The sequence below is a fragment of the Indicator indicator genome, chromosome 26 (genome assembly GCF_027791375.1).
Source record: "Indicator indicator isolate 239-I01 chromosome 26, UM_Iind_1.1, whole genome shotgun sequence".
Classification (NCBI taxonomy): domain Eukaryota; kingdom Metazoa; phylum Chordata; class Aves; order Piciformes; family Indicatoridae; genus Indicator; species Indicator indicator.
In genome coordinates, this window is record NC_072035.1 from 8,175,698 (window position 1) to 8,315,836 (window position 140,139).

Here is a 140,139-nt window from a genome sequence, read left to right on the forward strand (position 1 = left end):
CTAGCTCAAGCTGACCCTGGTGCTGGACCGTTCTATTAAACTATTTGCGTTTATGAGGTTGTGTGCCTGAGACTTAGCTTTGCTTCGGCTCAGACTGTGCTTCTTTTAACAGCTGATGTCAAAGCCTTTGTACAGAAGAGGTCTGTACGACGAGAAATAACGCTGCTACAGCTCAGCACAAGTACCAAGCAAAGAGCACCCGCCTTCGGGGATAGTTCTCCTTCCCCTCAGCCCAGGGAGCACACATAGCAGAAACTCCCACCGTGACTCCGTGAACCAAGGAGGCCAGGCCATAGGAAGCATACAGAAAAGTCCACAGAGCAGCAACTTACACCTCAACTCTTCTCACCCCGGGAACCGGCGAGAAGCTGCGACTGCGGGCATGCGTGAGGCCTCCCCCAGCCCGCCCGACGCCCGTCATTGGCCCCGAGCGACGGGGCGGTGGTGGAGGGGCGGCTGTGCCCGCCCTCCTGGTGCCACCGCTCCCTTCACGCCGCCCGGCCAAGTTTGAACACCCCCCACACCCCTGCCGCCGATCTCAGACTGAGTTCGTGGGATTTGTGAGGGGCTGCGGTCTGGGAGAGGGGCCGCCCGTTGAGGGGAGGTCGTCGGGTGAGTGAGGGACCGGCTGCCGGAAAGGGGACACGGCGGGAACGCGCCCCGCCGTCGCCTATGAGGGCGCCGCGGGGCCGGGCGAGCCATGGACGGCGGCGGCGGGGCGCCGCCCGCCCTGGAGAAGAACGCGGCGGAGCTGACGGTCATGGACGTCTACGACATCGCCTCGGCCGTGGGGCAGGAGTTTGAGCGGGTGATCGACCAGCATGGGTGCGAGGCCATCGCTCGCCTCATGCCCAAGGTGGTGCGAGTGCTGGAGATCCTGGAGGTGCTGGTCAGCCGCAACCACATCAACCCCGAGATGGAGGAGCTGCGTCTGGAGCTAGACCGCTTGCGCCTGGAGAGGATGGACCGCATCGAGAAAGAGCGGAAGCATCAGAAGGTGCGAGCAGGATGCGGGGGGGACGCGGCGGGGCCGCGACGGGGCAGGGCTGTCCCGCCTGCTGCAGCCCGGCCCCGGGGGGAGCTAAGCCCCGGGCGGGCCGCCGCCGCCGTCCCCATTCCCACCTCCGCAGCCGCTGGGGAAAACAAAGAGGGAGGTGGAGGTTGCGGAGCGGCGGGACGCAAGTGGGTACGGGCAAGGCAGGCTCACGGGAGCTGCGTGGATGCTGCCTGAGGCTTGCTGAGGGTTTGGGTGTGTTGTTGTTAGGTGATTTTTTTTCCCCCCTTCCCTCCTGGAAGTTTCCTTCCTCCTTCCCTTTCTCCACCCCTTCCCCAATCTCTGCATTTCCTTCCCCTTGTGTTTCCCACTTAGGACTCTTGCTCCATTCCATCTCCTGAGGAGCAGACAGCGCTGCTTCCTGCTAGGCCAGGAAAAGTCACTGACAGTAATACACTTTTTCTCTTCAGAACTGGGAACGATTTAGTAGCCTGGTCTTCAAGGCACATTAATCTGTTAGGCATGTCATAGGAGAGAGATGGAGGACGGAGTGATTTCAGGGCAGTGTTAGAGTTGAAAAGTAGGGAAGAGCACTGTCCCAGATTCCTGCTCCATCTTCTGATGGTAAGATGTTGTCCCTCGGCTTGATCTGAGATGGTCATAGTGTTCCTGACCCCACTCCCATGAGATCATTTCCCATATCCTGTTACCTTCGGGTGACAGGACAGCATAAACTGCTCTGCTGACGGCAGTGGAAGTGGCAGATCTACTCCTTAAATCATCCAGATAACTGATATAATGAAATGTTTCTCCTAGTGCCTGTGCTAAATCATCACTGCTGTTTTGAAAAGAGTCAGCTAGGGAACTTGCAGTCAGCATATGAAAAATACACCATAATTCCTGCAACATTTTGCAGAGGAAGTCTCAGGGCAGTGTCCCTGAAAAGGGTCACAGAAGCTCTCTACTGTATAAAGTCCTGTGAAGTCTTCAGAGTATGAAGTAAGAAGGCCTGGAGAAAGGATACAAATACATGTACAAAACCTGTGCCTTTCTAATGGATATAACTTGGAGGCAAGTGGGTGTCTCTTGTGCTGATCTGATATCGTATCTTGGCCCTCTGCTAGAATCAAGTTAGCTGAGTCTTAGCTGCCAGAAAGTGTTTTGAGAGCCTGTCACCTCTGGGAAGAGCTGCCTTAAGTCAGATCTCCCCACTGATGGCAGAGACCCCTGTATTGCCAGTGAACAGTAAGTATTTATCTTGGATATTTACAAAATGCTGTGTGGTAAAGTGGATACTGAACTGAGCCTGGTAGCAGTATCATTGTACAAGTTGATGTCCTATATGTAGATGCTTCGGAAGCTCACATCTGTTAAAAAGTTTCCTAAACATAGCTGCATAACACTGTGCTTGCCAGATGTCAGCTGCTGCCATGCCAGTTAACCATTTCTACTCTGCCAGCTTCTCTAATTGTCACCAAATGGCTCAAGGAGTGTTCAGACAATCCAGACAAAATTTTGGTGGAAATATATCTTAGTAGGGAAAATAAAGTACATAATCCATACATGCTTTTAAATCTAGTTGATTCCCAGTACACTCAGTCCCTACAGAACAGTACTGTCGTATCAGCTGTGTTGTTCCAGCATGAGAGTTTAAAGGACTGACTCTTCTACAGGACAGGTACTTGTAAGCAGGAAAAGCTCAGAAACAGTTGTGACCTGAAAGGCTTCAAAAAACAGTCCAGACAGGGTTTTAGTGGTCATTGCAAGCATCAGTTTATGAGATTTTAGCACTTAAAATCTTTGTATGTGGTTTCATTTTGCCTATAAACCTGGGTTTAGCATTGTCTAGGGCTTCCTGAGCTGTCTGGCACCTACTGACCCATAGATTTGCCTTCTCCTAACGAGGGTTCAGAAGTTAACTTCTGCTTTAATTCATTGAGCTTTTCAATGTCAATAAATAAGAAAGTTTGCCTAGGCATAACTTAATATAGTTGTGTGTTTACAGTGGGGGCATACCTAAATGATTTAAATTTAGATAGTTTGGGGTCTGGCTTGTTCTGTTTTATCAGTGTGCTCAGAGCTGGTGAATGTGCTGTTTTATTATCTAAACTAGGTCAGTGCATTATTTTAGCTACATAGTTGTAATATGCAGCATCACTGTAAATAGTCTAGGTATTTGGCAGTATAAAGTTTCATTACAGGCTTGCTTTTCTCACAAGACAGAGAATTTCAGGTAAAACATGTTTTTTCTTTCCTTAACTATTAGTATTAATAGCTTACAACACCTATATGTTACTTAAAATCTATTTACCATCCAGTCTTTCCTGCAAAACTTTCAGCAAGCATTAGAAAACGTCATCAATGCAGTAAGAAATGCTGGAATAAAATGGCTTTTGGACCTGAAAGAGAGTAGGGCCATGATTTCCCACTATCAGAATATGCGTTCAAAGCAGAAAGCTATCCTTTAATCTCCCAGCAGAGCTTATTTTAGCCCAGAGCTGTGCTTGGCGGGGTTGTTGTCTGAATGTGTTTTGTTGTTAGGTCGGAAAGGGGCAGGCTGCATGAATGTAGAAGTCAGTCAGTGACTCAGCCTGGCTCCAGCAATTTGCATGCAGCTTTTTTTTTGTTTGAAGCACAGCACATACATGAAAATGGAGCAGAAAATGCCCCCCACTGCAGAACTATGATTTGGCAAAGGCTTTTGGAGCAAATAAAGCTCCAAACACACTGTTTTTCCTTCAGGACTTGATAATTTTTGTCCTAATTTGACCTTTACAGGGATTGGTGACAGCTGCTCTTGACACACAGTGTCCTGACAAATGAGAGATGTTGTTTTGACTGGTCTCATTGTCACTAACATAGATGCCAGTGGAGACATTCCATATAGAACAATTTACACAAGAAGCAGCAGTTTTGTCTTGTGTTCACCATGAGGAGTTGGAGCTCTGGGCTCGTTGCACAGTGTCATGCACTCATTTTACACTTGTGTTTCATAACAGAAATTTAGGCTAGAAATGCTGCTCTTTCAAAATGAGCATGCCCAGCACTGACTCCACTGGTCTGTGTTGTGTGATGTTTCTGGGGCATTTATTACAGCTTTTGTGGCTGCTTTCTGGGATGCAGAAGGTAATTCTTGTTTATGTTTGGTTATCTTGTCCAACACAGCAGTCCCTTTAATCTGGTCCTCACAGTAAACTGTGGCATAAGGAATCATCCTTTGAATAACTTACATATCCAAAATGTTTGCAAAATGTTTGCATCAGGAGTTGTCTCCTTGTGTTATTGCATTCAGCACATAGCAAAAGGAGACTTTGATAGTTGGTTTCTTGATGCTGGAATTAGAAAAGCAGATATCTTCTAAGAGATTCAAAGTAGTCAGCATTTAATGGTTTTCTGTACGAATCATCGTAGGATTGTTACCGCCATGATCTGTAAATAGTCCAGTCAAAGGCTCTGAACATGTTTAAAAATATAAATGTGTTATCCTGGTCTACCCTTTAGGAATTAGAACTGGTGGAGGATGTCTGGAGAGGGGAAGCACAGGACCTTCTTACCCAAATTGCACAGCTGCAGGAGGAGAATAAACAACTGATGACAAACTTGTCTCACAAAGACATTAATTTCACAGAAGAGGAATTTCAGAAGCATGAAGGCAAGTTTGATACTTCAAATTCAGTACTTGCTTTTGTTATAAAAAGCAATACTTTTTAATTAAAGTATTTGGACTGGATATTCTGGCTTTCTTCCTATAGATTAATGCAGGTCTGGGTTTTGGGGGTTGTTTTGTTTTCTACCTGAATGGAAAATCTCTGAATACACAATGACACTGAAAACATGATAAGAGGTAGAGGTAGGAGGGAAAAAAAGTTTGAGCAACTTTTTGTTTGGCTGAAAAGCACCTCTGAAAGTAAAGTTTAGGTTCATTTTTTTGGTCTTTCACTTTTTTTTCTTTGCATTTTGCAAAAGGCATTGTTAAGCCCTCCTTACATATTCTAACAATCATACATTCAGCAATGTTTATTGCACACCATTATGCACAAAAATAAGTGCAACTGTTGATCTATTCAGGATAACTGTTTGTAAAGCAGCAAATCAAGATTTCTTTGTCTGAATTATATTGCTCCACCATATGGAAATGTTATGATAGTCTCCTAGAATAGGAGAGATGGGCTTCACTTACTTTACCTGCCTATAGGGTTCCTTCTCTTGTTTGGGACTTAGAGCCAATTTGGAATAAGTGGAGAGATTTCTAAGTCAGGGATTAGGTGAATCCTAAGAAGCTGAAACAACCAATTTGTGGGCAATCTCATTTTTGAGGCAGAATGAAGATGAAGACATAAGATTCTGACTTGCAAGTACAGATAGATTTCACTGCAGCAATTGCAAGTGCTGCCATCGTCAACTCATCTTCAGCAAATAGCCCTTTCCCAAGAGCAGGGGCATGTGAGCAGATGTCTCTCTGCTCCACAGTTCATAGCACATCATTTGAGGCTGCTGGCTACCAAGTCAATTTCATGATGCTTTGCTGAAGAGTCGCAAAAAATGAAGGTACAGCTTTGGGAATGAGGCAGCCTTGAGCTAAGAGATGGGGCAGATAGCTGAGAATGGGTAATAGTGCCTCTCCAGCAGCAAAACCTGCCTGTGATGGTGAGTCAGTCTGAAAGTGGGTGGCGTTCTGAACTATTTGTGCATGGACAGGACTCTGGCCTAATGCTTCAAGTCACAGCTCCACTTTGGCATAGGTTCAGATTATCACTAAACTTGTCTCTCCCTCAAAAGGCTGGCAGACTGTGTGTGGCATGCAAAGCCACTGGCCAGTCTGAAAACCAGACCACACAGCTGAGCCAATGCAGCTCTCCAGTAGAACATTAGGAACAAGGGCATATCCTTTTCCAGGCACAGGAGGTTGGGATTCAGTGGAGGCTTGCTGTAGGTGGGTGAAACTGTCCAACACTTCAGAAGTTGCACTGCTCACTCACCCAGAGACTGAACACTGCTCACTCACCATGGGGAGGAGAATAGTGAAATCTTCAAAAAGTACAAATTGTAGTACTTCTCAAGTTCACCACTGCTTTATGAACAAATGCAACACTTTCAATTTAGGAGTCAAAGAAGCAGTTCAACATCAGCCTTACAAACTCCATGCAAAATTCCAGAATGGTAGTGATGAGTCATGGGCCATGAAGACTGACATCTTGTTATACAGAGCCAGCTTCCCCTTTGATTTCTCTTATTTTTTCTTTCTTTTTTTTAAAAATATATTTCCTTTTTTTTTGCCTTTCCTCCTTGCAGTGGGTATCTGGTTCACTGCAGCTCATGTGCTTGCATTTAAATATAGCCATACTCTTCACATTCAGCTGGCCAGCCAAATGCCAGGCATGCTTAACATGTTATTTTTACTGTGTCTGACCCAAGTATAATAACAAACAAAACCTACAAACTCATTCCAGAGATCAGATTCTGGGATCACTGTTTGTTTTCCCTGCCCCCCGCCCCCCCCCCCCCCCCCCGAAATCATCAGTTAATTTATAACAACTCTCCATCTTATTACTGGGACCTGTTACACCAAATCTAACTGTTTTCCTTTTAGGGATGGTATAGATTTGTTTTGAATTACTTGTTTGGATAGTGTCAAAAAGCAGTCATGCTGCTTGTTTTCAGTCCCGATCACTGGATCAGATACATGTAGAGTCTACAGAGGCAGGTTTTCAAGCTGACTACTTTGTTAGCTGGGCTAATTTTGACCAGACTCCAGTCTCCTGTCTCAGCATCATTTAGTATTGTGATCATGTCTCCCCGTAGCACTAGCCTCTGGGATTAGCAGCTTGCTACTTGCTCACCAGACAGTTAAAAGAGTTATTTTTAGCACAGGCAACAGTGGACAGTGAATTGGGTGCACAAGACTTCAAGATTCAGCCCTTGCCAATTAATAGTCACAGCAGAGTTCACAGAGCCTCATTTTAGCATAATGCTTAAGAGAGGCAGAGGCAATTCTATCTAACCAGGAGTGTTCTGCACAGAGAGGCTGATCAGAGCAGGGCTTGTTTGAAGGCACATGTGGCAGAACATAAAATATACAGGAGCTGATTGTGAAACATCCATTGATGCTGCTCCTCCCAGGCTCAAACTGAGCACTGTTTGATGGTGCTGACTGATGGCAATATCCTAGTAAAATGCCACGAGCAAACTTGACCCAGCATGCATCAAACAGGACAAGCAGGCTGGTGTTTCACTGCAGCAAGGGCAGCTGCTGTCTCATGCTGGCTGTGGTAGGACAGGCAGGCAGCAGGATGTCTACAGTTGTGTGAACCTCTTGTGCTGAGGAACCCACAGTTCCCTTCCTAAAGCGAAGGCAAACTTCTATTCCAAGTATTCAGGTAGTGGTATAGTGCCACAGGCCCTGACCGGCATTTTGGCCCTTTGTGAGAGATCTATGAACACAACAGCGAACCGGTTCCTAAACACAAATGTAAGGGACGTTTGGGGTGGTTTGGGGTTTTTGCTTGTTTTTTTGTTTGTTTGGCTTTTTATTACCACCCCTATTTTGTTTGATTGTGTTTTTTTTTTTTCTTTGTGTGTGTTTTGTTTTGTTTCCCAACTGCTTTCTTCTCTCTTGCCTGAACAATGCTGTGATCTCAGCAATCAGCTGAAAGCTGCTCATAGGATGTGCCTAGGGAAACCAGCTGGGTGTGCCATTTAAGATCTTACAGTTAAGAGTTTGAATCATTCAGAGATAATTACTTTACATTTAGGGCACTTAGTGATTTCCCTCTCCTCTTCCCCAGTCCCTGAGGAAATGGAAGAAGAGGTGACTGTTTCACAAACACTTCCCACCTTTCCTTTCCCCTCCTCTTGAAATAAAAATAATAATGTAGCTATCTGTGCACACAATTGAAGTCATTTAGGTTCACCAAATGCTAGGGAGAAAAGTGGGAGGAAAAGCAGTCAGCACTGAAAGGTACTTTATTCTTTAAATAGCACCTGCTATCCAGAGATCTTAAAGTATCTCACAAGTACTAATGAATATAGTTGCACTCACTATTCCTAGCTCCTGCTGGGGGTAAACCAGCAGTCTAAAGTTTCACTGCAGTCCTGCTGTACCTCAAGGCAAAGTCTGGGGTATATGTTTGTTTGTTTGTTTTAAATACAGCCTTGAAACTGCCTGCAGAAGCTGGATCCAGGAACCTGTAATGGGGTTTGTGGATACAGTGGTGTACCAGACCTGTGTTGTGCTAAGAGAGCATGGAACTTTGAAATTAAGCAGCAGTATGTGGCAGTGTCTATTTGTCCTCTCTGGGGGGTATGAGCTGTTAGCACAGGGAAGAATTTAAATTATCCTGCAAAGCACCTACAAGCAGAGAGATGATAAGGACCAGGGCCCAAAAATAGAGCAGGCTGACTTATCACAGAAGGTAAAAAGATGAGAATGTAACACTAGAATATGAGCACCATGTCATTCCGCTATTTTCTGGGGGTTGTCAGGAACACGTCCTCTGAGCCAAATTCCCAGCCAGCCATGATCACCAGTCCTTTTCCCATCAGAGTAGTTACCTGTCCTCTGCTGTAGCATGGCTCTGATCCTTTACCAATGGGGTAAAAAAGGAGCTGCTGTTCCCTCTGCACCAGCGTTTATGCAGTAGCTTTTATGCCTGCATGGGAACCTATGGCTGCTGCAGGAGTGCGCATCCACCAAGAGTTATTCCCTTTCTCTCTCTCTCTCTCTCAGGTTTGTCTTGTTCTACTGTATTGTCCATCGGTTCAAACTGTAGGCAATCTGTAGGGTGGAGTTCCTAAAGGTATGCAGCCCACATTCTCTTATGGGAGCAACTTTGGATTTCTCTGATGAGGGAAGAACATAACCAGTCTGAGCTGATGTTAGCAGAGATTTGGCAGCTGGATACATTTGATGTGTATGCAGTGAATTTCTGATGTGGGAACTGCTTTAACATATTCAAAGGGAATTGACTTTCCAGCCACCCCAAAAGGGTGAGTGAATTATCACCACTCACAGTTTATAAAAAAGGACGAAGGTGAGGACCCAGGCAACTAAGTACTTTGCCAAAGGCAATAGAACAAGACAGCAGCAGACCTGGATTTGAGCTCCTGCTTGGACTGGACTTTGGCCAGAGCAGCCACACACTGCCCTGGTCATAGATTTTCATCTTCAGTCCATCCTATAGGATGTTGTGCAGCATGGTTTAATGGCCATGGCGGTGTTAGGTCTTTTCCAACCAAAACAATTCTATGATTCTCTGATTTGAGGGATTATCAAACAGCATGTCTCTCTGCAGTTATCAGGACAAGTTACACTAGTAGATTTATCATCTCACTGAGTTAAATCATCTGGTCTGTTTGAGGACCCCACCACTGTAGTTCCAGGCATTCTCAATTATCTCCATAATGACAAGTGAAATGCCAAGTAGTATTTTTCAAAATATGAAGTATTGCACGATAGGATGGGGAAAGGATTTGAAACACAAGGATAAAACACTTGACCATAACTGAGAGTAAATTTCTCTTCTAAATGCAGGGTAGAAGTACCCTCCAAAGGTCCTGTGTCATCTCTTTTTACTCAACACACAACTTAGTTTCAACATAAAATCATTCTGGTCCAGTGTACCTCACCTGGTCTGGGTCTAGATGCAACCCACAACAGTGACATGTTGTTTAGATGTTGCTGAGGATCAGACCACTTTTTTTACAAGTTTCACAGGGCCTTGGCCAGCTGATTCTACAGATCGTCCTGCAGATAACCACGCTCACTGGGGCACTGTGTGAACGCTGGTGTAAAACTACTGAGACAGCAAGATGTAGCAGTGTCATTCCATTGTTAAAATGTTTCTGAGGACTGTCAGTTCCTTTTTTAAGAAGTTTCTCTGCAGTGGCTTTACAGAGTGGATTGTGTCATCTATGTTCTCTGTTACCCTTGAAGTAACCTTTAAAGCATCTTCCACTAGCATCTCTAATTCTAGCAGCAGGCAACTTTTGGAGTCTTTACCTAAGTATTTCTCACTGCTATTGCTTTCAGACTCAGCAGCTCTTTATTGTCCTTAGTTGGTTTCCTGTGTTTTTTTTAAAGCAGGAATGTCAGAGAGAGAGCGGCAAGTCATGAAGAAGCTGAAGGAAGTGGTAGATAAACAGAGGGATGAAATCAGAGCAAAGGACCGGGAACTTGGACTTAAAAATGAGGACGTAGAGGCTGTAAGTGGTTCTTAGTCTTTCTTTTTCTCATTTTTCCCACCCATAGTACCATAGCCAGCAGTGCACTCCTACATCGGGGTGCAACATGGATTACCTCTTCACAGAGGGGTAGGAGGAAGGGGTCTGAGCCCAGCTCAAGTCACTTACTTTTGCCAGCAGTGCACAAAAGGTCACTGATGGGATGGATGGCCCTAGGAACCACAGCACGAGGGATCAGGGCTTAGTGTTAGATGAATCACAGACTCCACTGTGACTGGGAATCACATCATGTGTTGGTTCTTTCTGTGTCAGGCAGAATGACCTCCTTACGTGTATTTTGCTTCCCATCTTCACGCTGTCTCATGTCCTTAGGCCATGGGACTTTGCTGGTGCTAGTGAGGGCCAGATCTAGAACATCTCTGCTCTACCCAAGTGCTTCTGGCAGGTGCTGTGACCTTTCAACTCAGCACTATCCATACAGCACCCAAGAGGTCACATCCTGACTTACGAGAGAGCCTAAGAGCTCAAAGCAAAGTACTTATAAATTTGATACTAAGGATTCTTCTGTCTTGTCTTCCTCTCTTCTACTCTAGGTTAAGATTTGATTCAGCACCCTATAAGCCACCTTATCCTTGAATTTTGCTTTTTGAAAACATAGTATGAGAAGTTGTGGATTTGCTTTTAGCTGGAGAATTCCCTGTTCTAGGGGAAAATGCCTCTTTACTCTAGAAATCAATTAAGTTGCTGTGACTGTAACTGTAGTAGGTAATTAGCTATTAAAAATCTAGTCTGGGGATGGGAAGGAGGGGGCAGAATTTTGTAGATTGAAGAGGAACCTGTCACTTTAACATAATGTTTGGGACTTAGTTATCATGGCTGATGGCTGACTAGATACTGACCTATTGCATCAATGTTTTGCAGCTTCAGCAGCAGCAGAACAGGTTAATGAAAATCAACCACGACCTGCGGCACCGGATCACTGTTGTTGAAGCTCAGGGGAAGGCACTGATTGAGCAGAAAGTGGAGTTGGAAGCATATCTACAAACCAAGGAGCAGGAGATGGGCAACCTGCGAGCAGAGCTGGGGAAACTGAGAGAAAAGCTGCAGGGTGAAGACAGCCAAAATGGGGAGGAAGTAAAGGTAACAGGTGTTTTCAATCACTTTTAAAAGGCTTTGATCTTCACACCAGTCCCTCTTCTTTGGATAAATGCGATTGATACACATCAGAGGCAATGGTAAGATTTGAGGATAGCACCCTGTGTTCAGGTGTGGCATGCAGAAAGCATGTGGCAGAAAAGGGCCCCTTCTTCCTAAAAGAAGGACCTGGTCTCACAGAGGGTGGAGTGGTAGCACAGGTTAGCAGCAGGATGTTTGCATCAGGGAACAGCTCCTGCCTTAGACTTGGCTACCCATCATACATCCTAGGGAGTATAATCTTTGGGTCATGCCTAGGCTGCAGAATTCATCAGATACTAAAATAAATCATTACTTCAAAGGAGTATTAAAGTTATTATGAGGCAATCCCAAAATCCCTGGAGTATCAGCTGCTAGTTTGTATTGGAGGCACACTGTTTTGGTAGTGCTGTGTTAGTGTGTTTGGCTTCACTGTGTACACATCAACCCCTTCCCTCAAAGGAAAACAAACTGGTCCCTTAAACAGTTTGCGTTTTCAAAAAGAACAGCTGACAAATAGCTTAAGCCTTGCTGAGAATGCAACTATGCAAGCCCTAGTGGGCCCCAAAGGTGCAATACACTGTGGTGGTGGTGGTGGCATGTGAACCATAGTAGAAAAGAAATTGTGTCAGAAGCAGTCCCAGAGGTAATGCAGAACTCGTCAGCTGGTCCTCTTTGTGCTTATGGAACTGTTGATCTCTTGGGACTAAGCTGGTGTTTTTCTCCCAAACCAACATATAAGTATTTGAAGGCATCTTTTAAGGGAACCAGCTCTAACTTTATTTTTGCTTTTGCTTCCTATTAGAATTTGTGCAGTGAAGTGCTACTGGTACAAATGTTCATGAAAAGCAAATGTTACTGCTTGCACACTCAAGTACTTGCAAGAACAGGCAAAGTGGCAATCTGCAAATTGAGTTGGTGCTGAGATCAGAGCAGCAGGAATGCAAACGTGAGGGGAGCTTCCTCAGAAAAAGAGGCATCTCTGACCTGTAGCATCCCTTAGTGCTCTTCATAATTCTTACTACTTTTCTGTGTGCTTATGACACTACTTCTGTCTTATTAAAGCAGATGTGCTGTATTTCCTTTTCCTAATGCTGCTCTTACAAAATAGGGTAAGGTGGACTTAGAGGAGCACTAGCATATGGAGCTCTTTGGTTGGGGGGGTTAGTAAGAGCTCCAGTACCAAGTCAATGCCCAGCAGACTGCAGCAGGGAGTGAAACATCCAATTCACTTGCAGTAGCAGGAATATACATCAAAAAATGAAGGCTGAGAAGGTCCCCAGATCTCTCCTGGAATGTGACAGCCAGTGTTGTGCTGACATGTCACTGCTGAGTTGGACATGCACTGTATTAACAATGAAGAGGATGATTTCATTGCTGTTAATTCAGCCAGGACACCCAGCTTTGCAAATGGGGATGTGGAGCCTAGGCCTAGAGCCAGCAGGAGTGAAAGTGTCTTCAGTCTCTGGAGAGAAAGGATGCATTCTTTACCTCTCCCTAACTCATCAGTTCCATGGCAATGGTGCCTCTTCTAATTAGAGCCATTGCCCGCTCCCTCTGCCAGGATGATGGTTGGACAGGAACTGCAGTGGGAAGCTGAAAGCTTGAATAGCTGCGTGCTCTGGAATGGAAGCTGCTTGTTGGCCTCAGTTGAGTACTTTTATATTGGCTATAGGCTGCTCAGGCTGTGCTGATGTGAGCTAAATCTAGGAAGAATAGTTTATTTACACAAAGATGTGGGGCAAATATACTACCAAAAGGAGAGGTATCAGCTCTGAGCCTAATCTAGAGGGGTTTGGGAAATTTCCTTTGAACCTCTCATTAGGTTGCATCAATCTTTATTTATTGTATTCTGTGTAAAGAAATGCATCTGGGTGAAAGGGGTGAATCAAACAAAAGGGCACATGAGTGCTGTTTTGCTGCTTTGTCTTTGCAGGTCAAAGACTGCAATCCCTGCTGTAGAAACTGAGACCTTAGCCCAGCCAAGTTGATCCTGAAATCATGTATCAATAGATAGCAAAACTGTGTCGCAAACACATGAGCTCAAAAGAGAATAGGATCAGGCTTAGAAAAAGTGGATTCTAAGAATTTCAGTACTTAGCTTCTCAGATTTCTAGCTTGTATCCTAGCAAGGTGTCACTGCAACACCATTGCTCTGACACTCTGATCTCTGCATCCTGCTAGGAGGACGAGTGGCTGACCTGCCTGCTGGCATCTCTGATTTCATGTGCTGGCCTCCAGTCAGTCCTTGCAAAAAGCATCGCATTTCAAATGTACTTTCACATTTCAAATGTACTTTGCTGCATTTCAAATGTCCTCTGCCAGAACACAGTGCCCTGCATTTATTTGTATTGTTAGAAATCCTGCAGACCTCTAAAGGCTTGTAGCTGCTTTTCAGCATCTTAATTGTGAGAACCTTTCCCAGAAGCTTGTGATATCTCATGAACTGGTTCTCAGCTCTGTGCAGACATTGAGTAGAACAGTAGAAGATCTGAACAATGGTTGTCTGTGTGCTGTGTTTATAAAGACCATGTATTTTCACAAGCAGTTAGGAACAAATAGTTCTGTGCAAGTGCTAGAGTTTACCTGGGTGACAGGAAGTAGCCCCCCACAGGCCTGGAAATCCAGCTGTATGTCTAGAGTGCAAGCTCTGGCTTGTTGGGAGCCACAGAAGCTGGACAGTGGGAGGTAAAATTCCTCTGAGCTTCTAGTGAACCCTACTCAGGAAAAGAAGACACAAAGGTACAAGTTCTAAATGCCTTATATCTAGCAGTCATCTGCAGTCTTCTCCCATTTTGTAGCTAGATCCTGGTGCTAACACCAATCCTGCTTTTTTATTAAAGGTATTGAGGAGATATCAAATGGAGGTTTGAGTTTATATGTTTACATCCAAAGGAGCTGTCTCTGTGTGGGAGGAGCTGGAAGGAACTGTTATAGTCGTTGCCCTGCAGGTTTTTTCAGTGTTTATATAAAAGGCTGATGTTTGATTTACTCCATTTATTCAAAGGATGAATTTCTTAACCTGACTTGTTGATCAAAAATTGAACTATCCCTTTTCAGTGGATTTCTGGCAGTCTGGATTCCACTGGAATTTCTCCACAAAAAGCCCACCCATAAGGAGGCTCAGCTCAGATGTATGTTCAGGCCTGCTAGAAAGAGTGTTCCTCTATTTTACTCAACATGTAACTCTATGAAGGATTCCTGTGGGAAAGGGACTTTGATTGTAGGTCACAACACTTGAGAGCTTCCTTTAAACACCAGGTGAAGAGATAATGCTGAGTTCAGATCATCTTTCAGAGCCCTGCCATGGTCTCACCAGTCCTGTGTATGTCGTTGCTCAACCCATACACAGGAAAGAACAAAATGATGGGGTCACAGAGTTGTTCTTGCTGACAGTGTTTAACATGAAAAACAAATTAGTTCTATTTTTTTCTCTTAAAATCACTGTTTCTCGTAAAAGATGATTTAATAGCGCTGAAAGCAAGAGGTTGGGAACTACACTTGAAAATACTGCAAACTCCTCAGACGTGCACTCGCATGGTGAACTTAAAGCCCACATTTCACTTCCTAGGCAGAACCAAACAATGATGACTGCCTCTCAGAGTCAGAGAAGATGGCAATGGACTTGAAAGATCCAAATCGGCCAAGATTCACCTTGCAGGAGCTCCGGGATGTCCTTCACGAGAGGAATGAACTGAAATCTAAAGTGTTTTTACTTCAGGAGGAGCTTTTATATTACAAAAGGTGAGTTAGCTCCCCTCTCCTGTTGCACGCTATACCCAGAGGAGCCACAGGGCAGGTCTAGAAACAATAAATGTGCTCTTCAGTGGTGTCTAACAAGCTTATCTTTCTGCAAAGGCTTAAAGCTGAGGTTGCAAGCATACAGCTGTAGTTTGGATCTGGTTCCTCAAAACTGGGAAAAATTACATCCTTCCCTAACTCCCAGGTTTGCTTGGATCTTCGAAAGATTACAAACATTCAATACTTTTGAGCTTTCAAAACTGAGTGGGTCTAAAAGAAAATTCTAGGACTTTTATTCAATGCTTTGCTCTTCTCTCTCTTCTTGACTCAATGGGCAGAAAATATGGAAAGGAGACCCAGTTCTAGGGGCTGTTCCTTATTTGACAGAAAAGCCTCCCATTGATTTCCATGGATCTGAATAATTTTTTTCCATTTCTTCAACAGAGTGCTACTTTAGATGGAATTTTAGAACTTTAAAGTGCTTCCATGGCTTGGGAGGAGAACATTAATTATCTTTTCTTTCTTTCAAGTGAGGACACAGAAGAAGAAACTAGACCCTCTCAACCTACACCCATAATTCAGTCCAAACCCTCAACCCAGCCTGAATCTGGAATCAAACGACTGTAAGTAGTGTATTTTCTAAGGATACTAGATATAGTCTGCAAACACGAAATGTTTCTTATAGGTAGGACAATTTTAAATAATTTTAAAATTAAGGTAACCACATCCCTAATGTATATGGGAGAGATATTGAAGGGGCAATTCACACTGATCATGAAACAGAAACTGGCTTTCGCCAAAGCTTTTGCCTATACTTGGGACAACTTTGGGTCTTGGATTATTACCTGTGGTACCTTTTGCCATCCTATGTGCAGACAGCAGCAGGGAGCCCAGCAATACTCCATGTGCTGGTGTTCGTGGGCCACACTGATGTGCCCAAGAAACCCATTCCAGTCCTAATGATCCCTTCTGAAGTACAGTACTACAAGCTAACCAACAGAGCATATGTTTGCAATGCTTTGTCATAGCTGGTATGAGCTAGTCAGCTCTTAAACACATACTTGATCTTCCTAGAGAATTTTCTTTTCTGGGCCATGTAATGATACTCCAAAGAAAGGTTCTACTAATTGTGGTCTTATCCAGAGCATGGCTCAGCCTGCCCTGTGTGCCCAAAATTGAAGTCAGTGCTGGATCTCAGTTGCAGGAACAATACTTCTGTTCAAGTGCAAGTCTCAGTTCTTTAACACAGAGATCCTAAGGTGGTGGTGTGTCAGAAACCACTGGCCCCCAGGTCATGCTCAGGTGATGCGTAAGGAGTGTTATTCACAGGTAAAACCAGCTACAGTCCTGTCACAGTTGGTTGTGAATGCAAGGTTTCCCCATCACCCCACTGTGCCCATTTCCTTGTTGACCTAAGCCTTTAGACCCTGACTTGCACTCTGTGCACAGCACAAAAACCTTTTGTTTGCTGAAAAGATTTTTTGCTGGTGAGGACAGCAGCTGTCTTGGTTATAAAGAACCCTACCTTCTTCCGGTGTAGCATTTAATGTTGTTGTCCAAAACCTAAGCTTACTGTCAGAGGTGTGCATTTACTAGAGTATCAGTTAATTACAAAGTCACAGTGTTAGCCAATCTGTTTGTCTGTTGAAACTCCCTCATTGTATCTTTATTTATTCCAAATTAAGTTTTCTAACCTTACAGCAAGTCTCTGGGTTTTTGTGATACTGGAAGCTTAACTTTTTTAATTGCAGAAATTATTTTGGAGTAGTCATTGTTTCCATGCAGAAAGTTGTTCCATCCTGTCCCCGTGTCCATAATCTTCAGTCCTTGTTTAGTAATAGCCCTGTGAGAGTATGTTCTGTTGGAAGATCTGGACTGATCTAAAACACCATAAAGTCAGGAGGGCACTTTTGATTATTTTCAGTAGACTCCAGCTTCTGTCTGTGCCGCTTCATTTGCTGAGAGAACCCTTCCTCTCACACAAGTGGAACATACACTTTCAGTTTGGACTTAAGTTTTCACGCTACAACTGTGATGATAGCAATGACACTTTGTCTCACAAGATCTCCACCCTAAAGCTTCTCTTTTCTTTTAAATCTATTTCCGTGCTTTAAAGCCCATCCTATTTGGAACATGGCTGATTTCACCTTACACCATTTGTGTTGATTGCAGTTTCCATGCATGGTTTATGAAGCAAAAGCAGCATAAAAATCTAAACAGACTTTGTAAGACAGAGCACATGCTGCACATGCTGACAGGATATCAGCTTTGATCCTGCCTTCTGCACACAGGCATAAGCAATGCAGGGAGCCATGGCAGGAGTGGCACATCAAGTGTTTTCAGCCAGTTAACTCACTGCTTTTTTCCTCCCAGTTATTAGTGAAAACCTGTTGAGCATAAGCCCGTTCAGCCCATGCACATTTTCAGACCTGTCTAATCTTTTTGTTTCTCAGATTCTATGTTAAATTCACCTAAGGAAAACCACCCACAATAAAACAAAACCATGTTGGTTTGACCTTTTTCAGCAAAGGCAAGAATCCTTTTCTGTGAGTCAGTGGAAGCATGTATTCAATCTGCTGTTAGCAAGAAATAACTTTCTTTAGTTGTCATGCTCTGTCCCTGGGATTCTTTCTTCTTTCTCTTCATTTAGCCATCATATTGAATAAGGGAAGATAAAACCATCAGCTTTAGTAACCTAAGCATGGTGATAGTTTTCAGGTTTGTTTTATTCTTGCAGCCTGACTGGACAGGATTTGTTTATTGTGGGTTTTCTTTCCCTGCTCCTCTGTGTGTGTGTTGTCAACAGTGGACTTGTAGATGGGTTTTTAAAGGACAGGAAGCTTCACTGCTGGGAAAACCAGAGAGCCCAGGTGCTCTTCTGCCCTGTTATAACACCCCTTCTCCCACCTGCAGCCCAGTCCCAGCTGTCTCCAGCACTCCCTTCTCACCTCACTCTATGGCTGCCTGGGTAATACATGGGCACATGAACTCTCTGTGATGAAAACTTGAATTGCTGCTGTCAGTGTGCAGACTGCCATAACCAATAAAAGCAGGGGTGGTTTTCCCTCCATTTCAGACCTCCCTAATCAAACAAAAAGCTGAGGTACAAAAATAGGAGATGCTGTTGCCTATCCCCTCAAGTTTTATGCTCCTGTGTAACATGTCCTTTTTTTCCCTGACCATGCAGTATCTCAGGGAATGAGATGTGTAGCCTGTGCCCTTGGAGATGTGCTCAGGTGATTTTGTGCTTCATCCCCACAAAGAAAGGCAAACAGAAGCTAAATCAACATTTTCTCACCTCCAGGGTCTGCAAGTTTTGGGCAAATTCTGAGCTTGCTCTCTGACTGACTTTTACATTTGCCTCTACCACTTCACATGTCAGAGTTTTGATGAAATAATGTAACTAGGAGGCTTTACTGAGGAGGAAAAGTATGGAGATCAAAAATGCTCCCTCTGTTTCAGGCAACAAGCACCCTTTTGTTTTTCTCTTTAAGGATACATGCTTGTTTGTCACTGATGTAATGCCTGAAACTGCCACAAGTTTTCATCTTATAGTCTACAAAAGCTGATGTGCCTGCTTCATTTCTGCAGCTCATAGACCATGCCACAATGTGTAAAAATAGAAGTCCTAGCTACTGCTAATGATACAGCAATATTTGCTTGTTTTCATTTTAATCTGAGAAATAGCAGTTAGAGTGACTGTGTTGGGGAGAGCTGCATTTGATCACAAGTGAAATGTCTCTCGTGATTTCAACTTAATCTTTAACTGACATTAGTCCACAGTTCAAAAAATTGTTTGGCACGAGGGAGAACCTCTGAGGAGAATCCTTAGAAAAACAGAGGTTGTTCCAGGTATGGCTGAAGGTGTGTTGGCAGGTTTGTGTGGGGCTGGCTGGGCACAGAGCACCCAGCTAGTGCGCTCTTCTTAGCCTCTGAGTTGCATGAGTTGTATAATGCCTAGTGGAAAAGTGCTGAGCTCTTACAGAGAAACAGCCTTGCTGCCAACCAGCTAGAAAGTGTTTCTGCTAGACAAGCTGCAGTTTCAAATGAGTATTCAGCTGCCTGCAGTTGGCCTCTTTCTGCATGTAAAGCAATGCAGGTTCTTTTGGAACAGATACTCAGGCCCTTTAACCAAGTAGCTTGCACAGGAGGTTATTTCAAGGTTTCACCTGCAATACTGTTTTTTAACTTGAAACTATCAAACGTAACATCTGTAAAACATTTGTAACTGTAATGCTGGTCCTGTCTAACCCTGTTCTCTGTGCAAATATTCAGTAGTCACAGCAGAGCCCTGTTTTGTATCTCTTAACATACACCTTCATCCTTCATTCCATTATGTATGTGCCTGTTTGTCTCTTGGGAATCAAAACGTGCACTTGGCTCTGCATTGCTGGAGGTGGTAATACCTTGATGAAATCCAACCCAGATTGCAGGCTGCCTCACAAGAGAAAAGTGGTATCTTTTAGAAATTCAAAAGCAGTTTAAACTATTACAGTGACTAAATACAAGTTTTTCACTGAGGAGAACTGTCTTGGGTGATGCAGATTCACCTCTCCCTGTAATGTGTCCTGTGTGATAATTCATAGTAACCCTGTGTATCATGTTTGCCTCTTTTCTTTTTAATGGAATGCTTTTTCTTTCCCTTGCTCCAGTCTTACCTCTTCTGTGTCTGTACTTTCCTGACCAGGATCTTTACAGCCATAATGCCCATGGTAGCAGCTGGATTGATTCCAGACGATCCCACATTACAGCCAATAAGAAGACTTGTGTCCCTTGTAGGAGTTTGTTTTTTAATGTTTGGTACCGTGGTTTCCTTTTGCATGTCCCTGTGCTGATGTGCACTGCTGGTTGCATTCTCATCGGCTGCCTGTGGGATCACAGAAGAACCAAGTGCCAATCAGAATGACCAGTCAGTGCACAGCTCATGGTAGTCTTCCATGCTCATCCTCAAGTACTGACATTTTATCACCTTTTGCCTTAGTGCTGCCACACTCAACCAATCCTTACTCCTTAGAAAACTGTTTTAATGTGCAGTTTTAACTAGCATCTGTTAATTTTGCTTACTAAGCCTGCCTGTTCACAGTTCACACCAGTGCCTATCCAGAAACCCATCTAATTCTAATGAGTGGTTACAGATCAGTCAGTTAGATTTACAGAATGTAATGGCTGATGCCTACATTAATTTACAGTGTTAATTATAGGCTGTTGCTTCCATGTCTTTCTCTCTCTGCACTGTGTATTTTGTCTCTAATGATGTATTTTGGAATAGACTATATACTCCAAATAATCAGTTCTATCATCCTATTCATGGCTGGAAGACGTACTGCTAATTGTTAATGCAAAGTCTCTGCATTGGAATTGCTGCTTTAGTGATCTTTATATTTACAGCAGCAATACAGTATTTAAATTTCCTTTCCACACAGACAGGCCTTTTCCAAACATTCCCCATGAGAGTTTTCTATTAAAAGTTTTCATTGTTTTAGAAGGAATTTAGAAAGCCTAACCCTTCTGCTTCACAGAGATTTTTATGAACATATTTTTCTTTTACTTGATTTCATCATGAAGTGAAAAATTACTGAACTTTGACATTTGAAACTTACTGCATAAATACAGCAGTCCTTTGTGTGGAATTCAAGATCCTAAGCCTGGCCATGCAGGACCAAATATGTTCAGCAGAAACCTCAGTGACTAGACACTTCTTTTGTCAGCTGGAATTGGATCTGGTCCTGAAAAGACAAAGCACATGTGTGTGAATTTATGAGCTCCTGTGATGAAGGTGGTAGAAAAGTATGAGGCTAATTAAGTGCAAAAGACTTATTTCACATTTAAAGCCAGGAAATGCAAAAGTTCAGGTCCTGCCAGCAACATTAGCTATCTGAGATGGCAGTTGTGTAGCTTTTTATATCACTTTCTAGTCACGAAATAATTATTCTTAATATTCTTGACATTAGGAATAATTACCATCATGCTTACCTGCACATATGAGAGGACAGTTTTTCAGGAAAGCTGCCTTAAACCTGACCTGACACTCAAAAACAGCCTCCTATGTGACTAGAGACATGGAAGGCAGAACTCTCTGCTCTGCACAAGGTGGCTTGGACAGGACCGTGGTACTGAGGGGAAACTTCAGGGCATATGAGTGGAAGAAGAATGCTGATGACAGTGGGATGTGGACACAGGGTCAGGTTTATGACCTGACAAATATTCCATCACCTGTCAAAGCTGACTTTGTATTTGCATAGTGTTGTTGTAGCAGCATATAACAATTCCCCTCCTGTATCAGAACTGTATCATGCTGGGTATTGTGCAAGAAAAATAGTATTTTCCTCCTCAAGTGCACCAGTAAAACCAGAAAATCATGCAGACAATTCAACCTTTCATAGCTGGAACCACAACTTTTGCATTTCTCAGCAGACCTAGACACTGCTCTAACACCTCTTGTACTGAACTGATGACGAACGTGGAATTTACCTAATCCAGTAACTTCATCCTAGACAAATAAAACACTACTAAGGACTTCTCCACCTGTATTCTTTTATCTCTGTTGATAGCTGGCAATTTGTTGTTGTATTAAATGGCTGTTGGTTCATGTACGTCATTACCTCAGAGCACCTGAGCTGTGTGACAGGAAATGACGTGCACTCTTTGTGCACTTGTTCACAGCCTCCCTCCTGCAAACTCCTGTGCATGGAGCTGCATTTAATTGTTGATCTTTGCAGGAATCAAACCTATCAAAGTCAGTATGCTTGGAAAAAATGTGGAGGTTTATTTCCGTATCATGAATTTCCCTGCTGACAACCTTACAAAACATTCTCTGTTTCTTGCTTTATGGTAAAATATACAGATTTAATGCCAAAGATACCACTTTACTTATGCCAAGAAACTAACCTGTATTGTGTTGCTTCTTTATCTCAGGGCTGGGTATCTAAATGATACCTGCCCCTTGCAGAGTCAACAGCATTTAGAGCTTATTTGAAGCTTCCATAGCCAAGCCGCTTGAGATTGCAATGACTTCATCTCTAATAACATTTTGACACGCACCCCCATCAGGCTTCACTGCCTTGATTTTTGCAGATGCAAACAGATTTTTTTGCTCTGTGTTTTGTTGTGCTGTGAATCTTTTTGGGTGTTTGAAGCCTTTCCAAGATGGTAAACAGTCTTCTTTCTTTTCCCTCCCTTCCTGGAAGGTTTAGTTTCTTCTCGCGTGATAAGAAACGTTTGCAGGCATCACAGAAAAATGTCCACTTCCAGGATACTTTTGGAGAATGGTCAAATTCAAATAAAGGTGACTCCTACACTGAACAAGGACAAGAAGCCCTGCAGCACCTGTGACTAAAAGCCTGAGGTGTTCAATTTACCACAGTAGATCTCGACACTCTAATAACAAGAAGCTTCTATAAACAAATGTGGCAGCTCATCACTTTTCTTTGCCTTGCACACCTCAGTGGTTGTGTTCCAGATGCACTCTTCAAAAGGGATCTCTCACTGTTTACTTGGGGACTGTTGGCTGAAAACAGAATCCAAGTTTTGTAGGAACAGTCACCGATACCCTGGGACATTGAAGCTTCTAGATGACTTTTGTGCTGAATAATGAGTCTGTGGTCTTGTTCATGCATTAACTACAGTAACACAAGCTTCTTTAAACCAAAAAAAGGACATGTGCCATTATTAGAAGTTTGTTTGCAGTGTACAGTATCTAGTGGCAAAGACTCCTTTATCCCGTTTGTTAACACTATTGGTTGTTTGCTTTTTATTTCCGTAAGAATTCTTTCAAGAGGGATACAACAGCTGGTCATGCTCCATGGCGGGTCTCAGCATTGCTGTGTCCCGTCAAGTTCTGCTGGCATCTGCATTTTGCAGAGTAACCCCTTGGAAATCCACCTGATACAAATTGACAAACTGGAGTAGCCTTGAGAGGGATAACAAGAGTACATTTCCCTTGCTGCTGATAGTGCCTAAAGCATGACGAAACTGATGGATGAGGTGAGCACGCCTTGCACTTTGCCATGAGTTCTGCAGTATTAATGGAAGAAAAACTGGTTACAAGGAGGAATTCTAACACTTAATTTTTTCCCTTCTTGCCAGTAGCGGACAGCTGCTGTAAAGGAATTGGCTCAAACAGCCATGCTCCCACAGGCGCATTTTTAATTAAGTCATCCTCCACTTTTCTGTTCAGATGAGACTGCCTAACTTCAGAGTGAAAGACACCCTCAGATAGCTGACCAGAACTATTTTAACTGACTTAGAGATGACCCCAGCTCAGGATGTTCTCTCTTGACTAGTCTAAACACTAGGTGGGCAGAGTGAATGAATCCCATGTGTGCAGGCTGCTCCACTGGTGTCAGCTGATGTTTTGGATAGCCTGTAGTTACAAGGGCTTAACCTGCCAGTGAAAGCCCCCACAGCTGAACTGCCAGGAGGTAGAATTTGGATGTGCTTTGCAGTTGAGCTTGGGACCCCAGGGTTCGACTGAGGCTGTACTTACAAAACCCCTGACTAAAGCCCAGTGCAGTGTAACTCGTACAGTGTGGTGTCAGCGCACACCCTGTCTCTGCACCACACACTCCACATGAACCAGGCAGGAGAGGGTGAGCACATCCATAGCTCCTTGTGAGGGAAGCACTGAGGTCTTTGTGAACTTGGCCAACGCTAGGAGAGTCCTCGCTGGAGTACTGTGCTGCTGGTGAGGAGTCTCCCTTTATGATGAGGTCATAGGCAGCTTCTTAGTGCAGGAGGCTGTGAACTGCTGTTCGTACCTTACCCCCAGCAACTACACTGCTTGGTATAAAGTCTCTTCTGAGGAGTGGCACTAAGCAGAAAACAATGTTCACGCTGGAGTAAAGCTCCAACTACTCCAGGTACTGAATGTAGGAAGAAATCTTGAAGAACTCCTGCATGACAGCAAGTGAAATCATTCAGTGCAAGCCAGTTGTTTTTAATGCAGGGTAATCTAAGTCCCATCTAAAATGACACTGCCAGGAAACCATTCTTGCAGTGGTGGGCTGAATGCTGCTCTGTTCCTGACTGCAACTGTGCTGTGTGTTGAACAGGGACCTTCCATGTGCTCTAGGAAAGTGTTTACTGTGCCTCCCTTGTGTTACTGTGGCTCAGGGCAGGGAGGAAATGTGGCCTTATATGAAAGACATCTACATCTGGAATAGTGATGGGATGCTGGGATTGGGCAGATAATTTTGCCTGGTTACCTTTTGGTAACATATCCCAAATTTTATGCTTATAGAAAGTTGTATCCATAAAACAGCAGCACTTTCTGCCTTGAGTGAAAGACTGTTCTTAAATGGGGGGAGTGTCTTCATTTAATGATATGTAAGTGGCTAAGATCTCGATTTCACTTCAATATTAGGGAAAAAAAAAAGGCACACTACAGTTGTGTCAGGCAGTTAAATTGTGGCCAACACCCATTGTGTGGTTTGCAGTGGCTGGACACATTTAGAAGAGATGCAGAGATCAGAAGAAGCACAAGAATGCAGTGGGTGCAGGGCCTGAATAAGCACATCACTTCTGAAATCAGGGGAGAGCAATGAACTGGCATAATAGAAACAACCAGACTGAAAGGGTTTTCCCCAGCACCTAAGCTGGTGTATTAAAGGATGGCTCCTGGCCTAGAGCACATCAATCTCATCCTGTATGCTGCAGCCACCACACTATTGTCAGGTCAGATCTGCAGCCAGCTCAAACAATGGCACTAAGCAGTACAACCTCCTCCCACTCATCTCCAGCCCATTACCTCAAAACTTTGATTAGTTCCTCCTGCCCTTCTAGCATTAACATTTCACTCCTTGTGTTGTCATGTTTGGAATGCTGAGTTCATACACTCCAAGGGCCACCACAAAGAATGGTGGGTAGGGAAGAGTATGTAAAGATTTGGAGATCTGTCATGTTTTGATTCTCAACTAAAACCTCCTTTTACAAAAGGGGGCCACGATGTTGTCAGGTAAGGAGTGAACAATCCTGCCTATGAAGTGCAGGATCACGGAAGTTTTTTTGGGTTGATTTTATTTTGGATTTTTGTTGTTGTTGTTGGACAGTAAATCATTTTAACAGTTTAATAAATATTTCTGAAAAACAAGCATTTCTGCAAGACTTGTGTCCTTTTTCGGTTTTGTGGGAAGTTAATATCATCTCTTTTTTGCAAATGCTGCATATGGCTCTGTCTCCTTTCCCCTGAAAAAAGCCTGTCCAATTCCTCATGGAAATAAAACTTCAAACTGGGCAAGATTTAGGATAGGGGCATGCAGAAGCTGACAAAAAATACCATTTAAAATACACTAGGAAATATTTAGGAATAGTTCATGATGACCAAGAATGTGACAGCATTCTCTAGAAAGCACCTTAGCTGTGTCAGTATACACACTGAAAAAAGGAGATGCTTGGCCTCTGTTTTCCCCTGCTATAGCCAGCAGCAAGCCCAGTCTGCAGAAGAGGGTTTAAGCTCTGTGCAGGCAGGACCTCACTTGCAGAGAGGAGATGACAGAATGGGTGCAGCTGTAACCATGACACTATCCTTCAGTGATTGTTGTGGACTGATCAGGAATATGAGGCATTTTCTGGCCTGCTTACACTCATTCCTCTAATAAACAGAAATTACATCCTCCCACGACATAGCAAACACATTTTGTGTTACATGCTTCTCCATCACCTCACAAAGGTGAAAGAGGACAAAGTATTACTAAAGATTGCACCTGTCCCAGTATCTTCCAAGAAAATAAAGCCATTTCCCAGCAGCTTCTGGCTTGAGGCACGTTTTTCAGAAGCTTGGTTTGTTGCCATCCATTACTAGTTCTTCAACAAGTGACTATTCATGAGCATCTGTCTCACTAGATCAGTGTGGACATCTAGAACATAAACAATTAACTATGGAGCTCGCTCATGATCCCTAATGCAGGCAGCCAGATGGCTGGCTATCAATGGAGGTATGCCCTGGTTTCAGTGACCACCCGTACGTGTGGTGCATTTCTTACAGCATTCACCAGTTCAGAAATACTAATACAAAAGTTTATTTTCTCTGAACAATTCAAGACATCCAATCTGCAGTAGCAACCAAATTACAGAGAGCTTCTAGCAGGTGCGTCACAGGCACAAGAGTGTAACACCACCTGTCTGGGAATGCTGCTCACAGCTGAAGGCAACATCAACAAATGAAACACTGACAATGTACCCAGAACCAAGGCAATGTCACCTATCGATGCCTATCATCATCTTTGTTTCTTAGTATCTCTTTCCCTGCTCCAGTCTCTATCCTTGTCCTTCCTGTCTCTGTCCTTCCTCTCCCTCCCTCTGCTCCTCTCCTCTTTGGAGTCCCTTTCTTTCTCACTTTCACTCCAACTCCATGACTGCTCCCTTTCTGGCCGTCGGTTGTCTCTGCTCCTTTCATGGTGTCGGTCCCTTGTTCTCCAGTCCCTTGTTCCCTCACGAGACCAGTTCCTTTTCTCTGATGATCCTTCTCCGTAGAAATCGTTCTTCACATTAGGCAAATTGATGGGCTTTCGGAAAGGTCTGTCCCGTCCTCCGAACCGCAGCTGCCCAGATTCTTTTTTGCCTCCAAAACCACCTCCAAGTCTCCGAGGAATCCATCCTCTGAGAGTTCTTTCCAGTTCAAAGTCTACAAAGATCTCATGTTGATCAATAACCAGCCTGTTGGCATCCCTGTGGGCCTTCAAGAGAGCACGCTCCTCTTTGTACTCAATAAATGCATAACCCTTGGAAAATCCTGTGACCAGATCTCGAACCAGACGGATCTTTCTGATGTCTCCATACCGGGAAAAGACCTCCTTTAACTTCTCTTCTGTTGTCTGAAGGTTGAGCCTTGCTACAAACAGGGTGAGGTGAGGATCTCCTGTAACTCCCTTGTTGGGTACATAGCGTGCCAACATAGCCCTCCATATGGCACGGTCATGGGGCTCTTCATCAGTGCCATCAATGCTCCCAGCTTTGAGGGGGTCATACTCCTTTGCTATGGGGGCCCAGTCATTCATTGCCTAGTGGGAAAAATCACGCACTGCAATGTAGGTATTTTAGGGGAAAGCTGGTTATGCAAGAAGCACTTTCCACAATGCTGTACAGCATTTTTCAACCAAAAATCCCCCAAAGTGTGACAAACTTAAACAAACCGGCACCGTCACTGTTTGAGTTCACCTCCAGCGGCGGAGCCAAGCCGGGCAGCCTACATACGCCCCCGGCTGAAGAGCGCGCTGCGGCCCTGCGCCGGCCCCCGCCTGCGGAGCACCGCGGGACTGCTCCCGCCACCCGAAGGGGCCCCGAGGCCCCAGTCCCCCGGCCTGTGGATATCTTGGCCCCGTCCGCCCCGCCTGAGTGGGCCCAGAGGCCCGGCCCAACATCCGCGGCTTCTCCTCACCGAAAGGCCGGCGGCCCCCCACCTCTCACCTCGCTTCAGCCGGCGCGGAGGGAAAGCGCTTTTCCCGTCCGCAGCGACCGATTCGCCAGCTCCGGCAGAGCAGGGGAACAGGCTCCCACCAATGTATTTTAACCCTTTTCCCCCTGTCCCCATCAAGCAGATGGCCGCCAAACGCACTCCTGCCCTGGCCCCGCACCGAGGAGCGGCCTCCCCACGGCGCCTGGCGAATGTGGTGTTGGGGAACTGCAGAGGCGTTTACCTCCATCTCTGTCCGACCCGGTTTGGTGTCGGTGCCCAGCCCAAGGCAAAGCCGGGAGCTACCCGCGGCGCTTCCCCACCATGTCCCCGCTGTCCCCTTACCGGCGGCAGTGGGTTGTGTCTCCACAGGGAAAGAGACAGGGCACGAAGCGCCGCCGGACCGCGGCCTCCTCCGTGGAAACCGCCGGGGGCGGGAAGGGTCGCTCCGCCTGCGGGCTCCGCCGGCAGCACCGCCCTGCCTGGCCTTCCCCAGGGGAGGCAGTTAGCGGCGGGCATGCAGCAGGGCCGGGAGGAGGAGGAGCTGGAGGAGGAGGAAGAGGGGGATGGGGGCCCGGAGAGGGCTCTTGAGAAGAGCCCCTTCCAGCTAACTGCCGGAGATGTCTATGACATCTCCTCTGTGGTGGGCCAGGACCTGCTGCAGCTCAGCGCAGGGCCGCAGATGTCCGCCACCCTGGCCCGGCTGCAGTTCAGGATCGTGAGGGTGCTGGAGATGCTGGAAGCGCTGGTGAGCGAGAGCAGCCTCGCTGAGGAGCAGCTGCGGATGGAGCGGGACAGCCTGCGGCGGGAGGTGGAGAAGCTGCGGGGAGAGGGGTCCCAAAGGAGCGCCCAGCAGGTGGGTGCCGGGGCCGTGGTGGGTCCCAGCCACGTATTGCAAGAGCGTAACCAACTGAAAGCTCAGCTTCTTGTGGTGCAAGAGGAACTACAGTGCAATGAAAGCTATATCGTGAAGTCAGCAAAGAACTAGTGACTATTCAGGTCTAGGGAGCTTGTGAAATCAACATGGCCGGGGGTCAGGAGCCTGTTCACTTGGCTGCGTGGGGGTTGTGAAACCTCCTTAACACCAGATAAATCCGAGGATACTTTTGCCACAGTCTCTGGTCTCTTTTATCCCAGTAGAAAGAGTCTCAGAAAGTTCACTTCTCACCTTTGCAGAAGGCCTTGAAACTACTTCCAGAGTGGAGATCTTCAAGGTGGTTACAAGTTGCAGTGTTGTGGATCCTTATTCCTGTTTCACTGTGGAGGCTGACCATGCTGTTTGCTCAGCGTTAGGCAATTCTAGCAGAGGAGTTCAGACACAGGCAAACTTTCACAGAGCAAAATCCATCCTAGTGCTGCTCTTATACAGCACTGGCAACGCAAAGACAACTTGACATTTAAAATGCAAACGCTAAAGCTTTGGTACTCTGGGCAAAGGAAATTGGCGTCTGTGACTAAAAAAACCATAACCACAAAGGTCTTTAGGAAAGGAGAACTAGTTCTTGCCTCTTGCTGCCACAGAGTTTTGGTGTCAGATAGAGAGCTTAGCCTCTCATCATCAGGAAAGCAGATGAAAGCAGCTTCTTGACAAACTTAGATTCCAAACACTTTGGGACAGAGGCTTTGCATTTAGCTGTGGTCAGAGCCTGTCACACCGGGGCCCTGTACTTGGCTGGGAAATGCAGACACTGAGGGAATACAAAAATAATATTAAAAACTATAATTAACTGCTCGGGGAAAAAAAAAGCAGGATTCTGATGAACTTATACTAGGTTTAGGAATTACTAAAATTCAGAGTTTTTAATCCAAGTGCCCTGGTTTTGACAGGTCATAGGCTCCTGAATACTACTGTTTTATTTTACAGCTCAGCCTTGGACCAGATAAAATGGTAATAGACCTCACAGATCCCAACCGCCCCAGGTTCACATTGCAGGAGCTGCGAGATGTATTGCAAGAGCGTAACCAGCTGAAGGCTCAGCTTCTTGTGGTGCAAGAGGAGCTACAGTGCTATAAGAGGTATATCATGAAGTCAGCAAAGAACTAAGAACAATTCATATCTGGGGAGCTTATGAGGTCAGTGTGGCATGTCTGAGCCCCTAAATTGAGCTAGGCACTGCCCAGACACCTGTGCTCCCAATATGCCTACAAATCAACAAAGAGAAATCTGTGCAATGTAATTTTAAAACTAAACTCCCTCTTACTCTGTGCAGTTTGCAGCCTGTTCCCATAATTGTACTGCTGCAAGCCTACAGTTGCTCCCACTGTACATTCTGGGTTCTCATGCACGTTGGTTCATCTCTGCAGTCATGGCAGTTGCACACATACCAATCTCATCTAAAGCCACACTACATACCAAAGAGCATGGGGGTTTCCGTCTCAGCATTAGTCAGAATTTCCTTCCTCCTCCAGCTTAGCATCAGGGACATCAACTCATCTACTGCTTCTTTGCTCCCACAGAGGGTATGGCACTGATCTAGAAAGCAGAATATTAAGCCCTTTCAGCATCATTCAAGATAAGCTGTGGGGAGGGGTTTTGTTTAAGACTGCCAAGAGAGGGTTGTGTAAGCCACTGGAGCTGTGCAAAATAAGTACTTTCAGAGAAGGGGCTTGGTCTTTCTAGCAGGGATCAGCCTGGGAGAATCAGTGTGAACCAAAGGGTGGGATGCAGGACAGTTTTTGCTCTTGGTGTTACAAATTCTTTCACCTCCAAGGCTGCTTTCCCCCAGCCTCTGCCCCTCATTATCTGATTGTTGTATTAACTCTTTTGGGCAAGAAACTGCTGCTTAATCAAGACACAAAATGCCTGAACACGTTAGATTTAAGATATCTCAGCAGCAGCCTCTTAAATCTAGTAAGCCTACCCTTTGCCTTGTCTGAAGTAGGTTAAGCCAGAAAGTTAAAGTTAAATCTAAGAACTCATGTTACAAACTGCTGCACAGCATTTCTCACAGCACCATGGGGCACCACTCCCCCACTACTCAGCTGCCTGCCTTTGCTGGGCAGCCACTGGAATGGCTTCTTTCTTTGATTTCCCAGTTGTGTGACACAGCTTACTGCAGGCTAAGTTAGAAATTAGTAGTGTGAACGTTTTGAATTTTTGAGTGAATTATTTAAGTCACAGTGCTGTGCACACACAGAGAGCATCAAGGCTGCTTTTCACCTCAGGTAATTCTCTGTTTTTATCTCCTCATATGTCATTGTATCTTAAGCCAAAAAACATCTTCCCTTTGAACACATCACAAAAATCCCTAATTACAGTTGTAGGGCCACAGAGATTAGTTGTGCAGAGGAAAAGGATAAAGATGAGTATGTATTCTAAAATGCCCAGTCTATATTGGAAATAAGCTTTTTATAGCACCAGGTAACTGACATCCTCACAGAGACTGGCTTAAAGTGACTGATGATGTTGAGGATTGCATTTTTTTATCATCATAATTTCTGAGTAGGAGTTACTGTGCAGATATTTGAGATAATCTGTCACCAAACAGCTCGTAGGCCCATTTCTGTAAGAGGGTAATCTGCCTCAGAATTATCCTATGCCTGATGTCACACCAATTTCTAGGTTCTCTCCTGTAGTTTGATTTCCAAACTCCAACTGACTGTTGCTTAGCTACTTTCAGCCACTGCAATCACAAGCTTTGAGCTACTCAGCTCTCAAGATAAATGAGGTCAGCTCAGGACAGTCAATTGGCATGCTGTGAAAACACACCATATCATGCAGGCTGGTAAAACCTAACCCAATTCCAAATAGCGGGAACAGCCTTTGGTAAAAGGGAAACTTGCCTAAAGTAGGTAGCTAGAACCTTGTAGTGTGCGACACCATCCAAGTAGGACAAGAAAACCAAAGCTTGGGCAAAGCCTTTCTTTTCTCCTCTGTAGGATGGGAAGAGAAACAGCCACCTGGGAATCTCCCATCTGTTCCCAACCATGTGGTATGAGCCTTCGTGGCTGCGCCTTAGGTACCACAGATCCACCCATGCAGAAAGGTCACCATTTGCATCTGCACCCTACCCCTATTTTTGGACTTTTGTGCAAATCCAACATGTAATTACATTTCCCTTGCACTCCTGTTGTGATTTGCCATTGATCCTGTCTGGAGTAAGACAGCTCATTATTTTTTCAGTGTTCTCATTAAAGCCCAGCCTAAGCAAAACTGCACTGCAATATTTAAGGAAAAGAAGAGCAATTCATTAAAAGGAACAGGCCAGGCTGTCACTCCTGTCCTGTGAACACCCATTCACCCATATCCTAGGCTGCTCAGTGAAGGGTTTAGCACATGCAATGCCACAAAAAACAAACCAAGTCTCTTCTTTTCCCAGTGGGATTATCTCACAGGGAAAGGACCAAACTGAAGAACTGGAAAAAGAAGCCAGTGGCAGCAGCCCTGGCATCAAAAAGGACAGTGAAGAGAAGACAATCATCAGACGGCTGTAAGTTTGGCTGCATCTTTTTTGTCAGAACAGGAGAATGCTTGACACTGAGGGAAGCCAGGGATGAATTCTGAACTTTAACCTACTTGGCTGGATATTGTTTTCTCCTCCTCTCTCTGTAAAATTAAAACCTGATAGAGAAATCTTTTCCTGTGGAAAAAGCACTCCACAGGAAGGCAACTAGGGCGTTACTTTTACTAGGAAAAATAAGTATTTCAGAAGAAAACTATGTCATACTTGTGGCCCCTACTAGCACATGAGGACTCTGCTGTGGGAACATGCCAGCTGTCCCCAGAGGTTTGTTTACATTGTGTGAAGCAGCTGTACACAGTACCCACAGGCTCAGGCTGTGTCCCTAAAGTCCCCTAAAATAGCAGAACACAGTGACAGGGCTGTCTCACTCTATGTTCTTTCTTTTCCAGCTGTACATTGTTTCCTTTTTATTGTGGTTTCTTTGTGGTTTTTGTTTTTTTTTTTTAGGTTCTCTTTTAGACATGGAAAATGAGCATCCTCAAGAACTTAACCACTCCTGCTCAGAAATGGCACTCCTGAGAGCCTCTGAGGTGCTGGGGAGTCAATGCTGGGAAGACAAAGCATCACTTCTGCTGTAGAGGATAATTTCATAACAGATATGTTGTATAATATTCTTTCAGAATAGATTTTTACTTGGCTATTTTAGAAACTGTTTTAAGACAGACACTTTTTGTATTTCACAGATTCCTGTCAGACATTGCCCGCACATAGAAAATAAAAATGTTTATATGTGGTTTTCATTCTTATTAAAAGAGGCAGTGATGATCTGTACTACCACTTATTTATCTTGTCCACCTATCAAAATGCTCAGACCAGATGACTGCACAATGAAGATATTTAAGAGCTCTGTGCCACCACAACTGTATTCATAGAGAGATACTGGGAAGGAAGAACCCATTCAGAGTGCAGTGGCTACTGCTCTTACATGCAAAGTAATTATCTTACACCAACACTGAAGTCCTTGAAGAAAAGTCCAGCATTGCTTTTTGTCCTTTGTCTGTCTTTGCATTAGATAGGCAATACACAGGCAGCAGCCTGTCACACTCACCCCACCAAAAGATGATGCAGTTGGGCTGTGACAACAGAACCCCTGCACACACAGGAGTGGCCATTGGGGTTGAGATGAAAGATGGTGAAGAGCACAGCAAGGGAAAAAAGCTGCTGTATTGTGCTCTGCCCTCATGAAACACTGCTGTCTTTTCAGAGGTGCAGGCATGCTGCAAGTGAAACAGACACAGCCAACATTTAATTCCTGATAGCTAAAGGTCTTCTGTAGTAGACAGTTGTATTTTTCATAAGCTCTGTTCTTTCAGTCATCTGGCACAAGCTGTGTATTAGCCCCACTAATGAGATTTATCACTACTGGAAGCACACAGGACAAAGAGAGGAGTAGAAAAAGAAGCTTGAAAGAATACCAATTAGGTTCCACATTTACAAAGTGGAATTTACAAAGCAGAAAAGTCTGAACAGACATAAAAGGAGCAGTGACAGGTATCAAACTATGATCTCACTGTCTTCAGAAGTAAAAGCAGGCTCTGAAATCTTTTGATTCCCTCTCATATGCTAGCAGCATAAAAAATATAGGACACTTCACACATCTGCTCACACACACGTGGCTTTACAGAAGACAGAATTGTTACTTTCAGAGAGAATTTAGGAACTGTACATTTGCAAGGCAACACCAAATATGTCTGACCTAAGCAAGCTGGTTTAGCCAGGGCACAGAACTGCTAAAATTACTTTGCCATCTTAACGTTGGCAAGCCTTGGCCATGTCCCCATGATGTATTTTCTAGAGCATGGTGCAGGGAAGGAAGTTACTGTTTTTCCTTAGCAGAGGCTTTGTGTTTAGAGAACAAAAAACCAAAATCAAAATCAATCATATCAGCAAGAGCCAGGATACACCTCTGAACTTAAAAGAGACGTTCATGTGTGCTCCAAACTCCATCCTCTTCTGTGGCTAATCCAAGGATGTGTTATCCAATCTTCTTTAAAAAGAGAGGGGGGAATTACGCCCCAAGAACACATTAATAATTCTGAGTCCTAATGAAACCACTTCAGGTAATAAACTGCACAGATTAAAGAGAGTGGTGCAAGAGTAACAATCTGCCAAGGAGATACAGAAGACAGTAAAACATCTCTAGGCCGCTCTGTGCACTTAGTTGAAGGAGACCATTAAAGCTGCAATTATTCCTTTCTATTTACTATTTCAGATGTTCTTTAATATGGAAAAAAAAAAAGAGAAAGGTAGGAGTTAGTTAAAGCAGAAAGGAGAGCATCTCAACCTTTTGGCGTTAGTCTTTTCCTGTACCACCACAGTTGCATCCATGCTGGTGCTAAGCGATCTGTGCAGCTTCTTTCTCAAAATGGGAACAAGTTCTTTGGCCAAAGCCACAACAGAAGAGGCTACAGACCTGTTAGAGCAGCCCACTGCCTCTGACAATGCCACACGAGCCTGGCAACAGCAGCTTAGCTCCCAACCAGGGGGAATCTTTCCCTGCTAAGTGCTTTTTATACCTTGTTAGAAGATGAAACCTTCCTATAAGGCACAAAGACAAAAATCTAAATGGCATCTTCCTGTGTAAAGTATATTGATCTATGTATATGGATATATACATCAGTTCCTAGAAAAGTAAAGGATACATACTCAGTGCAACATCAGCTTTATTATCATCTTCCGATGCAGTGCTATTTGATTACCAGTTAAGTGTTTCAGAGAAGATATATTTCTCACCTAAAACAGGGGAAAGGTCTTCCCCCTTTCTTGCTTACAAAAGTGGTGCTGAAGAACAGAGGTTTTAAGCTCTTTGACTTGATAGAGAACAAGCAAACGTTTACATTACATTCCAAAAGGAGCATTTTATTCCAATTTTGACTTAAGAGAAGTGCTCTAGTGAAATAGGGTACTGTACACTGCTGTAGTCTCTGTTACTGAGACCAGAGAAAAATCTGTGCCGACTCAAACCAGTCAGCCAACAAATCTTACCTGTAACTCAGTACCTGTAAGGTAACAGGTCTCCAGTTAATTCTTCAGAAATAGTGAAAAGACACAGGCTGCCTCAGATGAGCTTGCCTTGTGTTAAGTAGTAACTAATATAAAGCATTTAACAGCTAATGATTTTCACAGCTTTCTTTCAAAATGCTAATGATCTGCAATGGAGTACTATAGCAGCCACTTCATCAATAATAAATATATTCTTTATTTTACAGAGACATTGTCTTCAAGTTTTTAATTTAAAAAATACATCACTAAGCCACCTCTCTTGCTGCTGAAGCATACAACCAGGATGTTGCTATTTGACCTATCACATAGGCAAGCATATAAGATTGTCCTAGAGGGCATTAGCTGTAACAGCAGCAGCCTTCAAGACATGAGGAACAGAAGACACTGGCAGAGTCACAGATCCCTTGCTGACACCTTCCAGCAGCAAGTGTGGCTGATGGCTCACAGCCATGTTCACCTACACGCATGCCAAGCCTGCCTTGGCAAAAATTCCAACTGGTAAGAATTCATCTTTAACATAAAGGACCTGCATTGTATTGCCTGCCTATATCACAGATTTGGTTCTCCAACAGTAGCATTAAAAATGTCCGTAAGATGCCAAGCACTGAACTCCCCTTTACAACAGTGGGACCAGACCATGCTGGACAGACCTACAGGACCAGGCAATAAGGAATCTACTTTCTTCACTGCATGATCTCCATCACTACGGTTTGAAGCTGCATATGAAGATGACTCCTATTTTTGGAACCACTATGCTCTACTTCAAGCATTTACAGTAAATAAATAGCTTCTGATGTGGCTAATTAGCATAGGAAGGTAATAATTTTTTTTTTTTGAGGGAGAGCCTTTCCTTATACTCCTTTAAAATCCTCTGGGAGACACCTCCAAGAATCAGCTATCAACTATAAAAAGGTACCATCTTATACTACAGAAAATGAGTAATGTCAAACACTGATTCACATTGTGAAGTTCTGTCTTCACTTTCCTAATTGGTATCACCCTAGTTTATCAAAATGCATCCTCATCTGGCTTGGAGTCATTGCTCTGAAGAAAGCAGCCAATTTGACCATCCCTTTCCCTTAGCACCAGTGCAACTAAAGTTCACTGCCAACATGAGACAGAACACTGGAAAACGGGATTCCTATCACAAATTATTTGAGACCGATAGTAGCATCCATCTCAGAGAAGCTTGTTAGCACTGGGTTGTAAAGAGCAGTCTGACAAGCAGTCAAGTCATTGGATGTAAAGTCAGAGCACAGAAGTACATCTGCTGTCATAAAGCTAATGCCAAGTTCATCACCCCCCACAGAGCGGAGCATGAGATTTCAATGCAAAAGCAGAAGCACAACTCAACTGATTAAGTTTCTGTGTAAGCCTTTGACTTCATGCTCAACTGGCACTGGTCACTAAGCAGAAGTATTCAAATTTTAGGGAACGTTTCCTCTTACGATATCAAAGTTTTGGCAATCTAATATCAATTATTCAAGCCTGCCTGGGAAACTTAAATACTGCAAAGCAAAAAGGTAGTTTTTAAGGAGCTCAGAACACCATAAGCTGTCCACTAAAAGCTGAGGGAAGTGAGGACAGGGGGGAAATAAATGTCCACTGACTCCTTGTAGAGCACTCAGTCCACAACAACCAAAAAACCCAAAGCAAGAAGATGAATTAGTGTTTCAGCCACGGATGAGCTGCAATGGATGCTTTGCTTCTGTCTCCATAGTCGTACAACAGTTCTTCACCTGCTTTAATGTCTCTGGAAGCTATCAGTATGAGATGAGGCACACCATCAATGTCATGGAGCTTAGTCTGACAATTGCCACATTTGCTGTGATTAATCAGTCTTCCCAGACGATTAGTTTCTTTTGTAGCATCAACACTGAAAGAAGAACAGAGTGCAGGATTGCTGCATATCATAGTCATGCTCACAGGCGAAAAAGTGCAAATGGGATAAAGAACAAGCAGTCCACACAATGCTTGAAAAGGAAAATCAGAACCTTACAGAATATTTTCATAATTAAACAGACAGCACATAATACAGTGATGCAGGTAAGCTAAAGCAGTTCTGGAAGATTTTTAAGTTAATAAAATTCAGAAAGCCAACAACTTTGGACTATTTTTGAGCTGCCCGTTTCCAAGCAGCTCTCAACTGTTCATGAGGAATAGCAGAACCCAGATGTAGAACATCACCAGAAAAGCTTGACACCTTAAACACCCTTCCCTCAAGAAAGCTGTGTCCAAGCTAAGGATACCACTGAGTAAGCCTGCAAGCATCTTTGCTTACATGGAAGGCTGAGAACATCTAACTGCTACATACCCAACTTACAGAGACCTGGATACTGAAGTTCTAGTGCCCCTCACTGCACAAAGAATTGTGGCAGCTATCATTACAGCATCTAGACAGCAAGTCAGACATAGGGTTCTTCAAGGTAGTAAATACACAGTTTGTGACCCATACTCCAGTACCACTATCAGCCAAGGAGGAAAGAACACAGGCCGAGTAGTTGCTTTGAGAGAACTGGAGGTGGGGCAAATGAAACAGCAAATAGAGTGACAAAGCACGAACGTGGGGTGGGTGTCGGCTACTAGAGAAAGGAGACCCAGTCAAAGGCAGCTGAAGGTTTTTCTTCCAGAGAGTTTGTCCATACTGCTTTTCAAACAAAAACCTTGCAACTCAGGAAAAGCAGTTAATTTTACAAGAGAATACACTCAGACAAAATTCCACAGCAGAGCCTGAAGTCTCATCCAAGCAGGTACAAATCTCCACACAGCTTATGCTGTACTTCAGAAAATAGGGCTTTGAGTCATCTACCCTTCCTTTTTTAGCCCAGAAATATAGGAGGCTCTTGGGCCATGAAACAGTGCTCCAAAAAGATTTCCTAATTCACAGCTCACGTTTACAAAAATAAAAAAAAAAAAGGCATGAAAACAAGAAAAGGCTCAGCAGTATTCAAAGCCTCTATCACCGAACAATTACACTTCAGGAAAGACAAGCTTACCAGTATGTTTTGCTGAGGTACTGAAAATAGTACATATAGCAGCCAGTGGATGGATCTTGAGCATAAACAGCTTCTCTCTTTTTAGCATCAGTGATCTCTATAAGATCCCCATGATATTCAACTACAAATTCTCCCCGATTAAACTGTTTAGTAGCAATTACTCCTCTTCCTTTGCCATCGATGTAATCAATCTGTCAAGTTGAAAAGAAAATCATTTGGGAAGTTAGAAAGTATTTACATGGCTGCAAATAGGCTGTTTTCTAGGAAGTGAGTGATTTACCATTAAAAAATGCTACAGCAGGTTATTTATGTGTATTGCAGACAAAGCTGTGGAAGCACAACACACAGCACTGTGGAAGAAACACAGGATGAGTTTGGGATGCACCCTGAGTTAACAGGTATTTTAATACAAAGATCTTCTAGTCAATAAACTAAGAGTTACTTAAAATAAACCATACACAGAGGAGTTATATACTTCTCTCCCAAATTACCTATTAGCTGAGGCAGTAAGCTTTGCCATTTCAAAGGCACCATCACCATTAGCTGCACAAGTTAAAAAGTCAGAGGAATAGAAAGATCACTCACAGAAATTACATTTATCACCCAACAGTATACTTTACTATTCCTGCCTCCTCCTGTAAATTGGAGAGCTCTAACAAAGTTTTCCTATCACTGTTATAGATGTGACAGAGGTACCCACAGGCTACAAGAATCACAGCTCTTCTGCATTTCCAGGGTCCTTTTCCATTTTAATTTCTAAAAAAGGTGATCAAGGTAACCCAAATGGGAAGCACTTGGCCCCAATAAGTAGTATTTGCTACCAGTGGGAGGAAATCCAGTACAACCCATTATCCCAAGAGCTATAATGAAGACTCACAGTAACTGTAAACAGGCTAAGAATACTGTCACCATACAGACAGTATACAGAGGTGCTAGCCTTTGAACATAGCACAATGAAGAGATGAGAGCTAAATCAGTTTCTGGAAGCTAACCCAAGAAATGAGATAGAAGTGTGTTTTCAGTAAAGACTATAAAGCCCCTTCAATATTTATAACTGAGGCTGCACATACAAATTCCCCAGAGCCAAATATCACCCAACTGAATGAGCATGCTCCAATTTTGCTGCACTTTCACCCTACTATCAAGATAGACTGAGCTCTGCCACCTTCTGCATAAACAGTAGACAGTTACTGAAGTTGGCATTGCAGTTACCTTCATTCCTTCTTCTTTCCCACTTGTAATTAGCTCATTTATTTTCCTCCTCTCCTCAGTCTGCAGTAAAGAACAGAACAAAATATTGTTGATAGCTTTCATAGCTTATTTTATAGCTGAAAGGAAATAAGCAGCCAGTGGCACTCACATTTTCCAAACCATCCTATACTCCTAGCTAAACTGGATGGTAAAGACAGATCTCTGCCCCCAAAACATACAAGCAGCTAGATTTTGTCCTAGAAGAACTCAATCAGCATTTCCAAGTGTTAAGTATGTTCTTACATTACTTCTGGTATACAATGCTATTTGTGCTTTGCCATTGAAAACCATTTACAGATAGTTACAAACTTACTCAAACGTTCAATTCACCACCACCCTTACAAATACTGTTTTTTTAAAACAAGAAACACTACCTCCAATTCAGATTTGCTCTTCCTGGAACTTCTTCTAACTGGGTAATAATCTGTCACTTTTCGATTTGGTGGTCTTCCTTGTGCTCTAAGGGATAAAGAAAAACAGAGAATGCACATATTTCAAACTATTTGTGAACTTACACCTCTAAGACAGAGGTATCTGTAAGACATTTTAATTTTCATCTTGGGATGCTAAAAGGTGATCAATAATGAACCACCATTTCTTTTCAGTTCACTTCAAATCAGAGACTACATCTTTTCTCCATGCTACTTCCATTATTCTAGTACTAATTCTTTTAACAATAAGAATGAGGTGCCATTGGAAACCAGCTGAAGGTCACACCACAAGTCTGAAGCTCCATGCGTGCCTTGCAGAAGGCACTCTAAAAATTAGGTCATGAAAACTGCTTGGCAAGGAATTCATTAATGTTAGGTCACATTACTCCCATAGCAGGAGAAAGCATCAGCTCATCCAGGAAGCCTCCAGCTGTCTCTGACATTCTCATTTGTCCACAGAAAAGTAGGTCTTAATGGCTCATTAACTCTTTTTTTTTTCTCCTGGTGATTAGCAAGTATTTCACTTGAGATAAAATACACTAACTTCGCTTTCGAGAAAAAAAAAAAGTCCTCTGCAAAGCAGATAATTACTTCGGGTGCTATTTTCTATTCTTCAGACACTTTATTCTTCAAAAAACAAAGATGATGACTCTAAGATTTGTTCCCTCACACAACACAACCATTTGCTCAAAAAAAGGCCAGGAAATAAGAACAACATTTATTACAGGTCTGACTGTAGTTTCTGAAGGAAAAATGCAGACCAAAGCACCTGGTCCAAAAGGACAAAGAATAAAAGCTTTAACAATTCCAGAAGTCACTTACTTTCTCCTTGGTCCACGTTTTGCTTTAACTGTCTTTTTCTGAGCTGGCTTTGCATTGGCCTCAGCAACATAGTCAGAAGGCATAGGAGTCTTTTGAGTTTCTACAGTTTCTTGGTTTTGATCAGAGGAGGGCACTGAAGTATTGCACCCACTTTCTTTATCCTTCTGGTCTTCTGGTTTCATAGCACCTTCAATTATATTGCCACCATTCCTTTTCTCTAGTGACAGGAAAATAAAGTAAGGCTCTGAAATTAGGACCAACTATAGCAGAGTACTTTAAATTAATTCCAATGGTCTCTGGTTCTGTCAAACAGGAGAAAGAGAAAGGGAATGTACAGTCTTTCTGCTAGAGCCCAGTTAGGTTTGTGACTCAAGAGTTTTCCTAACCTGAACATGCAGCACCTTCACTGAAAGTTTTGAAAGAGCTGCACAGTGCATCTGGCATCCTAAATTATTACACTGCCATAAGCTAACAGCATCCTGTACTGAAGAGGGAGAGAAAGCCTCTGGATCCCAAACTGCTGTGACCAGTAGCCATGGATGCTGGTACCAAGTGTCCAATACAGCTCTAACAAAATCCACAGTAGCTAAAGGTCTTCTGGCACTCACAAGAAGTCTACCTCACACAACCAATAGGTTCTTGGTCACTTGTCTCCTACCCTGATACAACCACATCCCCCTTCTCAGTCAACTGAGAAGTAGATGAACATGGCTTAAAGCTGAGTAAGGTTTTTATTTAAAGCACATCACCAGGTTTAGCAGATGGAACTGTCTGAGACAGATGCTTCAATCTCACTGGAGAAATGAAGCACAGCTGCAAGACTACAGCAACTGGACAGGCTAAAAGCCATCTTCACTTTCTTGTCGAAACTGGGGAGCTACATCAGGAGATGAAAGCCTGAAGTTTCCAGAAAACCTGACACACTATGTTGAGTGGAACTTAAATACCTGCTTGCTAAAAGTGTTTGCATGAAAATGTTTGGACAAATTCCTAAGGCTATTAAATGCACCTTTAAAGGTAAGCTAGCCTCCCTCTCCATCCTCTTCCATAAACTTATGGAACATTCTCATTTCTATTCACTACAATGAAGCACCTATGAAGCCTAGCACTCAGAATCCACAATCTGCTCTTCCTCTTCCCTGCCTTAATTTCATCCTGAAATTAAGAAACATTTCTTCTTCTACCAGTACCTCTACCTCATTTGATTTTGAATTGCGTTTATATAAATCAGTATAAAGTAGTCAAATCAGACTAAACCAGTTTTAGGGAATTGAAAGAGACACTAAAAAATTAGATTCAACTGCCAACACTGCCCTGAAGAATCAGGGTAGGAACGGAATTGCAGGGAGATTAAGGGATATTGACAACAAAAGCATTACCTTTTTACACCCAGAGACACAAACATAACCAGACAGAAAACAGAGGAAAAAATAACTTGTAAACTTGTGACCTAAGTTTGGAAAAGGATCAAGGCAGCATCATCTTTGTAGAGTCCCAGTTTGCCAATAAATGTATAGAATTAGGAAAGCAACTGGGCCAGAGGCGCTGCCTGGCCTTCAATTTGTGGGGATTTAATGAGGAAAACAATCCAAAGTTCATTCTTACCATCCCCTTTCCTGTAGGTTTCATTTAGTGCTTTGCCCTGACATTTCACCTCGTGATACATGACAGAGTTTTCCTCTTGAAGTGGGGAGCGAGCACCAGGAGTTTTGTTAGGATTCAGGTAGCTGTAGATTTTGGATTGACCAATAAACACATTCTCCTAAAACAGACCCACACAAAAAACAGAACTTCACAGAGATGTCAAGAACCTCAGGTTAATATCCACAACACCCTGCAAAGATGAGGGCTGACAGCTGACTGTGGTAATGCAAATTATGTTGCTTTAATACATCATCCTTGCTGCTGTTGCTATTTCCAAGTGAAAACATAACAGTGGTAACAGGTCTTTACTAATGTAAATTCAGTCCAAGAGGACTTTCAGATGAAGTGTGGCAGCATGGGATAGGAGTAACTAACTTCAGCTTCCCCCTTGTGCTTCACAGTAAGAATGCTGGTGCTAAAAGAACCCAGCCCTGGTCTTCTCAGGAGGAAGGCAGACTCCAAGAGTGTAAGCCAAAAAAAATATGAATAACACAGCAAAAACTGCCCAAGCCTAGAGCATACCTCTCATAGCCAGAGAGGTATGAGCTCACCCAAAGACTCTCATGAGGTGTCAAATGTTACTGCAGTTAATTATATGCTCTACTGAGTAACACAGGAAACAGGAATTAGCAACAGCTCTCAGAGAGTGAGGCCTGGGAGATAAGCAACACTATCTTTTTATCCATTATATTTCCACAAAATAAAGTGTAAAAGTTGCCCACAGCAAAAGCAACATTAAAGAGCCTACACAAAGCAATTCAGCCCAGTCTGGAAAATGGCAAAGTCCTCTGGCGCAGTAACACACCAGAGGCTAGGGTCTGAACACTGGCTCAGGCTCCAAGAACACCAATAGTGAGCAGTATCAAATTTAGCAAAGTTTAGCAGACTCGTGTCACCTCTGCTGTTACGGTATCCTGCCACCGCATCAAGTTTGGCTGTGTTGTGTATGTAGGGTATACAGATTTCAAGGTTCCCATTAGTTAAAAAAATTGTTCAAATACAGCTCAACAAATACTCCAGTATAAGTACTCATGCAAACGCTAAAAAAAGTAAACAAGGCACACAATACAATACAGAGGATAATTTTAATAATTAACGTAATTATGAGTAACAAACTTAATGTGTACGTAATTCACACACAAGGCCCGTTAAAGGCTCAAATCCTAGTCCAAAAATAAACATTAGCAAAGATTAAGATTACAGTACAACAGCTTGAAAAAAAGCAAGTCAGACACTCCCTGACCCCTCAATACTTCTGAAAGGCTTATGAAAGACAGGATTTGCTTATTTTTTAAAAAGGGGGCATTTAAGGATTAAATAATATAAAAATAATCCATTTTAACAACTGCAAGCAGTGAATCCTGCACTGAAAAGTTCTCAAGGTAAACAGTTTTTAAATACGAGTGTTTGTGAAGAAAACCAGCAGCAGTGAACTGCAACAGTCCACCTGCCAACAGAGACTTCTGGCTTTGAATACACCATTAACAGGAAACGAACAACTATTTTCCCAGCACAGCTTCCTCCCTTCATTCCCATCTCCCTGCCTGCTGTGCTCTTGGCTCTACCAAGATACGGCTGCCACGTCTTTGTCTGTGCCAGCTTAAGACCCTCCAGAACAGAGATTTTCTCAGCTCAGCGAGACACAGGAGGGGCTGCCAAGTAGCTCTAAGATTTGATGCAATAGCCATGATTATTTTCACGGGGCGTTAAATTCAAAGCAACGATCCATCTCTGACCAACTGCCTGTAACAGAACTACAGGTCTGAGAAGATGGCACGCAGGGATTACTGAGCCCGGGGCCTGGCTGCTCGCTGACAGCCTCGGCAGCGCGTCGCGCTTGTAGGGCAGCTGCAGCAGGGCACAGGGAAACACGGAAAAAGTCCGATTGCAGTTAAAGTGCACTGAATTTCTCAATGACACGAGTAGCCCCGTAAGACAGGCGCCCGGGACCCCGCAGTTGCCCAGGGCAGCTCTCACGCCGCCTCTCTCACCCCCGAAGGGGGAAGCTGAGGACGCAGCAGACCCCCTGAGCCACCCACCTCGCTCGCCCAGGCCCCAGCAGTGCTTACCCCGCCGGCCCGAGGGCGGCCGGAGCCCTTCCTCTCGCCGTTCTCGGGGCTCGCCTCCTCCGTGCCACCCGCCCTGGCTTTGGGCATGTTCTTTCCTAGGAACAAGGGGGAAAGATCGGCACCTGAGCCATGTCGGGCGCGGCCACCCGCGGTCATCGCCCGGCCATCGCCGCCTGCGCCATGTTTAAAGGACTGGATGCAGCAGGGCGAGCCGAAGCAGCCCAGCCCCTTCCCGGCGAGCTGCGCACACCGCATGGGGGAGGAGTCCCGCCGGCCCCGGCACCCCGCGCCTCCCGGGAGGAGCCTTCGTGCCGCGGAGATGCCCCGCGCCGCCCACCCCCGCCCTACGCGACATCCCGCTGTGCCGCTGGCCTCGCCGCACCCCGACCCCGCTCCTTCTCAGCCCCGCGCCCGCACACCTTTAGCCATGATCGCGGCGGCGTGGCCTGGTGCCTAGGAGCCCCCCGCGGCCAGACTGCCCCGACAGTCCCCAAGGAGCTCCCCCACCGAAATCAACCGCTCCGCAGGGAGATACTGCGCTTCCCTCCGCAACCCCATTGGTTTAACAGCATGACAATAACTGCATCGCCGCCCTCGATTGGCGCGCAGAGCCGCACCCGCCCTCTCCCCATCACACGGGAGGCGATCACGGCTCCCGGGAACGGGGTTTAAATGTGCGTTCCCTGTGCGTTGATTGGCCCGTGCGAAGAGCAACTGGCGCTCTGATTGGCGGCGGGGGAGGGCACGCCCTTCCGCGGCAAAATCCCGACACGTGGTTAGGACGCCCCGCCGAGAGCGGGACCCGGCGGTGCCCGGCCGGGCACCGGGGTGGAAGCGTACCCCGTCATGTCCCGTCCAGCGGCGCATCGGTACCGCCTAGCGCCGTTCCGACAATGCCTTTGCCCTCCTGCACCTCGACGAAGAACACGTGGATCTCGGCTTCTCCGACCTCACCTACCATGGGCACACACAGCCACCGCCACCTCTGGGGGACCCCTGACCCCGGCATAATTGTAAAAACTCTAATCGGCGAAATTACTAAACTGCTTTATGCAACGTCTGTCTTCAATCTCCCTAGTTGAAATTAAAGTCCATTAATTCTATCCTCAAAGCTTGCCTGGAGAATAGATAATATTCAACTATTGTGCTTCAACAGCCTGGTCAGAAGCTCACAACAGGTCTAGTAATCAGGAAAGTATGATTGCGATGAAGGAGCAATGAGGTCAGAGAGCATATGGATCCAGGTATATTGCATGTTTCTGGTTAGTGGATGTCATGGCAGTTAGGAAATCACCACACAGGACCTCTTTGTTGCCCCACGTTAAGTAGAACAATTATATTGAGCAACAATGTATGACTATTCTTCTTATCTGCTAGCCCTGTGAAGACTTAATCTAACAACAGGTTCCTGTAGGTGATCAGGATACGGGTCCTGATACTTGAGCTGACCCAAAGGTCACAAGGGGTGACTTCCCACTAAAGGCTTGCCATGCAGGCATTCAGAGTGACACAATCGGCTCGTTCAGGATGGCATTACAGCTGAAAACTATACTTTTATCTAAGAAGAAGAGCAGAAAAAAACAACCAAACAAAAAAACCCCACAAAACACACACACACAAAACCCACAACCCAAACCACCAGTCAGCTTCACCAAGAAATGCCCATAAGGGACAACCTCAACCTTCCCAGCATGTGCTCATCCTTCCCAGGCTGTCCCTCTGCAGTGGGATTGGGCAAAACATGAACATGCGTCACTGCAGAGAAGATGCCAGAAGGCAGCACAGTATTTCAGTCCACTCTCTCCTCATTTTGTGATAGCTCTTTGCATAGCCAGGAACTTTGAGAAAAGGCAAAAGGAACCCAGCTCTTTGTTGTCACCGTAGTTCTTTATGTCTGCCTCTCCACTAACAAGGTTCACACATTTCACAGGCAGGCAACCAAAACACTTTGGGTGTTTTCCTGCAAACTCTGTGGGACTCAAGGCTGCAGTCAACTGGCATCATGCTGATGAACAACTCTATCAAGGCAGGTACACCAAGTTCTCCAGAACAGCACTGGAGCCCCCCACAGCCACTGGTCTGATTTTTCCACCGCAATTCACACTGTTCATTTCATACAGCTAGGATGTGACTGGAAAAAAATCCATCATAGATCATTAAACGATGATTTCCTTCTTGCAGTAAATGCGGAACATTGCTCCTAATGCATTGGGAGAGCTTCGGAAACACCTTTGCTGTGGTTTTGCTCAGCTTGGGAGGGTGGGTATTTTAATATTTATCTTACAGACGTGTATTAAACAAAGCAACCGAGTTTGCATTGTAGCTGTGCGAGCCGCCACGAGAGGGCAAAGCAAGCTAAGTCATTATCTTCCCTAGAGCGACAAAGGAAACAACGTCATCTTTAACTGGGCTCTGCCACCAGCGCGGAGGGATTACTAGGAATTAAGAAAACATATTGGTTTTACCCCCTTAGCTCTCTTCAGGGAGTTATGGGCAAAAAGCCAGCGCCGAGAGGAAGCTCGAGTGTTAACACAGATAAGGTGTAGCCCAAAAGAAGACGCGTCTGTGCTGTCACCGTGACTCAGGACACTCAGCACATGGGAAAGTGCTGGCCGGCTTCTCTGCTCCAGAGGGAGCAGCAACACGATTCCCACTAGCACCAGCTTTAAAACCCAGTGACCTAAATATTATCTCCCTAAGTACTACACGAACAGCTTCTGAGGGGACTACACTTTAATGCAGAAAACGGGAAATCGTTTTGCTGGGGAAGGGATGACAAATTGATGAGCAAGGCGTTCGATTTACTCAAAAAGGAAAAAAATCTTCAAAGTATCTTCAGTCTAAATTAAAACTTCACCCAGTAAAAACCAAAACAAAAAAAAATCCACTATTTTCTAAGTTCAAATTTCAATTTCTTTTATCATCTAGATGGTTGTTAAATATTTCCATGTGACAATAAACTTTTGCTATAGATCTCACACAGCACTGGTCATGTTTGCAGTTAAATTCACATGAATTACTTACATGATGAAATCCTAACAGTTTGTTTCAAACACTGTACCTCTCCATTAGTACCCATATAAAACAATGCCCTAAAGGTAACTATTGAGTGTTACATTAAGCAATTTTATTTTCTGAAGTCATATAGCACAATGCCAGTAGGTGCTAACTACATTTCATAGATTATAAAATATAATTACGTCCAGAATAGTATCTACCAATGCTAAAAAAATGTATATAATCTCAAGTGCATTCATCAAGATTCTTATTTTACATGCAAAATCTTAGGAAACAGTGTCTTGCTGGTAATTCTGCTTGTGCTAATTTCACACCACCTTGGGACTACTCACCTCTCCCAGTCGAGGATGATCATAAAATCTGCTCACAGGCCTGCCAGGTAACTATCTTTTCAACTCAAGACATCAAAACCATCACTTTCTTGCCATGATTGTAGCGAGCTGCTTCCATGTGTTTAACGTTAGATACAGCGTGTGTGAACTGTATTTCATTGTGCCTTGATTTGAAGTGCATAGAGGGCAATAATCGAGATATTACCTGCTGTTTAAATGTTTCTTCTTGTCTCTGGCCAGACTTCTTTTTCTCCATTTAGTGTTTGAAGAAGCATCAGTGATTAATCTGAATTACTTAAATCAGTTTAATCAACATTGCTTTGTCTTTAAATAGCTTAGCCTAAACCTGTCTAATCCTTTATTGGTTATTTAATCCTTAAATTTGCCTAAAGATAAGTAAATTTGTTTAGAACAGAATGGGTAGTAGTGGACATTTAAAGCAGATTTCATGATTGGTAACACTTCGTTGATGTCTGATTTAAATTCTTAAAAATTTTCATATTCTTACACAACTGGGAAAACATTTTAATGTCTGAGAACCTGAAGTGCTAAAAAGATCTCTCCAAACGTAGAACTAGCATCAGGTTTTCTCTTTGCGGCAAAAAATTTCACACTAGCAGCTTCCAATGTATTTAAGGGAAAACTCATTGCCAGCACCATCTCCACGGGTGCGGCATTCCCAGGCAGCTCAGCAATGATGGCCCTCAGCGTTGCGCCGCTTTCTCCCTCAGTCTCCTGCAGAAGTCTAGGAAGCTCCTGCGAGGGAAACACTGAAGAGTTGTAGGACTATTGAGGGTAATGGAGCAGCTGTAAGTACCCCTCCACGGGTAGCACCGATCCCTCCGGAGTACTCGCAGCTCCAGAAAGCCGCCTCGGTGTGTTTTGACAGGCAGGCTCCCCGGCCCAGCTCCACAGGCACACCAGAGCCAAAGGCAGCGGGACGCAAATATGGAGCCGCCTGAAGGGAGTCGAACTGAGTAGCGGGGAGAAGGTGAAGCAGCATCACTCGTCCTCAGGCCGGCAGACCCTGATGACCGACCAACAAGCGCTGCACCCAGCCCGCGTTGGGCTACCAGCTCGGCTACCAGCCGCCGCCAATGCCGTGCACTGCCTCAGGCGCGACCCTGCCCCCCACACCCCGCCTCGCGCGTAGCCATCTGACGCGCCTGCGTACTGACATCACCCCACGAACCCACCGAAGGCCGCTTTTTTTTCCCATAATGCCTCGGGAAAGAGACAGATCTCGCGAGAGTGCTGCCCATCACGTCCGTCTCCGCAGCCGCCATTTTGGAAGAGCCGGAGTCACATGACCACCTGCAGCGGTTCGCCTCCGCCTTCCCCTCCCCCACCCACCGGGAACCGGACCCAGATCGCCGGCCTCGACTCCTACTACCGCCCTAGGGCTGTGACCGCCCACTGAGACGTCGCTTTTTGAGGATAGTGAATTGGCCGGGTGTTTGTTATTTTTTGAGAGGGAGGATCTTGGTCCCTTCCCCTGTTGCTGGGGCAGGGAGGAATGAGGCGCGGCATGTCATGTGAGGGGGGAACGCGGGGGGCACGCGCCAGAGCCCGGCGGCGGCAGTGATGGGGGGGATGGGCGCGAGACAGCGGCGGCTGGCGGCCACGTGACTAGGGTGGCCCCGGGTAGAGGGGGCTGGGTCACGTGGCGCGGAGCGCGCTCCAGCGGCGGGCGGTGGCTGGTGATCACGTGGGGAAGGTGCGCCGCGTCGGGCGGGGGGGAGGAGGTGCGGCGGGGATCACGTGGTCCGGCGCGGCGGGCGGCCTCAGGCCCCCTCCCCTCCCCCTCCTCTGCGAGAGGGGAGGGAGGGCAAAGATGGCGGCCGTGAGTTAGAAAGCGGCGGGCAGCGGGGCCAGCGGCGGAGACTTCCAGGACAGGCTGTGGGAGGATCGAGAGCGAAGAGAGTGAGTCTCGTTCCGCCCTTTCTTCGGGCGGTTGGCCTTTGTGGCCGCCTCGGAGCTCTTCCTGCGCGACGGGGTCACCGCGACGCCCCCGGGGCTCTCTTCCCGTCAGTCCCCTGCCACCGCACACGGGGACCCGTGGCTGTAGTACGGGGAGGTTTGCCTGTAAAAGAGGCCACCGTGCCAGCAGCAAGTTCCGTGTCTGCAGCCTAGGGCGGGCCGCTCGGCCGCCCCCGCCGGGGGTCCCCGGTGGGCCAGGGACAGCGCGGCGTGCGGGGGAGGGCGCAGCTGCCGTAGTGGAGGCGTTGCTTCCCCCTGGAGTCGGACAAACTTTGTGCCAGGGGGCGTGTGGGGGCGTAGAGGCCTCCGGGGCGGGTCGCGAAGCCCCTCTGGCTCTGGGGGAGCGTGCGGCGGTGACTGTTTCGGTAGCAGTTGAGCAGGGGGGGGGGGTGACGGTGGGGTTGGTTTCCCTTCGCCCGCCCTCCTCAGTTAAAAAACGGCATTGGGACTGCAGCCGTTTCCCAGCCCGGTCCGCGCCGTTCGCCTTTGTGGGCTCTTTCCACGGATGGGCTAATTGTTAAGGTTTGAAATGGAGCCGCTCTGGTGAAACGAGGCGGAGGGGGCGGGGGAGTTGATTTATGGTGCTTGGGTGGCTGTGAAGGCTGTCATGAAGCGTAACCCCTTCGCCCTTCCCCGGGATCCTCATGCTATTAAAGGGATACTAAGGAGATGAAGGTTTGAAAACAAAAGTCGTGCATGGGACACAATTACGCAGCCAATTCTAGCCCAACCCGGAAGTTTATGTCGGGAACACGTGTTGGTGGGGAAGGTGGCGAGGCTGGGAACCGGGGACCCTCCCGCGGGGCTGGCCCGCCCCGGCGAGCCCGCTGGGGCCCCCGCAGCTCCCAGGGAAGCGAGCGGTGGGGCTGAACGCTGCAGCGACAGACCCGGCCTCAAAGTCCAGCGACTCTTAATGAGCGCACCTCAAACAGAGGTTGCTAGGGTGAGTAATTGTTTAACATAAAAATGCCCTTATAGACTGAAAGGGAAGAGGCCTTGTGGGTTTTTCTGGTTTTTCGTATTATAGTATTCTTTTTAGCTGAACAGATACCGTACTGTGCTTGAAGGTATAAATTGAAACTCTCTTACTTTAATCCAGGTGTCTGTAGGGTTTTTTTAGATGTTTGATACCTGTTAGACATGAAGCTAATCTTCTAAATGCTTAAAAAAGAGGTTAAATTGGTGTGCTGGATAAATCTAGATTGTGTTGTGAGTTCAGGTGAATTTTTTTTTCTTTTTTAACTCGTTCTGGAATTAACGTGGTGACAGACTCTTTGGTTTTAGAGTACATAGGCTGTGTCTAGATTAAAGTTATTTAAATGCATGTGTGACTGGTTTGTGAGCTTTGGGTTTATTTTCCCCTAAATTGAAAAACTATAGATGATGATGCAAAGCAAAGAATTTACTACACAGAACTTGTGTAACAGCTTGGCATTTGGGTTGTTTTATATGCCTTCCTTAAAGGTATGATGTATTTGAATGCAATATTAGTCTTTAAAAACGGAGTATGAGCAGTTAGTCGTCCAAAGAAGTTCTTTGGTGTGAAAAGTCACTGATAGCTTCCATGACAGCTAGTGAAGTAGGGAGCAGATAATGGTTATGTGCCACTTTTGTGCCTTCATATGCACCTAGAACTGAGTCCCAGGCCAAACTAAGGAAGGCCTCTAGTCCTCAGATACTGTTCTTATCACTTCTAGGTTTTTACTTCTTAAACACTTCCACTACTGGCTAAATTATCATCTCCAAACATTTAGTCTAAAAGCTGTTTTCATGCCAAATCATTGCATTCCATTGTTTGGAAGTTTTAAATGCTATGTTTTCAAACTGTGCCCTGGCTACTGTGAAATTTCATAAAACAATTAGAAGAGAGCTCTGAGGCAGAGTTGAATGCCACAGCATCATGAGCTATACCTCATGACTTTACAGGCGTTGGCATTAGAGAGGTAACCAGTGTTTGAAAAAAATAAGTCCAAGATTGGCATTATTTTCACCAAAATCAAAAGCTAACTTTGTACATTTGAATGCAGTGTTCACTCATGGGTGGGCAAGTTCAGTAATTAGCTTTTACTTTTAGATTGTATGGGAACTTGGAAAGGACTGGAAGGGATTGGGTTGGTTGAGTTTTATCTTTTGTTGTTTTCCAGGTTGTCTTCTGGAGCCAAAAACTGAGATGAACAGAATCATTCTGAGTATGGAGAAAATCCTGTTGTGTGGGACTGAGGGTTAGCAGCCCTTATGCCTCTGTTGTGAGAGCTTGCAAATGGAGATGTGAAATTTTTCAGTTGATAGTTGGCTCATAGTTTAGCCAGCCATAGAATTCAGGGGATGGACATACCTGTCTTTTCTGTGCAAGTTGAGTTTTTGCATGGTATTTTAAATGGCTTCCAGTATAGTTTCAGGTGATGTATATACTTCAGTCAGTGGGGAAAAACCCTTCCAATAAAAGGAGAACAAGAGTTGCTGAACTAACATTAGTGTCCCAGGCCAGGCATTAAAATCTCAGTTTGCAGGTTGGGTATGTGACAAAGAACAGATGTCTGAAGGGTTTGGAAATAGCTGTGTCTGGTTGATTGTGATGTTTGATTTGGGCTGAGTTGTGATACCGTAGTTCATTAGGAGTTTTAAATAAGCACTTCAGGTATGCAGTGTTACAACGTATAACTTACAGACCTAGAAACCAAAAGCCTTCCCTCTCTTTAGGATTCTACCATTATTTTTCTTAGGGGAAATGTAGAGCAGGTTGCTTGACATACGTTTTAGAATCTCTCTTCTTTTTTTTTTTCCCTGTTTTGCTTCTTTGTACCAAAGCTAAAATGGAGGGAGGGAGAGAGCTGGGTTGGCATGGATACATGACATACTATTAAAGATGGCATTCTGGTTTTGTGTCTTTAAATCAAAAATTATTTCTGTAATGTGCAGTGGTAGCAAAGCTGTCTTTTTATCAAAGTTTCAGGAGATACTCTTCAGCAGGACAGGACCTTACAAAAATGCTTGATGTATTTTGATAGCACTTCTGCAAATGGCAGCAGTTTGTATTTTTTTAATACAAAGAAAATAACTCAGGTAGTACCACTGTTGAAATTGTGTAATTTATACTTTTTAGTTTTAACTAGCAGGTTGATTTTTGCTTGTTGACATTGAACAACCTGACTAAACGTAGACAACCTTATCTGCAAGATCCTGCATACTCAAAACAGTTACTCAACTAGTGAAATGCTCAGGCAACAGCTTGTAATATACACAACTTTTTTATAAGTATTTTCTGTTGGAGATTTTTAAGATGTGGCAAACATCTTACATAGTATTGCCAAAGCTGAGCTGCAGAGCTTGATAAAGTCGCTTTCACTTATGTTAACTAAGGAGCCTCCTACCTTGTAAGATTATGGAGCTGTTTCAGCTTGATAACATTTTAGGCTTTGCTAGTATAAGTCACCAAAAAAAAAAAAAAAAAGCTAAGCTATCGCTATGCGGCTTCTTTTGGTGCTTTTTGTGCTGTTTTTTTTTTTTTTTTTCCCCCTCATTTAATTTCGTTACTAAACTAAAACTGGGGCTGGGGGTGTCAGCAGTGGTTCTTGAAAGCTTCACAAAGCCTAAAACTGGTGCTAAGTATTCAGTGGCATTTAATGTAAAAATTCTAGAAGTCCAGAATTCCTTTTGTTCCAGTTTCAAACAATGCAGCTTTGTCCCTAGTGTACAGAAACAAAGTAAGTGAAACTAGTCAAACTTTCATTGTCCAAACTGTCTGACAGACAAATAAACAATTGCTGTTGTTTCACTTTGCTTTTTGCTGGATTGTTAACAACCACTAATTTTTAAGACTGTAAAAATGTGGGTTAGCATGAGAGATGCAGCTGGGGACTTTCTTTGGTGGAAACAGCCCTGCTAAGAAAAGGATGCTTCTGAAACTGGAGATACTTACTCTGAAGTTTTAGGAATTACCATACCAGTTTCTATCATTAGTCACCTAGTTAAAAACTTAAGTGATGACAGTGTTACCACTACGAGTGTTTTTTCTGAACTTGGTGAAACTCTCTTCAGATACCCAAGCCAATGTCTTTAAAGGTTAAAAATGTGGAGTACAGTGTGATGGTGGATATGTTAAACTTGACTTGAAACGGTCACAGTTGTGGCACTGTTTTTTGTTGGTGTTGTGTCTGTGGTGGTGGCAACACTGTTTATTTCTAAGCCTTGGTTTTGCTTTGAGTCAACTTCATAGAAAGGTTTTTCCTTCATGTATTGCAAGAGTAGACCAGAAGTTATCTTGAGTAATATTTTTGTCCTTGTTCTCTTCTATGTAAACAGCCCCAAGCTTCTGTCTTTGCATGCCCCTATTCAGTATGGCCACTTATCTATCAACCAAGTTTTGGTCATCTCTTGTTTTAGAGACATCGTGATCAATGCTGCATGCAGACTAAATAAAGACACAGGTGGCAGGCTTTAAATCCTTTGTAAATTTAGGCATTTTTGTTTGCTCAACCATATTGAATGTGTTGAGGTGTTATACTATGTGGAAGAGTGTTCGTGCCTTTTTCACAAACTGATACTGCAAAATTAGTTTGTGAAGTGTTTCGGAGCTGCTAGTTTAGAGAATCTGTTTTCATTCCCCTTCTGTGGCTGTTCTGAAGTTCCTAATACCAGAAGTACTGATGAGCTAAAACTTCATCTATGGACATAATCTTTCTTCTCTCACTTATTTCTAATTAGTAAACAGTGCTGTAAGCTTCCAAATATAGATATGATTGCTATTAGTATTTTAGACAGATAAAAATGAAGGTTTTATCCTACCCAATTAATGTGTAGTCCTTTTTTTATCACTGAAGTTTAGTGCTTCTGAAAGGTGAAACTAATAGTCAGTGCTTGTTAATTTTTCTTGCCCCATTCAAGGTCTTAGGAGACAGACTAGTTGGAGGTGATGTCATTTGAAGGAGGTGCCATATTGATTAAATCTGCTAGATGTCTTAATATTTCTTAGTATTTTCTGTACCAGGCCATTCTGCCACTTTATCTGACCACCCCAAATCCTTTTTAAAAAAAGTCTAGTTCTAACACAGCAAGTGGTGTTTAATGGGATTACTTGTGGTCAGCAGCAGTCTCACCAGTTATTGTTTGTTGCTTTTCTATTCTTTTGGCTCATACAGTTGTTGATGCTTATACTTTCCCCTTGTCGCAGTACTTAGCATCCACTACTTCAACTGTGGAGTCACCATCTCCTTATTAGTCTTCTAGAAGAAGGTTTCTCCTTACTGTTGGATAGACTAAAACTTGGAAAAATAAGAACTGAGTGCCTGAGGCTTAGATTATTACAAGAATTACCTGTTCTGCGAAACATGCTAAGTAATGTGTGAGATGAACCAGCTGGATGTAGCTGAGCTATGTGTGTAGAGAAGGATAAGCAAGTGAATACTGTTTGCAGTCTATGAGTGAATGCATCTAGAGTGCCAATAAATACTTTTGTCCTCTTGTTTAGAGTAAATGTTCAGGTTTGGTTTTGACGTTTCTTTACCAGTGGTTGTTACAGGGTGTGTGGAGAATAACTGAAATAAATGGCTACTTGAGCTGTACCTTAGAATATATAAGCAGTGGCTCAAGTGATGTGGACTCATGTCATTTTTGTCATAGTATTAGGGCAAATGGGCTTCTTTCTTAAGGCAAAGCACGTTATCTTTCCCCTTTATCTTAAAGCCAAGTATGTGGCTTTTTAATAAGTTTTTGCATTGTCTAGAATAGCTTTTAGAAATTAATTGTGCTTGTCCTACACATAAAGGAGCCTGTGACCTGACGTTAGTGTCCTATTTAATATGTAGTTAACGTACTACATAACGTGCTTGTTCTTACCAACACACAAACCCAAAATTTCACCAAAGCATGAATTACTGCCTAATGGCAAGCAAGAAAGAAAAAGCTTTCCTTATAAGCTTTTTACCACTAACTTGTTGTTACAAGATAAACTAAATGAGTTTTAATTGTGTTTCCCTGTGCACTGTGCTTCACTGACAAAGACATATCATTAGCATAATACAGTCTCACCATTTCTGCCTCTTGATATTTCTTGTATTGCTTTAAAATGTAGTGCAACAGAGACAAAAAAAGGCTTCTTTTTTGAGTTTATGGGTATGATAGCTTTTTTTTTGTAATAAACTACTTCATTATTGCTCCTTCTGAATATGGTGAGTGTATTGAAAAGACTTAAAAAAACAAAACAGAGGGGAAAAAAATCCACAAACGAACAAAAGAGCCAGAGCAAACCTAGAAAGTGAAACTGCATTATAGATCCTGCATCGTGTATGGCCATGATTCCAAGAAAGGAAACAAAAAGCCAGTGTGTGTGTGTACACAGAATAAATCAAAATTAAATGTAACTTGTATTTATGTGTCTATTTTTTTAGAGATGGTGGAGCCAGGACAAGATCTGTTGCTTGCTGCTTTGAGCGAGAGTGGAATCAGTCCAAATGATCTATTTGATATTGACTCTCCGGATGTGGTTCTTGCAAACCCAGCACCAACTCCAGCTGTTCAGCAGGTTAAAACAAGAGCACAGTCATTTGCTAGAGGACATAAGAGCTTGTACTTGATGTATTGTGGAGAGGGAGGTGTAGTGCCCATGGCAAATGGTTAAATAGTGATTTTTTTTCATTAAGTTCTTGCTTCCTAGTACTGAGCTTAGAAAATCATGTGCTAATTTCTAAATGTTTGTGCAAAAAAAAAAAAAAAGACAATCTGAAGTATACAAAAGTCAATGTAAACATAAATATACTTATGAGCGTTAAGTGGGGGGCATGCTGTCATGTATCCATGGAGAACTTGAACATTAGAGTCTATCTGATCTCCTGTAAAATGTGCAAAAAGGTGTAATATAATGTGATGTTCAAGCTCCATGACAGCATTCAGTCTGCAAGAACATAACCATTGTGGGCATGGACTGGAAACAGTAGAATGGTGAACAGTGACATCACAAAACTAAGTACGTTTTCACCACGTTGAATTAACAAGGTGTTGTATGTTTAACTTTGAATGTGAAATCAACCACTTGATGATCTTTATTTTCAGTAAAACCTTTGTTAATGAGCATAGTTAAGGACTTCCCCTATTAAGTTCCATTTTATGGGTGGATATTTAGTCATAAGGTTTTTCCCCTGCTAGGATGAGTATTTCTTGATGCTTCCTTTTCTTTCCCCTGCAGTCAGTGCCACTTAGTGCGTTAGAACTAGGCTTGGAGACTGAGGCCACAGCTGCTGTGAAACAAGAACCAGAGACTGTATCAACTCCAGCCTTGTTAAATGTTCGGGTAAGAACCAGTACTTAAGGATTGTGTACGTGTGGTGGGTTAATCGTGGCTGGACACCAGGTGCCCACTAAGCCGCTCTGTCACTCCCCCTCCTCAACTGGATGGGGGAGAAGAAAATAGGACAAAGGGTTTGTGGGTTGAGGTAAGGAGGGAGATCAGCAGTTACTGTCACAGACAAAACAGACTTAACTTGGGGAAATAAACTTACTGTCTTTTAACAATACAGTAGGATAACAAGAAATAAAAAATCTAAAAACACTTTCCTGCCACCACTCCCTTCTTCCTGGGTTCAACTTCACTATCAGCATCATCACATTCCCTGCTGCTGCTTCTTCATTCTCACATTCTTCTCCTGCTCCAGCAGCTCCTTCATAAACTCTTCAAACCTTGATGTTTCCCGCGGTCCACAGTTCTTCATGGATTGCTTCAGCCTGGGTCCCCTGCATAGTTACAGGTCCTGCCAGAAACCATGTTCCAATGTGGGCTCTTTTCTGTCACACTGTCCTTTGGGTGTGTCTATGTGCTCCGGTATGGGGACCTCCCTGGGCTGCAAGTGGATACCTGTGCCACCACAGACTGCAGAGGAATCTCCACTTTTATGCCTGAAGCACCTTCTTCCCCTTCTTCACTGGCCCTGGTGTCTGTATGGTTGTTGCTCTCGCTTATCCTTACTCCTCTCTGCCAGCTGCTGATTGTGCATCAGTTTTTATCCCCTCTTAAATGTGTTACGACAAGGGGGATGCCAGCATCACTGGTGGGCTCAGTGATGGTCAGTGGCAGGTCTGCCTTGTAGTTGGGTGGAACTGTCTGTATTGGATACGGGGCTTCGAAGCTTCTGGCATCTTCTCACAGAAACCACCTCTGTAGCCCCCGTGCTACCAAAACCTTGCCATGTAAACCCCATGCAGTGTATTAGTAAACTGTGACAAAAGAGATGTGACTATAAAATGTTAGTTGGCTATTGTCTTTAGTCTATTTGTACTGAGACTGGGAGAGTTTAGCCTGCCAGGGGGTTGATATGATCTCTATGACAAGGAACATGAAGGACAAAGCAGTAGACAGTGTTCCATATGCTTTTTGCTTCCTCTGCATGCAAATTCTGGGGATGGGGAAGTTGTGTAAACTCCTATACCCAAACTTGTGTACCACCTCCTCTAGCTGCCAATAATTCTGAGCACCATAATTTGGTGCTTGCACCTGAAATGAGAATACAAAAAGCAGATCTGTAGGAAGGTGGATGTAATAGTGTCTGAAAAAGGCTGCATATAGACTTTAAGGCTAGATATTCACTCTGACAGTTGTGCACCTAGTTTATATATTGGAAATTCTCTTCAGCTTTGGAGTGCTGTACCTGTAGTAGTCATCTTTTGTGCCTAGGTGATGAATTCTTCATTTCATTTTCCTCACTTTAAAATTTAAAAACACCATTAAAAAATATGTCAGTATAGTGACAGATTGACACTTCTTGCTTAGACTGTTGCATCACATGGTAACCAATCCAGCATCTTCAGCGTGTTATGTGAAGCCATTTCTTAATGCAAGAGTCTTTTAAAAGCTGGTGACTCCTTTGCTCTGGATGAAAGCTAATCAAGTCTGCTTATTTTTTTTCACTGCTAAAAATTTCCTTGGGTCTTTGTTGCTAGCAACCACCATCCACCACAACCTTTGTGCTGAATCAAATAAATCAGCTTCCAACTTTGGGGACTACAATAGTGATGACAAAAACAACACCTGTTACAACTACAAGGCAGACCATCACCGTAGCAAAAATCATTCAGACCAGCACAACTACTCGACCCTCAGTTGCAGCACCAGCAGTACGCAATGCCTTGACCACTGCACCTTCAAAGGACCAGATTCAACTAAAAGATCTCCTAAAGAATAATAGTCTTAATGAACTCATGAAATTGAAGCCACCTCCTAATATTGCCCAACCAGTAGCAACAGCAGCAAGTGAGTTTTCTTCTTTCTTAATGACAGTATTTTAGAGAAGTGAAATGATAAAATGTGAAGATTTTTGCACAGCTTGTATTTTCATTGATTACTAATCACCATAAGAGTAAATGGTCCAGAAAAACCTGATAAATTCTATTCTTACTTAGCATTGTTAGAATTGAAGTTGAAGTAATACAAAATGGTAGGCTTTAAAAGAAATTGAAGCTCTTGGTTTGTTGTAGGGTGCTGAGGGACATGGTTTAGCACCACATGTGGTAGAGTTAGATAATGGTTGAACTCGATCTTAAAGGTCTTTTCTACCAAAACAATCCTGTGATTCTATGAAGATTACATTTTTAGATTGCAGCTGGCAAATGAGTAAAATTAATTCATGACCATTACTGAAGTTGATTTGATTATCCTGAGTGTACATTGGTTTCTCTTCTACTCTGTACTTGCTGTGGAACTATGACCAAGCTATACTTTTTTGGACATCTTCCAAACTGTATTTGTTGTATATGCTGCTACTTCTGTGATAAAGTGCTCCTGTAAAGTATTTCCTGGGAAAGCAAATCTCTGTCCCTGTATGTTTCATGGGAGGCATCAGATCTATTGTTTTCAAACCCAAGTCCTAAAAACTTGCTGCCCGTTTCCATGTTATTTCTTAAACAGGTGCTTGGTTAAATGCCACAAGTATTTTGCTACCACACTAATGGAATAATAGAATCATTTTGTTTGGAAAAGACCTTTAAGATGATTGAGTCCAACTCCCAAGTAAATCTTCATGTTGTGATTCCTTTTTCCTTATATGTTATTTCTAATATGGTCATGACCTTATTTCTTAGATGATCGGCTCAACATAAGGGACAAGCTGCATGTGCGTGTGTTTTTACAATTCGATTCTTTCAAGTTATTCTGGTTTTGGCATGAGGTTAAGGTCAGACTAATTGAGTTTGAAAATATCTCTATCTCTGTTTCTGCTTTTTTTGAAAGGTACACAGGCTTGTCTCTGAAATATGACTTGATTTTGTAGGTGGGGTTGGCAGTAACCTATTTTTTCATATGCAAATAGTGTGCAACAAATGAAGCTGTCACATCTGAAACAAAAATGTGCTTCCTTGTTCCATTGCTTTCTGTTAGGGAGTGGTTAACAAAAATTGAAACTGAGACACTAATTGAAGTTGGGGCAGGGAGGCAAAGGAGGGGGAGAAGGTTTTTTAGGACCTATTTACCTCCTTATCACTAAATAAAAGCTCACAGAAGCATGTAAGTAATAATGCTTCTGTAATAGTAATAACATCAGTGCACAATAGGTGTTGTAGTGGCTGAAATACAGAAAATAGTTGAATCTGTAGCTTCTCTATAAAGTGCAAAGGAGACCTGCACCTTCTAGAACTGGATTTCCAGTCTTTTTTGTGTTTCTGGATCTTTCTTTGTGCTCATAAAAAAAAAAAAAAAAAAAAAAACAAACAGAAAACTTAAGAGCAGAGAAGCTTTCGGAAAGAAATATGGTCAGAGAATATTAAAAAGTTAAAATTATGCAACCTCTTTGAGGAAAGCTTTATTTGTGCAATTTGCTTAATTGGTTTTAGGGGCAATTATACTAAATTTATTACATGTGTTGATTGTCAACATGATGGAAGCTTGACAACTGCTTTCAATGTTATATGTCTATCCTTGTGTAAAATTGATTCAGTTCTGTACTGAGCCCTACTGCTGGTTGATTCCAAACATGGCTGAGGACAGGAAAGTTAAATAAATCATCATCTTAAAGGATCTTGTTGTAAACTTTAAACAGTTGAGTCGAAAGCGTTGACTTTCTGTTTTACAGAAATAATTGTAGTTTCCCCTAAGGTGATAAATGCTACCAGACTAGGTAAGTTCATTTCTGTGGAGACACTGGGCTTTCTGGCTTGTTAAATTTTAAAGGCTCACAGATGGAGTATTTCTAAATGCTGTGTCTAGATTTGGTGAAGGGTTCAAAATAATTTTATGTTATAAAAATACTGAAGCTAATACACAACCATCAGGTGCACTGGTACTGCCTGGGAAGTTTCTTCAGAGTAGTAACAGGATTTAACTCCTTGCTCAGAGACTTCCATTTAGACAAATATTGATTGTATTCTTGAAGCAGCAGTGTGCTACTGGACAGCTTTAAACCTCTCTTCCAGCTCATTAACAGAAGATGATAATTTGTGTCAATGTTCAGAGGCAATTCCTGTAAAACACAGCTTCTCTTTTGTAGCCGATCTGAGCAATGGTGCAGTGAAGAAGGAGGCTTCCACAAAAGAGGTAGCAAGAATATGGATAAACGATATTAAAATGAGAAGCTTTTCACCTACAATGGTAAGTAGCGCAAATGGTTAATTTGCCAAATGAACGTGTATGTTCTTGGCCACAACCACCTGTGACTAGTTTCAATAGTTACTCATATGTGCCTTTGTGTAGTAGAATTACTGAGTGCATCTGCTTGTTCAAAAGGTTAGTTTCTCCACTACATGAATACTTGGTTAGATGACTAAAATTAACAGCTGTGTAGAGCAGACTGTCTGTCTAGTAAATGACAATTTTAAGAAATTACCGTCCTTAACAGAACCTCATTGTATGGACAAAAAAAGGATATGCTGCAGTTAATGTTGATAAGCATATCACTTGCTCTGTGTTTTAAGACATTTGCTTTTTAAAATACCCCTTTTGTATAACCAGCAATGGAAAAACTAGACTGACCTTCTGGGCAGCTGGATTTTTAAGATGTAAATTGAGTATCATTCAATTTTCTAAATGTAACAGAAGTACATTCTGATGCTGTAACCTTGTTTCAGCATCTTTACTGATAGCTAGAATCAGGCTGAAGTTAATGATAAACAGTGCTCCTTAGTGACTGGCATACAAAAGGATTTTTCAGATTGCTAATTTAAGGTTTAATATAAAAAAAGTAATTGTGGAAATTTGTCATCTAGCAAGTATTTAAAAAATATTCCTGTATTTTTCGAGATGGGTAACGGTCAGGTTTCAGAGAACACTGGGTTAGAACCATGAGTATTGTAACTATTCCCCAAAGTTGTGAAATTATGTAATGAATGTAAAACTGCAGGAGACTTCATGGGAGTAACTTGAAAGTTTGGTTTTGGCTATTAACTAGCTGTTACACTTTTCAGGCAGTTTCCTTTTAAGTCATAGTTTGGATTTAATATGCTGTAAGAAGTGTTTCTCTTACTTTTGCATATGTGAGGTTTGGAGTACTTGCAGAGGAGTGAAGTTCCCTGACTTTCTTTGAAGAGTTGTTCAGACTACCAAAAAATCAGATTCGTCTGTAGTTCTCCCAGCCGCTCACTGGTTCATCTAATACATATGCCAAAACTTTGTGCTCAATTCTCGTGTTAGTATCTGACCCAGAGTATTAACAATGTGCTGTTTGACTAACACAGGTTATTTCTTTATTCTAGAAAGTGCCAGCAGTAAAAGAGGAAGAGGAACCTGAGGAAGAAGATGAAGAAGAAATGGGCCATGCAGAAACTTACGCTGAGTATATGCCAATAAAATGTATGACCTAATGTTTTGTTCCCTCAAAAGGCTGAAATGCTGAGAGCTAATTTATTTGCTCTTTTGAGTTACTAACACCAACAACCAGGTTACTGTCTAAATCAAGTAAAAAGGACCTGAATTTGTGGTGGGTTTTCCTAGGAAATTATAGCACTTAATTTTGGAAGGTGTGCAGACTTTTTTTCAGTAGAAAAGGAGTTATTTAGTATATTTTTGACAAGTACTTGTTTCAGAAAGGATTGATGAACCAAGATCAAGCATTTTTACCTGTGTTAAGACACTTTGTGCCTCAGTAGAGGGAATTTTGTCAAGGGATTAAATGATCACAATTACACTTCAGAATCTAGTTTCAGTCTTGTGATGTGAAATTACCCTAAGCACATTCTTCTTGCATTGTTCCTGAGTGACTTCTTAGAGCTATTTTTTTAATTAAAAAAACCCAATATTTAGTGCTGTTAATGCCATCTCCTTTTTTCTTCTTTCTCTTTATTGTAATGGCAAAAAGCTGTTATCTTGTTTCCTAGCTACACTGCTGACCTGCTGAAAAGCAAAGCAAAAAAATTGCACGAAGCTTGTAGCTAAACAGTTAATTTTTGTCACTGAGATCTGTCAGCAATCAAGCAATGTCTATTCTAAATTTTTTCTCCTTATGCTGTTTAAAACTAGCACTGTGCAAATAGTGAGAAGAATGTTGCTTTTGTAATTCTGGCATCTTGAGGCTCTCTGGTCTTCTGAAAAGGCAAGATTCAGGCCAGTTTCCTCAAACATGTCAACTAGAAGAAATTTAAAACTTTCTATTAACTGAAATTTAATTTCATAAACTGGTGGAGAGTTGTGAGAAGGGAAACAAGGCTAAGGTTGCAGTTACATAAATTCAGGTTCGCATACTCCTTCGTGATGCAGTTTAACACTTGATGTACTCTTGAAGTGAAATATATTTGTTCCTGAGTGCAGGCATTAAAATGGACTATTGTTTGTCTTTGTAAATATAATAACCTGTGCTGCAGCAACAGAACTGTTTTCATCCTCTCCCATCTTCCTCTTCTCTCTTCAGTAAAAATTGGTCTACGTCATCCTGACCCAGTAGTGGAAACCAGCTCATTATCTAGTGTAACTCCTCCTGATGTGTGGTACCAGACATCAATATCAGAAGAAACAATTGATAGTGGCTGGTTGTCAGCTTTGCAACTTGAAGCAATCACTTATGCAGCCCAGGTATGCCAGTCAGGAGTACAGCTTAAAAGCTGACATAGAATTCAAGAAGAAAAACTACTATCTGACAAGCATAGCTATGTCAGTTTTACAAGGAGATAAAATAATAAGAATAAGCAACCAAGTGAGGTTTGAGTTGCATTAGAACATGGCAGGTGGGCTTCAGCTCAGTGTGAGGTCATACACTTAGGAGAGCTTTGTCTAAACCACTTCCATGATGCTGACCTCAAACTGTCTTAACACTCAGGAAGGATCTTAGTTATTTTTATTTTTCTGAAATAATGTAATGGTTGCAGCAGCAACAGGCAAAGGAAGACAATGCTTTTGGTGTCATTGGGAGGGAAGGATATACAGAACAAGACTGGGTGTTATTCTGCTGTATTAAACTTCAGTGGAGCCACTTCAGATGTATATGTCGCTGTCTGCATGTCAGGAAGGAAGGTAAAGAAGTTAGAAGACTAACAAGACTAAAAAGACTGGAATGCCTTGGGCTGGAGAGGAGAAAGGTGAAGGGGAATGAAATCGATGTTTACATAATCAAGAAGGCAGTGCCACCCCATAAAACAAGAACAAAGCAGAACTTCATGAAACTAATAGGAGATTGGCTTTAAATGGATAGAAGAATTCTTTAGGCAGTGGCTGAGTGTATCCATGGGTTAAAAAAAGCAGCCAGTCTAGTAGTAGGCACTGAAAATAGATATGTACAATTTTAGATCAGTTCCGGGTGCTGAGGGAGGAAGTGGGAGAATGGATCACACAAAGTAGTTAAGACTCATGCTTCTATATAACATCCCCTCTTCCTGCTGTCAGGAGGCTGCTTGGCTGGGTGAACCACTGGTCTCATTCTATAGGATGTTTCTTATGTTTGTTCATTTCTGACAATCACCAGCAATGTGTTCTGGAGAACGGGTACAAGTTTTTTATTCTTTCTCCTACAGCAACATGAAACATTCCTGCCCAATGGAGACAGAGCTGGATTCTTGATAGGTGATGGTGCTGGTGTAGGAAAAGGAAGGACCATAGCTGGAATAATCTATGAAAATTACTTGTTAGGCAGAAAAAGAGCAGTCTGGTAAGTGTATTAGGATTTGTTAGAGCAGACTCTGTAGTGACTGACTTGAGTGTAATCTGTCTTCTGAGACGTTCTAGCAACTGCTTTTTGAACTGCTGTAACTCACCAGGTGTATGCTTGGTTTTGTGTTTTCAGGTTCAGTGTCTCAAATGATCTGAAATATGATGCTGAAAGAGATCTGAGAGATATTGGAGCAAAAAACATACTGGTGCATTCATTAAACAAGGTGTGGAAACTTTACTATGTATAGTTGAGGCAAAACTTTATGCTTGTGTGGCAAGTTGTGCATGTTTGACTGTTTTTAAGACTAAGAATGTACTAATTTCAATAAATCTGCTGTCCGGTTCTTGTCTGACAAGCCTTTATCTTGTGAAGAACCACACAGTGCTTTAAGTTAATCATGTGAATAGGCCCCTTGTAGGATTAAGTCTTGGCATGTGATTTTTTTTTTTTCCCTTCATTTTCTTCTTTTAAAACATTACTCTTCAAGCCACTACTGCCACTACTAGGGGGTATTTTCTAGAAGTTGAAATATTCTTTAAATTTTTTTGAGATTGCAGCATTTCAATCTTTCTATCTCTCAGCACACATTTTATGTGATACATCTTGTATGTAACACTTGAATAATAGACTTCCTCAGTAATTTATGGAAGCAGCAGCAGCCTGTGCAGTTATTTTTGGATGCTGTGCCTCTGCTTGGGATTAGCCACTTACATAAATTGTGAAATGTCTTTACTGGTTGAATTCACTGGACTTTAAGTTTGGTTTAAGTTAGACTTTTTATTCTAAAATAAAAAAGCTTTAGACATTCTCATATGGTAGCAGCTGTAAATACATTTGGCCTAAGGGATGCATTGAAACTAAAATCTTAATTTTGTTTAAGGAAAGCATGTAGTCAAAAATCTTCTGAGGCCTCAGATGTAGCCTTCCTTCAGTATATGTTGAAGGCTGTGATACCATATGCCAGCCATACCCCAGTCATGATGTAGGGATATTGGTGTGGTTCAAAGTGTGCACATCTTAAGCTTAAGACCACCACCATCTCTTAATCATATGGCAGGTGGGTTTGAGGAGGGATGTCTTGAGTAATTTCTGTAATGATTTTTTTTATTGCAGTTCAAGTATGGGAAGATTTCTTCCAAACATAATGGAAGTGTGAAGAAAGGTGTCATCTTTGCTACCTATTCTTCTCTGATTGGTGAAAGTCAGTCTGGTGGCAAATACAAAACCAGATTAAAGCAGCTTCTTCACTGGTGTGGTGAAGACTTTGATGGAGTTGTATCCTTTAAATGGAGTTCAGTTGATTGTAACCAAATTTAAGCTTAGCTCTTTAAGACAATCTTGTATTTTAATTTGCTAGTGGTCTTAGCTGTTGTTCTTTATTCATGACAGTAATCAATTGTGTGCTTACTCTGACATTAGATTTTAAGATCTACAAGCTTTATGCCAAATCTGTTACATTGCCACATAGTTCTGGTACAAGAGGGAAGCTTCTGCTTCTTCTACACTGAACACATGAAATTAAAATATGATGCTTAAGAACCTTAAGCTTACACTGACGTTTTTCTCCAGTCCTTGAGTATCAACAGCATTGTAAAGAACTCAAGTGTTGCTAATTGTGCTCTTAAATACTTAATAGCTGAGTCCCAAAGTTCTTACTGAAAAATGAGTAGTGTCTTTTTGAGTTTACTATCTACTGCTGCCACAAATTGTAATGAGCATGTTCTCTTGTCTTCTGTTTTAGTTCCTCATTCTAAAAACGAATGCGAGAGTTTTTCCTTAATTATTTTTCAGATTGTTTTTGATGAGTGTCATAAAGCTAAGAATCTGTGTCCTGTTGGTTCATCAAAACCAACAAAAACAGGTCTGGCTGTATTGGAACTTCAGAATAAACTTCCCAAAGCCAGGGTTGTTTATGCTAGTGCCACAGGTATGTACTACTTGCTTTGCATTAAATGCCCCTGTGTGTTTTTGCCAGCACTGATACACAGTGTGTTCTTCTTCTATAGGTGCATCTGAGCCAAGAAATATGGCATACATGAACCGTCTTGGAATATGGGGTGAAGGAACTCCATTTAGGGAATTCAGTGACTTTATTCAGGCTGTCGAAAGAAGGTAACGTTTCAAACTTGTAACAGAAATACCTATGGTTGTGGTTGACTCAGCTTCCTTTGTCTGCACTCACTCATGGTCTTGACTCTGGCTTCTACATCTAGCACGAATGTTGTGTCTTACGGGGTGAAAAAATGGGACGTTTTCCTTGCTCACAAAAAAACTTTGAGAGCTGTAGAAGCTTGCTGGGAAAATAGCCCTTAAAATGTGTGTGTCATTAAAAGAAAATAGTTTGCTGCTCATCATGAAAACACTCTATTACTGAGTATGCTCAGTATAGTTGATGTCTCATATGTAGAAGCCCTGTAATGTTTATGCATTCAGATTAGGTAGTTTAACAGGAAGAAGTCTTGTTCTCATGTGTTTTGGCATAAGAACCCAGTTCAAAAAAAACATGAATGCTCTTGCAAGGTACTTCATATTGCAGAACTTAGTAAACTAAATGAGTTTAATGAGGTCAGTAGAAAAATGCAACTGCTGTGTTCTTGGGTAGGCAGGTGAAATGTAATATATTAAGATGCTCACTTACAAAGAATTTGGAATACTTCAGAGTGCTACAGTAGGGCTTAGTATGCATCTTCTTGCATACCATCTACATGATGTATGATTTTTCTAGACTCTGCAAGCATAGTCTCTTTATTGCTGAGTATGTATCAAATGGGCAATAATGAAATTACAGGCTCAAGCTTGTGAGCAGGTTAGCTGTGCAGTTGACTTCTGTGCTTTTGAGACATTGCTAAAGGTGTGTTGCTGTTGGAGAGAACTTCAGTAACATACCACTTCAGTTTATCTTCATGCGAGCATGAATCCGAATAGCTGAATACAGTTCATTAGTTTAAATCTTCAGTGGAGTGTGTAAAATTGCAATGCAAGGTTTTCTTCATTATTCAATTATCCAGTCTTCATTATCCAATTACAGTTGTCAAGAAACTGTCTCCCTATGCATGCTAGGTCATTTGGGAAAAAGTAACTATTTGAGTGTTTATGCCTCTTGGGATACATTTAATGCTCATGGGGCAGGGATGTAGTTTTATGTGAAGGCTAAATTTTGAAGACTTTCTGATTGCATGTGTTTAATAAAACAGTAGTCATTTCAGAACATTCATTCACATTTGTAAGCGTGCTGTTTTTCTCTAAAACACTTCACGGTTAAGGTTTTTTGTTGGATTTGTGTTTTCTTCTTAACAAACTTTGCTCTTGAAAATTCTAATATTGACTTAATTTGCTCTTTATTTTAGAGGTGTTGGTGCCATGGAAATAGTTGCTATGGATATGAAGTTGAGAGGAATGTACATAGCACGACAGTTGAGTTTTTCAGGTGTCACTTTCAAAATTGATGAAGTTCTGCTTTCCCAGGAATATGTTAAAATGTACAACAAATCTGTGAAACTAGTAAGAACGCCTTTTAATTCACTTTCTGTATTGAGTTCTGAGAGGTTGAAGTTGCTTGGTTTAAACTTGAATGTTCCTGAAATAACCTATTGAGGGAGACAGAAGTGGCATCTTAGTGGCATCTTGTCTCATCTTAGTGTAAAGATTTCTCCATTTAAGATTTGGCAGAAGCTGTTAATTCTTGTTTTGAGTCAAAAGCTGCAGTTTTGGATGCTGCATCTTCTAGTGTCTGCCAGACCCACATTCATCTAGCAGTACTTTAGAGCCCTTGGTCCTTGTTGCCTAAGATAAAGCTGTTTAACTGTTGGCCGTCTTTTGGTGCTCCAGTCTTCCTTCTTTGGGCAACCAAGCTGCAAAACATTCAACAAGGTGCATGCCCTTCATCAAAGTGATGCTTGTAGTTAAAAGGTGCAGAGTAGTTTCAGTCACATGGTGGATTAAATCTAAAGCATTGAATCTGTCTTTACCTGTTAAAGAGGTGTTTAAGCATGGCTCTGTATTCATGTTGCATAGCTACAATAATTAACATTTATCTTTGATAGGTACAGAACATCACCTTTAAACCAGCACTTTACTTAATGAGCGTTGTTTAAAAGAATCACTAAACTAGTGTCCAAAGCTTACTTTACCTCACCCAGAAACAACTGCTGTAACAAAATGTTGTAGAAACAAAGGCAGTGGGGCTTTGCATTTCTTGGGATCTTGCTTTATACTTCATTGTGGGCAGAGTTCTTTGCTTTCGAAACTGGTATTATTCGTGGAGAAACTAGATTAGAAAATACTGTGTGATTGCATTGGTAGTAATGTAAATGTATCTGCTTTTCATTAGGATAGTAATCATCTTCTGAATTTACTAAGCCATAGCTGTTTTCTCCTCTGTGAGCTTTGATATATGTTGAGTTTCCTTGACTTGCAGCCCCATAGTACTGTGACTTTAAACTTCTGTTTTTATTTGGATGTTAAACAATGTACTTGTGTAGCCTTGAAGTGTGACATGTAAAGCAATTACAATTTTCTTCCTCAGTGGGTGAGTGCTAGAGAAAGATTTCAACAAGCAGCTGACCTTATTGATGCAGAGCAACGAATGAAAAAGTCCATGTGGGGTCAGTTTTGGTCAGCTCATCAGAGGTTTTTCAAGTACCTTTGCATAGCATCTAAAGTGAAGAGAGTGGTGCAGCTTGCTCGGGAGGAAATCAAGAATGGAAAAGTAAGTTGAGGTCAAGACATTAAATGCTGTTGTTAAAGTAAGATTATGGGATTTTTTTGTTTGTTGTTTATAACAGATTTTTGGATGTTGTAGTAGCAGGCTGTTGGCTTTATGCTATTGAAGATATTTAATGAGCAGAAATAAACTTAAATCAATCTTCTTGGTGACAATGCCTTCCATTCATTTGTCTTTCAGTGTGTTGTTATTGGCTTACAGTCAACAGGAGAAGCAAGAACATTAGAAGCTTTGGAGGAAGGTGGTGGTGAACTGAATGACTTTGTTTCTACAGCAAAGTAAGATTGAAGTTTGTTAGAACTGTCCTTTACAAAGCTAATCCAGCTTAATTTATGTAGTGATTTGTTCTTTCATGTGTAAAGCATGATCAGCACAAAAAGTTGGGTGTCCTTCAGTACTAATACTTTTAATCTGGTTGTGCATGAAATCTTGCAGTTAAGTGAACCATTGGTTAGTTCCTAGTTCTCCTGGCACTCTAAAATGATGTTTTCAGGTGTGAACAACTGATATAGCTCTCAAACTGAGAGCTGTATCTGAGCTCTGAGAGGAGGGGAAGGCTTGTTAAGTGTGCACTGCATTAATACCAAAGCAAGTCAGTCATGACTTCCCTCTTATTAAATGAGCCAGGTCCAATCTGGAGAGTACTTTGCTGAAGTTGTTAATAAATTAACCTGTCATTTAAACTCTGAGCAGTGAGAAAATGGAGTAGCAATACCCCTTGATACCAAAATAAAATTTAACGAGTTGTAAATAGTAGTGCTGTAAATATCTCCTACTTTAAAGAAGGTGACGAATAGAGTAATATGGGTGATAATTACTCAGAAGTGTTTGTGTAATAGCATTCCCAAGGAGTAGTTTCTCAGAGAAGCAAGCTGTGAAAATGTTACAGTTTTCTGATGTAAATAAATGCAAATTTGACTGAACTTTTTTATTTTTAAACAGGGGAGTATTCCAGTCTCTTATTGAAAAGCACTTTCCAGCTCCTGACAGGAAGAAGCTGTTTAGCTTGTTGGGAATTGACTTGACTGCTCAAAGTAATAACAATTCACCTAGAGACAGCCCTTGCAAGGAGAGCAAAATAAAGAAGCGGAAAGGTAATGCTTAAGTTCTTACGCTGATGCCATAGTGAAAACAGCAACTTTAGAGCTGCCTAAGTGTGAACTCAGGAGGAAATAAGCGTGTGTAAATATCAGTTCAGTCACTCATGAAAGAGCATCTGTTATAAGTCTCTAGGACTTGTAGAAATTTCCATCATCAGGTTTTAGAACTGCTGTTGAAGCAATACAACCAGTCAGTTCTGGTTACCACTTCGCTCAAAATTGGGTTGATGTAGTTCTGGGACCGTATCCCAAACTGTCTTGCAGTGTCAGACCACTTCCTGATGCAGCCACAGAAATAATTGCATTCTTTTTTTGTGAGGCTCAGTAAAGAGAGGGTTGATATCACCTTCTTTCACAAGCTGCTTATTTTCTTACCCAAAAATGATCATAAAATAACCTAACAAACAGCTTGGGAGATAGGTCTTACTTAGAACTGTTTAGAAGAATCCAATCAAAGTTCTTTCTTTAGAAGTTTAGTGGATTTTTTCTAGTTTTTATGCAGTGGTGGTGGTAGAACACATCAAAAGTGGATTACAAGGTCTAAACTTTTTTTTTTTTTTTCCTGCTGGGGTGATGGTGGTGATGGAATTAGGTGACGAAATCAGCAGAGAAGCCAAAAAAGCTCGCAAAACAGGTGGCCTTGCAGGTAGCAGCTCTGATGAGAGTGAAAGCGAGTCTGACGCTTCAGACAATGAAGAAAGCGATAATGAGAGCTCCAAATTTTTGAGTTCTGGAGATGATGATGACTTCAACCCATTCAGAGATGAATCCAGTGAAGATGATGAAGATGGTAAGACAGTTTGTTTCATCAAGCAAGTATCTGTACTTGGAGGTAGTGAGTATTATGAGCCTTTCTTGACCCACTTCAGTGAGCCAAAAATAAGTGTTTGATAAACATGTAGTTTAATGAGACTGGAACTAGCACTAGAAAGTTGATTTAAGTAAATTTTACACACTGGAGTTTAGGCTCAGGTGTAAATCACCTTTTGTAAATGAGAATGTAGTTTTTCGAAGGAAAGGATGGGTTTGTAGTAGGTGCTTGAAACTTAATGAAAATAACTTTTTAAAAAACTCTTAGATCCCTGGTTAATTAGAAAAGAGCATAAAAAAAATAAAGACAAGAAAAAGAAGAAAAGCATAGACCCGGATTCCATTCAAAGTGCCTTACTAGCTTCTGGTCTCGGATCAAAACGACCCAGCTGTTTTACTTCCACTGTTGGTACCACCACTTCTAGTACCAACACATCAGGTAAGAATAAGTGTCTTTTGACATTGCTTCATTTTTGTAGCAGTTAGGCAGCGAAATTCTAAGTCTTAAAGATTCTCTTTTAAATTTCAGCTAACAGTAACACAAACAGCAGCTTTGTAACAAGTCAGGATGCGGTTGAAAGGGCCCAACAAATGAAAAAAGAACTGCTTGATAAACTGGAAAAGCTGGCTGAAGATCTTCCTCCAAATACACTGGATGAGCTTATAGATGAACTGGGTGGTCCTGAAAACGTTGCAGAGGTAGGCTGGTGTTCACACACAGGAAAAATGGCTGCAGTAGGAAAGAAACATCCATACATTATCTAAATGCAGTAAATCATCGTTGCTGTTCTTCAAAGTTACATGTGACCTGTGTATCTGTTAAAGAGAACTTGCTTATTAGTTTTAGACAATAATTTCACAGGGATGAGAGTATGGGTTATTTTGCCTCTGAATTCAAGAGAAGCTTGAAGATTGTATTAGAATGCAGAGAAAAGATCTGAATGGGTAAGCAGGTTATTTCTAAGACTGAAGTTGGGTGAATCATACTAGTTTCTCTTTTGCTTTACAGAGGAATGTTTCTTTAACTAGCTGTAGTCAATTTTGAAGCTGATATCAAACAAAGCTTTAGTTATCTTCCTAGGCAATGAAGATTAAGAGCCTGTATAATAAGACTGCATTAGTGAAAAGCCTGATGAATTACTATCTCTTCTCAATAACTTCAGGAGCATGTCTTTTAAGCTACCTCTCTCTATGAAGTAGAAACATCTTAAAGATTTAAAAGACCCTGTTGAAATCAGTGACAATCTCAGCTGTCAGTTTAGTTTATTTCCTTAGTACTCTTTATAAATCCCTTGTGGGCAGTAGTAGAACACTGCATCATTTCTACATAGGTAAGCTTTGTTATGCTTTTGATTCCCTAAGTTACCTTTAAAAAGTGTTCCATGTAGCAGATAATGGCATCAGAAAAATAATCCAGGTTCTCTAATGTACTTCTACTCTGAGTAGATTACTGAATATATTTTAAGATTGATATATGAATAAATAGCATCATTGCTTGAAGTTTTGGTCACATAATGATGTTGATATTGCCACAATGAGCTCATAGTCCCTTTTCTTTTTAAAGATGACAGGCCGCAAGGGGAGAGTTGTAAGCAATGATGATGGCAGCATATCTTATGAGTCAAGGTCTGAACTTGATGTGCCTGTTGAAATTCTGAACATCACAGAAAAGCAGAGGTTCATGGATGGAGATAAGGTACTCCCTAAAGATATACAACTTAGAAAAACTTGCCAGATACCACAGTAACACTTAAGCTATTCAAGTTGTGGCTCTACTGTTATCCCATAACAACATTTTAGGTACTGTAAGTAAATACTAGTAGAAAGCCATTTTGTTTTCACTGCTGTGTTTTGTTTTTCAAGCCAGTAGGTTTCGTAGTGCTAGTACATGGCTGCAGCATGCTTTAAAGGTCAGGCTGTAGTTTAGGTGGCCACAGAGGCCAGTGTACTTTTAAGAGATATGTACACATGCCAGACTAAGTTAGCACCTTCAAGTTGGTCTTGTAAAACTGTGCTTAAAAGACAGATAAACCTTTTACATCTTTGATCTTGTTAACTGGATTACTGTGTATCTCTGCTTCAAAGAAGAAATAATGAAAATGAGAAATGGGGACTCGGTATGAAAAAACTGAGTGAGGAGAAAAGGTGGAGGTTATTCATCTTAAAAAGCATTTTGAAGGCTGGGGAGAGTGATGGCTTTTGTGCTTTGCATTGTACTCTGAAAGAAAATACTGAGCAGAAGTAATGGTAGAACTGAAGCAGATGAAAGAAAGAAAAAATCCAACCAACTTGCTGTGGTTCATTTGGGATAAGCTACCACAAGAGGGCAAATGAAGTAAACGTAACTGTTGGTGTGGAACTTCAGTGGTCTCCTGTTTTGCTTGAGGGTAAAACTCATGTTCCTGTAAGTGATTTGTGCCCAGTCCAAATATTTACATTCTTTCAAGGCAAATGCTTTTGGATAATAGAATAGCTGTGTCCTCTTCCTTATACAGTACTAGCAGCAACTTTGTCTTCTCAGTGTTGCTTACTCTCAGAGCAAGTCTCTTCCTGTGTCCTTCCGCTTTTGTTTCTGAAGTGCAGGCCAACATCAGAGAAATTTGCCCTTTGGAATGGTAGGACTGCAGCACACTGCCTTTGTTTGCACAGTAAAGCGAAACCCACTCCTTTCACTCAAAAATTTCTCTCTGATAAAGAGAACTGTAATTTTTCTACCCTCCCCTCTTCCTGTAATAGGAAGGCCAAATAACAGTGAAACCATTCTATCCTCATATTAGCAGTAATTGTAAAATCAAATGTTTTTAGAAACTGAAAACTGAAGTTTGAATTCATTGCTAACTGACACAACTCCTTTTTCAATCAAAGAACATTGCCATCATCTCAGAGGCTGCCAGCTCTGGAATATCACTGCAAGCAGACCGGAGAGCTAAGAATCAGAGACGGAGAGTTCACATGACCCTGGAGCTGCCATGGAGTGCAGACAGAGCAATACAGCAGTTTGGTAAATGACTTTTTTGTATCTTTCCCCTGGCAAACTCAGGTTAATGCTTGGATTTGATGATCTTGAAGGTCTTTTCCAACCATAGTGATTGTGATTCTGTGTTACTAACTGAATTAACTGCTGATTCATGTTAAATGAGATTGACTAAGCAACCTCTTAGGGACCCTTCCAGTCTCCTTTACCCATGAAGTGGGACAGTTTTCTTTCTAGTCATAGCTAAAAGGCTTGAAAGTTTTGAAAGAAACCTAGCAAACAACTTGCACTGCAATTTAGATTATTTTATGTATCGAGTGTCTTTATGAATTTTGCCATGACTCCGGAGCATTTGCACCTTCTATTGGCTGCTTTACAACAAAAACTCAGTTTTCAGCAGGATTAAGTTCTAGCTTTTTTCTTTACTCTTCACAATTCACAGTCTATTAAAAATGTTCAATGAAGTGGAATTTAACTTTTGTGCTTCTACTTAATTATCCAGGAAGAACCCATAGATCCAACCAAGTGACTGCTCCAGAGTATGTGTTCCTAATTTCTGAATTGGCAGGAGAGCAAAGATTTGCATCTATAGTTGCGAAAAGACTGGAGAGCTTGGTAAGATTGTTTCTGGAAGTCAGATCCTTCATTTGAGAAAATACAACTTAGATTTCTTTTTCTTTAAAATGTGATTTAATGACAAAGGTGTGTCTTTACAGGGAGCTCTCACCCATGGTGACAGACGGGCCACAGAAACCCGAGACCTTAGCAGATTCAATTTTGACAACAAGGTGACAGTTCTGTTTGTTTAAAACCCTGTGCTGTGGTGCTTATTCCACAACTAACCTGTTGAGGAACAATTTCTTCCATCTCTTGTGATGTTTTAGCTGTGTTTTCTGATAGGCCTTATTCCAAGATAAAACGTTTACTGGCTTAATTCTGTTTACAAAGCCACATGGAACGTGTGTGTGTGTGAATTGCATTTCTGCATGTGCTAGCAATCCAAAGTCTTAACAAAATGGTATGTGTCCTTTCAGCCACAACCAAGAGATTAATTTGACAATTCTAATTAGACATTAAGTCTGGGCTTCTTATATAGTGTAGTTTATAATTGAAAAGCTAATAAGCAGTGCCCTTTACTATTACAGAGAAAAATGTTTTATTACAAATACTTGTTAAACCACATGTGCTTGGGGCACAGACACTGTATCACATCATTACAGAAGCTTTCTTTTTCTCATGCAGTATGGCAGAAATGCTTTAGAGATCGTGATGAAATCCATTGTGAACTTGGACTCTCCTATGGTCTCACCTCCTCCTGATTTTCCTGGAGACTTCTTCAAAGGCAAGTGTAATTCACTGGATGTAATAACTGCCTTTTGATCATTCTCCAGTATGCAGGAAATGCAAATCATTTTAGAGCTAGAAAACCTTGTTACTATTTAAACCAGCTGGCCCAGATACACCCTCACTGTTTTTTATTACCGTGCACGTTGCCTGAATGTTGAAGTTCACGTATGAAACAAGATATGTGAACTCTCTCTCTCCAAGGCACGTTCTATATCTGTTTGGCCAAAGCATTACACACAATTCTTCAACTTTGTTTTCATGTTGCAATGTTTCTGCCCTCCTGTGAGCTCACATGTAGTGCTATTAGTAGTTTTCCTTGCTTGTCCTTCCTGGAAGAGCAGAAGGCATAGTTCTGCCTTGGAATTTCTACCCAATACATCAATAAGCAAGTGATGTGTTTGAGAGGTGTCAAAAGTTGGAATTGGATCTTGAAACAGGAGTGCTAGATAAGCTGTTAACCTATTGGTTTATTTTTAGATGGCAAAGCACCTGTGATTTGGTTTCTTTCTTTTCCCCTAGATGTTCGTCAGGGATTGATTGGTGTAGGCTTGATAAATGTAGAAGACAGATCTGGAATACTAACGCTTGATAAAGGTATTTGTGTGTTTAGCACGGCTTTAGAATGTTGCTAGGAATATCAAACTTCACGATAGCAGGATTCCTAGCAACAGAACTGAAATTGTAACCATCTCGAAAGTGATGTTTTCTGAAGAACTTCAGATTGTTTTCCTCATTTCTGAAAGAATGGATCTAAGTAGTCTTTTGAGACTCTTTGCATTCTGAGAGTTTGTCATCAAATTTAATCTGTGGGCCTAATACATGTTTTTTTTTTTATTTTAGATTATAACAACATAGGGAAATTTCTGAATAGAATTCTTGGTATGGAAGTACATCAGCAGAATGCTTTATTCCAGTACTTTTCTGACACATTAAATGCAGTTATTCAAAATGCTAAAAAGAATGGAAGATATGATATGGGCATCTTAGGTGAGTAAATCTATGTCTGTGTTCCTGTATTTTAGTAAGAACAAAGAAACAGAGTAACTGTCCTTTCCTTTTTAAGATTTGGGCTCTGGGGATGAGAAAGTAAGGAAAGCAGACGTTAAGAAGTTTTTAACTCCTGGATATTCTACCTCTGGACATGTAGAACTATACACAGTAAGTTAATTCAGTATCCTATTTGTATGAATTCATAGGCAATCAGCTGAGGGTGTGCTGAGTAAGGGGAGGTTCCAGGTCTTTCACTGGGCACTATTCATTCCTGTGTCTGTGACTGTTTTCAAGCCTGTTCCTATTCACATACCCTTCTGTGGCTCTCTTCTAGATCAGTGTAGAGAGAGGCATGTCTTGGGACGAAGCGACTAAGATCTGGGCAGAACAGACTGGTCCAGATGATGGATTTTATTTATCACTGCAGGTAAGACTCTTAGTCTCTTGGATTATGTGCAGAGAAGCTTGGAGGGGGGCTAACCAAATATGCTCGCTCCTCTGGAAAATGTCCCATTTAAATTTATTACTGTTGAATTTTGCAAAATGCTTCCAGTCTTACATTAAAATTCATGTTAAATTTGCTTCCAGTGCTGACTGTGAAGTATTTTCTTTGTTTAGCTGCAAGGAATTCTTTCCTGATAGGAATGTGATACCAGATCAGTAATTCTTATTTAAACCTGCATCAAGAAACCAGATGCTTTTACTGTGAGAAGTTGAGGCTAATATGGATGAGTGGTACTGCCTTCTAAAGGTGTCCTTGTTACTACTGCTTGTCTTACTGCACACAGATGTATTCACTATTACTGTGAAGAACACAATGTGAAATCACAAGGCAGATATTGTCAGCATGTTTAAACTTCAGGTTTTGGCTTGTCTTTCTTTTCCAGATAAGAAATAACAAGAAAACTGCTATTCTAGTAAAAGAAGTGAACCCTAAAAAGAAACTTTTTTTAGTATACAGACCAAATACTGGGAAACAACTCAAACTAGAAACATGTGCAGACCTGAAAAAGAAATATAAGAAGGTAACCATTAAAATTAACACTACATTTAAACATATAGAAAAAGTAGAACTACGTTTTTTCTAGTATTTGTGTGTCATTCTGGCAAGTCCAAAACCATGCTTATTTTTCCAGAGCATAGCTTGTATTTGAGTCTTTTTAAGAGGGTCTACATTGCTTCTGCATTCCTGTATCTAAGGTTTTCTTAATATAAATTATCTGTGGTTGTGGTAATGGAAAAACGAAGAGTGTTAGGGTCAACCAGAGAAGAGTCTTGCTTCTGTATAAGGTGTACAAACATGCTCTTAAACTGTACATAGTTGTTTCTTCATTCTGAGCAATGATTCTGACGCCTCAGCTGTTGGCTGATGACATTTTAAATACTTAAATTATTTTTAATTTTTAATATATTAAATATTTTGGGTTTGTATTATTAGATTCTGCTATGTTTAAGCATTTTGCTTATCATTTGAGATGGTATTTCCATTAGATGGCCTCAACTTACTGGATACTTCTCTTTGCCACTATAATGTTGATTCTCCCTCTTTTCACATGGCAATGAGCAAATTTCATTTTGTTGCATGCAAGTCTTGATATCTTTGTTATTCCCACTTCGCCTTTTCCAGGTACCTTCTGAGGATGCTCTGCCACACTGGTTAGAGCAATACAATTCTTCGGCGGATACCTGCACCCATGCTTACTGGTTAGTATTTGTATGCAGGTAGATGTTCTAACCTAAACTGGTTTATCACTATTTCTGTTCTTGTGCTGTTCCTGTGAAATCTTGTATTTCTTAAGACAGATTGTCCCATGTCCAGTCAAGTGACCCAGCCTTTGAGGAAAAACGTAAAGCTTTGCACTTGCTTTTAAAGCCATAATATGTTGTGAGTGTGAATATATAAATTACACTCTAGTAGTAAACTAGAGTGACCCAGGAGTACCTTGTGCTTCAGGTGTCTTGATCTGAGCTGTTACTATGGTAGGATAGTTCAAATGTTATTGGGAGGAGAAATGTTTATGCTTCATGTAGAGGTTATGTCAGAAACAGCTGTCCTTGTGCTGCCTCTTCTGTGTCTGAACTCAGCAGCTGATGTCTTAATTCCTGAGCAGCAGCCTAACTGGTGGAAGTCTCAGATTAGTACTGGAGCTTGAAATACACTGATCAGGCAGTTTGATAGATAACAGATTCAGGTCTTCAGGTGATCTAAGTGACACCTTTCAGCTTAAAGCTCTGTCTGTACGTTTTGAAGATGTGGTCCTAATTAGGCTAACACTGTTCAAAACCTCACCATTAGAGACATGCTGTGGATAAAGTATTCTTCCCTTCCTGTGTACCTGCAGCTCTTGCTCAGCTCTGAATACGTTAATTAACTGGAAGTCTCCTTTTTAATGGAATTGGATACTTGCTGTTTGCACAACTCTTTTGAAAGATTATTTTTTTTTTCTCTACCATAGGAGAGGCAACTGTAAGAAGGCAGGCTTGGGATTAGTTTGTGAAGTAGGACTACGCTGTCGAACTTACTATGTCTTGTGTGGTTCAGTATTGAGCGTCTGGACAAAAGTAGAAGGTGTTCTAGCCTCTGTGAGTGGCACAAATGTGAAAATGCAAATAGTTCGTCTAAGAACAGAGGATGGGCAGAGGATTGTGGGTAAGTGGCTTGTCTGCTCCTGTGTTTCTATCTTGAAGTAGAGGACAGTTGTAACTTACAAGTTACTCTGCATTGAGAATTGCATACAAATCCTTTATAAAGATGCTACCAGGAGAACAGGCTGGTCAGTGTGTATGCTGGAGAGGGGCAGGAGCACAACAGGTGGAAGTGTGTTGGTGTAGGACAAACACTATTTGAGTTTGGTTAAACAAAGAAGAAAACATTTTTCAGCCAGGCTTCGAAACGTTTCTCTTGGTTCCTTTGGTTTACTAGGAACAAAAACGTCCTGTTCAGCCTATTCCAGCCAAACTGCCGTTAAGCCATATGGCCTCCACTTTTTTCCCCTCTTGTAAGAAAGAATAATAAACCCTTGAAATGGTGGGTTTGGTGGGTTTTGAGCTATTGAAAGTCACATCCACTCAATAGTTTAGAATGATTTCAAGGTGATTGTTGTTTCTTGTTGCTAAACCTCTTAGTGAAGCCTCAGAGGCTGAAACATCCTTTTTTTTTTTTAAATGTGGACATCCTGTGGATGAGTGGTATCATGGCAGCTCCTACATTAGTAAGTTTTCCAAGATGCTGAAACTTTCATGTTTTAATTTTTTTTTTATGGTGTTTTAACTTCTGTGAGTCTGGAAAAGCAAGAAGAGACAGCTTCTGGTTTTATGTGGCAGCAGGTAATGTAAGAATCAAACTTGTCTTCAGGGACAAAGTGGCAACTTTCTGTTGCTTCATGAGCTAAAGGATGTACTGAAGATAAGCCTTCTTACTGAGAATCAGAACTTGTAGCTGTGCTTGACTAGACTTGATATTGGAAACAGTCACTGATGGCTGATTTTTTTTTTTTTAACTAAATGGTAGTCCTCAGCCTGAGGTTTTAATGAAACAATTGGTTTGTTTCTGTTTCCAGGTTTGATCATTCCTGCAAATTGTGTCTCACCCCTTGTAAACCTCCTGTCAACATCAGACCAGTCTCAGCAGCTTGCAGTACAACAGCAGCAGATATGGCAGCAGCATCACCCGCAAAGCATCACCAATTTCAACAATGCATAAGAGGATAAACTACAGGTGGTGACTTTGGTGTTTGAGAAAAGGCTGTAAAAGCATATCACTTGCATAAAAATCAGGGACAGATTCCAAAGAAATATAACTTTTTCAGTTCAGTTGTGTGCTCTCAAATACTTTGGGAATAAAGAGATCTAAAAGGGTTGGTAGAACTGAAAGCCAGCAGTTGTTTATGGTGGTGCATCTGTCTTTCCTTATGCTCTCTGTAGTGCTTCCTGTTTGCTTTTACTTTTGGCCTTTTAAGCTACAAACCACAGTTTGTTTGAAAATGCTTGAAAATCCCCAAGCAGGCTTTATTTTTATCTTGTCATACAGTGCTCAGGGTTTAACGCAGTGCATCAATGCCATTGCTGTGAGAGATATCCTTGAATGCATGTATTGAGTATATATATAGAAAATATATATTGGGTTTTTCTCTTCAATTTATGAGTTTATAAAAGCATGAAACCTCGAGGTTGCACATCATGCATTCAGGTTCCTTCCCAGTTTCTGTTTGACAGTGCATGTCTTTGGAAACGGGCATGGACAGGATAAACACGAGACAGGACTTGGGAGAGAAACACAATCTTAGTTGTACAGCATTGGTTATTGCATTTTTATAGTGTTTATACCCAGGTGTTGCATTTTTTTCTGATTCTCTCCTGGAGGTTATATATTTGAGTCTACAACATGTTCTTTTTTTTTGTGATAAACATCTTAAATTAAAATTAGTTAATTTTTAATGTATTAATGGTATTCCTAATGTGTACTGCAAAGATGGCTGGATGCCTGTTTTCCTTAAACTGAAGCATTTCCTTAATCCGAAGTGGTTCTGGAAACTTAAGTGCAAATTCACTTCCATCTTGCATACAATCTTCTATTTTTTACTTCATTAATGTAATTTAATTTGTCACTTGTAAGATGAAACCTTACTTGAGCTGTAAATTAGAGAATGGGAAACACTTGAGGGTTCCGCTGTATGTGCTGTTTCTGTTACCCAGTAACTTGAATACTGTTTAATATGTTGTAAGACATTGTAGAGTTTATCTGGAGCTGTTTAAAAGAAATTGTAATGTACAAATGTGAATAGTCACTTATCTATAATATGGGTAAGTTTTGTTTTGCCTATAATAGTAGATGTTTATAAGAAAGTGAAGGACAATGTTTGTCATTTCTTGCTTGCACAGGTTGCACTATTGAAAAATTGAGATTGTATAAACCTGTCCAAAAAAACTACAAGATAATGATCTTGTAGATGTCAAATAAAAGTTATTGTACTAACAAGAAGTGGAGTCTTGTCTAGGCAATCACCCTATTCCAAAAGAACTAACAAGTCTGTACAATTGGAATCTGACAGGACTTGGCATGTTCCAGTCTGCTTTAACCAGGCTTCTGTCTTGGCAGTCTAAATATCTCAGCTGAACTCACTAATGAGGCAAGAAGTAAACTGTTTTTAAACCATGATGCATATTTTAAGGCTCACCTGACAGAGCAGCAACCCACTGCAGCATGTCTGCAAACACTCAGCAAGCCAGACTCCAGTGTCAGAAAAATCTTTTCCCTAAGTCAAGGGGCCAGAAGTTCCACAACTTCAGGATGAACTGAGTTCCATGAATTATTTAACACTGCCTGTACCAGCACCCAGTGCAACAGAGAGCACCTGTGCTGGGGAGGAAAGTCTGCCTGCTGTCCTCAGCTCCCAGGCTGAAATGGCTGGAACTACAAGTCCATAATAAATTGGCATGCTCCTTACCTCTAGAGGTCCCTTCCAACCCAGGGCATTCCATCGTTCTGTGACTATAATGCCTGCTGTGTCTCTGTAAAGTCCTTGGGATGCAGGCAGTAGGTGTGCTGGAGTTTTAATCCTTGGATAGTAAGGGAAAGCTTGCCTGAGTGCTGTGATGCTAGTAAGAGCTGGTTATGTCCTGGAAAACTGTAGACCATAGACAGGGTGTGGGGGAGGATGTTCGTGTGTTTCATACTCACCATTGGATGTATTTGACATCCACTACAGGAGAAGTAATGGGATTTTGAGAAGTATGTTGACAGATGACTGCTGCAGCAGATAGTGAACCAAATGGCTAGTTACAGTGAGCTGTGTGGACTTCACTGTCCTTCTTTAAGTACTGGTGTAGAAACTTCTGCCATCTGAGATGGTAGCATGGTATTTTAGATGTTAATCCTCAGTGAGATGGTTCTAGAAGTGGTAGGTTCACAAATAGTGATTTTTTTATTATTTTTTGTTTTAAACAAGTTATTATTTAAATACACTTCAGTTACTAAGTGCTCTGCTCAGCTTCTTGTGCTACCTGTGGTTGTTGGGATGAGCAAATAATTGGATATTCTCTGTATTGATACTTCCTTTTGGGAGTTCATAGCTGGTGCTATTGACTTGCCTCCTTAAACTTCCCATGGACTAATGTTCTCTGGAGGGGAAAAATCCACAACAGTACTTAAAAGATCCGTAAGAACTGTTCCTATTCCAGATGTCACTTCCCTCACTTGCTCTCCTTTTCCTGCTCTCTGCTACTTGCCACCATCAATGCCTTGGCTTTATCTTTCAGCTACTAACATGCCTATATCCACAGCTCCGGAGTGTTAGAACATCTTCAAGGTTAACATCAAAAAAAAAAATCAGCCTTCAAGCTACAGAAACATTTTTTTCTCTTGAAGATTCTTTCTCAGTGGTTGGGGTGTGGTTTTTTGATAGTATTTTGTTCTGTGTATGAGCTGCAAATAAAACTTGGGGGAGACAAGGAATATAAATAGCAGTGTGGATGGGATCAGGAGCAGCTCTGCAGTACCCTCTTGCAGCACTGCCCAGAAGACAAACATCCTCACAGGGAGGAAAAAGGAGAGACCAACTGTCATGTCATATAAATTAACAGGCTGGGCAGGAATGGTGTCTCTGTTTTTCCTGCTTGTGGGGCATTGATTTGCTTTGTACAAATCACCACCTGAAATGGATATAAAATTTTTAAAGGATGGATGTCTGAGGGGCAAAGCAAAATGTAAAGTGGTAGTAATTTCTGTGCCTTGTGAGCTTTGGAAGCATGCTGTAGAAGAGGAAGATACATAATTAAGTTGATTTGGGAATTGAAGGAATAAAATTTGGGGGTTTTGTTTTTAAACTGTCCCTTGACAGCCATGAAATTTTGACTTGTTAACTAGTTTGATACTTAAGATCTGTCTGACATAGTAAATGCAATTACAACCCACTAAAACCCCTCTGCACAGCAAGTTTTCAATCTTGTTTTCCACTCGCTGTATGGTCTGTTGGGAACACGCACCTCTTGTGAGGACTTTGGTTCCCCAAGGATGCTGCTTGTCTAGTCAGTGTGTAGTATTTCCTTTGTAAATGAAGAAAGCTCTGCAACCTGTAAACGTTTGTCGAGTGAATTATCAAGGGGGTTTTGTATTTTTCTTTCTGCGTTTGGAATAAGCATTCAGCTCCCATCGCGGTCTGTACATATACAGAGAGAGTCTGTTTGTATATAGAGATGTTAAAGGCTACTGAATTATTGAATGTAAATAACTCTTGTTTTCCTTTGTGTTGTTTTTTCGTTGGTTGTTTTTTTTTTCCTTCATGACCTTCCCAAGATGTATTCCTATTTTCTCACCCTGCCAAGTAGGCAGTTTGTGTGTACTTTGAAATATATATAGCATATATAAACCTTCCAAGGGATGTGTGCATACATTGCAGATGTTACATGTTGTCATTTTTTTTTTCAAAGTTATCACTTGTTTGTCTTCCATGATCCTCTTGATGCTGTGTGTTTGAAGTTTTTTTTCTTTATTTTTAGTGTATAGTGTGGGTTTTTTTTGAGAGAAATGGATTCCTGTTATCTTTCAGTGACTGATGCTAATCGCTTCTTAGTACCTGTATCAGGGAGAAATCAGTATTTGAGTTTTCATGGAGTTTTTCTTGAGTCTTTTCACTGTTTCACATCTTGAGCTTTAATCCTAGAAACCTATTTATTTTCTGCCACCTATTAATATCTTCAGTTGAACATTGTGAGCTCCTACACATTCCAGATCTAAATGGATGAGCAGGAGGGCCTGCCCCTTGTCCTAACATGTAAAAGTACAATTACAACATTTAAATGAGATGTTAACTGTCTTAAAAGTGCCCTAGAAAGGTAATTTATAGAATCATAGAATTGTTTCAGTTGGAAAAGACCTCTAAGATCATTTGGTCCAACAAAAAAAAAAAAAAAAGGCAACCATTTGAATATTGAAAAGATCCATCCTAGGAAAGTTTGGAGCTTTCTCTAATCCTTAAATGGAGGTAATGAAACTTTCATACCTTTGAAAAAATATTTGTGTTTTTAACTGCCAGATAAAAATATGTATGTCAAAGGTAGAGAGCCGTGAGACATCCCTTGAACTGTCTCTTATTCAGCCCCTAAGCTTCTAGTACTTGTCACAGGTTCTCCCCTTCCCCTCTTGTTGGGAGGGACCATGTCCACACAGTTGTCTCATTAATTTAGTGATTTGCCAAGTCTGTTGAGCGTGGAGAGTTACTGCAAGAAGCACCCAGCTCCAAATAGCAGCAGAACACTTCTGGTAGTTGCTGTGGTCAGTATGAACTGTAACAGTGAACATAGAGAAATAACAGAGGTGTTTGTCTCATACCAGCAGCTGCAGTACACGGTTCTATCTGGCTCTCCTGGAAAAGGCTGATGAGGTTGGCAGGAGTGATGAAGTCAGGCACCCACAACCCTACCCGAGTGAGACAGAGAAACCCTCAAGGGCTGATGCTTCAGCTGAGAGCAGCGCTGCCCTCAATCACTGCAGAGGTTGTATGTGGAGTTTGAAATGCAACAACTTGCTTTGTAAGGAGAAAAACGTGAAGGAGGGAAGAAAGGCCTGGAAATAGCAGTTTCACAGCCACGACTGCACTGACTGAGGGCAGATTGCCTCTACGTGCTTATGCTAAAGTGTGTGCTAAGTGAAAACCTAGCAAGCTTTAATTGTGTTTTATTATTTTTTAATTGGTCCAACCTGAGTGAAAGAAAAGGGAGACATCACTAAGATTCAAGACTAGGAACTGGACAGGCTTAAGCTGAGGGCAAAAGGAATTTTAAGGAATTAATTAATTAATTTTAAGGAATTTACTCTCATTTAAGGAATTTTTCACCTGCTGTGTCATGAACCCCATACACCACAGGTTTTGTCACTATGTGTAAAGGGTGCTGGTGTTTCCTGCCACAAGAAAGGTGTGTGGCAGATGTGTGTCCTGTCTGTGCTGAGAAGATAGGCAAGAAAAGACTGGGTCTGGTGCACTGCAACAGGCAGCTTCAGCAGTCCAGAAATACAGTTGGCTTTGAGTGATGTTCTGTTCAGAAAATTCCTTCAGCGCTTAAGTACTTGAACCAACCCCTGATAAGTTTTATTTTGTAAGAGCTACATTGGGTTCACATTCCTGAATTTTGATGGCATAACTTTAAAGCATCACCTGCAGAAGAGTTTTCCTGTACGTGATCTGCACTGGGAAGGCTAGAGGGACAATTCTACTGACGTTCCTAATTCCAGATATGTTTATGTACCACTTTCTGATTAGGAGAGGATAACCACTAAACCACCAGAATCATTGCAGGCACATAATGCAATTTTTATTTGCCAGGTTATTTTATTTCTGTTTCTGTCATCAACACCAAGTCCCACTGCATACTGAATTTTACATGAGGTATGTGTTCACTACCTCAGCATCCTCCAGCATCCCTGGGGAGGGGCCATAGTGCACCCCAGCAGTCTCTTCTGCTGTGAGACTACCTCTGCCAAGGTTTTTTTTGAGGACTTTGCTATCAGTACTTCTTCAGTCTACACCTTTAATAGTCCAAGGTGACAGAATTCCAAAGCTGTGTAAGAGAAATTGGATGTGTTCCTTTTATCATGTACCGTAATTGGAAGTGTTTGCCAGCCTTAAAGACTTCATCCTCCAGTGCAGCATTGTGCTTCTGTCCCTCAGAGCAGACAATACCTGTGCTTGCCAACAAAGTGGCAGAACTTTGAGTGCCCATCAGTAAAATATTACAGCCGTGGTTAGAAAGATTTACACTCACAAAAATGGCATGCTGTGGAACATGATGGATTCTGTATTGAGTTCTGGTGAAAAAAAAAAGTGTTAAATAAATTAAACCAATTACTACTTTTTAATTTTCTGTCGTGGAACTTCTCCATGAGTTGTTTATACTGGAGGGCTTTTCAGCAATAGTTCTGCATACATTAAGCATATTCATTGTCACTCCATTTTTAGGATCCTTCAGACTAGCAGGAGTCATGTTGTAATAACCCAAACATCTTTTCTTTCAATCCACTTAAATAACCTGGCATTTCACCTGGTTAATTTCACTGCTTAATTAAACTGCCTTTAGTCATAGTTAAGAGGAGGATCAGCACATTATCCCAATGCTCACAGGGAGGAGAGTGTAGAAAAACTGTATCAAGATTGGAAAGTATCAACTTTTTTGTATTTTATACATAGCATGCAAATACCCTGCCTTTATCCAAAGAGTTCATTTGGGATAAACAGACTAATCTTATTTTTGTAAATCATTTTATCTTGACTTTGATTCTCATTTTCCCCAAATCTGGAGAAGTGATGATGCCAAGTTCCCAGCAATAAATGAAGATGCCCAAACCTCAGAATTAAATTATTCATTTTCATAAAACAATTGACTTTGATCTGTAAGTAAGGGAGAAATGTCTTTAGAGAGGCTTTGGTTGGCTTTTTTCCAGTGTAAATAATACACCTTAAAAATGCCAGAGAGGCAGCTTGTGAGCTGACAGCTTCTACCTTTAGAAGTCCGGGTCTGGTTTATACCTTCCTTCCACATCTCTAGGGTGGAAGGACTGGCTGTGTTTGCTAAATATATGAATTGCAGGGCATGAAACAGAGATTTGTGCCAGCTTAGCCAGTGACAAAGTGAAATCATAAACCAGGATGTAAGTGATTTGATTACTCCCTGAAGTTACTTGGAGTGACTAAAAACATAGATGTGTGCAATGAAACAGTGAAGATCTGAGCCTGTGGCTGATCTCCACAAACCATCCCCAGTGTTATCCTCTCCATGCAGGAGAACTGGGCTTTGAGAGTAGACAGTGCTCCTTCATGCAGGCAGCACTTGGGATCATGACTTTCCTGGCAACAGTTCCTGCCTGCAGGATAACCCAGTTCTCCCAACCCCAGTTCCACCCTTGGGTTGCAAGAAAAAGGCTGGGACACATTCATTCCGCTGGCCCTTTGCTGCTTTCCAAGGTGGACTCAAGCAAAAAACACAGAGTCTCCTCCCTTCCCTGGCAAGAGCAAAGCACAACCCAGGCTCACAAGGATGCCATGGCTTGGCCTGCTCTCCCCAAAAGCCTTTTAGGGCGGGTGTACCATGCCTCAAGGCCTTGGGGTCTCTGCCTTTGGCTCACACCTTGACCATGCTGTGTTTGAACGCTGGCAACTCCCAGCCTCAGACTGCATTATTTAAATTACAGACAGTGCTGTCTCCTGTGACGGACTCTGCCAGGGCAGTAAATCCTTCACATCCTGGACTGGCCCTCCCTTTTTCTCTGCACACATAGAGCCCCTGAAGAAGCCAGCACTGCAGCTGCTGGGCTGCAGCCTTGGCCAGGGTGACTAGCTGGCCACCATCTCCGTGGGTGGGACCCCACAGCCTTCCCTCTTCACTTTTGCAGGGGTTGATGAAGGACTTTGTAGTGTCACAAGGCACTGGGCAGCAGATGTTTAGGGAGAGTTCGATTATTTGACTACCTATTTAGCATTTCCAAGCTCTAATGTTGTAGGCATCACCCTGTCCTACCGCCTGTGCCAGCAGGGAAAAGCTGAATCCACCCACTGGCACTGCAAGACTCCACACACTGAGCTGGGCACAGAGGCTTTCACACCAGCAATCCTGGTACACAGGCACCAACTTAGCAAGAGACATCTTCAGGGCTCTCACTTCTGGTGTTGTGGGGCAGGAGTTCAGCAGGTCTGTTAACATTCATCCTGGCAAAAGCTGTGTCTGAGTCTCTGGCCTGGACAAAGGAAGGAAGTGCCATACCCAGCAGTATCAGATGGGAGCCAGAGGCCACCGAGGATCCATCTGTGCTGTGCACTGCACTTGGCTGTGCTGTTGCTGTCGCTGCCGCCTGGTTTTCCTCTTTCCCCCTTCTCTCTACTCTGTGCTCTTTTCCTCCCTGAGTTGTTGCAAAGCTTCACATTCCTTTCCTCAAAGTCATTTCCATTTTCTAGCCTTGGGCTTTGCTTCTCTCCTCCACTTCCTTTACTTAAATGACCAGTAACAAAATAATTAGGGATGCTCCCATCAGGCTTTACACTTCATGTTGCAGTGAGGCTCTCAGGGACCCAGGTGTTTGTGCCTCATGACTGTTTCAGGAATATGTCACTGGTCTGGTGACACTTGGTTCACACTTGAAAGGTTTTCTATGAGGCTGAATCCCAGTGTGTCTGTCCAAAATGTAACTGGATTCTGAAGCTATCATAGATCTCAGGTGGATACTTATCTAACATGGACACAATCTAATCAGGGCATGAGGGTGTTTGACACCAGCCTGCATACAGGAATCACTTCAGGTGAGCCAGTACTCAGCTTTGCAGTGCATTCCTCCAGTCCTGGACACAGAGCAGATTTAGGAGCTTTCCCAGACAGGGCTGGGATGAAAGCAAGTCTCTTATACCTCCTCTGACGCAGCCAAAGGGTGGGGTATTCCCTGCCCCGGGTCCAGAGCTGCACAGGACAGGAGGCAGAGGCAGCACCGTGGTGCCAGCTTACTCTGCCCTAGGCCAGGCCACCCTCCTTGGCACGGCCCTCAAGGGCTCAGGAGCGGGAGAGTAACAAGAGTCCAGCCCACAGGGCAAGAAGGGAGAGTCCTTGCAGGCAAACTGAAGGAATCAGGCAGGGTGGAGCGCTTGTTTGTCTGGAAAGATGATGAAGGGAAGCCCTGTAATGTGGGGATAGCAAGATAATCCATCCCTGCAAGTCACAGCAAGGAAGGAGGAGCCCCTTGGCCCAAGCCCCTGGACAGGCAGCCAGCCTGGCTTCACCCCACGCTGGGCAGGGCAGGGTGAGCTCTTCTGCTGGCTGAGCAGGGCTCAGCAGCTTTATTTGCCTGTTCTTAACAAGCAAAACGAAGCTGTTTCCTTTCTGCTCTTATTTTCTTTGCTGGTTTTCATTGGAATCTGGGCTGGTTTTGATATTGGTGCCTGGTGCTTGTTTGCCTGGCAAACTGCAAAGAGGAAAACTCTCATTAGAGAGATTCCAGGCCTGTGCTTTTGTGGCTGAGGGCTTGGAAACTTCTCATTCCTGCTCTGTGGTCCTCCAGGGAGACCTCCAGCCAGAGCAGGCAAGAGCAGGCTTGCTACTTAAGCTCTTTCAAAGGTAAACCAGAGTAGCATTAAGGCCTCTTTATCTTAAACATTTCCAGTCTCTTACGACAGCTTTACAAGTGCTATTTGCTTTTTCTCCTTCTGGTAGGCACCATCTCTAAGGAGGAACATCCCCCTCAAAGATGGAACAAGCCTGGAATGGGCTCCTCAGCCCATAGGGCAGCACCCGTGCAGCGATGCTGAGCAGCTGTCTGCCTGGCAGGGCTGTTCCACTTGGCAGACAGACAAAGGACTCAGGAGTAGGAGGAAAACAAGGCTGGGAGGGAAAGTCGCTCCAGATAATATGGCATCTGGCCTGGGAGGAACCATCTGAAAGTGGGGAGCAGGGCTAAGCTGGGAAAAAGTTTGTCTGGGAGAAATGAAGGGGAGACCCTGTCCAGAATAGGCATCCAAACTTTGATCTGAAATTGCTGCAAGCCTGTCTGCTGATGTGAACCAGGAGCTGAGAGATTTTCTGGGGCTGCTCATGGCTACTGCTGCAGCACTTCTGATTTCAGTACTCTTTGTCACAGCCTTCTTGCAGAGTGTCTGAGGGGACTGTTTCCCATGATGGGGGGGAGAAAACAGAGCTTCCAGGAGAATTTTGAGGTGTGAGATGAAAAGGCAACAGGGTAGAGCTGGAGAATCTGCATTTCTATCCAGGATTGAGTGTTTCTTGTGCATTTTTGTGAGGATGGGGCAATGAGCAGCAAACCTCAGCCAAAAAGTGGTGGGACACCAAGGGCTGTCAGCTTTATCTTGTGAACAAAAAGAGCAGGAGGGAAAATTTGTAACATCATCAGGAAGCAGTCGTTGGGAACAGAGACAGGAATGTAAGGAGCTGTAGCAGGGCGATAAGAACAGCAGTGGTGCCAAACAGGATAAAATGCACAATTTTCCCTTTGTGGTGGTGTCCCAGACAGCCTCAGGAAGATGAGAGGTGCCCCTGGAGCAGGGCCTTGAGAAGGAGGTGTTCTGCACCAGGAGGTGCTGGCTCATTACCATCCCAGAAAAAAATACATACAGCTCTGTAACATATCTTTTAAAAAGCTCTTTGTTGAAACTGACATTCACTTGCCTCTACCACTTGTGCTCTACAAAGAGGTTAAGCTTGCCTTTACTCAAGACCTAAAAAGCTTGATTTCCTGCCTAGGCCTATCAGAAACTTTTCACTTAATTCTGGACGGTCATCTTAGTTTTCGCACAAGAGAGCAGCTTGGAGACTTGCAGATGAAATTAGTGCTTAGGAACTTGTAAGTGCCTCTATCATTATTGCATGTGATGTTGGATCTCTAGAAATGTGTGTATATTTGAATACAAACTCTCTCCAGAAAAAGGAACAAACTTTGCCCTTTGTGCTAAACTTGTCTCTGAGGTAAGTAAAGGGCAGTTAGGCCATCTCCAAGTCACTCGATTCATTAACCATGACAAATTAATTACACTGAAATTAATGTGCAAATACAATGTTTTACATGCCAAAGACAAGCCAGGAAAAACCATGGGCTTGCCTAGCCATCTTTTATTCTTCTCATTGCTGATTTAATTTGAGATGATAAGAACAAGCCTAGTTTGTGCCCTCCATTTGCTGGTCTCCAAGAGCATCACAGTGCAGCTCTGCAGATGCTGGTGGCTACTTAGCTTTATTTCCAGATAAAAGGGGACAAACAAGTTTGTCTTAGAGCATGGTCCAAGGCCCCTAGCTCTACTGTCCTGCCAGCACCTTCCAACATCATACTTTGTATATGTATTCCTCACACCCTCACCAAAGGGCATGGCATCCAACCTCACAGAGCTTTAGGAAGGGAAAACCTCCTGAAGCTTGGCTAAGCAGGGGCTGGAAAGCCTGCTTTGTGGAAATGCTGGCTGCTGAATATTCCCAGTGTTTTGGGAGGAGCGGAGGTGAGAAATTCAAAACAGGAGAGGGAACAGAGAAAATACAAGGAAAAGAAAAAGAGGAGGGGGACAGGGTGAATGTTGCAGATCTTACACAACTGAGAAGAGGTAGCTCTACCTGGAAAATACATTATCTGCTCTTAGAGATGGTTGAAGAGACAGGCACCTCTTGCTGCCTGTCCTCCCTTGCTGACAAACAGACCACACATATTCATTGTCAAGTTACCTCTTAGTGTGGAGAAGGCTTGGAAACACTATGTGTGTGATGAAATGGTTCTGCTGTATTTCCTGCTCTGTGACTTGGCCACTTGGTGATTGAGAGCTGCTTTTACTGTCAATAAGCAAGACTGTGCCATCAGTCTGCAGAGCAGGGACCTGCTGCTTGCTGCAAACAGCCTGGAGTGTGCACACTGCTGGAGCTGAAGCTGGTACACCTGATGCAGGGTTTGCATGTGAAGAACACAGCTCTTGGTGGTGCAAGTTGCTGTGACAGAAAAACAGTTTAAACTACAGGCAGCCCCTCCAAGGGAGCTCATATCTGTGGTCACCTCACCAAACAGTCATCTCGGGGCCCAAGTATGATGGCGGTTTTATTCTTGTGGCCACACCTGGTTCAAAACAACTGAAGCAAATCCACAGAATACAGGGCAGATAGGAAGAACTTGCAGAAACTTCCTACCCAAGCTGATTTCAACAGTGTCTGCAAAATACCCAAGAGGCAGCTAACAAAGTCAGCTGAAGCTTACGTAGTGCCTGAGGCTACACAGTAAGGTTGCCATTGACCAGAGTCTGGTGTCTTGTGCCACCACTGCTACCTGTGCCCAGATTGCTGCAGAGCAAATGTAAAGCACTGAGATAAGGCACTTCTAGGTTCCTGCTTACAGGACAAATCATCTGGCCCTACAAGTCTGGTCATCTCATCAAGCCTGACACTCACAGTTTGCTCCAAATTTTGCGGTGTCTTGTGCTGAAGAAAGGATAAACTTTACCAAATTGCTTCCTTATCTCCTTCATCTCCCTCCTGGAATATTGTCTGTTTTGAAGCTGTCATTATAAAACCCCAAGCAAAACACGGGGGATCTTGATCTTAGTGTTGCTCTGAGCGCAGTTTTGTGGGGTTGGTGTAAAGCTGTGAAAAACATGGCAAGCTCAGCACACTCCCATTTCGCACTCACTTGGTGTAAGTGTAAACAACTGCACGGCAGTGGAAAATCCCAGAGCAAGCATGCCCCTCACTGCAGGACTTCTCTGGCCTTCCAGGGAATCATCAGAAAGGCAGCTATTTACAAATCTGGAATTGAAGCTTTAGGGATGTGAAGTTCTCACTCATACAGTGATGGATGTGAGGATTTACCACTGCTATCTTTCAGTACTTGTAGGAATTACACAGTTAAAGCCCCAAGCAACAATGTGAAAATATTGTCACTGAGCATGTAATTCTGTGCCTGGGGCTTGCAGGTCCCCTCTCTGACAGACTGAAGTGTGGATCAGTCCTTGTTAGGATAGTCTGTGCCATTCTGGGCTTCGCCACAATAGCTGGAGTCACGCACTTGGACTGGAGATAAAATACAGTGGTAACAAGATCACGTATTTCATCTGGTACCAGTCATAATTTGGAGATGATTCTTTCATGTGGTGTGCAGTTGCTAGGGCATGAGGGGGTTCAAAGGCTGGCTCGCTTTTCCCACTCTGCCTCAATTCTCCTTTATGCAGAGGAAATCATCTAATTGTTCTGTGACTGTTTCCGTGTCTCTGCAATGGAGATGTTACCTGCCTCCCTCTGCAGAGCAGAGTCACAGTGGGCCTGAGTCAGTGTCACTCACAAAGAATTTGTTCCTGCCTTTCAAGGAGCAGGATCGGGCTTTCTGTGTTTGCTGTCACCAGCATTAAGAGCAGTGCCTTGGATAGACATTAATTAGCATGTGCAATAGAACTACCAACTACCTCACCCTTCTCAGAGGGGCTTCTGGTAAGTAAGGCATACATGTGGGTCCTGTGGGTTTCGGGCTAAGCTGTGTACCAGATGAGAGGCTGTCCAGGTCCTGAGTAGTTCTATTGGTATAAATCTAAAGTAGTTTAATGACTACAGAGATATATTTGTGATTAACTGACAGAAGTAGCAAACCTGAATATCTTACAGTGAAAAAGGTGACTCCCAGAGTGGCAGACACAGGCTGAAAAACTTTGTAATTTAACATGCAAATTTACTTTTTTCTTTTCTTTTTGGTTTGGGGTCGTGGGGGAAGAGCTTTACTAGTCCTCGTAAGCTGAAAATAAGTAAATTGTCAAGGAGATTCGTATTTATTTTTTAATATACTGGAAGCTGCAATTTACATTACTCTTCAATCTCCAAGTGGAGAGAAACAGTGGTTTGAAAGGGAAAAAAAAAAAAAAAAAAGGTAGATTTGTCCTTGGCGGCATCTAGGGGAAAAAAAATATTCTAAAATTATCAACAGGTATTTTCTGTCGAAATTAGCGGGGGGGAGAAGAGGAAAAAAATCAGAGGTGCACGCTTGATCTGAAGTAAGGGGGGAGGCGGGAAGGCAGCGGCAGTTGGGCCACCCTGAGGGACGCGTCAGCCTTTCTCCACTGACAGGGGCTGCTAGCCGCGGCCCCCCCGCTGCCCGCCACGGGCAGCGCCGATTTAAATGAGAAGTTGTGCCAAAACTTTCCGAAGTTAATTAAAACAGCCCCCCTTTCTTCTCTCGCCGTCGCCGGGCTCCCCACCGCCCGCTCTCCCGCCCTCTCTCCCCTCCCCGCCCGGCTCCTCTCACGGCGGCGTCCCTGAGGGGAGCTCCATTGTCTGTGAGGGGATGGCCGCGGCACCCCCTGCCGCCGCGCCCCCTCCGCGCCCCCTTCGCGCCGAGGTGCGCGGGGCGCCGGGCCGCCGCGGCGGGTGGCTGCCTCCTCTCCCCCAAAGTTTTTGGATCCACGTCTCTTCATGATGTATGGATGATATATTGCATTGTGGGTGTCAATATAACTGACGGCCATATTTGCCGGTGCTGCTACTGCTGTAAACAACCCAAAGTGTCTGGGAGACACGGAGACGCTTCACTGAATTTCAGGACGCTTCTCCTCCTCCCGCTGGCCATGTCTCTGGGAATGTCTTACAAGCCCAACTTGAACGCCCACATCCCCGGGACTCCCCTCAACCCGGGTAAGTCCGCAGCGGCAACTGGGTGGCAAGTTTGGGAGGCGTGCGGCGGGTCGCCGCGGTGCCGCACCTGGGGGGAAGCCCCAGACTCGAGTTTTTTTTTTTTTTTGCCCACTCCGGTATGGCGGGGCAACGGCTCCGCGCCGCCATTACCAGCGCCCGCCCGCCGGCCGGCGCCGGGAGCCCTGCACCGCGCCGCCCCCTCCACGGGGGCTCCATGCCCGCCGGCCCTGCCCCGCACTGCCGCCGCTGCTACCGCTCCGGGGCTCCGGCCGCCGGGTTTCCTCCATGCTCGGCTCCCCGGGGCGGCTGATTGATCTGGATCAGGAATATTCCGCCGGCGCCTCAGCGAGGACCGCTGCTGGCGGGACGCTGCAAGTGCCGCTCGCACCGCGCCGCGCCTCGCCTCCCGCGCGCGGCCACCGAGCCGCTCTCCTTAGGCGGAGGGGTCGCCCCGGCCCGCGCTCCTCAGGCCGACGAGGCGACCGGGACCCTAACCCCGGCCGCTCCACTACCGGCGGGGGTTCGCCATCGCCTCAGGGGGAGTCTTGGGTCCCCACTCCCTTAGTCTACCCGGAGCAGCCCGGGCGGACGAGCCCTCTCGCTCCCTGGATTTTAGGAATGAGGAGCAGCGGTTGTAATTATTTTTTTTTATAAAAGCTCTTTTTAAAAAACATTCCAATTTCTTGCATCTGTACAGGAGTCTTTCTAACTTTCCTCTCTAAAAAGTTTCCTTGACGGCATTAACTTTTTTCTTATTTTACCTCTACGTTCCTCCGCTATTTTTTTCCGTCCTCCTTCCCCCCCCAGATTTCCGAACGTAGTGGCCGGCGGCTGTTTGCTCTTGTGCCGAGGTGTTTGCTGTGAAAGTGGGTCCCCGTCTCAGGGAGTGTGTGAATCGGTGCAGTTTGAACAAAGCAGCAGCGGCAATAGATTCGCTGTGGGATATTTGGAGGGGATCTCGCTAATAATCTCTGTATTAAACAGAACCAAGATGGAGCAGTTGGTTCTGACTTAAAACTAATATTCCTGCCTCCCTTCCCCACAGCCCCAGCCTGCAGGGCTGGCATCAAACCATCCGCAGCCAGAAATCTGGCTGGGTTTTTTGAGAAGGGAAAGTTTTGCACTTGGATTTAGGAGGGAGGGAAATTTGCCTTGGCAGATTTTTGCAGCTCCGTTTGTGGTTGAAATCCTGGGAGATTGACGAACGAGAGGGATCAACAAGATGCACCTCTATCCTAGCTACCGGGAGAGCAGCAGTGTCATTTTACTGCAAGGAATCGTCACCAGCCGGTGGATGAACCGAGGTCCCTGTGCCTCAGACACTTCGATCCTGCGTGGAGCTGAGCTCGGTGGGGCTGAGTTGTATGTGGGGAGCACCGTGGGCCCTAGCGCTGCTCTGTAGAGGGGTCAGGAAGCAGGGGATGTGCTAAGGATTTTTTGACAAAAAGCAGAAGTGTCACCGGAGGAAAAAAAAAAAAGAAACAAAACAAAGCCCAGCAAGGGAAACCGTTCTCTTGTCGGCTCCCACGAGAACCTGTGCCTTGCTCTCCGGAACGGCCGTAAAATTGCAGGGAAAACAAAGGTGGTATTTTGCGGTGGTGGGTGAGGGGTGGGGATTAGGTCATGCTATGGGGGAATCCGAGTCTGGCTGCTTTGCTGCGAGAGCTGCAGAATCCTGGGTCAGACATGCTGCTCACAATGAGAGCTGAGTGGTGAAGTTTCTGTCTCCAGTCCTCTTGCAGCCGTGCATGTGTGCTCCTGAATGCTCCAGCTGCAATCCGGCATTTAGATTCTTTCATTCAGTTTTTTATCTTTCCCTCCCGACCCTCCCTTTTTTCCCTCATAATGGCAAGTTAGCAGCAGTTTGCTGTCATGCTGGAACTATTCCTGTCTAAGTTGTCCTCTCTTCTGAGTTAGGATCATCTTCAACACCTCCAGAATCTTTCCACTGAAAGAACGTCCTCCCCTGAATCCAAAATGGGCTCTCTCTTTCCTCCCTGTCTTCTGCCATTATCCTCACGCACCAGCTCTTCCTCTAGCTAGTGGTATTGCCAGCACCGTGGCCTAAGGCCAAGGGAGTTAGACAAAGCAGTCCTTGCAGTTGCACATATCGCATTCAGAGTGATATGACTGCAAATGGCCCCCACCTTTCTGGAGCTTCATTCTGACTTGAGGGAGATTGCTTCTCTATTGTTCTTAAATTAAATGCCCCCCCAGATAGGAGGATAAATCCTAGGTTTGCTTCCAAACCTGGGGTGAATGACCACCCCTCCCGCCCTGTCCTGCAGAGGAGAGGAAAACAGGAAATCTGTCCCTTTTGGCCTGAAATCAGCCCTGCAGAAGCCTCTCTGTATGAATGCTGAATATTTTGGTCTCAGCCGACGGAGGGCTCTGGCCAGCTGTGGATCTCACAGGGATTGTCCTCTGGGAGGTAACGCTGCTTCCCTGCAGTGCAGGGCTTCTGGTGCAGGAGTATTTGGAAACAGTGTCGACTCAGCTCTGGAGCTGTGTCCTTGCTGCAGAGCTAACTCCTCTCAAGTTTAGGCTGAGAGTGGCCAGTCTGCAAAATCGTGTTTAAACTGCTCTCAGTTAGGGGATGGATGAGGTGAAGCAGTTGAGGTTGGTGCATGACTGCCTTCTGTTCTTTGCATGGGAGCATGTTTGGGACTCAGAAACCTAGACTGAAGTCCTGAGGGAGAGGAGCTGCTTGGAGAGTGGGGGAGAAATATAGGGAAGAAGCTTCTGTGGGTTGTCAGCAGATCTGGGGATGACTGTGGGTGAGGAAGATACAGCTGCTCTGCAAGTGACTCAGGATGCTGGAAGCATCCGGGTGCTGACTCCTCTGCCTTACACCAGGCTGAAGGAAAGGAGAATGTGTTGTCACAGCAGAATTTGGTGCCTGTTCCTCTTCCCCTTTGCCCAGGTCAGTGGTGACATTTTACCCACGGTTTTGTCCAAATTATCAGTCTCCTTCTTGGAGGGGCTGTGCCCTGGGAATTGGGCCCCTGTGTGTAGCACACTGGGCTGTTAGTCTGTATTTTCTTGCTTATCATACCGAATCCTGCAAAGTAGTTTCCTCCTCATCTGTCTTGTGCTTCATATTGTTTAACTCTCTCTCTCTGCAAGAGAGCCAGCTGCTGAGCTGAGCTGAGCTGGAGCAGAGTATCCATTGACTTCAGTGGAACCAGAGAGATTTACACCAGCTGTGAACTGGTCTGTAGTTTGTCTTTCCTCTCGTTTCCATGAGTTTTCTGGCTCCGTGGACATTCACCAGCATTCCTGTTTTGTTCAGATTATGCACAGGTCAAAGAAAAGTAGTTTTGAGAAATGGAAGCAAGCAGAAACAGCTTAAGATTTTCCTTAGTTTTATCCTAATTCTTGCAGGAATAGCAGGTTTCAAGACAAAAACCTTGTTCCTGTAATAAAGTTTAAAAACTTGTATCTGGGAAAACAAATTCCATCACACTGTGACAAGAGAAGGAGCTGAGTCTTGGCGCCACATGAACAAGTGGTGACCTGTACAACAGGTACTGCTGTAGCTGAGGACCAGCAGTCTGTCAGTGCACCTGCCACACCTTGTAGCAAACAGAATTTTCTTGGTGAAAAGGTGTGAATTCTCACTGAGAGGTGAAACAAAAAGAGTTTCCCTAACTGGGGCAGTGACTTGCAACTTCATTCACTCCTGAGAAATTATACAAGCACGCCAGACTGTTCTGTATATTAAGACTGCAGTGGAGACTTGCATGAGCAAATGGCTTGCTTCTCTCCCTTTACAGAGACAGCTCATGTTTGGTATTGTCCATATTGAGAAGTTGTTTTCAGAGTGGGAGGACTGGAAAGAATACTGTTTGTAGGCAGAACAGAGAGTTAAGTGTTTTTGCCTTAGCAGAGGGGATAATTTCTAGGAACTATACTCCCTGCTCTGATTCAAGTTGGTTCTCTGATCTCTCAAAATCCATGTGAAGTAAAAAATTATCGCAAAAGAAGCACACTAAACATGTTTCAGAGTTAGCAATTTTCAAGTGGACTTGTTTGGACATTTAGAAAACTGGCATTTTTTTGCTTTGTCTACCTGCATGTTTAGCTTCAGAGTACTGCTATGGTTTTCACAGTCAGTAAATCTCATCATCCCCCCCACCCATCAGATGCTGGCTGAGTTGCAGGGTGATTTTGGTTCATGCTAACTTTTGGGTAAAAATAAAGTAGAAACTCTGCTGCAGTTGTGCAGCACTGATGCTTACTTTATGCTTTTAATGAGAACAGAAGGGTGAAAACCAAAAATTGGACAGCTTTGGACCATATCCATAATGCCTGAGTCTGAGGGACCAGACTAAAATCTAATCTTTAAACATACGCCCTCACCCCAGCTACATGTGGTGTATGTGTACCAAATGCTTTCATCTTTTGTTCCTTTCCTTTTGCCTCATAACTTGCTGGTGTAGAAATAGCCTGTCTTAAGATAGGAAAGAAGAATGGTGGGGAGTCCAAGTGACTCTTTTCTGCTTTAAAAAAAAAAAGTCAGGGAGGTGGAAAGAGGAGACATAAAACATGGCCGCTATCCACATGGAAAGATTAAATAGAATGAGGGTACTAGAGGAAAGGCCTAGAGTGTGACAGATCAAAAGAGCAAGGCCTCTGGCTGCTATGACAAAGAATGTCCCAGTTCTTGAGAACATATTTATGTGTGCGCACACTGGATTTTTTAAAAGGAAATAGTTTTATTCAAAGAAAGGTCTGTTTCTACCACAAGAGCTGTTTAAGGGGGAAAGAGTGGTTGAAAATAAAACTTTCACAGGCAGAGCTATAAGGAAAGTTTTGTGCAAATGAGAACAAGGTCCATTATTTTAAATTAAGACATTTATTGGAAGGCTGGGGAGAGATGGGGGCTGCCTATGCTCGCTCAGCGTTTGGCAACTCACATGGACTTCAGTATGTGGCTTGTCTGTGTAGTTGATCTGCTTGTGTGGATGTGCATGTGGTGTCCCATGGACGGCAAGGAGTTCTTGTTGAACTTAAACCAAAGTGCATCAGGGGCTAAGGAATCAAATATTCTTGTAATCAGCCAGAACACTACAACTGTGATTCAGGCTGGGTTCAGATACTCGCTACAGAAAAGGCCATGCTACTTGGAGCTATTACCTCTCCCCTGTGCTGGAAGATACTTGCCTTGCAATGTAGATTGGCAGAGCAGCTCACATGAACTTTTCTCATGTAGTTGGTTGCAAAGTTGTCTGGTTTACACCAGCTGAAGTTATATCCTCAAACTTAAAATATTCCACCCTGGTTGTCTCATACCTCGTGCTGTCAGGAATCAAACTGCCGTCATCTGGAGCAGACGAGGAATGTTCTCTAGTTGTGTGGCAGTGGCAGTCACTGCCAGCACTGCGCTCTATATGAAGAGGTGATGACTACTAGCCAACTAAATGGCAGCAGCCTTTCTGTTGCAGGCTACTTCATCTTGAAGAGACTGTGAAACACAGGGAGAAGTACTGAGGTTCCACAGGCTGAACCATGTACCTTTGATAAACTACAAGGTACAGGTTCTTGCAAGTTCTCATGGTTGTGTGTACAAAGAGTTTTTAAAATGGCAGTAGTTTACCTATATAGTTTGACGGAACCTTACAAAGCACAGGGCCGTAGAGAAACGTATTCAATGGAGCTGGTTCTTGACTTGTCCTAGTTAGTTCTACAGGAGTAACTCAGTGAGTTCAGTAACTATTCCTGATTTTACTTTGCTGTTTGTGAGAGTAAACCAGCAGTTGAGCTGTGTAAATGCCATAGCATCTGCTGGGATCAGATCAGGGAAGAGTACCCCAGCATTCCCAATCCCACTGCTTCCTTCAGCAGCACAGTAAGCTGCTTTTCCAGTTATTTTTCCAGCAATCAGCAGCAATAGAATTAGGATTTAAAACTTAGAGCAGTAAATTGGTATCACTGATCAGGCTTGGGGACAGCAAAGGTGCTGAAGGGATTCCCTGCAAACCTGTGAGAAATTCATAGGAAAATTCCTGGTCAGTAGGAGTTTATGGAAACAAAGATTGATTCTAGATCCTTTGTCTCTTCTGTGTCAATATGGGCTCAAAGAGACTGCTGGAAGGAAAAGATTTTGACATAAGAATCTTATTTTAGTTTGCTGTATTGTTAGAGAGCCCCTACTCAATTAATGAAGATTAATATTGATTAACGAGAAAATCATTATATTTTTGTGGGGAAAATGCTTCTGGCATTTTCTGTTTGATTGGTCTTCTGTTTGAATACAGAAATAAAAGATGTTGGCACAAGAATAAATGGGTCTATAAAAGGTTTTGGGTACATTTAATTAGGAAAGTGAATGGAGGAAAATGTGTATATTAATTTTGTTTTTAAACAGCAGCAAGTACTAAGAAAGTTTGGGCTATGATACAGGGTGTCAGATCCTGTCAGTTCTTAACTGTCTTGTCTCCATTGTCATTTTAACATGAGAGAGCAAGCTTCAATTTAGATCCCCCCTCCTTTTTTCTTTTTTTTTTTTTCTCGAGTGAATACCTAATTGTGACACTGATTTTTGACTGGATATTGACTGTGAGATTTCCTGGCCTAATTTTTCTTGCTAACTGTAATAGCAATAGCTAGTATTTTTTTTTAATTATTATTTTTTAAAGTCTGAAATATACTGGATGTTCAGATATGCAGATGCATTTTGGGTTAATTGAGTAATAGTTATCCAAGGTCCGGGGCCTCTCCTTGAGATTAACATACAAAGTTAAAAAGCTCAAGGTCTGCTACCCTGTGAGATACTAATATCCCCACAATTAATTTCATTTTCATGATTGCATCATCTTAAATTGAGGTAAAATCAAGGATTTTTCATTTCACACACCCCCCCCCCCCCCCCCCAGCTGAGTTTGACTGGCACAACTTCTGACATGGGTGTATGGAGGCTGGTACCATAGCCAAGTCAAATCCTTTTCTTTGTTCTCTGGGCCTGCTGCTGCTGATAAAGTGGTCGGCGCATGGCATTATGTCTTATTACATTTTTGATGCAGACTGCAAAGAAACGGGTAAACTCACCATGGTTACCACGGATCTGTCATTTGGCAGGGCATGCCGTACTCAGCGATGGCCTCTAGTGTCTGCAGCACAGCTCTGCATATGTGGTGGGTACGGGAGACAATACAGCACCCTTGGCTGCCGGAGCGACGCAGCTCTGTTGATCTGACTGCTAATTCCAATCGGGAGGGATGCTCCCACTTCGGCGGCAGCTTCTTACTCAGAGTTGCCTACTGAAAGTTCTTGTTTGTTTTTGTCATTCAGTGTTGACTGAGTCACTGCTGGATTCCAGCCCCCATGATGAGACCAACTCCTGTCCACTGCAACGCTGCATGCTGCTGGCTTTCACATATATGAAACTTTCTCGGTCAGCCCCTGCATTCGCTGCTTTGTCTTGGCACATCACATTTCTAGGAAGGTTTCTTCCTTATCTAGACATACTCTGTTGTTTCCTACAAGAGCAAGCACGTGTCAATGCGTCAATCAACAGAATCTGCAACCATCACAAATTTATCTGTGACTATACTAGCATTAACCAACACAGTGGTGATTAAATCTTTTTTGTTTAACATGGGCTGCACCAAGGTTTGCTCAGCGGGTAGAGCAGGAGTCCTGAGTCTGGTCATCAGAGTCCTTAGCTTAATTCTGAACCAGTTTGGAGCTCTTGTCTGTGACTGCTCGCTGCTTGCACTAACAGTTCAGGAACAAGTCTTTGCAGGATGGCTTCTCTGTTTTATTTTACATGAGGAAAAATCGTTTAAGTCTTTCTCTGCTTAATTGAGGTAATTAAACCTTCTTACCTTGCAGCACAAGGGGCTCATTAATGTTTTTGAAACATTTTGAAATCCTTGGAGGACTTGGTTTGCTGTTGTGTCATGTTTGGTAACTTGAAATTCAGCCACCTGGACCTGAAACATTGACTAGGTTGTACATACAGAAATCTTGAAACTGCGTCAGCATTTTGAGCTGATAATGTGAAGAACTAATTGAGAGAACAACTGACAACAGTGGTGTTCCTTCACACTACTCTGTGTGTTGCTCAGGGGTTTTGGGTTTTACTATGCTGTAGCAAAATGTGACAACTGGCTCTGTGTGAAACCTTCAAGCCGGAAATGCAGACCGTAATGCCATAAAATTTATTTAAAGAAAAGCTTTGCTTTTTCAAAGATGATCTAGCGACCAGCCCCATTTGCCTTTTTAGGATTTCACAACTGGGTAACTAGTAAATATTAAAACCATGCTCTCTTCTTGTAATGAAGGCAACACCACAGTGATTCTGTGATTAATTCTGAAGTGGAAAGATTCCCAGCTGAAGACAGGAGTCTGTTTCACTGTCTGCAGCAGTGCTTTTTACAGTGTAACTGCTGGCTCTTTGTTTTTGTAGCAAGGGGACATATGAATGAAATAATTTGCAACTTTGAAGCAAAGCTAGACATTTACATAGTTCTGAGCCCCAGTGACTTCTAGCATCAATTTAATTTAGATTTAAATGAAGGATGGTAAATGAGATCTGTTCCTCAAATGAAAGACAGTTGGGAATTTTCAGCAAAGAAGTTAGTAAAGGGGAAGATTTTTCCAGACAGCAGGCAGTCTGGGTCTGTGCCTGCAGGCAAAGAAACAGCAGCAGTGGATGCAGCAGCACTTACTAGCTGCAAGAGTGAACAAGTGGAATGGTGTAATGCTCCCTCAGTCCTGAGTATATGGTTTAGAACCAGCAGGTGCTCTAGCACTCTTGGGAATAAGTCCCCTAAGAACAATCTGAAAGTTGTTTCTCAAACCCAGATTCTTACTGTTGCAGGGCAAGGGGGAAAAAGTGTTTTGATTGTTCATTTCTGGAGCAGTTCATCAATTAGAGTTTGTTTCTGTAACTGCAAGCTGACTCAAATCCCTGTAGATCTGAATATAATCTTTTATAACTTTATAAAAAGTAGCCATAACCCAAGGTGATGTTTTTCCTTTGGTTTACTTAACACAGCACAACTTAACTGGCTAAAAATATTTGATATCACGCAAAGAAGGATAATAGTAGCACTCCTTGCCTCTGATCCTAGACAAGCAGCAGATCTGATATACCTCAGCTGACTGCTCCCTAAGAACACTTTTGGCATTGGCTGAAAATAGTACTGAGGTTAACTTGCATTGACCATGTGACGACACTTTGAGTTGCAAAATTACTTTCAGATAACTTGCACTGAAAAAGTAAAAATAGCACAGTACATGAGACTCATCTATGTGGAATGTATATAGGCAAAAATAGGGCTCCTTAATATTTACAGTTTGCCTAGGCAGAACAACCTGTCATGATGCACTCTTTCACTTTTAGGCAAACAATTTACACTGATAATGTTGGAGGCAGTGCTATTTTCAAATGTACAGCAAACAAACACTAATTTAACCATTCTCTTCCTAGCAAATAATGTGATTATGAATCATCATTGGTGAGCTCAAAGGCAAGAGGTCGCAGCTTTAGAAAGAATTGATGAAAATGTGTCCCAATATAACAGGCTAATTAATCTTTAGATAATAACAGATTTTTTTTCTCCTTTCTCTCTACAGCTGGGAGTGTTCATTCTCCTTCCACAAGTATGGCAACATCTGCGCAATATCGACAGCTTATAAATGACTATGGACCCCCTTCTCTAGGCTATACACAAGGGATGCAGGTACAGCTCTGCTTGTTGTTTTTCTTTAATCAGATCATTGACCTTGCCTTTGCAGAGTAGTGTGGATTGTGGCTGTAATCCGAGGTATTCCTCCCTCCCACCAAGATTTGAAATCAAACCCAAATGGCAGACTGATTCATTGCACATGTGGTGGGGATCAAATTAGGCTAAGTAGTGCTGAGTGAGATTGGTTAGTAATTAACTGTTAGTCCCATCCCATCTGAGTCACAGTGAAACGTCTTATGTTCTGATAATAAGGGTTCTAACATATTTTAAAACTATTTGTTAAAAAATGAGTATTTTTATACTGTTTTCCTTTGCCAGATTCATGCTCTAAAATTTAGCCTGATGAAGTGTGTCACAGTCCATGGGCTGCTTCAGGGATCTGGTGGTCAGGTTTCTGTGAAATGTATTTGACCTATTAAGATCTCCTTTACGATCTGGGCAGGTTTGTTTTATTTCCTCCTCACTCTCCCTGCCTAGTTAATTTCTCCACAAAATACACACCCAAGCATTGAAACAGCAGAAATGGAGTTCAATTAAGCAGTTCCCAGTTTTGCTGTTCTTGCAGGACTGTTTAAACTTCTGTTTCACCTAAGGTCCCATTCTTGCAGCTGCATCCTCTGAGTTGATTCCAGTTTTTGAAGAGCCTGAACCATTGTGTCCAAACACAAAATCAAGTTTATATAAAGAACTGGACATTTGATTTTTTTAGAAAAAGGACCTTCCTGAGCTATTTCTAGTCCTCCATTGTTTTGCAGTTGCTGTTTGTTGTAATTGTTTTGTTTTGAGCAGTATTTGATTGAAATTAATCTACTTGCAACTGCAGGGTACCAGCAGCAGTCAAGTACCACAGAGCAAATATGCAGAACTTCTAGCTATCATAGAAGAATTAGGAAAAGAGATTAGACCCACATATGCTGGGAGTAAAAGTGCGATGGAGAGGCTAAAAAGAGGTAAGGTTTATATTTATTAAAAATAATTGTGTTTGTTCACTATTTGTGTGCAGCTTCAAGACAACTGTTTCTTTTGTATGGAGACAGCTGTCTTGAGCTGGGTGAATTAACAAGCTACTGAAACCTTGGGATACTCCGTTCATGCTGTCTTTGACAGAAATAAACCAGTGACAAAATGTTTCATGTGCACAAAGGGAATTTCAGTCAATGTTTCAAACCTTATTTTGGAACCCTCAAGGTGTCTAATGGGTATGTTCTTTCAAGTTCCTAGTGATTTACTTGCCCTTTCAATTCCCTTTTCTCCCCAGTCTCCAAAATATGCAGCCAAGCACTGTTTACTTCTTCTCATATACATCACCCATCTACTTGAGCCAAGTCTTCACTAACATGCATTTTGTCTGAAGAAATACTACATTGTGGTAATTCACACTAAAGCTGTTGGACAGAAGAGCTACAAAACTCCCAGCTGGTTGTCAGGGAAGGGTCTTCAGACTGAGATGTCAAACATTCAAGTTCTTCCTTTCCATGGTTAAGTGGATGTCATTATTAGTCCACAAGTAAGGGACGTAGAAGCTTTTAGGCCTAGCTCATGAGGGCCCTCTAGCTTTGCTTTGTCAGCTAAAACAGGTAATAAGTGCTCTTTCCTTGCAGTGTAAAAGAAACCCCTGGATGCCCCACTGCTGACATCAGCTTGACATTGTCCTCTGCAGAGGACAGGCAAGGCATATTTCTGAAGAAGCAGTGGGACATTCCACTGCTCCAGCTCCTGAAATGACCCTGAAAGACCACTCACAACTGTTGTGCTGGAAGTTCTGTCCTTTTCCAGCATAACGTAGTTACCTTTTTCCTCCCTTTTCTTGGTCTTTGTGCTGAGTTTGGCACACACATTCAACCCAGAATAGGAATGTTATTGTGACAGACTAACTTCACCACCTTGCAAATCCCCCGTACATTTACCCAAGACTACAAAGCTTTATTTAAGGCTCAACCATTATGGAAGAGTAATATATCTGCAGTGACATGCAATAAAATGAGTAGTAGCTGTTCTGGGAAAGGATGCAATAAAGTCTGCTGATGAGTGGTAAGTGGAATCTGGCCCAGCTAAAATCAATGTTGCTGGAGTCTCTCTTTATTGCATCGCCTGAGTCAGTATTAATAGATCATGAATGGCAATAAGCTAATGGGGACAACTTGATAGAGATCAGGACAGATGCAGGCCTCCTCTGAACTGGTTCAGTTTGGTGAGGAAGAGTTGTTTTGCTGCTTCTTCCAATGAGTATGTTACCTAACACAGGTTTAAGATTGAAAGCTGCCACTGTGGCTCCACAGTGCTACAAAGAATCCCAAATACCTTTTGCTGCCATCTTTTGGTCACAAACATACCTCTCTTGCCATTTTGGGAGAGTGATGGCTGAAGGAGCATGTGCAAGCCTGAGAGCAGAATTGATTGAAGGTAACCACACGACTGCAGCCTCCACGGCCATGTGAAGGTTATTCCTCAATAAAGTCACTGTCCCCACCTCCACTTCTCCTAAGCACAGAGGCTACTGACCTCTAAAATTGGCAAAATTCCCAGTGTTCTACATAATTCAGGCTAGTTCTGCTGCATAAACTGGGCATCCTGCCACCAGATCCAGGTCTAACACACTGCTTTGAGTACATGTTTCTGCATCCCACAGCTGCAGGATGCAACTTTACTTGCCTGTCAGTTTAACCCTCTGCAAATTCTTGAACGTGTCAAGTCCCAAGTCAGCACTCCCTGGATGTAAAGGCTGATGCTGTGATTTGGGCCAGCAGTCTTCTAGAAACAGAATTCATTATGTCTACATAGAGATGAAACCTCATCTATTGCCTTATCGTCCTTTCTCCACCTTGTTAAGGAGCATGACTGAACAGAGAAATGCCTTCTGTCTTGTCCTGTCAGTAAAACACAATCTTGCTTGCTGTAGAAAAGTCTGTCCGTCCCCTCTTTTAAAATCTATCTCAAGCTCTTTTCTTTCAATAGCTGTGAACATGAATCTAGATTAGTTCCAGGATTAAGAATCGAGGTCCAGATTGCTGGAATTTAAGGCAACAGGACTTGTAGTGGAAAATTCCACATTATGTCTATCAGATGGGAGTAGATACTGCAGCATGTAAAGTGGCGATGATTTACACTGGGAGCTGAGCCAGTGCAACTTTTTGCACACACTATAAAAAATTATTCTGACTCTTACAAGAGAGACAACTTGGGTTTAAAACAGTATTATGAAGGCTTGGGTTTTGATGCATCCTCTCAGAGAACTATCTGAAGGCATACACTTTTTAGAGTTTGCTAAAATGACTCCTGAAATCCCTTTTGTTTTTCACTCCACTGTAGCAAAACAACTCACAAGTAGGAAAGGTGGTTTTTTCCTTTTTGTTAAGCCTCCCATTTCACATAGGCCTATAGTGCACAAAAATGTACCTGTGACTGCAGACCTACAAATCTGACCATGTTCTGATTCCTGGGTCAATCTGTTTTCAATTCTCAATGCCAGTTTGGGAAAGAAAACTTGTTTAGTAGTAGCTCATGTCTGGGAAAAAGAAACTTGTTTTGAAGCAGGTGATGTTGGGGAAGTGAGGGACCTCTCCCTTTTGAGGCATGTTGTGCTAGCCTTATCAATTCAGGACAGAAATACATAAACCTTGCTCTGGACTGTCATTGCAAGTACAACTGAACCTGATGGTTTAAATTACGTCCAATTCTTTTGCAGGCATTATCCATGCTCGAGGCTTAGTTCGTGAATGCTTGGCTGAGACGGAACGCAATGCAAGATCCTAGCCTGCTCATTCAGTTGCAAGATTTTCCATCTCTTAATGAAGAAAAAGTAACACTTATTCTTTCTGACTCTTAAAACATTCAGACAAATTCCTTTATTTTGAATGTTTGACTTTTCTTCTTTAGCCCTTACAAAAAGTGTATAGTTAAGAATGAGAAAGGAAGGGGTTTTCAATTTACTGAGGGTTTGCATTTTGTAAAGGTGTTAAAACTCCCTAAAACATTTCTTAGACATAAAACCTGAACTGCATGCAGAGGAATGCTCTTTCTCTCCCAGGCTATATTTCAGTTCTCTTCTTATCCAGCCAGTCTCATTCTGTTGTTTTTTGTTTGAAATTTTTCTTTGACTATATTCACTTAACCCCAAACTGTCAATCTTTCAAGGTTTGACATAAGCTCTGAGGATTGTTTTTTAATAAGTGCAAAATAGCATGCTGTACCTAGTAGTCTGCTAAATCACAATTTGTCAAACAGCATAGACCCTGCTTAGAAATAACCTTCCCCTTCTCTTATTTTTCCTGTTTTGTTCATTTTTGCATAAACATTTGCATGACTGTTAATGCTTTGAAGTCCACTTAAAGTGCATGAGTTATATGGAAAATAGGGAAACCTATTAAAAAACCTCAAAGTCCTGGAAAGCCAATTTCTACATTAAGGCTGGAGATTTCAGTTTAAAGTTTGCCAAAAAAGGAGAAAATTCTGGATAAATTACTAAAACTGTTATTTGCATCTTTGTATGTATTTATTACTTGACGTAATAAAGCTTATTTTCATTAACAGTTTGTATTAAAACTATGTACAGTCACTTTAATCAGGCTCATACTCCACGAACAAGGACTCCAAAGAGATAAAGATTTAACCTTCATGCAGGAGGCTCAAGTTCAGAGACAGATGAGAGGATGAGCCTGCAGATGGCTGATGAGTTTCCATCCAGGCACAGTCTGGATGCAGTCAACGATCTCCATGAGAATATGGTGTAGTTGCTAGTAGTCTCCAGTGCTTTCCAAATACACTACGGCTTTGGTTCTTGAAGCACTCTTCTTCACTGTTGACGGCCAAAACTTGGTGGCAGCCAGCAAGGGTGCTATCCAGAAATTAAAGAGAAGTTCTAGGTAAGCAGTTAGAGTTGTTAACAGGATCAAAACAGTAAAGTCTACTTCATTAGTGGCTCCGAAGAAACAGTGACAAAGAGAACAGAGCTGCATTTATTTGCATAAGATCGGGGAACTGCCAACATGAGAAGACAGCAGAATGTTCAAGCTTAACTGCAGCGTAGGATAAACATAACGACTGCAAATCATTGTTGTACACTCAAATCTAAATCCTAAGGAAAGCTGGAAAATTTAATGCATATAGAGCTATGAATACTTGACAATACAGAAGCAAATGGGCACAGTTAATTACTTCACAGCCTGGATGAACTGGATTCTGTTGCCTTGGGAGGCAGCTTTCAACACATTGTTCTTTATCTGTAATGACCCAATTTCATCCCTGAACTGGAAGAACATGGCTGACCAGTCCTCACTTGCAGGAGTGCCTTCTCCTCCAGCCTCCCAACAGTCATCACCACTCCACGTTAAGATTTGTAAAGCTTCTGTTTGAACTTCAGTCAAAAATGAGAAGGACAGAGCATCCATTCAGATCTGAAGGTGGGAACCAGTGACTGGTGTCCCTTCTGTCAGCATGTCTGCTGACACCATCAGAACCAGTATCTAAACCTGGCCATTCTTCATAAAGGATTTATGTCAGCAGAGGCATTATGTGAGTCAGGATGGAAATTTACAGCCTTTTAGGGCTGTTCTTATGTATTGGAACTCCTACGAAGAAGCAGAATGTATCATCTGGACAGAAGGAGATTACTTAATTTTTTTTTGGGTCTCCATTAACACTGATGGAACATTTATAGTTCCTTTTTAACGAGGATTGGTTTATCATCTTCTGAAACTGGCAAAAGAACTGACTGCTAAATGTGATTAATGAGATGGAGGCAGACAGAAGAAGGAATATCACTTTTTACAGTACTAGCAGGTCACTGATCAGTGTTTCAGTTGTGCTTATGAAGCCTGACATCATCTGTTAATTTGCTAACACTGCAGGTATAAAAAAATGTTTGTCTTACCCTACGAGGGCAAGTCAGTGTTTCGCATGTTTATTTCTCATCCAATTGTTGCATCTCTTTCAAATGCCTTTTCCTCTCTAGGTTTTCCTTTGCTCTTCTTTTTTTCTCCTGCTTCTTCTTCTCTGATGCTTTCTTTTCTCTAAAAACATCACTGGCTTCACCTCTGTAGAAGAGGTCAACTTTTTCCTGCAGGATTTCTCTGGCTATCTTTCGGTTCTGCTCCGCTGATCTTGTTTGATGACACTGAAGAAACACAACAGGACGTTTTTACTGAAACTTTAATCTGTTTTTCGTTGTTGTTGTTTTGTTTTTTTTTCCTGCTCATTTCAGTCTACATATTACTGCCATTACAATAAAGAAAATCCTTCCCCTAACTAAGACAAGAGCATCCTCCTGCCAAGAATTGCTGGCACTTTTGTGCCCAAATGATATATTTTGGAGAGGCTGCCTAATAATTATTTGTCACTTTAACTTGTCAGATTAGCTTCTGCATTAATCTTTTAATACTTCCAATATAATCTTGGAAAGCTTCTTCTGAGTTTAACTTAACTGTGTCTTCCCTTGTGATATGGAAGCGAAGATTAATTTCAAAGTATTAATTCACAAGAAGTAGGTAAGAGTAATGCTTAAAACTAATCTGCAAAGCGATCAACTTAAGGAAAACATCCTAACTAACAAGAGGGATGGGGATGTGCCAGCTGAAGATATATGTTTTGTGTAAAAGTCCAAAAACATACTGTAGGTTAAAGCTAAGAAGATCAGCTGTTACCCCGAGTTTATCTACCAATAGCCAAAACTGCTTCTGGCTGAGATCCTTTGCAGTACATACAATCTTTCCCTTTGTGACATTCGTGTTGTGATTATGCTATGAAAAAAGGCTTGGAAGACATGATGCAATTTGTTACATATTGAAATATAAATTTACCTTCACTACAATCCCAGATGGAATATGCTTCAAGACAACACAGTTATTTGTCTTATTTGTGGCTTGACCTCCTGGGCCATCACCTCTTACAAACTGTTCTTCTAATTCTGCCTCAGTTAGCCCAAGAAGATTTAAAGATTTCTTTTTTCCTGCTGCCTGAAGTAAGGGCACTCTGGGCACAGAAAACTGCTGTTTTCTCAAAATCCACGGTCTCCATGATGGTCTTTGTATTTCTCTCAGTAACAATGTAAAATGAAATAAACTTGGAACATTCATGCAGAAACGAGGACACAGTTTCTCTGGAATGGAACCTGAAACAGAAGTGGGGAATGGAGTTCATCACAAGAATCCTTGCCTCAAGATGATCTACTTTAGCTGCATATCTTCAGTGATATTTTCATATTCAGGTTTATTTTCAAGGATATTTGAACTGGTTTCATAGACATTTGCCTTAATGGAATTCCAATTGGAATTTTGGTTCTCACTGCAATCAGGCTTCCTATAGTCAAGATCATTACAGTGTTATTGAAAGGGATGAGGAAAACAGTAAATGAATTAGTAGTCCTCCCAACACTTGGAAAATATTAAGGAGATCCAAAAAAGGGGAGGAAAGAGGATAGACCTGCCTTGCAGTTTGAGTGGGAAGCTTCTGTAGACACTCAGCTCATGCTGAGTGGTGTCTTGCTGACAACACATTTCACATGTTGATGCATGCTTGAACTGCATCAAGGGATGACAGGTAAGGAGCAGCAATCCATCTCTCAGGTTGCCTTAAACACTACTCTCAACTACTGAAAGGAGCAGCAAATTTCCATAATATAACTGGCCTAATAATGTCTTGGCTTCCCACGTTTGTTGTCTCAAGAGTCACAGAACACTGCAAAGAGGAGGGAAAACAAACTAATAATTAAAAAAAACCCAACAAGATTATGCAGAACATTTCTGTCTCAAGTACATGGATACTGGAAGTGAGATCTGGCAGAAGAGAACCCAGGTACTTTTAACAAGCCAGAATGCAGCAACAGGTTTCTTCCTGCAAGAATGATGCTTTGATGTCTTGACTGTCAAGTCAAAGCAGCTGACTAACAGTGCACAACCCAATTCTGGTTTGTGTGCTTACAGGTACAGACTGAGTTATGGTTTTGAGTTCTGAAAATTCACATTTAATGCTATGTTAGTACAGGAAAGTGAGTAAGCCATACCCAAACAGATGACATGATCTAGATCTTTTGACCTTGCTCCATTATGGTGGTTTCCAAATTTTTAGGTCAGACTATAATCTGCATAGGATTTGAGTGAGTGGTCTAATACAGCCAATGTGGTAAACCATTTCAAATAAGAAGTGTTCTCTGTTGCTCTTGTTAACAAACTTGCTCATCCTGCTTCACTCTCTTGACTTTCTATATAGCCCATCAGACGGAGGAAAAAGAATCCAGAAGCAAGTAGACCACCAGGTTTTCAACTGCTTCTTAACATGCTAATTTTTCCCAGGTCAAGTTATTAACAAAGACAGAAAAGTATGGATCATCTTCATGGATAACAAGGAATGTCAGGTTCTACTGTTGTCCTCTTCAGCAAGGCATTAGATAAGCACTAAAACAACACATGCTACTATGCTTGAAATATTTGATTTTAAAAAAAAATTACTTCAGCACGTGAAGAAGGGGCACTTAACAATAAACATCCACAAAAGTTGAACGTTACTGGAAATAACCTTAAAGAAAGCTTTCATTGGCAAGTAGAGATGTCCACTTGGTGGCACTAGAAGCAGTAACGGTTTGCTGTCCTTTTTTTTTCCTGCAAAAGCAAAAAAGCAGAAAATTAGCAGAACTAGAACCTAGTTCTGAAGTGAAACTTTACCCAGCACCAGGTTTAATAAGGGCGCTGCTTGTTTAAAGTAGCCTATTTTGAAACCAAAAGCGGTAACTCTGAGCTGCCGTATCTCAATGTGCAAATCAAGGCAAAAGATCATGCTCCCTGTAACTCTTAACACTTACGCTACAGCTACAACCCAACAGTATACCTATAATATACTAGAGAGTTTCCTCGAGGGTTCACTTACAGAAGAAAGTTTCCAAGAAATATGCACCTTACAATGCGAAAAAGAAGTTAAAATAAGAATAGTTAAGTTCTTAAAAAAACACTCATCTTTGCCCAGGAGATTTTAAAGCGTAAGATTACAGAAGACCTCTGTCAATAAGAAACCTATTAGTCTAATTTTAAACAGAAGTGACAGCCGTTCTCAGTTTGAGTGTTAAGGTCACAGGCATTGGACAGCGTAGCAACACTACATACCGGAGAGCTGATTAAGCTGTGGTTTAAAGCAACTGTTTTGCTTCCAATCTCGCACAAGCAACTGCATTTGTTGTTCCATACATCCAGGAAACAAAGCGAGTTGCAGGGTTTCAACAGAGGCTGCAATACTGCCTGACAGCTGGTACAGAGGAAAGGGCGGCGGCCGCCCGAGACCGCGCCTTCGCGGCACTATGCCACAACCGCGGCCTTCCAGGCCTGCCGCATCCTCCGGGGTGAGGTCACGAAGCGAACACCGCTGTAGCCCATCCCCCGGCCTGAAGGGCTGAAGGGCCCGGGAGGAGCCGAGAGCAGCTCCCGCAGACGCAGAACACTACCCACACCGCGACAAGCCCACCACCACCTCTTACCTCAGTCGACTCAAGGCTGCGCCACCGCCCCCGGCTCCGCCCGCAGCGCGCAGGCGCGGCTGCTGCGCACGACACAAAAATCAGCCCCACGCAACTTCGCGCCCCGACAGGCTCCTCTGCACCTACGGACCGCAATACAGGAAGGCGGTACCACCAGGCTAATTGGCACTCGAGAAGCCAATCGTTGTATGAGGGCCGGGCTTACGCACGCCGTCCACCTACTACCAATCATGCTCCGGGAAACTCTGCGGCGCGGAGTGGCACTATCCAATCCCCTCGCAGTGGCGCGCGTACTTTTTCCCATAGCGAATCAGCGTGGAAAGCGCGGCTTTGCGCGCGATCAAGGCGACCAATTAGCGAGCTGTGCTCTGTCTGGAGTGCCCTCTGCCCCACCACGCTCGAAACTCGGCCGCCAATCGCCGGGAGGGAGGCGGTGGGCCGCGCTTGTTTATCGTCTAACGGTCGCTGAAGGAGGCAGCTGCTGGTCCGCTCCGGGCGCATCCTACGTGGGCTCTCGGAAATGCAGGTAGGAAGCGGGCGAGTCCTCGGGGCAGCTGACGGGGCACAAAGCCGGCAACGCCGCTGTTCTTGGCCGCGTCCCACAGACGCGAGCTCGTCTCCACTGCACCTCCCGCCCCATTCCTCCACGAGTGACGGGCGCCCCAGCCAATCCGAGGCAGTGGAGCTGTCAACATCCCGGAGCGCGCGGTGCAGCTGCCCAATGAGAGCATGGGGGCGGAGCTTGATCGGGGGGGTCGGAGTCTCGCGGGGAACAGAGCAGGGGGAGTGGGTCACTTGAGGAGGGAGGGGGCCGTGAGAGGGGGAGAGCTGAGTTGAGAGGAGGCTGAGGTGGAGAGTTAGGAGGAGGGGGACGCTTGTGAAAGAAGGGGGCCCAGGATGGGGTGCGCAGAGTTGGGGAGAAGGTCACTGACTGATGGAAACCGGCCTAAGGGAACAGACGTGGCGAGAAGGGTTCCTTGGATGGAGCTCTGCTTTAGGGGTGAGGCCGTTCCCTGAGGGGACCAGGTCTTTAGATGCTGGAGGCTCTCTACTCCTCCTCAGGGTAGTCTCGGGAAGCCCTTGAAAAGCTAGGGAGATGGGGCCTGGTGGTGGGAGAGGAAGCGGGAACCAAGACACCCTGTCACCCCTCGGCCATCCGCGAGGGCCGGCAGCAGGAGATCAGGAAATAACGGCAATCGCCGAGTCTGTGCCAGCCCAGATGCTTGCGTCTGCATCAGCACTGATAAGCAGTCCAAAATATCTTGCAGCTTGCTGTTGTGTTTTTCTTTTTAAATCCTATTCCTTTATGTATCAGCTTGGTCCTATAAGGACTGTTTTGTGCTATAGAAAAAATAGCTGACAGCTTAATTGTTCCTCAGCCGACTTACAGCTCACTTCGTATTATTTTTACTGCGAGCAGATTTCCAATGAGGTTATGAAACGAGTCTGTGTCACAATTAAGTCCCACCCATTTGCTGTGCTGTTGAGATAGGCCACCCATGATTTCATCCTGGGGAGACGGGGGTGACTGATGGAGCCCTCTCCATTGCCTACTGCCAGCTCCAGAGCAGCTTGCAGTATCTGCTTTATCTGTCAGGTTAAGTACCTGATAATCTCCAAGTCTTCCAGACTCCTGATCACTAGAAAGAGAAGAAAAGCTTTTTCTTCTTTCTTTTATCCCAAGAAGCTCTGCCAAAGGGATATATGTATCTGTGAGAACTTACAGTTCTGGCATTTTCAGCCCTAACCCAAAGGAGGTGGCTTGAGTGAGTACCTGAAAAACATTTCTGCTAAAGCCAAACAGGCTCCACTGAAACGGAAAAATCAGATAGTTTCAGAAGTATAAAAAAATTGCTTACACCTGAAGGAAAGTGATGGACAACTATCTGTTAAAGATACATCTCTGTGTACCTACAAATAATGAAAACTTAAATATGTAAAAGCTAGTAGCATGCCCCTGTAAGCCCTGTAAAGAAGAAGGGTTGTACTCTGAAGGTGGTGTGCTTCTTCAAGGCAGCAGGGATTTATTCTTAGTATTCTCACAGATGATGAGCACAGTATTTCTTAATGTCTCTTTTTGTTCTCCATCGGTGAAGTGATCATAAAGTTTTTCTTTAGTGTTTTAGTGAACACAGGACAAACTCATCAGCATGTAGAACATGCTGAAATAAACACTATGATTAATCAATGTATTTCAAGTGTTTTAGTAGTGAAATTATGAAAACTGGAACTCTCCCTGCAGCTCTTTTTGTAAGCTGCTGCTTTGAGCACTCTAAGACCATCTCAAAAGTATCCTGTATTTATTTATTTATGATGCTTTCAGTTAACCAGCTGCTGGTTTTAAATGCTGTGGGTTTCCTGTTTGACTACATTTTTGTCGTTAAGGGGTAAGAAAGGTAGCTCAGAAGAGCATCAAAGCTTTCTGAATGAATGATATTTAATAATAATAAACACTCTGTGAAAGAAGCAAGCCAAATATGTGCACAAATTGTAAAATTGGTCAACTGTAGTCTGACTTGGTGGGTCTTGATTTGTCCCTGTTCAGCCAAATTAACAATAGTCCCTTTCACAGTAGTCCCTTTCACAGAAATGTTGAAAAACAATCTGTGGAGCCTCTAATTTAAAAACGCATCCAACCAAACCCCAAGGGCCTGTTCTACCAGAAATGTTTTGGGCTCAGACACCCTTTACAGCCCAGTGTAGATGTGTGACGCTCAGATAGGAATCTTTCATTTGTAGAAGTCTCAACAAGTACAAAGCACCTGTTTGCAAGCATGGCACAGAACAAGGTAGAAAAGTTGGTGGCGGAACGTTAGCACTTTCTGGGGTTGTTTAGCTGAAGCAGCTGTCTCTTTAATCAAATTCTCTTTCTTCAAACAACAAAGTAATTTTTTATTTATTTTTTTTTTAAATAAGAGAGATGATGCTTAATATTTCAGGGTAACATCACACTTGTGATTAAGATATGGAAAGCTGTGACATGGTGAATGCAGTACAAGAAATCCCTTCATCTGCAAACTCTCATGTCAGGAATACCGACAGCTCTGTCTGTAACTTGAACTGTAACAGGTAATGTGTTGAAGGAAGTCCTAACAAAGACTGTTTTTGTTTTGCTCAGTTAGAATGCTTTTACAGTAACATTGTTACTAAGGTGAAATAATATGTAATACTCTGCAATGTATTTTAAGGGTTGTTTTTGCATTTAGAGATACAGTCCTTAATGGGAAAAGCCTCGCTGAAAGGACTGTTAAGCCTTCCTTAAAATCTTAGTAACTTATATTGCCTTGTGTCTCTTAAAACTGAGGAGGGGCATGGAAACCTGTCTTGGACAAACTGTAAGAGATTGTTCTTTGGAAAGATCATGTATCATGCTAAGTTATTTGTAGAGAACAGCAGCTTAGAAAAACTGAGTTGTTCTTCTGTTCAATTTCCAGTGAGTAAGAAGGGCAAGTATGAACTAATGGCCTAAGTGACAGGCTAGGAGAGGCTCTTGACTGACCTGTTCAGATGAGAATTATGAGTTGCTTACTGCACGTGTAACTTCTCAAAAGGAGGCAGCAGTCTGGGATCTCATAAATCATTGTTACACAGAAGCTTTTATCTTTCACCTGACCTCAGAATCTATGAAGAAGCATAGAGATTTGATAACAAGCTGATATCGATGGCATTTTTCCTAGTGAGCAGGAATATCTGTGCTGCTTTATGCTGTCTCTTTGGAAAGCTGCTGCGTTTAATTCATGTAAGATAAGGATGAAGTGTGCTGTGGATTCTTTGACATTTTCTTGAAGAACATTCTTGTTCTTATGAACATATCAGGTTTGTTTTTCAGCATGATGAAGGCTTAAATTAAGTTTGTAATTCTTTTATGGCTGCACAGCATATGTAGTATAGTGTTTTGGCCGCTATGTATGACAACTGACGCAATGAATAATTGAACTATTTTTCCTCGTGTTTCACTAGAAGTCCCTCATCCAATCCCAATGGAGTTTCTGGTTACTCAGGGAATACCAGGTCCTCATTAATGCCTGGTTCTGTTGAGCTGCTTGCCTCCTTTATGCAAGATATCCAGAATATTGGAAGTGCCGACTCGGAAATCTTGAAGAACTGTGAGGTATTTCATGTAAAGTTCATTAAAAAAACCCCACAACTAAATTAATATCAGCTTTTCAGTTTGCAAGGCAGACCTAAAGATGATGTAGTTTGGCAATGAGGTCTATATATGTATGTGTTTATTGTTCATGATGGGACAAATCCTTTTATAATGGATGAACTAATCAGATGGATGAGTTTTATTGCAAATTTATTTTAGCTTTTTACAGTACTGAAACTTTTTCCTTATACTATGAGGCTGGTAAGGCACTGGAACAGGTTGCTCAGAGAAGTTGGGGAGGCTCCAATCCTGGAAGTGTTCAAAGCCAGGTTGGATGGGGCCTTGAGGAGCCTGGGCTAGTAGGAGGTGTTTCAACCCATGGCAGGGAGTTGGAACCAGATGATCCAACCTAACCTATTCTGTGATGTTGTTATTTTTATAATACAGTTGTGACTATGTATTTCTTTCAAAGTTTACAATACTTAGAGTGCAGATTTTGAAATGGGAAAATTTCAACCTTTAAAATTGTGGCACTTCAAACTGATCTGAAGTGATTCTAGAAGTTAGAAGTTTTCATTCTAAGAATGTTTCTGGTTTTGTTATTTATTATTCCATTTGTTAGTTTGGTTCCTGATTTAAAACAAACCAAAAATCATTATGTAGATTCAACTGAGTTAGTTCTTTCAACCTTAATTTAATGTTTGCTTTATATTTTTTAAATTTTCAGTTTTATCATTGTTTCTAGTCTCCAAAAAGAACTTCAGGTTTCCACACCATGGGCTTGTTCCTGCAGAATTTGTGAGCTTTCTGGCTGTGGTCCATCAAACTCTCTCTTGACAGATGCTTAATTTGGGTGCTCTTCAACAGCTCCAAGAAAAGAACTTAGATGTGTTTGTCTCAGCACATGCGTTCTGTATCCCATATCCTATGCTTCAAGCATCAAGCTCCATAAGCATTAGTATAAAACAGTTTTTTAAATTCAGATTTTACACTTTAGGCAATCCATGTATTTAATTTTTTTTATAAATAAATTGTTATATATCATGGCATTTAGTTGGATTGTTGAAGAGAATGGTTTCTTATTGAAGCGAATGGATCACTGGACATAAGGATGTTTAGCTATCAATTTAAAAGTTGCCTATAATTTATTGATCTGGGATCAACCTGTGCCTGTACTTTCCTGCTAGCTATTCCTACTTTGAAGTCATTTGATGTAGAGATGTGTCATCTTGCTGACACCTTTAAGTGAATATGTCCACAGTGAATTGTTACCATTGATGTGATAGGAGGCTGCACATGTTGTGGGGTGGACAACCAGGGTTGCTGTTAAACTTTGTATTATGTCAACACCTAAGTGCAGCATTCCAGAACTGTTTTGGAGCTAAAGTAAAAGGTAAGGGATGCAATATGGCTATGCTTTAATGATTTTACTTTGATTTAATAGACAAGGTGGCTACAGTTATTGAGACTGGTGGAAAAACAATGTCAGGAACAAATAGTTGCCCAGCAACAGCAGTTCCACCATCAGATCCAAGTAAGTAATGGCATGTTAATGTAGGTAGGTTGGGCTGAATGTTTGTAGTCTCTCTAATCCCCCTCCTTTCCAAAAAAATGGTCTCTGGCACTCTTACCTCTTTCTGTGAGTATATTCAGACCAGCCGTTCATGGAAGTGGATGACTAGAATGACCACTTTACATGATGTATATTTGACACAGCCTTGGCTAATTAACAAACTAACTGATAGGAACCGTTCTAGAAATGAAGATTCTTGCATTATTTGTTGTCAGTTGTTTGGTTTTCACAAAGATTCAGTTCGGAATGCCCACATGATAGGGACAGGCTGGTTTTTATTGGCTCTTAGACTGTATCATTTCTAACTTTGAGACATGGTAGTTTTCATTAGAAAGTGTTACACAGCTTGTCATTACTTTATCTAGACAGAACGTAGCATGGGAAAATGTTCACTGTGATAGCTGAACCCTTGTATTTCACCCATCAGTTAAAACTGACCCATGTGAAGATTCACATTTTTGCTGAACCATATTTATCCATTAAACCAGAAGAAATGTGTATGCATTTTTAAGATATGGTAATTCTATAATGCTTAATATCTTCATCATTTTGGTTGCTGTTTTTCCCTTCACTTTCTGATGCCCTCCACACTAGTAGTAATCAACAGTTCCTGAACTGAATTAACAAGAGGTACTGTTCTTTTATCCTGTCTCCTGTTTCTCCCTCTCCACCTTTTTTTGCCCATTCCCATCTCATTGTTTTTGTCCTACCAGTGTTTCCTTCCCTCATATTTACTTCCTCTTACTGTAAGTGGTTGGATTCACTTGTGGCTAATTGTATTCTTGGCTAATCCTTTGTGTTGGCTTTGCCAGTTTTTGTCTTTAATAGGAAAGGCTACCTCTGGAAGAGCCGAGTCTGTGGTATCAGCAGGGACTTAGTAACTGCATGAATTGCCACACTGAACAGAAAATCAACAGTTAAAACTCACTTTCAGTTGTATCAGTGCATTAGATAAAACAGATGGAGCTATTCCAAACTTAAACTGGAATACCAGTGACCTAGTGAAAATGCTGAAATAACAGGGAACTCAGCATGTTCTGACAAAAACAACAAAAAGGCAAAAATAGTAATATTCTGTTTGGGGTAGAAAAGCAAGGTGCTGCATTAGCACTGACATGACTCTGATATAAGGCTTACGCTGTGCTGTGTTTCAAGACCAACTGTGCTTATAAAAATAAATCTTCATCCATGTGAAAAGTGTGGATCAAAAGACTTTGACTTTGTTTTGGAATCAATGGGATCTGTTCTTGTCTTGTATGATTTACACACTAGAAGACAAGTGTGCCCATGACAAACTATCACCACCTGTAGATCAGACTTTATTGAAGAGGAGTTAAAAAAAAAGAGTTCACCTACAATTCCCAAACTGTATAGAAACGTCATCTTATTTTTCCCAGGTATTTTCTTCTCTTGGAATTATTTGTGACAATGCAAAGAGAAGTAAAAGTGCTATATAATTGGAATAGCAATATTTTACTTTTCCTGCATAAATGATTAATGATAAAGATTAAATGTCAACACAGGATCTGATCAGTTTGGGGTTTTTCCCTTTCACAGTTCTGTCTCTTCCCTTTTGTTCTCCTTTTCCTACACTCCTCAACAGTTGAATCACAGCATTAAAACAACTGATTGCTGCAGTCATGACTTAAATTATTAGCACAACAAAAAAAAAACACTTTGTTGTGGCAAAGTCTTTAATAGAAAGACTGAGCTGAAATTCACTTGTTAATTCTGTTGCAATCTAATAAAACATATGAGGCATTACATGTAGGTTCCTCTGAAATTAAGTCTTATTATTTATTTCTTACTTTCAGAGAGCAAATTATTTTTGTTCAATTTGTTTTCCACATGCTATTCATATGTGAGTAATTCACTGGAGTACTGTGGAAAAAAAACACTAGAGTTCCATGTTTTTAAATTTATCACAAGGTTGTTTTCTTTTCTTTTTTTTTTTCTCTTGAGGGAATTGGTTTGAAATGTGTTCTAGAAAACACTTCTATACTCTGATCTTGTAGTGTGTAATTAGAGTTGTGTGCTCATACAGGGTTCACTGATCTCAGGTTAACTGTAGAAGTGCTGATCACTGATCAAATGACACAGCCATGAGGCACTGGCATGGAGTCTTTCATGACCTTTGACAGAAGCAGTAGCACTTTCTCAGAGCTGTTTTAGTGTACCAGTGGACAACTGTAAAACTTCAAAAATAAATAATTATTTATCAGTCATACTGAGATAACTCTTCACAGGCATTTCAGACTAAAGAGTAACTTAAATCTGTTGATCTAGTGTCCTGGAGTCAGCTAGGATAGGGTAATGGATTTAAGCAGCTCCGTCGGATACCAAAATAATCAAAATAAGAATATTTTTATTATATGAACTGCCTAATAACATATTATCTAAATCAAAGATTTCAAAGTCAAATTTCATGCAAATAATCTTACAGAGGTACATTATTCCTATTAGTGTATCAGAATAGTGCCCTTGAAATCTTTACAAATTTATACCCAAGTTATGAACTCTTTTAGACCTAAATTTAGCAAAACTTCTGACGACATACCTCGATAGTTTGTATTTGTTTAACTGGCTGTTAGGTAGCTATGTTTCTGAGGCATGTAGTGAATACATGCATGCTTTTTGGTTTTGTTTTTTTGCATTACTAAATGACTACTGAGACGTGTAACTCACTGCATGGAATGAAGGACTGTTCTCATGCACATTCTACTGTAATGCACAGTATGTGTAAATCTACATTATGCATGAGATGTCAACACATTGAAAAATTGAATTATTTGAAATAAGTCCTCTTAATTCTCTCATTAATAATATGAATTGAAGATGCATTTAAATATAAATATGATTTGTGGCATGATCTCACAGGAATGTTTCCTTTTCTTTTTCTATAGCTGGTTCAGGATGAGATCAGGCAGTTAGTGAAACTGCAGACCAGCAACTGGGGTGCCGGCAAGAGCAGAAGTTTGCCTGCCAAGCTTGCAGACACTTCATCACCAGAGAGGCAAATGGGGATGCGTTCTGAACTCTTTGAAGAAAATGAGTGTATTGTCAATCAGCTTAGATCTCACGAAGCTGAAAGTCAGCCAAACGCATCTGATCTGCATCAGGAATGTTTAGCAAAAGACGCTTCAATGAGCAGTGGGTATGATACCCTTGGTACCCTTTCTGCCTCTGAACTGAACCCCAGCAAATCTCACAGCATTAGCAAGTGCACAGCCTGCATGGAGAAAACTTCCCAAGGGCAGAGTGATGCAGCAGTATTGCAGAGTGATGCAGTTGTAGCCAGCATTCAAAATCAAGTAGAACTTTTCACCCCAAAAACAGAGGAAAATTATTTGTCAGGAAGGAATGATATTTTAGATTTGGCTGCTGAATCTGAACATAAAGTTGATGAAGCTCAATGTGGAAAAAAAGCCAGGTAAGTGGTAAACTTTTCAAATCTGTTCATATGTTATAGACAGACCCCTTTTACTCAACACATCTTGGAATTGAATGAAACCTCTTGACTGCAAAAAATCCTATGCTACTTGGCGGATAAAGTTATTTGTTTAGCCTAGTATTTCTGTGTGATGCATGCTTTCATCTGCAGTGTTTTTCTGTTGTAGATACATTGGGGGAAAATATGAAAATCTGCTTTCTTTTGCAAATAGGTGCTAAGATAGAGATTGCATAGTGTTATCTGCACACTGGAATTTTAGGTGCTGATTACCTCTTCTACATGACTGTTATTTTGCTATTCTGCTCCACTATTTTTTTTTGCCATCTTATATTCATGCATTACAGTAATAATTTGTAATTAGATGACAGGCAAAGGGATTTGGGTTTTTCTGTTGTTTTTGTGGGTTCATCTTTGTTTTGCTCTAGACAGTAGGTGGATCTACCAAGAGTTTTTTGAAAGGCTGGCCAGATAATCTGGCATTAATACTGACCAAATGCTGGTCTAGTTGCACAGAATTTAACAGTGTGCTTTACTCTCCCTGTCAAACTGACTGTGATGGCAGTGGCTTCATGTGGTCATGAAGAGTGTCAGAGGTCTGATGGGCAGCATGTTGCCTGTTAGTCCCTGATAATGGTTTGCAGAGATAAAAACTTTCTCTCCGTTGAAAAAACAAGAGAATGGTGAAAACAAGCTTGTGTTTTGCTAGTCTGTAATAAAACAATTTGATTTGGGGAGCTTAGAGATGGAGAAGCTCAAATCAAGAGTGTTTCTCAGTTTGAAAAACAGACAATTTTTGAAATGCTATCTGTATAATTTTCCTTTTGTCCTGTAATTTTTTTTCTTTGAAATTGCTGTCTGTTCTGTATTATGAACTCAGTTTGAAGGAAAAAAGGGTTTGAACCAAGATGGAATAGTTCAGTTAAATGGAGTTGTGTTTGTTTTTCAGTTGTACCCTTTTAATTCTTTACACTCTTTGTCCCAAACTGGGACAGTATGTGTTTTTTCCAAAGTGTCACTTTTTAATAAAATGGGAACGTTGTTCCACATCTACCTCTCAGAAGAATTTCAGAATGTCTCTTTGTTTCTGTTCTGCTTTTATTTTTTTCCCCTCTCTTTCCTTCTACATCTTGTTTTGATCTTTCTCTTATTGAAAAGTCTCTTGAGGTGGGAGGCATCCTTAGTACATCTTAACTGATACCTTCTTTATAACCAGACTGATAACACAATAAGAAAAAACACTTCATTTACATTCCAGCTCGGTATCGTGCCTTTGATCAGTATCTGCCTGAACAGACCAAAAAAAAAAAAAAAGTTGCCTGGTTGAAAATATGGAGCTCTTTATTAGGACTTTTTTTGAAAGCCTTTTTGGTTATAGGTGCAGTTCATTAGCACTTTTTCTTTATGGATTTCTTTTTATGGGATTTTTGGTGGTTGTTTTGTTTTACTTTTAATTTAGAAGAATGGCCCTAAAACATTTCAGCATTCATTACTTCATGTTGCTTCTTAAAAATGCACAACGGCTGGAGTTTCAGTGCCCATGTTTTCCCTTTGAAGAAGAAATTGATTTCATGTCTCCACTGAGAAGGGCAGATGTAATTACAGTACATGTGTGTGTTTCTTACCATCTAGTAAATCTTTAACATCATGGGCACAAAAGTTGAAACAAAACCAACCAAAAAGAATAAATGCTGAAGAAGTGTGTGTGAACTCTATGCAAGAAAATGAGCAAGCAAGGAAATTACCACTTGGGAATGTAAGTCTCTCTTTATCTTATAATGTTTTTATAATATTATTCTTGTCACTGATAGTTTTTCAGTGTTATACTATGTTCTGATTCAGCATGTGCTGATTTAAGCACTTGAGTTTGGATTTAAGCATTTGCATAGTGATATTTCCAGTTCCCATTTTTATGTTTAAAGTTTATGTGGGCAGAGCTTACTTCTTGGATCATTCTCTCCTAACTCACATAGCTACTTTGCCTTATTTTATTCCTTGCCTAATTTTTTTCTTAATTTACCCAAGTGACACTTGTTCTTTCCTTGTAGGCATAATAGTTATATAAGTTCTCAGTTGAAGCTTTAGGTCATGGTAATTTATTATACCTTTAAGTTTTGGAAAGATCTTTGATTTCAGCTGGTAACTTCTCTTTTAGAACACGGAGCTCTATGCCTGTGAAGGCATTAGTCACTTTGTTCAGGTCAGATATTATTCTTCCAGATTGGGATTTTAGCTTGCAGAAATTTCTTGGTTTAGTTTGGTTTGGGCTTTTTTAGTATTCTCAGCAATTTCTTATGCTGAAATGCAGACTTTTTTGGTCCCTTTTCTTTTGTAATGTTTATGTAAGAATAATACATTCTTTTATACCTGTGAATGACCATGATTTGACTAAACTGAACTACTCCAAGCACCATTTTCAGGCTAGCTGCCCTCACTCACTTGCTCTTGTATCTCTATGGTAGATCTATGATGTTTCTTCCTCCTATTAAAGAGGAGAGTTGTAGCAAATCTTAAATCATGTGATTTTTTTTTTTCCCCATGTATTGATCCCAGCCTTTTCAAAGGTGTTTCTGTAATTAGCTGGGGAAGTGGCTTAAAGTTTGTAGTGATGAGGAGAAGGGTATGTAGTATCTTGTCTGAGAGATAGACAGTGTGCCTTTGGGTTTATGTAGTTGTAACAGTGGAATATAAGCAACTCCAACCTTAGCATAAGGAAAGAGTAACACTTTCTTGGTAAGTTATCACACTACATACTTGCACCTCTTAAGGAACAAGAAAGTTTAGATGACTATCCAAAATGTGGTTTTGTAAGAGTTAATATCAAAAATGCTCCACAAGCAGACAGGCATGAGAAAATAGGCCTATCCTTTTATTATGTGGCTTAGTTCCCATTTTCACTGTGATTGCCCTAAATATAAACTGTCTAGGTTTGGATCACGCTGTATAATTAAATTTAATCTCTTTGCTTAAAAAGACTAATAACATTTTCTTGCATTTTTTTTAGAATTGTACTCTTGGTTTTTAATTTTTTTTTGCCTTGCCTTGCAATTTTCCTTACAAAATTTGTTTTCCCTTTGTTTTAGACAAACCCAACCGATGCTGCTTTGCCACCTTATGCTTTTTACCTCAATCAACCCAATAAAAGTCCAAATTCCTTAGTGTCTGAAGCTTCAGGTATAGTTAATTTCTTATACTTAAATTTCCTTTTCTTTTGAATACTATTTTTTTTCTTTAAAACACTCACTAGAATGCATCTCAAATAACTTTGGGGAGGTAAGGAGGGTTTCAGCACTCACAAGCTATTAATCTTTGATGTAACATAATTCTGCTTTTCTTGCTGTTGCTTTTGAAACTGGTGGTACCTCCCACACTGCTGGCAGATGTAGGCCATGTTTTTCTTCAAATTTCTCAACATCTCAAAGCTGAGCTTTGTGTCTAAAACTGTTTTATAATGTAATTACTATTAAAATAATGGTGAGGCGTCAAATGATCTTTCAAAGATTAACATTTTTGGTTCAGTAATCACAGAAGTGCCTGGTAATACGGAACTCCTGTAAGCCAAGGGTATTCTTCAAGCATTATGTGAACAAGCAAGAAAGGTGCTTGCTCTTGCCCCTTAGGCACGGAGAGGTGTTTTTTCTGTGTTTTGGTATGGTTTTATTTTTGTTGTTTTGGGGTGTAATTCTGAGGAGTGGTGGTGGGTCTTTGTTGCCTTTTTTTTTTTTTTTTTTAGGTTTGGCTTTTTTTTTTTTTTTTTTTGGTGGGGGGTGGTAGTGGTGGGGGTGTTTGTCTTCTTTTGTGTGTAAACAACTAATTCACGTATTTTGATCACAACAGGGTGGATTCATTTCAGTAACAGGGCCACAGAGATGCAGCCCTTCAAATTGTGTATATTTATTGCTTCTTCACAAACCGTTGAGAGAGGGACACATGCAAGAAATTGAAGTGGGATTGAGACTGTATCTAGTCCTGGTAGTCTGTTTTTTGCATGCTACAGTGTGCTGCTAAGTACCAAACCGAAGAGTTTGTAGTATCAGGTGTCTGTCTAGGGTTATTCCTTGGGTAATACAAGTTTTAAGTGCTATACTGAAATCAGTAGCAATAGAAAAATTTGTGGCAAGTGAGGACTTGTTCCTTGAACATCAAAGACTAAATCCGTGTTTTCACTAATTTGTAGTTTTTGTTACTGATACTGTGTGCTGTAATCCAGATTATGTTGCTTGTCCTTTGCACTGAGATGTTTGTAATTTCTGGTAACAAATGCTTTAGTGAGATCCTTAAACGATAAATTCAAATAATTAATACATCATCCTTGTTAGATGGCAAATTAACATCTTACTAATGGATTTTAAGGCCTATTCTAGAGCTGTGGGTCTGAAATTCATATTTATTTTTTCTTCTTTTGTTGTTTTTTTTCTTATCAGGACTTTCATATTGGAAGTTTGATGAAAAGGAGACGTATCACTCTTTACCATCCAATTTCAGAAGCGAGTTCACAGATGCTTTCTCCACAAAAGTGTCATCACATCAGGTGAACTTTGTATGTGTTTTCAAAGTTGCCTTATAGTTGCTTGTCATCTTTGATTTTATTTTTTTTTTCCTCTATGATGGAGAAAAAATTGCCCTCCAGAAGCAAACTTTGCTGTGAGGACTCTTTTGTTAGCTCAATCTCTCATATTCTGTTCATTTGTTATTCATTTACCCCTGCTAAAGTCACTTGGACTTTATTGCCCTCCTTTTGTCATTTAAAAGATAGAAGATGAAAAGAGACTAACTGGAGTATTAAAGGTGTATGTGCCTCATTAAAGACCCTTTTTTAAATTGGGTGCATTGAAAAAAGCCACTTACTGTTCTGAACAGATTTATCCACCGCACAGCTTCTTTATATTTGGGATGGAAGATTGTGTTCAGATAAACTAATGTAGCAATTTTTCCTGTTGAAGGTGTCTTCTGCTGACAAAGCAAAGCTCTCATCATTGAAGGATATTTATCACAAAAGGCAAAGAGAGAACAAGCAGCAGCCAGACCAGGATTTTATGCCTCCTTCCCAGTCAAGCCACCCACCAGAGGTAACGTGAATTTCTTCATGTCTCAATTTGAAGCTCTGATTGGTTGCAGACTGGTTTCACATTACTTGGCCCCTGCTGCCACCTCCAGCGTTTTGCTGGAACAGCAATTTGTGCAGTCGTGTGATAAATCAGGTTGGGAAGGGATCCAGCTGAAAAGAACCTCTAAGAATACCCCGGGCAAACAAGCACCTTTGCTACACAACCTTGAGGATGGCGCAGGGACAAAGCTGCTTGTGGTGAGGCTGCAGCTGATGAACTGCCTGTGGAACTGCAGTTACAGAAGCAGGGTTTTCTTGCTACTTCCCACAAGACTCGTGAAGCAGAAGAGGCACAGGTTGTGGAAATATTCTTTGTTACATCTGTTTCTTTATATTGCTTTTGGTCTTGTACAGAATCAGTAATGATGCCTACTATGTGGCTATCTTGTTTATATAATCTGTAAAGTAACTGTTCAAAGTTATTGTTTCAGCCTACAAGTAGACATCCTAGTCTTTCTATATACATAACTGAAATTTCAGAGGTTTTCTAGACAGTCACAGAGCTTAGGATATGTCTTTTATTCTTAATGGAAACTTAGAAACCCAAGTTGCAAATGTTGGGAAATATGTATCTTCACTTAAACTGCTACGTGTCCCTTTATCTTGCTTGTCCCTACCAAATGATTGTAGTAATATTCAGTATAATTCCTTCAACGTATAATATGGTTTACTAATGTTTTCAGATAAACTCTGTTTACCAGAACAAAAGGTAAATCACAGTTCTTTTAAGCATTCTAACTTACTTCCTAGATCTTGACGTTGGACCCAACCCTGCATATGAAACCAGGTCAGCAGAACCCAGGACGCTGTTTCTTCAATCTTCCTGAAGACAGTACTCCTTTTTCTCCAGACTCTATGGCAGAGCCTGGATTTTCAAGTCATTGTGACACAGACTCTTTTTCACAGACAAGTAGTTCTCGGTTAGATGATTCTCCAAAACACCCTGCCAGCAGCAGAGCTGTGCAGTTGGACCTCTGGGGAAATCACCCATTCCAAAATGAAAACAAGAGCAGCTGTCCCTTTCCAATGGCATATACAGATGCTAGTAATGGTACTTTAGTCAGCACTGAGGAGGAAGAAGCACGGACTCTAACTCCATCTTCTGTTACTCAGTGTGCTGACAACAGTTTGCCAGAATATAGCCTTTCAGGGACATCTGTTGAAGATCCGGTGATAATGTCAAAGTAAGTTTGAGGGTTTTTTTTCTCTTTTAAAAGTTGTAGGTTTGGCACTTTGATGAATGAAGCAAAACTTAACAAGTAAAATTAATAAAATATGTGAGTTCTGTTTGCTTAGAACATAGCTGGATATTGCTGATTTATTTTATTCCCTTTCTTTCCTGGTTTTTCTCCCCTGAAGTACAGATGGCATATAAATAGAACAGTAATTTTTCCCTTCTTACAATTGTCTTTCTTTATACCATACTGCTTAATCTTCTTTAGACCATACTGTTTAATCTAAGGCACAGCTAAACATGAAAATAAAAATACACGCTTCCTTTGTGGGCTATACGAGAGATTTAATTTGACAGAGAATGTCAAAGTTCTGTGGGGGTTGTTCTGTGTTTTAGAGTCAAGTGGTAGGAGAAGCACAGGATTACTGCACTTAGGAAAAGTAAATATCCCCCATTCATGATTGAAGCTCTCATGGTTTGCATGTAGACAAGCAGACACAGCACGTGTTCTTTGTGAGGGATTATGTAGGGATCATGGTTTCAAGATAGTCCAGTGTTGGAGTTTTTCCGATTTTATTTTCCATGCAGTTTCTAGTGCATAGCACAGGAGAAAAGAAAGAGTAAAGCTTCGTATTGTATTTGTATATAGTAATATATTTGTACTAATTTGAAGATCTGTGCAAGTCTTCGGTGTCTGACACTGGTGCTTTAGATGATGAAACTTCCTTTGCTTTAATTTGAATGAAGCAGAGCTCTCTAAGAGAGATTGATGTGCTGAGTTCGTTATGTGCCAATGAATACAGCAGTACATGGTCATGTGGGTATTTCTGGAAATTTCTTTTTGTTCTTTATTTTGAAAATAGGATTAGGCAGAACTTGAGGGAAAAACATGCTCGACACATAGCTGATCTACGAGCTTACTACGACTCTGAGATACATAGCTTAAAACAGCAGCTGGAGGCAAGCCATAAAACTTCATCCTCTGAAGACTTGAAGAAAATCAATCAAAATCTTGCTGACAGGTACTGTTTGTCCTTACTTGTCCTCTTCCTCTGCTAAATGATATTCTTTCCACTTTAAAAACTTGAGCAGGATGTCAAGTTTTGAATGCCTTGAAAAGTTTGTCACTCTTCAGTTTCCTGCACTTCTGATGCTAATATTCATTCATTAAGAACAAATTTTAATACAGCTGTGTAAGATCAGTTTAAAAATCTTGTTAGGCAGCAAGCGTGATGTTTGGACCAGAAATCTTGTTTGGTCTGCTTTTTGCTGAATCTATTCTAAGTGTTTCTCAGGAAAGGCTGGCAGGCAGTTAGTCCTAAACAGTTTGAAATGCAAGTTTAGAATGTTGTAAGATAGTGCTTCCCTGTTGTGCTAGTGGACGTCATCCCTATTTACCTTTCATGTGAGACCTACAGATGATAGAGGACCAGTCTTGAACTCATTGGTAGCTTTATAAAAGCCAATTTGCCAATCAGTGTGATTTGACCAGAGTCTCTGTGCCTCACCTATATATTCCATAAGATATAGCTTAAGTGTTTGCTATATATAGAAAGTTTTGATGTGATTTTTATTGACAGTCAAAATACATATTATAATTTAGACAGCTCAAATACTTTAAAAGAATTATACCCTTCAGGATAATTGGAAAAGTGTGTGGGTAGTCAAGACTCTACTCATCTCCTAGCACTAGTGCATTCTAACTATCAAAAGTGACTTCTGAGCAGTCATTTATTGAGTTAAAGTAGTTTGTGAGATGATTTCAGTCATTAATTATCACACAGCATCATCAATTAGCTGAAGTGGAACTCTGCTCTGGTGCATCTCAGCTGCTTTTAGTTCTGCAGCTCTTGCTCTGAGTCATCTGGAACCTCTGCACAAGCTGCCAGTTTGCTGCAGTGGCCAAGGGCTATGGGAGGAGGTCACAGTCTGGCCACCAAAATTTGTGGGGATGCAGAAGGAAGGGAGGGAGGAAGGAAGGAAGGAAGGAAGGAAGGTATAAAATATAGATTTATTATTATAAAATGTCAAGAGATTCTTGTGGTCTGTGTGTTCTGAATAGGTGTGACCAGTTAGATGCAGCTCTGAATGAAGCAAGTGCTCGCATAAAAGCTCTGGAAAACAAGAATAATATGCTAGAAAAGCAAGTGGTAAGTGCATGTTCTTAAATTGGGTTGCTTTGTTAACTAAAAGGGTAAGAGAATGCACTTGTTCATTATTAATCTGATCTGTTTTATCTATCTTTTTATTTTCGACCTTTCTCCTTAACGTGTAACATCAACCAATATCTTACACCAGTCACACTCCTAGCTGACTTTCTTAAAACTCCCTACTTGAATCATCATCACTTTTGCTTTTGAACAACCATTCTGGGTTAGCAGAGGCCAATCAAAGTTTGAGCAGATGTGATGTGCTTGTGATGGCTGTCTTTAATTTTATTTTATTTTCTAAAATTTTGTTTTAATTACTTTCTCTTCATTTTCTTATTAGAGCCACGATAAAGGCAGATCTTGTCTGCACTGGGGCAAAAATGTTTTCTAATATTTATACAATCTTTCTGGTTAGGTCAGACCACTTTGTTTATGACTGCACAGCTGCATTTATTGTTCAAAGAACAAAACACTGTGTCATGGAAGTGTGACACCTGGAGAGCCTAATTCATTCCATCTATTTTGGACAGTTTTCTATTCATAGATTCACAGAATAGTTTGGATTGGTAGGGACCTTAAAACTCATCTAGTTCCAACCCTCCTGCCATGGGCAGGGACACCTTGTGCTAGACCATGTTGCTCAAAGCCTCATCGAATCTTACCTTGAACACCTCCAGGGAGGGGGCACCTACAAACTCTCTGGGTAACCTGGTCTAGTGTCTCATCACCCTTACTGTAAAAAAAAATATTTCTAATATCCAGTCTAAATCTTCCCTCCTCAAGCTTAAAGTTGTTCCCTCTCATCCTATCACAACAAGCCCATGTAAAAAGTCCCTTTCTGGCTTTCTTGTAGGCCCCCTTCAGTTACTGGAAGGCCTCTTCTCAGGTACTATACTGGGAAGCAAGGCAGTCAGCTGGGATTAGAGGCCTAACCTCTGGATATTTTAAATCCTATAGAATAAACACACCTTTGGGGGTCAGATTCTTAATTTTTATTCTTTATGCTTCACAAAAACGAGAAAAAACATCTCTTTTAGTTTGTGTACAGATGTGCCTTTATTTTCTATTTAGATGATTTTAGATTTATGCTTTGTACTGAAATAAGACATCTGCTAGGTAAGCATAATGGATGTTCTTTCTCCTCCAGGCAGACTGGAGAGAACGTTTCTGTGCAGTCAGTAACACTTCCAAAGTCCTGCAAGAACGGATTGAAGAAATGCGCACAAGTAATAAAGATAAGGATAACACTATCAGTCGACTAAAATCGAGACTTCAAGATCTAGAGGAAGCATTTGAAAAGGCTTACAAGTTATCTGATAACAAAAATACAAGGCTAAAGGAAGAAAACAAAATGTTTCAAAATGTAAGTAAGGAAATGGGTGATAATGTTTGCTGGTGCACAGCCTGTTAGGAGCACAGCAGGTCCTGGGCGTTTCAGGGAGCCACTCAGTTTACCACTGTAAAGTCTGAATGCACAACTAAGAGAACAGAAGTTACTCAGTGACTGCTTAGCAGGTGAGGTGTCAGGTGGTGCTACAAACCTAATAGATGTTTAATAACAATTATTAAAGGCAGCAAGTGTGTACTTGATGTGACAATGTTTGTCCTAGTTTGTCTCAAGTATTTAATTAGGTGCTATTAGTTCATTTTATTTTTCAAGGTAGTACAGGAAATTATTTTCCCAAGTTATTTTTTCCCCTCTTAAGTTTAGTGGGGATGGGCTGGATTTTTGATAAATTATCACAATTTGCTAAAACTGTGAATTGTGTATGGGTTTAGATAGAATCAAAGGAACTGTTCCTCTGATCTTTCAGTAGTAGCTTTGTGGAATGTTTGAATGAATTGGCAAAATGGGTATTAGATGGAAAAGCTACTTCATGTTTTAATTTTTTTACAATTAAAATTCCAAAATACAAAGTCACCTGTAAAGTCCTTGAGGAATTTTGCAGGTTCATTCATTGAGTTTCTTTAGAGAGAAGTAATTTAACTGTCTCCTCTTGTGCTATCTAGAGCTTTTTTTGTTCCAATTAGAGGATGCTACACTTGGACAAATACTGTTAAAGAATACTCTATCCCCTTGTAGAGCTCGTGCATGTGTTAGGCAAGCAGTTCAGATCATTTTATAGCAGTCAACAAAACTGTTAATTGTGGTGGTTTCAGTGTGGCTTTGTGTGTTCTTTTTGTTTTGTTTTAGCTTTTAGGAGAATATGAGTCCCTTGGAAAAGAACATGAAAGAGTAAAGGTAAGAACATGCTAGTTAATTAAAAAAATCCAAAGATGCAAATTATGTGATAATGTGTCATAGAGTTAGCTGAATTAAGTATTTTGGAAAAGATCAAACAGAAAATCCATATTTAGTTTATCTAATAGCTGCTTACTACGCCTTCAGAGCCCTGGAGGGAAAAGGAGGGGATTTGGAATGTGTTGTTTTCCAGTCATAGACAGCAAAAATATGGCAAAGCCAAATCAATTTGCTGGACCTCCCTTTCAAATAGGAAGGTGTATTTAATGTGTTGTTTTCAAGGCTGATGTAGAGTTACTGCTTTTTCTCTTAATACACTTCTAGTTTCCAGGCTTTTTACTTTTTCCCTTGTGTACTTGCAGGATACGTTAAATACAACCGAGAACAAATTGCTTGATGCAAACACTCAGATTTCTGATTTGAAAAGGTAAATGCCAAAGTCTGTACCTTCAGTTTTTATTGGGACTGTTGAGGAAATGAAGGACAGTTCAGTCAAGTATTTCTATTGATGCTTTATCTTCCCCTGCCTGATTCTCAATGCTGCTAGCTAGGGACCATTCCAGACTGGGGAAATTGTAGGGAAAAGGAAATTTTTATATCCTGCTCCAAACCCTGCATTTCTGTTCTCCAAGTGGGGGAAGTGTTCCATTATGAAGGGCCAGTTCACTGAAGATGTGGACAGCAGTATGTAGGAGAGAGAAAAGAGCCTGAGCAGCAGATTGATGGAGTTACCTGAGTGGTGACACACAGAAGGAACCTCTCATTAAAATCTAGAGTCAAGGAAGACCTTTATACAGTGCATCATTCAAAGAGGAAAAATGTTTTTGTTTTGTTTTCCCCAACCCCTTGGAGGTGAATGCTGTGATATCTCCTGGTCCTGTCTTTCTGGCTAGGTTACCTAACTTAATTAATTTAGAATTCAAATGCATATTTATATACCTGTTTAAATAGACAAAAATATAGTAGTTGCTCTTGTTTTTCTGCCTTGACCAGGATATCTGAATAAAACTGAGTAAACTCTTAAGATCTGTGTATAATACATCTTTTTTTATATAATTAGAATCATCTTGTAACACGTTTGCTACTTCTACATTAGGACAATTTCAAAACTGGAAGCTCAGCTCAAGCAGGTAGAACATGAAAATGCACTGAAACTTCGCCACATTACTGAAAGTAACTTAAGGACCTCTTGTGCCACGTAAGTGACTATTCCACAGTGTGGAAACAAGTCCTGTGGTTTAGAATGCCTTTCAATGTGTTTTGACTAAAAAAATGGGTCAGTGATGTCATTTCATTGGCTAAACTGGATTAAAACGTGATGTAATCCAGAGATTTCACATGGCAAGAAATTATTAAAACCGACTTCAACATAAAAAAAAAATATATTTTACTATTTTGTTTGTACTTTACAAACATGTTTTAAAAAGTAGTGATTTTTCCACAGTATTTACGAGTTCATTGTGTATTTGTTGTTACTTCTGCCTAACCAGAGTAAATAGCTGGATTTTTTTTTTTAATTAAAAAACCAGGGAAAAATTCCAAAGGCTTTCATAATTCTGAAGTTTTTTTTCCTCCCCTAGCAAGCTGGCCACTCCTGATGTCAGCAGGCGAAAGTGGTTGATACCAGGAGCAGAATATTCAATCTTCACTGGCCAGCCTTTGGAAGTCCAGGAAAGCCCCAAAGACAACAGATTAGAAGAAACCTATATTCCTCCTCGGTGAGTGGCTTTCCTTCAGCCTCCTGTAAGTTGAACACTTCTAAAAACAGTTTTATCCAGAATTGACTAGAATCATATTTTTAGATTTTTATACTTGTTAAATACAGTTCTCAATGCCGTACAATCCTTTGAAGACAAAAGCGCTTTCTTCCTTTGCTAACCTGGTGTGAAGCAAGCAGCACCCTTCAGTACCTGCCTTGAAATATCAGAAAGCTTCAACTGCATCTTGTGCCACTGTCTCTATGCTGTCAATTTTGAATCAAATTCTACTCTGAGTTTGGACACTGCTCTGTTTTATTGGATGTGAGCTGTAGCATTTGGCTGCAGCTCTCCTTCAATTTAATTTAGGGTGTAATTTAATAGTTTGCCACCTTCCTCAGAAGTTTCTGAAGTCTTAGTGTGTATTTATTTCTAAGAACTTTGAATTAAACCCACTAAATTTAACTCACGCTGTTCAATTTAAAATTCTTTAGTTAGCTATAACACAATCCTCTGAGATTCTTGGCTGAAATTAAAAAACGCCTTTAAATTTTTTGTTTTGATGACTGTAAATGTCAGACTGAATTTCTCTCGGTTTTTGTTTATTCAATTAGTATTTGGATATATGAAATAAAGTAGAAAAAAAACTTCTTCCTTTTTTCTCCTTCCACTACCTCACATTCTTTAAGGTACCATTCTCCTCCTGAAAAAGACTCCTCACAAGAAGACTCTTCAACAAACACAACAGGAAAAGAAAATGAGATGTCAGAAGCACCAATTATAAAAGCCTTTAAAGAACTTGAACAAGCAAAAGCATTTAAAGATTGGGGTACACAGACAGAAAAAGAAGATGCATCAGCTAGTAACTTTTATTTTTATATTCCTGAACTTCTTTTTACTGAGTTTTCTTTGTGTGTCTTTTGCTTTTGTTGTTCTTAGCATTAAAGTCCATCCAACTTGAATGATGAGATAAAAACACTTTTAACATGCAAACTTCTGGAGTTTTCCTAAGAAAATTCAAAATGATACAGTTAAATAATTTGTTTAAAATAGAGGGAATGCAAAGGTTGCTGTTAGGTCTCAAGCCTCAGAGTAGTTAATGTCCTTTTTCTAAGAATATCTCAGTATTTGTAAACAGTTAATGGAGTCCTCACGAAGCGCTGGCTGGGTGTACATCCATTTTAGTTTTGTTCTCATGGTGTATCAGGATGTTACTAAAAGCTGGCATGTGTACTGTAGACTGCACTGAGCTGTTCTAACAATACTGATTTAGGAAGCCTTGCAATTAGAAAATACTGAGTATTTCTTAAATGCTTTTGTATTCTTGGTGCAGGCAGGTACTCTGACCCTTTTTCCCAGAAGATTTTTTTGATCTGCTTTCCACTGTCTCTTTATTAAATCAGTGTTACTTAGCATCACTTCTCCCCCAAACACTGAAAAGCATCCTTTTCCAGGACTTAAACTGTTTCATGGATATGACAAGCAGGAAGCAAGATTTGAGCAAAACAGCACAAGTACGTTGATGTGAGGCAGGCTAAGTGCAGTCTTTGTACAGTAAAAGCTGAGTACAGGAGAATATTTGTGAATTCATGTATTGAAAGAGGTGGATTTATATAATAACCTCTCTCTTTTCCTTAGAAACATCAAATCGTCGACAAACTGTTGGGTTTGTTGAAACCTCTTTAGTTGTTAATAGATCCCCAGAAAAAGGTAGAGAGCAGCACAGACCAAAACGGTACAGCCCCCCTTCTGGCCAGAGGTCATCATCCCTTCCTCCTTCAAACAGGAAGGCCAATACTCCAAGTAAGTGCTTTTCTGAAGTTTGGCTTGTGCTGCTCAAAAAGTAGAAGCAAATGACAAAATTCTGCTCTAGAAGAAAGAAAAATAAAAATAGGATTTCTGCCTTATTCCAACAGTCTGGGAAAAAAGCTTGTCTCAAATCATAGAAAACCTGAGAGATTTGATTTTAGTTTAATTTTTTTCTATGTTGTGATGCACTTTTCTTCAGTTTTAAATAAACACCTAAACAGCTTTGAAAAGCATTCTTTAAGCGTGTGAGTGGGGGATAGTGCACTGGGAGAAGTTTTATTTAGGTAGTTAAACTTTGCCTTTTGCAGCAAGAAGAGAGATAATGCTGGCACCAGTGTCTGTGACATACAGCCCCAAACGGTCTCCAAAAGAAAACCTCTCTCCTGGATTTAGCCATTTGCTTAGCAGAAATGAAAACACGGTGACAAGGTACGAGTGTTGTGAGGACAAGTGTGTTCTGATCAGTTCCTGTGCATCAAAATTCCTAGAAAATGAATCATGTGAAGGTTTCTGAATTTAATCTCAGTTTTACTTTTTAAAATCCAGCAAGAAGAGTCTAGAATGATTTCCTGTCTTTGGCAGTCACCATGATGAGATGTTGGTTTACTATTGACACAACATTTATCAGTGACAAAGAACTAATAGAAGTTGAGAGTAATATCTAGGTACCTGTCATGGCACCTACAAGCATGTTGAAAACGAAATTACTTAACTTCCTGCTAACTGTACTGTGGTTCCTATGGAGCTCTTTGCTCGCTTTGGCAAGGCTTGTAGAGTTTGAGAATGTACTTGGCTGTGAGATTAAAGTGTGGGACACTTGCATGGGGAAGAAGAACGTCTAGCACTACTTTGATGCTTCTTGAGGTTGACAACATGAGAGCTCAGCATGTTCAGGGGCAGCACCTTGGCTTGCTTCTGAAACAAAGTCACAAGGAAGGAGTATTTTGGTGTGTGTAAATAGGGAGTATGTTGGGGTATGCTACTATGAGTGGTGATCAGAGGACTTGCAATGCCTGTGTGATAGAAATTCTTTTATAAAACACCTGTTTTATTGAACCAGACCATGAAAAAGTAGAAAATAATTTTTTGTTTGATGTATGATTTCTAGCAAGTAATTGTTGTGTGCTTCCTGCTCTGTAGATTTGATATACTTCTAGATGACCTGGAAGCTGGTCCTACATCTACTTTACAGCACAATAACCCAAGGAAAAGGCTCCAGTTCCTGTCAGTAGATGATGTAGAAGGTAAGGTCTCAAAGTTATTTTTTTTACCATAACGTCTTCCACATTGGTGACAGATGCTTGACTAGGAGGATGACATTTTCTGAAGTCCAACTTTTAAAACTCCTCTAAATTTTGGTTTATTCCTGTAGACAGAGAAATACCATTCACACAGTATTGTATTATTATGTATATGTGTGTGTGTGCACAAACAATGGAACAACAGAAATAATTGAGAAAGAAAGGCAGTATCTTTTCCTATGCTTAACTCAGTTATACCTTGCATATCTTAGCAGGGTCTATATTAAGAGGTACTCAGCCATGCTAATAAAATTCTGTAGCTAAACATTGCCTTACAGAGAGCAAAGAGTAATTATAACAAAGCCAGTTGTTTCAGATTTTTTCAGTGATTGATTGAACCAAATCTTTCCTTACTTCTGTAATCCCTGTCACAATGTTCTGCTTTTGTTTTTATTAATGCATTTATTTAAACGAGTGTTTTCATGACAATTAGTCTACTTGGTGATATTTCGATATGTTATACCAGTAAAAGTAACTCTTAATTAGCACAGTACAGTCATCTGTTTATTAACCAAAAAAAAATATGCTATGTTTTGAAGATCACTTGAAAGATGATCCATACAAATGTTTTGCATTCTTCTGGGAAGTTTGCTTAAGGCAAGATAATGAGGCTTTGCTAGTCCCTATCTGTAGTTTCTGTACCTCCAAGATCACACAGCTTTTCTCGTTACTGGTTTATTTTTCTCTCCTGTGTAATAATTTCACAAACATTTACAAACCAAATAACAAAAGCCCTGTTTTGTTGATAGGAAGGCAGCATTCGGGTGTCAGGCACAGCTCTGGTGCTGAATCCACCAATGCCGGAATGAAGAAAGTGACAGCTTGGGACGACAGAAGCATAGCTCAAAAACATGACCCAGTGCTGTCACCTTGTGAGGGGGACTTCAGATACACAGCAAGGATTAAGACTCTGGCTGAAACAGAGAGGCTTTTTGATGAGCTGACTCAAGAAAAGCAACAGGCAAAGATTACTTTTATTGTAAATTTGTTACAAAATGTCATTGTATGAGAGGTGTGGGGTGTAGCTGTATACCTATGCCACGCATGGCTGAAATTCCTGCACAGCTTTTAGTGTTACTCTAGAAATGTGCCTTTATCATTCCCTGCTCTATTTCCCAGTCTTTTTCTGTCCCTAATCTCATTACAAAAGAGTCCCTTTAGCATAAGCACAGTGTGAATGGAAATTGATGCCCATCAAGGAAGAAAGTGCTTTAAATCAGCCTTTCAAAAAGTAAAGTTTTTCTGGCACTAAGAGCCCTCCAAAGGATCCCTGAGAGGATCTGCTTAGGAATGTTAACTTGTATCAGTTTTGTATGGCACAGTAACATAAGTTAATGTTTGAGAGCAAGGCAGGATATGTGTATCTGCAAATCTATACACCTCACTTCTCTGTAAGACGAGTCTGGAAGGCTTAGATTGGCTCTTGAAACTATAATTTACAGCTGAAGTATTTTCCATTATTAGATTGAGGCTGCATTGAGTCGAATACCCTGTTCTGGTGGAAGAATGACCTTGCAAGCAAGATTAAATCAGGTGAAAAAGCTTCTACTCATGACTGTTCTCTTAAGTTGCTCCTCCACAACTTGAGAATATATAGTATAGGTGAAAGTTCTGCTATATAGTAAATGTGATTACTGGGGGAATTTTTCCAGCCCATTGAGAATTGTCCCTGAACACAACTGAATTTTGAATATGTGTGAGAGATGGTCTCTATTCTCTAGACTCTACTGTGTTAGAAGATAACGGGGAACTTACTGCAAGATAATTATAAACACACTCTGTTTT

At 41.9% G+C, this 140,139-nt stretch overlaps 8 protein-coding genes across 11 annotated transcripts in view; 5 read left to right on the forward strand and 3 right to left on the reverse strand.

Annotated features, from left to right (window-relative positions):
• The first annotated feature begins 700 nt into the window (after window positions 1-700).
• RILPL1 (Rab interacting lysosomal protein like 1) lies at window positions 701-25,142 on the forward strand. The gene is made up of 7 exons (XM_054392489.1): window positions 701-997; window positions 4,496-4,646; window positions 10,077-10,195; window positions 11,096-11,314; window positions 14,919-15,091; window positions 15,619-15,711; window positions 22,276-25,142. The coding sequence occupies exons 1-7, from the start codon at window positions 701-703 to the stop codon at window positions 22,418-22,420; spliced, it is 1,197 nt and encodes a 398-aa protein (XP_054248464.1). The 3' UTR covers window positions 22,421-25,142.
• Window positions 25,143-26,115: 973 nt separating this feature from the next.
• SNRNP35 (small nuclear ribonucleoprotein U11/U12 subunit 35) lies at window positions 26,116-28,968 on the reverse strand. Its single transcript, XM_054392611.1, has 2 exons — window positions 28,645-28,968; window positions 26,116-27,084 (listed from the first exon to the last, which is right to left on the reverse strand). The coding sequence occupies exon 2, from the start codon at window positions 27,079-27,081 to the stop codon at window positions 26,302-26,304; it is 780 nt and encodes a 259-aa protein (XP_054248586.1). The 5' UTR covers window positions 27,082-27,084; window positions 28,645-28,968; the 3' UTR covers window positions 26,116-26,301.
• On the forward strand, window positions 27,994-32,411 carry RILPL2 (Rab interacting lysosomal protein like 2). Its single transcript, XM_054392612.1, has 4 exons — window positions 27,994-28,332; window positions 29,341-29,492; window positions 31,796-31,906; window positions 32,387-32,411. The coding sequence occupies exons 1-4, from the start codon at window positions 27,994-27,996 to the stop codon at window positions 32,409-32,411; spliced, it is 627 nt and encodes a 208-aa protein (XP_054248587.1).
• Window positions 32,412-36,574: 4,163 nt separating this feature from the next.
• Window positions 36,575-44,311, reverse strand: KMT5A (lysine methyltransferase 5A). The gene is made up of 7 exons (XM_054392910.1): window positions 44,156-44,311; window positions 42,048-42,204; window positions 40,443-40,659; window positions 39,564-39,648; window positions 39,151-39,210; window positions 37,939-38,129; window positions 36,575-36,818 (listed from the first exon to the last, which is right to left on the reverse strand). Exons 1-7 carry the CDS (start codon window positions 44,309-44,311, stop codon window positions 36,608-36,610), a joined length of 1,077 nt encoding a protein of 358 aa, XP_054248885.1. The 3' UTR covers window positions 36,575-36,607.
• Window positions 44,312-50,379: 6,068 nt separating this feature from the next.
• SBNO1 (strawberry notch homolog 1) lies at window positions 50,380-83,851 on the forward strand. The gene is made up of 33 exons (XM_054392775.1): window positions 50,380-50,428; window positions 51,630-51,707; window positions 55,872-56,005; window positions 56,666-56,770; window positions 58,414-58,723; window positions 60,951-61,051; window positions 62,152-62,248; window positions 63,303-63,463; window positions 64,399-64,532; window positions 64,668-64,758; window positions 65,649-65,810; window positions 66,327-66,462; window positions 66,542-66,647; window positions 67,883-68,036; window positions 69,061-69,243; window positions 69,439-69,536; window positions 70,201-70,352; window positions 70,951-71,148; window positions 71,437-71,607; window positions 71,698-71,867; window positions 72,733-72,864; window positions 74,034-74,169; window positions 74,645-74,757; window positions 74,859-74,930; window positions 75,385-75,484; window positions 76,009-76,083; window positions 76,330-76,476; window positions 76,553-76,647; window positions 76,814-76,906; window positions 77,367-77,504; window positions 78,107-78,183; window positions 78,936-79,129; window positions 80,040-83,851. The coding sequence occupies exons 2-33, from the start codon at window positions 51,656-51,658 to the stop codon at window positions 80,180-80,182; spliced, it is 4,230 nt and encodes a 1,409-aa protein (XP_054248750.1). The 5' UTR covers window positions 50,380-50,428; window positions 51,630-51,655; the 3' UTR covers window positions 80,183-83,851.
• Window positions 83,852-94,400: 10,549 nt separating this feature from the next.
• CDK2AP1 (cyclin dependent kinase 2 associated protein 1) lies at window positions 94,401-108,063 on the forward strand. Of its 2 annotated transcripts, XM_054392991.1 has the most exons (5): window positions 94,506-94,608; window positions 99,210-99,218; window positions 104,194-104,300; window positions 105,130-105,256; window positions 107,992-108,063. In XM_054392991.1, exons 1-5 carry the CDS (start codon window positions 94,542-94,544, stop codon window positions 108,057-108,059), a joined length of 378 nt encoding a protein of 125 aa, XP_054248966.1. In that variant the 5' UTR covers window positions 94,506-94,541; the 3' UTR covers window positions 108,060-108,063. The 2 variants fall into 2 exon arrangements, with proteins under 2 accessions (XP_054248965.1, XP_054248966.1); XM_054392990.1 differs by lacking the exon at window positions 99,210-99,218 and having other exon boundaries at window positions 94,401-94,608.
• A 4-nt stretch (window positions 108,064-108,067) lies between these two features.
• Window positions 108,068-113,797, reverse strand: MTRFR (mitochondrial translation release factor in rescue). 3 transcript variants are annotated; one of them, XM_054392994.1, is made up of 5 exons: window positions 113,764-113,797; window positions 112,815-112,897; window positions 111,101-111,411; window positions 110,176-110,418; window positions 108,068-109,140 (listed from the first exon to the last, which is right to left on the reverse strand). In XM_054392994.1, exons 3-4 carry the CDS (start codon window positions 111,374-111,376, stop codon window positions 110,206-110,208), a joined length of 489 nt encoding a protein of 162 aa, XP_054248969.1. In that variant the 5' UTR covers window positions 111,377-111,411; window positions 112,815-112,897; window positions 113,764-113,797; the 3' UTR covers window positions 108,068-109,140; window positions 110,176-110,205. The 3 variants fall into 3 exon arrangements, with proteins under 3 accessions (XP_054248969.1, XP_054248967.1, XP_054248968.1); XM_054392992.1 differs by having other exon boundaries at window positions 112,748-112,897; XM_054392993.1 differs by having other exon boundaries at window positions 112,303-112,897.
• Window positions 113,798-116,728: 2,931 nt separating this feature from the next.
• MPHOSPH9 (M-phase phosphoprotein 9) overlaps window positions 116,729-140,139 on the forward strand; it is a 25,015-nt gene continuing 1,604 nt past the window's right edge. Inside the window, exons 1-22 of the mRNA XM_054392513.1 lie at window positions 116,729-116,832; window positions 117,724-117,874; window positions 119,298-119,387; window positions 122,330-122,856; window positions 124,507-124,630; window positions 125,958-126,048; window positions 127,299-127,405; window positions 127,818-127,943; window positions 128,732-129,165; window positions 130,019-130,177; window positions 131,218-131,305; window positions 132,453-132,668; window positions 133,500-133,547; window positions 133,910-133,974; window positions 134,644-134,745; window positions 135,128-135,265; window positions 135,934-136,106; window positions 136,883-137,047; window positions 137,362-137,482; window positions 138,194-138,297; window positions 139,104-139,315; window positions 139,819-139,887. Of these exons, the coding sequence (XP_054248488.1) occupies window positions 116,729-116,832; window positions 117,724-117,874; window positions 119,298-119,387; window positions 122,330-122,856; window positions 124,507-124,630; window positions 125,958-126,048; window positions 127,299-127,405; window positions 127,818-127,943; window positions 128,732-129,165; window positions 130,019-130,177; window positions 131,218-131,305; window positions 132,453-132,668; window positions 133,500-133,547; window positions 133,910-133,974; window positions 134,644-134,745; window positions 135,128-135,265; window positions 135,934-136,106; window positions 136,883-137,047; window positions 137,362-137,482; window positions 138,194-138,297; window positions 139,104-139,315; window positions 139,819-139,887 (3,414 nt within the window). The remainder of the gene's footprint in view (window positions 116,833-117,723; window positions 117,875-119,297; window positions 119,388-122,329; window positions 122,857-124,506; window positions 124,631-125,957; window positions 126,049-127,298; window positions 127,406-127,817; window positions 127,944-128,731; window positions 129,166-130,018; window positions 130,178-131,217; window positions 131,306-132,452; window positions 132,669-133,499; window positions 133,548-133,909; window positions 133,975-134,643; window positions 134,746-135,127; window positions 135,266-135,933; window positions 136,107-136,882; window positions 137,048-137,361; window positions 137,483-138,193; window positions 138,298-139,103; window positions 139,316-139,818; window positions 139,888-140,139) is intronic.

Coding starts and splice junctions, on each gene's coding strand:
- RILPL1 (XM_054392489.1), top strand. CDS start 701: ATGGACGGCGGCGGCGGGGCGCCGCCCGCCCTGGAGAAGAACGCGGCG. Junction 10,196..11,095: donor AAAATGAGGACGTAGAGGCT/GTAAGTGGTTCT, acceptor AATGTTTTGCAG/CTTCAGCAGCAGCAGAACAG. Junction 15,092..15,618: donor GAGCTTTTATATTACAAAAG/GTGAGTTAGCTC, acceptor CTTTCTTTCAAG/TGAGGACACAGAAGAAGAAA.
- SNRNP35 (XM_054392611.1), bottom strand. CDS start 27,081: ATGAATGACTGGGCCCCCATAGCAAAGGAGTATGACCCCCTCAAAGCT.
- RILPL2 (XM_054392612.1), top strand. CDS start 27,994: ATGCAGCAGGGCCGGGAGGAGGAGGAGCTGGAGGAGGAGGAAGAGGGG. Junction 28,333..29,340: donor CCCAAAGGAGCGCCCAGCAG/GTGGGTGCCGGG, acceptor TTTATTTTACAG/CTCAGCCTTGGACCAGATAA. Junction 29,493..31,795: donor GAGCTACAGTGCTATAAGAG/GTATATCATGAA, acceptor TTCTTTTCCCAG/TGGGATTATCTCACAGGGAA.
- KMT5A (XM_054392910.1), bottom strand. CDS start 44,311: ATGACCGCGGGTGGCCGCGCCCGACATGGCTCAGGTGCCGATCTTTCC. Junction 39,211..39,563: donor AGAGCAAATCTGAATTGGAG/GTAGTGTTTCTT, acceptor TCTTTACTGCAG/ACTGAGGAGAGGAGGAAAAT. Junction 36,819..37,938: donor TACCTCAGCAAAACATACTG/GTAAGCTTGTCT, acceptor TTCTTCTTTCAG/TGTTGATGCTACAAAAGAAA.
- SBNO1 (XM_054392775.1), top strand. CDS start 51,656: ATGAACAGAATCATTCTGAGTATGGAGAAAATCCTGTTGTGTGGGACT. Junction 51,708..55,871: donor CCTGTTGTGTGGGACTGAGG/GTTAGCAGCCCT, acceptor CTATTTTTTTAG/AGATGGTGGAGCCAGGACAA. Junction 61,052..62,151: donor GAAGCTTTTCACCTACAATG/GTAAGTAGCGCA, acceptor TCTTTATTCTAG/AAAGTGCCAGCAGTAAAAGA.
- CDK2AP1 (XM_054392990.1), top strand. CDS start 94,401: ATGATATATTGCATTGTGGGTGTCAATATAACTGACGGCCATATTTGC. Junction 104,301..105,129: donor GCTATACACAAGGGATGCAG/GTACAGCTCTGC, acceptor TTGCAACTGCAG/GGTACCAGCAGCAGTCAAGT. Junction 105,257..107,991: donor GATGGAGAGGCTAAAAAGAG/GTAAGGTTTATA, acceptor ATTCTTTTGCAG/GCATTATCCATGCTCGAGGC.
- MTRFR (XM_054392994.1), bottom strand. CDS start 111,376: ATGAATGTTCCAAGTTTATTTCATTTTACATTGTTACTGAGAGAAATA. Junction 110,419..111,100: donor CATCTGGGATTGTAGTGAAG/GTAAATTTATAT, acceptor GTGTTTCTTCAG/TGTCATCAAACAAGATCAGC.